Source organism: Styela clava, chromosome 7 (assembly GCF_964204865.1).
Source record: "Styela clava chromosome 7, kaStyClav1.hap1.2, whole genome shotgun sequence".
Lineage (NCBI taxonomy): Eukaryota > Metazoa > Chordata > Ascidiacea > Stolidobranchia > Styelidae > Styela > Styela clava.
Window position 1 is genome coordinate 546474 of NC_135256.1, and position 144179 is coordinate 690652.

General features: G+C 36.9%; 6 protein-coding genes and 2 long non-coding RNA genes across 9 annotated transcripts in view; 3 read left to right on the top strand and 5 right to left on the bottom strand.

The window, feature by feature from the left end:
• The window catches only part of LOC120328184 (beta-1,3-galactosyltransferase 1-like), a 7321-nt gene extending 2214 nt beyond the window's left edge, over positions 1–5107 (top strand). The window contains exons 5-8 of the mRNA XM_039394606.2: positions 399–486; positions 1022–1145; positions 1396–1531; positions 3417–5107. Coding sequence (XP_039250540.2) covers positions 399–486; positions 1022–1145; positions 1396–1531; positions 3417–3522 — 454 coding nt within the window. The 3' untranslated portion in view covers positions 3523–5107. The remainder of the gene's footprint in view (positions 1–398; positions 487–1021; positions 1146–1395; positions 1532–3416) is intronic.
• A 396-nt stretch (positions 5108–5503) lies between these two features.
• On the bottom strand, positions 5504–10632 carry LOC120328185 (thiosulfate:glutathione sulfurtransferase-like). Its single transcript, XM_039394607.2, has 4 exons — positions 10388–10632; positions 7530–7672; positions 6712–6859; positions 5504–6194 (listed from the first exon to the last, which is right to left on the bottom strand). Exons 1-4 carry the CDS (start codon positions 10468–10470, stop codon positions 6086–6088), a joined length of 483 nt encoding a protein of 160 aa, XP_039250541.2. The 5' UTR covers positions 10471–10632; the 3' UTR covers positions 5504–6085.
• A 3005-nt stretch (positions 10633–13637) lies between these two features.
• Positions 13638–20057, bottom strand: LOC120328845 (aminoacyl tRNA synthase complex-interacting multifunctional protein 2-like). Of its 2 annotated transcripts, none has more exons than XM_039395392.2 (5): positions 19835–20057; positions 18622–18765; positions 16541–16633; positions 14724–14856; positions 13638–14082 (listed from the first exon to the last, which is right to left on the bottom strand). In XM_039395392.2, exons 1-5 carry the CDS (start codon positions 19955–19957, stop codon positions 13727–13729), a joined length of 849 nt encoding a protein of 282 aa, XP_039251326.2. In that variant the 5' UTR covers positions 19958–20057; the 3' UTR covers positions 13638–13726. The 2 variants fall into 2 exon arrangements, with proteins under 2 accessions (XP_039251326.2, XP_039251325.2); XM_039395391.2 differs by having other exon boundaries at positions 13638–14085; positions 19835–20055.
• An 8873-nt stretch (positions 20058–28930) lies between these two features.
• LOC144425157 (NACHT, LRR and PYD domains-containing protein 4A-like) lies at positions 28931–78874 on the bottom strand. Its single transcript, XM_078114549.1, has 14 exons — positions 78748–78874; positions 78230–78412; positions 77463–77549; positions 76546–76689; positions 74922–75065; positions 74216–74254; positions 69355–70734; positions 67173–67483; positions 65619–65771; positions 63586–63753; positions 55259–55423; positions 49106–49270; positions 41016–41180; positions 28931–30714 (listed from the first exon to the last, which is right to left on the bottom strand). Exons 1-14 carry the CDS (start codon positions 78815–78817, stop codon positions 30529–30531), a joined length of 3360 nt encoding a protein of 1119 aa, XP_077970675.1. The 5' UTR covers positions 78818–78874; the 3' UTR covers positions 28931–30528.
• Positions 52258–54202, top strand: LOC120343014 (uncharacterized). Its single transcript, XM_078114581.1, has 4 exons — positions 52258–52433; positions 52573–52687; positions 52847–52947; positions 53070–54202. The coding sequence occupies exons 1-4, from the start codon at positions 52323–52325 to the stop codon at positions 53370–53372; spliced, it is 630 nt and encodes a 209-aa protein (XP_077970707.1). The 5' UTR covers positions 52258–52322; the 3' UTR covers positions 53373–54202.
• A 10640-nt stretch (positions 78875–89514) lies between the features above and the next one.
• On the top strand, positions 89515–90717 carry LOC144425076 (uncharacterized). Its single transcript, XM_078114345.1, has one exon. It carries the CDS (start codon positions 89515–89517, stop codon positions 90715–90717), a length of 1203 nt encoding a protein of 400 aa, XP_077970471.1.
• Positions 90718–103780: 13063 nt separating this feature from the next.
• Positions 103781–105459, bottom strand: LOC120342954 (uncharacterized). The gene is made up of 3 exons (XR_013477418.1): positions 105426–105459; positions 105095–105251; positions 103781–104532 (listed from the first exon to the last, which is right to left on the bottom strand). It is a non-coding gene; the product is annotated as an uncharacterized LOC120342954 (long non-coding RNA).
• Positions 105460–113389: 7930 nt separating this feature from the next.
• On the bottom strand, positions 113390–115510 carry LOC144425239 (uncharacterized). The gene is made up of 3 exons (XR_013477397.1): positions 115477–115510; positions 115146–115302; positions 113390–114583 (listed from the first exon to the last, which is right to left on the bottom strand). It is a non-coding gene; the product is annotated as an uncharacterized LOC144425239 (long non-coding RNA).
• Positions 115511–144179: the final 28669 nt, after the last annotated feature.

Here is a 144179-nt window from a genome sequence, read left to right on the forward strand (position 1 = left end):
TTCGTATTAAACCATGACTCGTGCTTCAGAGACTGCTTTCCAGCGGCTGCTTTACTGTTCCGGGTTTATTAACACTAGGATGACCTTATTGTTCATTTACCAGCCCATGTCGGGTACGGAATAAGTTAGCCAGATAATGGCTTCAGCTGCATGAACATGATGGTAGAGAAATTCATGACCGACCAGTGGGTACGTACCACCCCCGAATGGCGACCGACGGTCAAACTAATAATATCCGATACCGTCAGCCTCAATAATAATTTTTGAGATACAATAATTTTAATGGATCAATATTTATTGGCGCACTCGCGGAAACAATGGCCCTAGTGATTGAATTGCATATATGACATAGCAAAAGTTGGGTATATTTATGTCGGTTTTATAACTTTCACAAACAGATACGTCATGAAGACGGAAGATGACATCATCGTTAACATTGACGTAACAATGAATACTTATCTCAAGCACGAAGTGAAAAAATATCTGGTGAGCTCTAAGATTATATATTTTACTAGTATCCGATCCTCCCATCAATTAGCAGCTTCTCACATATCATTAGATATCTGTGTACATTATTTCAGTTACTTCCTGCATTCGCTGTTTTTATGCGGCACTAATTGGCGCATTTGGCTCCGAACAAGGTCATGTATAAGCAGCGTCATGTTTTTGGAAAAACGGAATCCTGGGTGATTTGGCGGGATTTTAACTTGAGATGTCTAACACAGTTGTGCGGTCCACGAAACAAGTTATCAATTTAATCTGGTACTTGCGAGTAATTCCAATTAATTTACGTTGCAATGCCTATATCTGAGCTTGTGCAAAGCGAACAACGCATGTCATAAGATCAATAAACAAAATGTTTATGGCTGCAACTCCCAGGAAGGCTGTGTTGCTGCGGTTTCACCCAGTTATTCGCATATGACCCTCTTGTCTATATAGATTCTAGAATATCTAGTTTAATAAATTTTAATTTGACAGTAATCTCCAACATACGCGTTTTATATCCATTGTCTGTTTTTAGATTGGCAGATGCTGGTCAGATGCCCCTAACCGAAACACTAAGAGTCGATTTTTTGTTTCAGAAGAAATGTTTTACGGAGATATGTACCCTATGTATTGTAGCGGTACTGGGTATATTATGTCAGGTATGTGATGTGCTGTGGTAATTCGTGCTCCATGTATTGAAGTGGTATATAATATGTACTCTATGTATTGAAACGGTATTGAAATTGCCAATTTTTAAAATTTCTCAGTCAGAAGTCGTAATCCTAACCACTCGAAAATATAGTGGTCGGAGTCAGAGTTGTTATTGTCGCCGGAGTTGTATTCGAAAGCTGTTGAAATGGATTGAGTCTTGTTCACAGCGAAGCCTCTGATCCTGGTCTTTCATTCCAGGTGACATCGCGAGGAGAATTTACGATGCATCACTAGCAGAACAGAATTTGATTCCTCTTGATGACGTCATGACCGGGGTTTTGCTACAACGAATGGGGGTTTCCCCGGCTAATGTACCTGGATTTCTCGTTGGAAGGTAAGTGGAGGACAATTTCATCATCAAGGTGCTTGGCGTGTGGCGCATCTTGCTAAGCGGTGGTAATACGCTCGTCATCTAACCTCTGATTACTCTGCGTGGGTTTGCAGGTTCGACTCCTGTGGGGAATAATTATATGCGAAAGGATTGCCCGACATGGACTAGTAACGGGACGAGAGGCAGTGGTGCGCAATAAGATTCATTAAGCTGTCTTATCGCTTTTCCTTTCTTCCGCGATAATCCTACCCAAGATGTCACTGACTGGATGACTCATTAGACTACTATGAGTCTCTTGTTCTCTTCCTTCGCTAATTTTCTTATTTGTGCTTATTGATTAACATTGATTTTTCCGCGATAAAAAAAATACCCGAATCCGGTACACATAAGGTTTTGAATTGAAATAATGATGAAATTGCTTTGCGGCGACACTAAAGATGGGCTCTGATGTAAAGCTTTTGTGGCTTTTACGTTTCAGCGTGAAGTTCAATTAGAGCATGGCCAGATTTCGTGAAGTGTTGCTCGCTGGTAACTCAGCGATATCGAACTTCCTTGTTTACTTCGTGACATTGGCCCATCAGCAAGATGCAAGAGTGGCGTAACAATGTACCCTTTTCGCATACGCTCAGACAATTTTCTCACTCAGACAGTTTTTTAGGCGTAGTCGTAAACATTACCTCGTTTTGGCGTTTTTGAACTCCATTCGTTAGTTTTCAGTTGTGTTTCGGAAATTAAAATATGAATCAGATAATTCATAAATCACTTTTGTCTTCTTAGGTTTTAATTTAATTTCAGTAATAAAAAGTTAGTGTACAAATAGCTGTGATAGACTGGGCTAAAAATATTTACCGGTACTTTTAAAAAACAGGTAGCTGTATGCGATAAATCATAATGATGGGTTGAAACAAATACCCCATTTTACAGGCGCCAACTCGCGAAACCACTCTTAAAATAAGCACCGAAAATTTTGCAATAGTAAAGTATAGGAAGAATTTTTCGGGGGTCAAAGGTCGGGAAAAGGTCCATTCAACACTATATTCGAATAGTTTTGTTCCATCGTAATAATAGATAACTTGGGTTTATACGCCATGTTATTAATTAAGCTTACGGAAAAATTTAGCGGGTATTTTTTCACATTTTTGGTACCGGTCAAACTTGGCGGATATATTTTTCAAATTTTTGATGCCGTCAGAAATTGGCGGGTATAGTTTTCAATTTTTTGGTGCCGTCAGAACTTGGCGGGTATATTTCTCAAATTTTGGGTGCCTTCAGATCTTGGCGGGTATATGTTTTAAATTTTTGATAACGCTGAACTTGGCGGGTATCTTTTTCAAATGTTCGGTACCCGTCAAACTTGGCGGGTATACTTTTCAAATTTTGGGTGCCGGTCGAACTTGGCGGGTATATTATCCAAATTTTGAGTACCGATCGAACTTGGTGGGTACAGTATATATTTTACTTTTTGACACCAGTTCGGTACTTCTTGGGTAGGGCACCTAATATATTCAAATTAACAAGTCCTCTTTTTTCATGTTGGACCTCCAACTGGGTTTGGAAGTTTATAGGATTTTTACATTTATTCCTGAGGAGAAGAAAACTGATAACACTACTTACTCATATGACAAACCACAGGTTGCCAGTCTATCTCTGATAAAGTTATGCAAACCACCCCATGACAGCGAGGAGTCCAGCAATCATCCCACGCATAATTATCTTCTCTAAGATTCGAACATACTAACCCATGCGTGTAATCAGGTAGCGATGGCGAGTGTATTTCTGACGTTTAGCACGATGCGCTAATCTTCAAACCAAAATCTTTTTCATCCTTTTCTCAGCCTGGGATTTCAGATGCTCTTGCATTAATATCAACTTGTTAATTTCATTTCAGATTTGACGAGTCGAACACCTGTTTGAATTTTAATGAAGCTGTCACAATTCATGCTCATGGGTTGGATCTAAGGAGAGTCTGGAACTTGACAAGAAAATGTACATGACATCATTACTAAGATGACGTAACGCTGTATAAACAGCTAAAAAATGCAACAAAAAGCGTACCAGAAAGCTTTAAAACTTCCGGAAAGGTTCAAAATATGTGAAATGAAGAAGTGATCATCTGTCACAGTAGAAAGAGATGTTGCTACCGTGTGTATTGAATCAGAAGACTCAGATTCCGGATTTGTGGTTTATTATGAGGCAGCTTCACTGTTGAAAACACTTAAAACAGCATAAAACAGAGAACACAGGAAAACACGTCCGGCTGCCAGCGCGGCGATCGGAGAAGAGGCGGGGAACTCTTTTTCCTCACGACTCGATGGGGGTCGGAGTCTCACAGTAACCGGACCCGGATGAAGTATATCCAAATTAGGGGGCCTCGAAAAGCACATAGGCAAATATAAGAAGAAAAACTAAATTAAAACACACGGATAATAAAATCCCTGACACATTCACTTATGCTGAATCCTTTCTCCGGAAATGGAAATTTCGCGCTCATGGGTATACTCTCACACAGAAGGTGGCATCACACCTCATTACAGCTTAAAAATAAAGTTAAAATCATGAAACCAAGAAGAACTGTTATAGGAACTTATGGCAAGATACGTGCAATGAAGCAGTGTGCCTTTATCAGCAACACAGAAACTCAGGAAAATTCAATTCAAGGTTACCAATGTTGGGTGCAAACCCCAAGCCTCAAATTACGATTCCAGTCACGTTCAGCAACTTTTAAACTATTTTCCAACTTTCAAGTCAAATTTCTCTGATGGTTAGTCGGGTCAGAGTGATTCCACTGCGGTTCTAATGAGAGTCATGTATCCAGCTACATCGTAAGGAACGCAGAAAGTGAAACTGTTATTTAGACCAGTGCGCTTCAACCTTTTTGTTATTGTGGAACCCCTGATATAATTTTTCGCTCTTTATGAAACCCCAATTAGCAAAATTATTAAACAACACGAAATACTCGTAACACGACAAGCTGAACAACAGCTCTAGTTTGTAGTACTTACTCTCGATCAATATCTAGTATCTACATACTTTGAACATCGTATGACTATGGTGCAACAATAGCGTTCTTGTTGGTTGCACATCAATGACTAAAGTGACGCAATAACGGAAAGTATTTCTGTTTTGTCTACCAACTGCACTGTGACTAAACTTCCTGTTTAACGAACTGGCCTACATGGAGTTTGAATGAGACACGGTGGTCTAAGAATAATTATAATGACGCATCAACATGCTGAAACAAGAAATGATTTCCCTTGAAAAAAAAAAAAAAAAAACGCGGGATACCTGAGGAACCCAATTGGTTTTTGCACAAATATTAGTCATTTCCAAAAAAGTGCGCACACACCAACATTTCTGCGCACACATACTACAAAAAATTAGAGGGAACATTGCGTGGAACCCCTGTTGAAGAGCACTGATTCAGACAAACAGTATTTATATGATAGGATTTAAATATTTTTCCCGGAGGAAAGCCGATAAGACGGCTTAACCATATGGCGAACCACGGCCATGTCGGGTATGGGATTAGTTAGTTATTTGTTTTCGGAAGCATGGACTTGATGGTGGAGGAAGCCGTAATCGACCAGCGTTTAGTTACGTGGACCACCCTGCGACGGCGAGGCGTCCAGCAATCCTCTCACACATAACTATCCTGCTTGGGATGCGAACCTGCAAACCCATGCAGAGTAATCAGAGATGCGGCGGCGAGTGTATTCCTAACGCTTAGCACGATGAGCCACACCGCCGCCGCGCTTTTAAAATTCATCCCAAATCAAAATTATTTCTTCGAAAATATTAGAAAAAAATTCCAACCTGTCCCTAGTCTTTAGGGAGGCTTTTTCATTTTAAACAATTCAAATAGCCTCCAGTAAATACCAAGAGGTCACAAGCTTGCTTGGGGTCAAAAATAAGAACTGCTGCAAATAATAAAAAACCAGTGACATCATCAAACCTCAACATAGATATACACAGACAAGCATTAAATGGCGTTTAATTTAATCATATTGCTAAATATTGGAACAGAGTTAAGAATCAGCAACAGCTATCAATTGGTTGAAAGTGCAAATTGTCACTGATATTTCAAAGAAAACTAGTAAATCAACGGTAAAATCAGTAAATGTACGTGATTGCACTAAAACAGAGGGGGTAGTGGCAGAAAACTGTAGACTCAGTGGATCAGACCAGATGAAATGACAAACACTGATAAATGTATTCAGCAAACATGTACACAGATGTCTCAAATATCATGCATGCCTGCACCCATATTTGAAAATATCATTTGGAACAAGGTCTGGGGAGTTGAATACAGCTGAAGCTGTATTTTTACCATCTTTCACAGTCAGGGTCTAAATTCAATTATGATATAATAAAACAAAACATTGTTATTTTAGATAAAAAATATATAAATTTTCACAACTTTCTCAAGGAGAAGGGGATGCACAAAACGCTTCAGTATGCTGTAGTTTGATTAAACTGTCTACAGAATCACTAAATAAAATTATTCAACTTTCCCAATTAATCAGTTTGTCTAATCTGAAGCATCGAATTGCACAAAACTTAGAATTCATCTTTTCTTCTTGTTTTTTCATTTTCTTCTTTTTCTCGAACAACAAGGTCTGGATGGTTTGCGATCCAACCCAAATGCCCACCGACAAAATGTTGAGATCTAACAAAGATAAAAATATTCAAAGGATTTTCCTCGTTATTGCTCGAGGAGAGAAAACCCGTAAGATGACCTAATCATTCGGTGAACGATGGCCCATCACCCAATTACCAGGCTTTGTACCCGCGGTTCAGCAAGTACAATCCAGTATGTCCCACCAGTACAACCAGGATTACAAAAGTTTCCATTCAAGTATGAGAGTCTATGCTGTATTCATATAAACTAATATTTTGCTTACTTATTTGATTTGATGTTATTATTGAACTTGCAACACTCTTAAGATCATTTTTTCAGCAGTATTCGGTTTGCTTTGGTGTATATTTATAGTTAATACATTTCAAACAATTAAACTATTGCACAGAAGTTCCTCAGGCCTGTATAAATTTTATTGGGGTTTCGTTACACCAAAATGGTTGAAAACTATAGCTCTAGATACAGTCTTTCAGCAATGTAAATTTATCCCACTCTTGGTGAAGTGGTGAACATTTAAACCGAAAATCTTATTTTGGATAAGAAATACCTCTCGAATGCCAATCCTCTCGCTTCTTTCAAAGCAGTTAAACTTCTCTTTCCCGATCGACAAATAAACACAACATCATCATCTAGTGACGGTTTTTTAACACCGTAAGTTTTCTCGAATTCACCCGCGGATAGTTGTAGAGAAGATCCTGGAATGCAATGAAATAATTTTTCATTCGACAAGGATTCGCTTACGGCACTGCTCCTGAAGAGTTGCTAAGTGCGCCATAAAAATTAACAGAATTGTTTTGAACAAAACTAAAATATTGAATATTTTACATATTGTATTCATTATAAATGTTTTATTGTTTCTCATTTTAAAGGCTTTGTATGTAAATCAATAAATTCATCTTCATCAAGTGATGATTTTTTAAGATTTCTCGAATTCTTTTGCACAGAGAAGACCCTGGAATAGAGCAAAATAACTTTTTTTTGACAAGGAGTCCTTTGCAGCAGAGGTGTGCAAACTGCGACCCGCGAGAAAAAATTATGCGGCTCGGGAGAAGTGAGATTTTGAATGGTGGGTTCGCGAAAAGCCTTTTTGGTTTAGTTAATCTGGTATGTGCGAGCAATTCCAATTCTTATTGCGTCGCAAAGCCTATATTTGGTAATCATGTAATAAAGATTGGACATGCCTGCTTTACAGTACAATAGAACCTCTAATTACGAAATCTTAAGTCTTAGCTATTGGTTTCAAAGAACTCATTTGTGGCTTTGAATAACCTGAAGTCTAGTTTAAGAATCTCTCCAAGGCAATCTGTGCAAGAACCTCTGAGGACCTACAGGAAACCACCTCTATATCTGCACTGATGTACTCACCGACTTGTTTGAGGGGGACGTTAACGTAATTCTTCGCATCCACTCGAACTTCGTAAACTTCATCGGGTTCTCGGACATCAATAACAAGAGCATTTCCCGACTTTACAACTGATTCAAATTCCAGGAGAGGAATTTCAAATGGCCTGTAAAAAATGACTTTATTTGTTTATTTTAAAAAATAATTCGTTTACAGAAGCGTCACACACACTCACTCAAAGTAAAGTTGACTCATCTCAGAGCAACATTACAGGAAACTACTAAAACTTTATATGATGATGATGATGCATTACAGGCAACCACCACAAGAAAGATCCTCATCTCCCAGGACAACCAAGAGGTTACATACAGAACTATGGTGGTGTATACGGGAGAGCTGAGACACACTAAGTAACATCAAATTCAGCAAAGTCCAAAGGACTGCTACTGAAACTATATATGATTATTGCGGCACATTACAAACATTCACTCAAAAATAAAGAAAACTTAGTTCAGAGCAAAGTTGAGGATGGCCACTGAAATGCCAAAAAACTATAGTTCCATGGTGATGCAAAGTAAATTTGAATCATTCAAATTATTTATATTCAATATTTTATTAAATCTTTATTCAAATCTAGATACAAAATAGTTTTAATTTAAAATTATAAATTTAGGCAATTGAAGTTTTACATACAATGAAAAAAGCCTTCATTCAGTCATTCAATTTAGAAAATTGTTTATAGCTTTCTTCACCACCAAAGTCTTGATACCCGAATGAATTGGCAACCAGACTAGAGCCTGAAACTCACTAAATAGTTAAGCTGCCTTATCACCTTATTACTTCCAAGCACAAATATAAGGGTCAGGTATAGTAAAAGTACTAGTTGGATAGCTTATGTCATTCCCAACCCAAATCTGACTACGCCATCCAAAAATTACGTCACAGTGACATAATAACCTATGTTATAATATGCGGGAGTTGTCTAAAACAAGCAAATGATCACCTGAAATTGAGCAAGCTGCATTGTGTACAAAGTCATACACTGTCTCGATTTCAGGTGATTGTCCTCACATATCGCATGACAGTCCATAAATCTTGACAGGCTTTGTTATGTCACTATGATGTTGAAGAAACATACTTTTTGTATGACAAAGTGAGATTTGGGTTAGAAATGACATATGCAAATGGTCACATCCACTAGAACAGGGGTTCTCAAACTTTTGGTGTTGCGGAGGCCTTGAAAAGGTTGACTGTTATTCACAGAGCCCCAAAATGAATGTTGAAATTGTTACTTTCAGATTAATATTCCTGAGCAAGTTAAAAGTACTTAACCTAACTTAAATGCTGAAGCTTTTTAATAGGGTTAATACAAGTCATAAATAAATCTAAATTTTAAACATAAATTATATATACTAAAGCAGTAAATCTGACACTTGACAAACATTAATAAATTAGGGGTTGAATCTTTTCCCTGTTGACATTTCTAGAAGACTTGAGAGGACGCTAATAACGTTCGTCATTGCATTTTGTTACAATCGCCGAATTTTTTGTCAGCATGGCGTGTTTGTGAACCTTTAAACCTCTTTACGCCGGAGTTCATTCTCCCTAAATCGAAAATTTCCCACGGCATATACATGTATTGTTACACAATGACGACGTTAATTGCTTTTTAGTTGTCGTGGGGAATTATGGGTTCAATGTGAAAAACATGTTACCATATTATAGTCATCGGCGACGAAATGATAAAAATAATAATTAATAAAGAGGTAAATCCGCAACTCAAATTTTTTGATTGAAAAGCGGTATTCTAAAATATTAAAACTAAAACTTAAAATGGAAGATCACAGGTTTGGTTTCAGCAGACTCACCTCAGATCGAAAACGCTTTTGATAGACATTGTAAATCACAAAATTTGGTGTTATGTTAGGTTTTCTTCGTGGTAACTATGGAATCGAAACACAGTCAATTGTGCGCGCGATGTACCTTTTTTCCCATTCTGAAACTACCGACGGAGCCGCACGCAATCAATTGTGCGCGCGATCCGCGATGTACCTTTTTTCATTCTGAAACCACCGACGGAGCCAAATGCAATGAAATAAATTTCAATTGTTCGTATTTTGCCCGGACCTTTTGATTTTCTAAACGGCGATATCTTGCCCCAAAAATAATCTTAAGTGCGACAGAACAAATCCAGTTTGACAAATCCCAAGATCGCAAGAATACGATTCCAATTTATTTATAGTTGGCAGTTTATCACATATTTTATCTTATTTTAGAATAGTATTTCTCCATTTTAGTAATCCTAATAGGAATCTCGAATCAAATGTGAGTAACGATGAGCACAATTACATTATCACGACGAGACACCTTGAATGCTCGCATCGGTCATGGATTGAATATTTCACGCAACAGAAATCTTGTTATCCCTTTTTTTAATCGCGAAGAATGTTGCGCAGAAATTTCCGATTCCAATTTTGAACCATCTCCCTCTTAAGAATCCTGGCCGCGCTCCTGCTTTTAATAAATAATTTTTAATTTCGCCTCTTTGCCATATTTCGAGGCTATATTGTTGTCAGATTTCATCAAAGCTGTAATTGCTTTTTTGAACAGTTACAAAATTAGTCAGTAATTTGAAGAGTAATTGAATAGCTCGCGGAGCCCCTGGGTTTCTCTCACGGAGCCCTGGGGCTCTGTACGGAGTACTTTGAGAACCTATGCACTAGAAGTACTATACTATACCGGACCCAAATATAATTGGCCAACACATATTTATCTTCCAGAAGTACGAAAATACTGTGTTATACCTTATTTATGCTTGTTTTTCTTTTTCTAATTATCACCAAAAGTCGACATGAAACTCATATAAAACAAAACTTCAAACCTTTTTTCATCCTGAATTGTTTGATCTTGTTCACATTTTCCATGCAAGAATAGAACAGAAATAATAAATATGATTGTCCGCATTTTGAAGTTTTATTCCAAAGAATATTCTAATCTGTAAAGACATCAGTATTTTAATCGGAGTTCCAGTAGAAGCTCAAGCCCTTAATGACCCTTTACTTTGTTCCAGTTTGTTTTCAATATTTCATGGATCATTATCTAGTGCAGCGTTTCCCAAACTATTTTCCGCGGTCGTCTTCTGAGGAAAATAAATCAAAAATACGTCTAAATGGGTCATCATGGCGATCTAGGGATCGTGAAGTTGTCGCCCAACTGACCGTTCAATATCGCTTCACCGTCGGCCTAAAGCGGATTAACTAGGGTAGGTTAGTGACATTTTCATTAACCGTCGGCATACGGTAGCTCTTTGACTGTTAAGTTCATTATCAAGTTTGCAGCAATCCTTTTAAACAAGTAGGTATAGAGTGTAAGTGTTTCGTGGCCGAAAAAGTTTGGGAAACTCTGATCTAGTGATATGCCCTCTGACTTTTGCACATCCGGACATTACTGCATTAAGAACGGGGGTGGAATATGAATCGTTAATTGATATCTTTTTACAATACTGTACCAGGATATGGCACTGCGACCTGAATAAATCCTGAACAAAACAGACTCCAGGATTCAGAGATTTGATGTAAAAAGTTGCTCACGACATAAATCTGCCGATCATTAGTACCGTACTACGTACTGGTATATTATATTACTGCATTACGGTAATGCAATAGCAGAATAGAGAGGCAAAGCTTAGCGCAGTGTGCTAAGTGTTAGGAATACGCTCGCTATCACACCTCTGATTACCGTTTGTAAGTTCGTAGGTTTGAATCATATGCAGGAATTGTTATGTCTGTATGTACAAGAGAATTGCTGGATTCTTTGCAGCCGAAAGGCTGTAGGGGGGTCCACATAAAGGTGATTCGCCTTATCACGTACCGTGGTTCACCTTACTGCCTTATGATTAAGCTGCCTTATTGGCTTTTCGTATGGCGTAGTCAGGTGAGGGTTAGGATTGGCATGTCAAAAGATTGTTATGCTACGCCTACTAGAAGTACATTCTGACGTTAGGTACGAAACTACACGAGACCCCGGTACCGGTACCGGGGTAGGATAGGATTTACATATTTATCCCAGGGGAGAGGAAAGCCGATAAGACGGCTTATCCATATGGCAAACCACGGCCTCTCGTCCAGTTACCATTCAAAGTCGGGTATGGGATTAGTTATATTGTTTGTTTTCGGAAGCATGGACATGGTGGTGGAGGAAGCCCTAACCTACGTGAACCACCCAGCGACGGCGAGGAGTCCAGCAATCCTCTCGCACATACTGACATAACCATCCCTGCCTGGGATTCGAACCTGCGAACCCATGCAGAGTAATTAGAGGTGCGGTGGCGAGCGTATTCCTAACGCTTAGCCCGTTGAGCCAAACCGCCGCGCCGGGGTACGGTACATCCTAGCCTATCTCTGTATCTGCAGTTCTATACGGTAACTGTATAAGATAGTCTGATAGTGCAGAAATGAACTTCTCTCCTAGCAATCTCTGCATGCATACTTTACTGCATAGAACAAAGACATTCCAGTGCCAAAATAGAATCTACAGTGCATTATTGCTTTTTCGAAACGGATCTTCGGTTTGTTTACAAACGAGCGAGTTGGCACGTAGCCGGCATGTCACGTGTTTGTGCAGTGAACTGTTAAATCAGCTGTTCACAAAATGGTTTTCGTATGTCATAAAGTAGTCAAGTTTTTTTTTCCATCCAGTAAAAAAAATTCACATGCAATATAAAGACGAATAATATTGAATACACATTCCACTGGGGAAGGGAAGCAGCGGGGAACCAAGGCTGGTTATCAAGCAGCGACACCCAAGGTTCAGATATCTAAATAAATATTAGCAAGTTTTAGTAACTTAATTGTTGGGGCACTCTTATTATTGATTAGCGAGTTTATTTTGATTTTACCGAAAAAACGATACACAATGTATGAACAAAACAATTACCAAAGAGAATATTGAGAAATCCTGAAAATTAGCAAAACCTCAAGACGTAGATATACAAGTGCCGACTCACCAATGGTAAACGCACAAACATACATAGAAAGATAAATCGATGTTTATCCCGGGAAAGAGGAAAAAGCCAATAAGACCGGACCCGCCCGGGGAGAAGATTCTTCAGTTGATCCAATGGATTTTCCATCCTGTTCAGGTAATTACAGGAATTTATTTTTACCACTGTTCCCCTAAAGTTCGCTGTTTTAGTATAAGTATAAGTTTATTTCGACTCCATAATCAGCAATAGACGATAAAAAAATAGATAAAAACAAAATTTAAAGTAACTGATTATAGAATCGGGAAAGCGAACAAAACCTAGAGTAAGGTTTGAAACGTACAGATTTTAGATGGAAAGGTATTGATAAAAGAAGTAGTACGTGTTCGCTCACCCAAAAGTAAAAAAAAAACTAATTAAGGCACACACAATCATAAAACATGAACTTGTTTAACTTGAAAATCGCTAGAGGTGTATGAAATGTCCTTTGAAAGATATCAATAGGTCCTTTCCGGTAAGTTTAGGTAAAAATTATTTCCCGTTCCGGTAATTTAGGGTCCGTTCTGGTTATTGAAGGAACCACATGGACTTGATGGAGGAGGACTCCGTGAACCTGCTATTACTATACACGACGGCAAGGAGATGATGGGTTTATTACATTCGTGAATACGATGTCATAATTGTTTTCTCGTAACATGCCTCTTCCTTTTACTTGTCTGCGCACTTGCCATTTATTCTTGAGTTTGAAGTTTCTAGCGATAAACTGACATATTACTTTGTATAAAGACTAGTATTTCTGCCTACTGGTGATTCTGGTAATACTAAGGACATCTCACACACAATAGAATATTAAAAGTAGACAACGTTGGACACTCGGCGGCCCCAGAAATATTCAAGGCGACTTGGGGTCGCGACCCACACTTTGGTGACTACTGACCTATGGGATACTGGTAGTATTCAACCAAGATTCACATACACCAAGCCTCAAACTCCCCGGACCAAGCAAGCTATGACCCTGTGACCGCAGAAGTTCACAGTCAATATTTTTCTCCATTTTAGTAAACCTCCGAATTCGATGATTATCTCCCACCCCCCACGGTCACGACACGAGTCCCCGATTGATTGGCATTGCGCAACAAACTACGCAAAAGGCAATCTATGATTTTTATTTTTTTTCATATTCTTAAACTTCATACAAAATCTGGCACCATGGTAAAACATTGTGAAGTTCTCAATACATTAACCCACACGTTGTGTGACCCATCTTTTGAGTCCCTCTTGTGGTATATTTTTTGTTCCATAATTTTCCAAAACTGACGCTACATAAGATTCAAGTAACGGCAAACTGTGATCACCAAACCATGACCTTTTCTCTACAGCTGTCGATATTGATTTCATAGTTGAAGCTTTTTCCTGGTTGGACAATGAAGGGGATGTTATGACATCACAAGCATCAAGACAAATATCGGTTACTGCGTCACTATTTTTGGATGTATCATAGACTCCAAACAGTCGAGCAAAGAACCGGAATATATTACTCTCGCCACATATTGGTGTCCGATTGCAAGGGCTTGTGTGAAGTGACGGGCATTGCGCTACTGTAAAAGAAATATAGATCAGTCCGACGGTTTCCAAACTGCGCATTTCAAGATTATTTTGAGCGTGTCATGAAATGTCAATCCATTTTCTAACAAACTATTTTTTATCTGTCCGTACCTAAAACTTGGGACATTCTGTCAGGTTGGGATTATTTACGAGAAAACAGCAAGCTCACTTATTGAATAAATGTGCATTTGCCATAAAACTTTTCTGATACAGTGATGAACCAGTGTCAAACAAATTGATACTTGAACAATTCTATAGTCAATCAAAAAATTCTAGTCAAAAATGCTGCGATACTGTGAGAGTTCGCAGGTTCGAATCCCATTCGAAGATAGTCATGTGTGAGAGAGAATTGCTGCACTACTCGCCCCCATAGAGTGGTTTACGTAACCGATGGTCGATTACGGCTTTTTCCACTGCCGAGTCCATGCTTCAAAAACAAATATCAGGCTTCCACTATAAGTCCATGCTCTCGAAAGCAAATAACCGGCTAACTAATCCCATTCTCGACGTGGACTGGTAATCGGGCGAGATGCCGTGGTTCACCATATAATGAAGCCTTCTCGTTGGCTTTCTTCCCTCCACCCAGAAAAAATACATGAATCTTATCCACTAATTTATCTATTGCACCTACCGTCAGACCATACGACAGTGATGATCAGCTGGTACGGATTTCTGTCCTCGTGTTCGACGGAAGCTGGGAAAGATTTCATCTCCGGCCGGACACGGACCGAAGAATGAGTGTGGAACTTCCACCATGACCTGATCTGAATATCAGAAAGTATTTTATCATTCATACTCAGAGAGGAAAGTTAATGAGAAAAATAGTTATCTATTACAGAGATAAAGAAACATGATATGATAAGATTCGACAGCCAGGTCAATTTATCTGTTACGACTTCTTTCACCATCATGTCCATGCATCTGATTAACTGACTAACCATTCCCATACAGACATTGGCTAATGACTGGTAACCAAACGTAATAGTCATGGTTTGCCGTATGAATAGGCCGTATTATCGGCTTCCCTCTATTCATATTAAAAGTAAACGAATTATGCTAATTCCTCTATTTCAAGCACTGAAATTTAAAATTGGATGACAAATAGTTGCAGAGAAAATCATTTTTTTGACCGACCACAAAATCAGTTTTGCAAAACAATCCATAGATCCACTTTGCGGTCAATAAAACTATACCAGGGTGGTCCAAGACTTTCGACTCCGCGGGCCACAAAATTATTTTCGAATTGTTCGCACGCTACAATAGTGCCAAGAATAGGTAAACAATGCAATACAAAACAAACACTTTCATAGTTGTCAGACATAGCCATTCCAGGCTAATGGAATCTGCATTCAATTTTTAATTTTCTATGATGCCTGTATTGCTAGCATATATTCCCGACCAAACATAGAAAGCCAGATAATAATTTAGACTACCCAAGCACATCATTCAACTTCGCTAGTTGCCTCAGCTAGCCATGACACTAGTCAATTCAGTGATTACATTAGTGATGTAACAATATGTCAAAAGATTTTACTGATTAATATTATTACGAAACAACAGGAAATGCAATTTTTTGATCACTCTCCGAATGTGACGCGGGCCACAGATAATGAAGCGGCGGGCCACATGTGGCCCGGGGGCCTGGGTTTGGACCGCCCTGCTCTATACCATCTTGAAATATGGGTCATATAGGATTACAACAAAACTTGAAAATAAACACTAGTATTATTTTCGCTACCCTGTAGTGTGTGTATCGAGTTAGGCCATAATTTCATTGCCCATAGATATCAGTCCCTTTATACCAGGGTTTCCCAAACCTATTTATGAATCTTAGTTTTGACGGGCCCCTATTCCATGTCGTATAAATTTTTGTGCCTAACCAGCGAGGAAGTATTATTCGCTAATTTTTCAACACAAATGACAATAATGTGATGAATGAGGTTGCTTTTCGATGCACAATTTATCGATGCAATGAGCAATTTGTGACAAGCAAACTCGTAGAACTGACTATACGACAAGTCTCGACTTGTATTTTGTCATCATATTGGTAAGAGCTGAAAATGCTGTCTCACACATGTAGGTCGTTGCAGGAAGCAATAAAATTTTAATGCTTTTCTGACAAAAATGGATCTTCGTCCGCAACGCTCAACCAAAAAGAGGCAATGGCTCTTTGATGGAAATCAATCATTAAAGTCCGTCATACTTTTTCATATCGTTGCTACCCCTGTGCAGTCATCACGAACCCCCAGGGGTCTGCGGACCCCAGTTTGGGAAACCCCGCTTTATACAACTTGATGTAAAGTAGACAAACAAAATTGGTACACGTCCTTATTGATACACCGCCTTATTTCCTATGACCACCTCCATTTCAGGAACACAAAATTTGAAATTGGTTGGTTTTAAGTTTGATCTACAGGTCAGCTCAGCAATTAATATAACCGTCCTTACCCCTGAGTCCTCCAGAAGATTCTTCACATGGTTTAACCAAATGGGCGGGTTGGCTGGATTTGTTCGAATCACAATATCCACCGGGCAACCAGGCTGAAAAAGAAATTGGACATAAATAACGCTATGGCCTAATGCAGAGGTGGGCGAAGATTTTTCAAAAGAGGCGCTTTTAGAAATTCTTATTTTCAAAAGGCTGCATCCCAAAATGTACGGTACTCGATTTTTTTCAAAAAACACTCTATATAGTTGCCTCTACTTAAAATTCAATATATTTTAGAAAATGGGGACTTTCATTCTAGATTTGCGAGGTGAGAGGGTAACTAGCTAATGATCCGATAAAAATTAATTACACAGGATACACAGGACAGGATTTCATCGCTACTCAGTGGGAAAGGAAAGCTGTTAAGATGGCCGTATAATGTTGGAAAAACATCTTCTCTTCCAGCCACCAGGAGGGCCGACTCATTAAATATTTTCTATATAGATTCGCTTCATTGGGCCAATAACTGAAAGTATAGAGCAGAGGGCGTACAACATACGGCCCGTTGGTACGTGGCCCGCTACAGACCTCATACTTCTTAGCCTAATAATTTATAACTTTATCTGAATTGTAACAGCATTATTGACTACAGTATAAGTCTACACTGCAATTTGATTCCGTCTACAGTACTGTGACGACTAACCCATTGTTGCAGCAAAATGTGCATTGTACGAAAACTGCCTCGTTCTGGCAGTGGTACGTGATCTTACTTTATCGTTGAAGGTTATTATACGAAAAAGCTTAACAAAGTTCGAATGTTCGAATTAAAAAAAGAAAGTTGATTATGAAAAGGCGCAAGTTGAACAATGAGTGGTGTGTAAAATACTTCATTGTGCAACATAATCAAGATGTAGTTTGCCTGATTTGCCAAAGCGCTATAGCAGTAATGCAGGAGTACAATATCAAGTGACACTATTGTACGAAACACTCTGCTAGCTACCATAGCATTGTGGGTCAGTCATGGGTTGACAAAATGCAGCAATCGAAAAAGTTTTGAGCAAACAGCAAGAGGTATTTCATGGTTACAAGAAGGACACTGAGATAGTTACAAAGCTTCAAGATAGCTGGAGCAATTGAGGAAAAAGGAAAGCCGTACAGCGATTGTGAATTCATTAAGAATTGTTTGGAGGTATTCATCGAAAATGTATCCCTAGAGAAGGAAAAATTAGTGTCTGTATCGTTTTACAGTGGCTCGCCAAATAGACGATCTATCGGAAGACATCGAAGTTTCTCTAAAAGACAGGATAAGCAAATGCTCCACTTTTGGTAACGCTTTGGATTGTTGAATAAGTTGTTCGATGGTCTGGCCCCTGGTATCACTATACTTGTAGTTTGTGGCCCATTGTGCTAAACAGTTGCACGCCCCCGGTATAGAGAGTTGTGATAGAAATATTGCAAGCGGCATATACATCATTTTCAGCAGGCATGGAAAAAATGGCTCGGCTTCCAAATAGCGACTGTCATAATGGCGATCGCATTAGAACAGCAACTGTTATGATAGCGTTCGGGTTAGTCCAGGGGTTCCCAAGCTTTTTTCAGGACGACCCCAAATACATCTTTCAAGTTTCCAGTGCGACCCCAGGTCAATATATATATTTTTCATGAAACGTAAGAGCTTCTTTCACTGGACTTTTGAGTTTGGTAATGTGGTGGTATTAAGTAAACTAAGCTGAAACCAAAATATGATATTAAGCACCTACATTTTCTATAGCATAAGCATGGAGCGATGCCTATGTTCCTGTTTTACATGAAGCCATGGTACAAACTGCTAAATTTACCTTGGTTTGTCAAATCTTAGATGTTTTGTACATCCATCCTCTACCATACCTAAGCGACCCCACCGACCCCATGACCTGTTTGCGACCCTACCTACTTATCACTCCAACCCAATTTGGGGTCGTTCACTTGATTACGTCGCTATTATGAAGTCGCCATTATGACAGACGCTGTTTTGACAGCCGCTATCCAGCCTGGATACCAGAGAAAATACACAACACAAGTCAAAATAAGAAGACTAAAGTTATCGAAATGTGTTTCTTGCCTGTAGAATTTCACTGAATCTTCCATCTGATTGCGTAACATTACTTGTGGATTGCGCAACATCACCCAACCTTGCAGTTGCTGTTGCAATCAGAGAGTCAAGTTTTTTCAGTAACGACTCTTGACGCTCTTCAAGACTTTTATCCTATAAAACAAATTCAAGTTGTCAGCAAATAATCTAGGTCACGACTAACTTTAACTAGAGATGGGCAAAATGAAATACAGAATCCGGAGGATTCGAATCCCAAAGTATTCGAATCCAACAGGATTCGGTTCCCGCCTCTTCGGCGCCAATGCGCTAATTTATTAATCAAAGACGAGCGTTTTACCTCGCGTGGAAATCTCTTTCGTTTAATTATACTTGCGTTTTCTCGGAAAGAACCCACCAAATACGGTAATCACAGCCGGCATATTCATAACAAGACGATGGCGATGAACACTTCACGGCGAAGAGTCGTTATTGCACCATTTTCCGCTTTACTATCTAGTTTGCGTATAATAATAATTATTTGTGCCGACTGGTGACATTCCGATATACTGATTACAACAATCTTAAATTTTTACAGACGTGCCTTGCTTCAATATACATTAATAAATGATTTTCGCGACCTGCGAGTTTTCCCAAAAAATAATTCTTGTAAACCAAAAACCAGGTGTCAAATGTTATAACATTCCTTGCGATTAATAAGATCAAATATTATTTATGAATAATTTTATTATACCATTTTTCGAAATACAAAGTTATATTGCAAAACGCGAAAATCTGTCACACTCTCAAGAGATTACATTTTTTCGGTCCATTTTTTTAGTTTAAGACAGACGCATGTTCGATCAAGTGTCTGTAGTATTTAAGTCGCCGATAAATTTGAAAAAAGTTGCCCCATCTCGTCAACGGGTTTCGAACCTGCAATCCTGCACATAATCAGAGGTACAATAGCAAGTGTGTTCCTAATGCTGAGTGCAATGTGCTAACCGTAAAACCACAAATCAATGAGCCGAGAATTAGGGGAACAAGCACATGTACATTGAGATGAGATTGTTCTGCCTGCCACAACACAGTGAATACAGAAGTTTACCAGACAGAAAGTTGGTCATAATACAAATACATTGATAAGAAGAGTTGGAGGAACTGGAACATTTGCAATCATAGATGTGTGGAAAACTGGTGTTCTGTTAATTACGGTCTGACGGTACAGTCAGTTTTCTGATTTTACCTGACGTAGATTAGTGACGGGAGGATACAGTCGCTTAACAGGATACATGATGTCAGGAGTGGTGACGCAACCATCAACGTCATAATGAGGCCTTACAGCATACATCGTTCCAACGGCTGCCATATCTATACGTTTTTCCTTTAGCTTTTTACTCAAAACTTAGCAGAACCAGAAATTAGGATCCAACATTCCTGGAACGTAGAACGTAGTTGTGCATGGAGTCCGATTCAAAAATAACCGAACTTCTGAAGATAATATAGAGGACTTGCACGGGTCACGTGACTTTGTTACTGGACGGCAATAAAACAAAAACGTCCATTTGGCTCCTGTCAGTTGCAAGTCGGATTATACGTTTCCGTTTTGTTTGGCTGTTGAAAATGGTTATTTCGTATTGTTCCGCTGGCTGTACGTATAGTATAGACAACGAAATGGATCTTCAGTTATATTCCACTGTTTTCAAAAGATCCGGAACGTCGCGCAATGTGGATATCATCTATTGCAGGACTGCTTGGTGTCAAGTTCAGAAGCCATCTCATTTGGGTTTCACTGTTTGCAGACAGCAATCAGTTATCCGGTGAGGCTCGGCGGTGTGGCGCATCGTGCTAAGTGTAATGGACGCAGGTCGCATTTTATATTTCTTGTTTATTTCTATTTATTCGTGTTTGAGAGAGTGCGAATTGGTGATGTCGCAATATGTTTATCGTGCACGCTATTGGTTGCGGCATACCACCGACGACGAGACTTGCTTCTAGTAAGTTGCTTGTTGGTGTTGCTGCCGTATTGTTCTGTCGTGTTTTCGAGTTGTATAGTACAACAAAGTTCTTTCAGTTTCGTGTGATCGTCTGAGGTGTTGGGGTTCAAGTGTTTACAATGTTACGAGTTTGCATTGCAAATTGTATGGGATCCTGGACGTGGAACTTTACAGTTTTTGGGTACGCAACGCAGTTTCGAGACTCCAATCCGTGCGTTACACTAAGCGTTTGAAATACGCTCCCCACCGCACATCTGACTACCCTGTGTGGGTTCGCAGGTTCGAATCCGATGCGGGGATAGTTATGTGCGAGATGATTGCTGAACTCCTCGTCGCCGTAAGGTGGTTCACGTAACGTCGTAACCGATCGTTGGTTACGGCTTCCTCCTCTATCATATCTATGCAACAAATAACCGGCTAGCTAATCCCATACTCGACTTAAAATGGTAACAGGACGGCAGGCCGTTGTTCGCTTATGATATAACCAGTGGTGGGATTCAGATTTTTTGTCAGCCGTTTCTATCACAAAAGTCACATTTTTTCAGCCGGTTCTGTTACATATAGTCATTGGACAGTAACCAGTAATGCTAACTGGTTCGCAGATCTCTTAAAATTCCGTGAGACGGTTCTATAGAACCGGTGCGAGCCGGCTGAATCCCACCACTGGATATAACCATTCCGGTCATTTCGCGGTTATCCTGTCAATTTCGGATAAAGAGCTTGAATATATAAAAATCGTTCAAGATCTCTTTTGCCTACATTTTATTTTGCTTTTTCTCCTTGATTGATTACTGATTACCAGGTATATGGTAAGTCAGGCCGTTTATTCTCTTTTAGATGCGTGGACTTGATGTCGGAAGAAGCCGTGACAGACCAAAGAGAGATTCATAATCACAAACTAACACTATTATAAACATAACCCAATAAAGAAAATATTTCAACAGTAATAATCTCAATAGTTTAGTATAATTTGACTGTTGTTTTTCATATTAATATTATAAATAGGAGTAAAACCAGATAATTTAGACTTACGTAGAATTATAAGACGTCATAACCTGTTTAGTTACTGGACATAATTGCTTTAACCCTCTCCGGGAATGCGTACCACGTATGCAACAACATATTGTAAACTAGCCATGACCCACATTTTCTGACGCAGAATGCTTTTTTCTATTCAACGTACTACTGCGGTACCTACTACCTAGTTGGTTCCGTGCAACTGCTATTTTGCATTGTCGCCGCCTGATGACGCTGCATGCAACTTTTGCAAGATGCGGTTTTCGGTGCTTGTGTCAGGCTGGTGAACCATGGTCATTTTTCAACCAATATACTAATTAATATACATCGAATTTGTCGTATCTATGCACGGGGCAAAAGAATACTGTATATAGAATCTTTACAAACTGATTGCAACCTCGAACGATTCATGTGGTTTCATGAGGGGGTGGTTTAAATTCAGTGTTGCATACGTGCAACACCTTCCTTCAGAAGTGGACGTCAATTATGTTGGCTTATTGAGCAGATAACGTAGGTTATGAGTTTTCTATGTCATATAAGGTACAAGCAAATTGATTAGGATGCAGTATATGAGAGTTTGCCGAGTAGGGAAAAATTTGGCTTCTGATAATTTTGTTGTAAACAGAAGATTTAGGAGGCGTGACATAAAGTATGCACAAGTGATATGATTCAAATTTAAAACCAAATGAAATCCAGCTATATTAGCCACAAATACATGGTTAGAATAATAGAGAAGTGTCTCAGATTGATTCAGATCTTTTATTTGTAGTTTCAGCGATCTAGCAGAACAATTGCAAATATGCCGAATGGTAGAATATTTGCAGAAATTGCGTTGAATGCCACACTTCCAGATAAAGAAGCAATTGAGACTTACTATTATGGAAAAGATGACGCTGATCTTGTTAAACACGTAATTTCCAGAACGATATTTATATAGCTAAGATTTTGAGCCTAAAAAATCAGACCATTTCAGCATTTTAAATGTTAGAATTTATATGGACAGACAACAGCTATCTGAAAACGAGTCCAGAGTTGAAACTAAGTCGTGTTTTGGCCTGAACACAAATGCTGCGGAAAACTACCGTTGGTCTAATTTTATAGCGTCTTCCAGAGTGGGGGCAGAGCCGGTCGATAAATTCAAACGAAAGTATAAAGTAAAAAGAGAAGACATACAGTCCAAAAAATATCGAAATCGTAAAACTGTAAATAAACACACAAATTGCCAACGATTTTTCTGCTACCAAAAAACTTGGTTTCTGATTATTCGCAACGTAACGTAATCAAAATGACTTTCACGCTAAAAAATCTGTCTCCGATAAAATACATAACAGCAGATAAATGCAAAATTATTTTGATGTAAAAGCTAGATTTTCTATATTCTTGCATTTTATTATATATTGGAATTCAAAGTCTCAAAATATATATGTGTACATACTGGTCATGTTTCCGAGTATTGCAGATTGAACAACATACATGTGATATCTTAGAATCAGTCCTTTCTGCGCCGAAGTTGCACTAGTGCAACATGCGGTAAATCCCCCAGGGATTCGGAGTGCCGAAAATTTATGATATATGACCTAAAAGTATTGCTTTCACTAAATATGAGATTCTAAAAGATAAACGGGCCCGGAGAGGGTCGAATAGCCCCAAGCCATTTCTTAATGACAAACCAGTTTTAATATAATTTATCTATGTTCCATACTTGATTAGTACATTTTCACCTAGTTCCTAAATACTATATAAACTACTCAATATTACTGATTGTTTTATCCTTTCGGATCGAATATTGACAATAAAGACATTGCCTCGTTACACTGTGTCGACAGACTTGGGGATTGGTGCAGGCGCTACAGTGGTATTCGTCGTTGTCGGACAACAGGAAACGTCTTCCACCTCTAACCAAACAAACAAATTAGCCTAATATATACAATTAAGGCTATAATTTTTGTGCGGGTCGGTGTGCGGGCCGCCAGACCTAGATGCGGATAAAGTTCATCTAGGTCGCCGTGTATATGCAGTATATAAGTTCGTCATGGCATAGTTTCCCAACTCTAAAATTTATTTTTTCAAATTAGATATTAGAACCTTTGGTGTCGCTGATCGATAACCAGCTTTGTTTTTCCGCGATGCTGATGAGATTAAATATAAGTATATAATTGAGATAATATGTGAATGACTCGGCAATTTTAAAGTTATGATTATCAGTCATCAAGGGCAATTTGGAATTTTGAGAGATCGTGAATTGTTTGAAGCCGGACATGTCTAATGAATGGATTACAACAATCATGAATATTAAAAAAGAGATTTCATTGGACCCAGACCGAGATCAAAAATGAAAAATACGAACTACAACAGTTTGAAATCATTTCTTTGACAATTCCAGCAATATGTGGTTTCCAACTCAATTCGTCATATATCGTAACCCCTAAATATTTTAGACCCTTAGTCAATTGTGTTATTCCCTAAGCCCCTACCTACAAAGTTAGTAATACCATTTGTTTTTGCTACAAAACAGCATATATTTTGTTGTTTTTGAAGAGGCAGAAGGAAAATCATTAATATAGCGCAAAAATAGCAACGGGCCTATTGTAGAACCCTGTGGGACTCCACATTTAGTGTGGCCCATTTCAGAGATATTCTCCCCATTTGAACATATTGCTTTCCATCACTCAGATATGATGATATGCCGTAATGACAGGGCCAGATTTAGACCATGAGAGGCCCTAGGCCGGGGGTGGACATTGGCACGCGAGCACATTTATTCGGCACGCGAGCAAGGCCTCAGAAACGAGATCATTCTCTTTTAGATAAAAAGTTTCAGGACTACAGAATTATCGGATGAAACTCGGTGTTCGTTTATTCAATATTTATCGTTTGTTAGCAATCCGTTATTTATACTCATTTTGTCCTTTCATGACATATGGCTACAAAGAAATATATAATGACGTAACAAATGAGTGATCTGTCGAGAAAACCGTAGCATTCATTCGGCTACACTTTAACGTGATACCGGTATATTTCGTCGGTGCCACCATTTTTCTTCATTTCTGCTTGATTTATGGAGTTTTGCAGATCATGTTGGTTAGAGCTAACTTACTGTTATAAATGGATTTCGAAAGAAATATAAGCAATTAGAGAAGGGAATACAAGGGAGGAGTGCAGAAAACGAACTATTACGTGATTGGGATGCCATACCTGAAATTGTCTGTGTCTCAAAAACTTTGCACTGCATTACTCTCCATGTTTTCATCTACATATGCTTCTGAATCCCTGTTCTCAGTTATGAACTTTCATGAAGTCTCGTTATAGGAGTAGCCTGAAAGATGAAACCAGTAGTTCATGTATTCCTTTGAAAGTTAAAAAATATAAACCCAATGTAAAATCTCTATCAGCTGCTTTTCCCGAATAGTGAATCTCTCTCTACCGATAAATGTTTGAAAGTTCTATTATTTTGTATTTTTGCTTTGAAAAGCATTGTTTTTAATTTTGGTCGGCACGCGGGAGAATTTTGTCGTTAAATTTAGCCGATTTTGGCACGCGAGCCGAAAAAGGTTGCCCACCCCCGCCCTAGGCTATTCCATTTGTGAGGCCCCTCCATAGTTTTGAGCTCAGAATTTCTCTCTAAACAACATCACATATCATTGTCCAATTTTAAAAATATGATTGCATTAAACTCTTCGTTTTTTTCATTCTCCCCATTCATGGGTGCAAATTTTCCATTAAAAGAATAAAAATTTACCTACGGCAGTTTTGCTTTTAATTTCTTTAATCAAACAAAAGTTACAATAATTGTAAAGATTATTTACGAGGACATAAGAAATAGTTACAGCCATCAAATAGAGTAAGACTAGGCTACAAAAATTTTTCCTAGCTTTTGTCAAAGCTAAATCATGCAAATGTTCATCAAATTTATCTGTTTAAGTTTGTCACTCTTAATGCTCTGTGCAGACAACCTTTCTTGCTCGATGTAAACGCAGGTTAGCAATACCAAGAGGTCTAATAATAAGATAAGTCGATAACATTAGTAAATTTCAATAAACCTTAGTCATTTAAAACTCACCCTACGCGCTAAAATAAAGGTGGCGTAAAAATTTTTTTTTCAACATTAGTTCTTATGGGAAATGTGATCACCAGAGCAGAAATTAGCATTTTTCTGGATTTTTTAGCAATATTTTATTATGGACGTGTGCAGTTTTAAAAAATGAATATTTTTTAGATAGTTTTCGATATTTTTATCAGAATAAACAGGGTCAAGATTTTTGATAATCGTTCATCGAAATTTTATTAGGCGTGGTGTTTCAACTGACGTCACTCTCGCTATACCATGACATTCTGCCATAGCATTGTGGTTTGTGATAAAATGCGCACCGGCTGCTCGTTCTTCTTATTCTGTACCGCATGCTGACATATATTGATACCTGTAACGTACCGTTATTGGCTTTACACTTTATGTAATAGGCTGGGTAGATAAATGTTTGTTTGTGTACGACTTATCCTACCTATTGTCAAACATGCCATAGAGGTTTTAGTTTTCACCTCTTTAATGCAATACCGGTACCGGTACGATAGTCTATCTGTACCTAGTATTACCCGGTACCGGTACGCTTATGCTAATAATTATACAGTTTTAAAATTATCAGTATGTGAAAAATTAATTATCGTGTTGGAAATATAATATTCAAATAATTTCTATATTAGGATCCGACTGTACAGTTTATTATATAACATATCATTTAAAAAATGTCAAGCCGAGTTTGCTGCGTCGTCAAATGCACCAATCATGGCTATAAAGTACAGAAGTGTGAATCACCCCACTGCCCTATTCATAAGGTATCGAAATGCGAAAAAGGCGGTATTTGTACTCCACCGTTTGAAAATAGGTCTCTCATTAAATGCTAAGCGACGGCATGTCGTGGTCCCGGTGTTCAGTTACCATTCCATTAAAATTTCCATGAACGATTATGTGATAAAAATATCGAAAACTATCTAAAAATTATTCTATCTTCAAAACTGCACACGTCCACACTAAAATATTGCTAGAAAATCCCAAAAAATGCAAATTTCTGCTCTGGTGATCACATTTCCCATAAGAGCTAATGTTAAAAAAAAAATTTTTACGCCACTTTTATTTTTGCGCGTAGGATGGGTTTTAAATGACTAAGGTCTATTGATAAAACGTATAATTTACCACATTAACAGTAAGCAACACAATTTCTATTAGTTGTTTTAGCAACATATCAACAACTGATGCTGTTTTTTGCAGAGTAGACTACGGTACTTTGACATAGAAGCTTCTAGCAGAATGCGCATAATAATTGCCTTTATTATGATGCCAACGACGTAATAATGGCTGTTTACAACGTGATTGAAACCAGTTGTGTACAGAATTTTTTACTCAGAAAAGCTTGATATATATATACTTTAGGTGAGGTTTAAATTTGTCAAGTTTTTAAAAGAATTACAAACTTCGAAACCGAATTTTGAGGCCCCCTTGGACGTTGTGGCCCCAAGCTTAAGCCTGCTTAGCCAATTGGTATATCCGGCCCAGCGTAGCGACGCAGTCAAAGCTACAAAATATCAAACATATTTGGCTATAAAATTTGAATGGCTCATCATACAATCTTTGCAAAAGTGTCCATAGCAAGATATTCAAATCATCCAGTAATATTCAATTGCTGTACCAGACAATGTTACATTGCTGCACAAGCGAGGAACAAAACAGTATTAGAGAAGACAAAATAGATCCAATTGTCCAATAATTAGTGTCAACGTTTCAAAGGTAGTTTTGTCCTTACCAAAATTTATCGGTCGATGAAGCCATGATTGCATATAAAGGCAGAGTTCCGTCAGAAAATATATGCCAAACAAACCAGTCAAATGGAGCATCATTGCTAGAACGAACTCAACAACTGGTTACGTTTTCAACGTAAAAATAGATTATGGCAATCCTAATTTGGAACAACTTCCAGTCGGGGTCACGAGAACTTCGAATTTAGTGTTGCAACTAATGGAAAGTCATTTAGATAGAGGATATCACGTATTTGTTGATAGGTATGTCGATTACTTTGGTATTGATAAGACAAATTAGATAATTTACAGCTCGGCGTCATACTGCGTTCAATTTTAGATATTGAATCATTGTCGGATATATCAGACAAAAGCGCAAACTGTTTTATCACAACTAAGTTTCATTCATTTTTATTAAAATTCTTTTTTCATTCAGACTTTATAACTCTGTCGCATTAGCCGAAGAATTGCAGAGAAAAAAAAAAAAATCATAACCGGAACAGTTATGGCGAACCGGAACGGACTTCCAGCTGAAATAAAAACAAAACTAAAGAAAGGGGAATTCATCTCACTACGAAAAGGACAACTACTCGCACTATTGTGGAAAGATAAGAGGTCGTTTTCAAAACTTTCGACGTGCTGTAATGGCGACAATTTCATAGAGAAGTAGTTGATATTTTTGTGCAATTAAATGATTATGTTTTCTTTGTCCGAATTTGATGTTTTGATTTCTTTGATCTAATTTTTATCTTTAGCGTAATGACAGATCAAGCCAATCAAATTATGTTATATTCCCGTCGTGTCAAAAGCATTATTGGCCTTTCATATCCCAAAAATGTAATGTAAACTATATTTAAATACACGATAACATTCTATTTTATTTGAAATGTCACGTAATGTAAATAAATATAGGCGTTAAAAATAGCCAATATTTCAGAATATAATTATTAGTGATAGGAGTCCGAGAAAATTCAGCATGGGAGAGCAATTCCGGCAAGAGACGCATGCGTAGGTTTGTCCTTTCACCTACGACTGATGTGTCGGAATGAACGAAACTGATGACACCACTAGATTAAAAGCTAAATACGAGAGAGAATAAGTGGGAGAGAACTCTCTCGTTTTCACCTCGGCACGGAACGGTAAAATTAAAAAAAAAAACTGATCGTGGCATGGAAAGTGCCGATGAGTTTGTTTAGGCCTTTTCAAATTGCACGCTATAGCGAAGCTCTTCCCGCATGCTTTACAACATTATAGCCTCTCTCCAGTATAATTTTTTATATGCCTTTTCATGTGACACGATATAACAACCTCTCCCTGCGTATGCTTCTGGAATCGCTCGCTCTCAAAAAGCTCTTCTAAATTCTCATTAAATTGACCTTATGGCATTTTTACATATTTGAAAACATATCCGTTGAGTTTTTCAAAAATACGGCCCACTAAAAAATTTGTTGAAACTCTTATACCGACTTAGCGCACATTACACTTATCTAATTAAAAATTCGAATAGTATACTGCTGGTATAATATTCATCGCATATATTGTTCTGAAATACAAAAGTGAATTTCACAAACAGCAATGAAATAAAAATAACTGAACACAATTTAATTATTATTCCTTATCTAGTTGATATAATTCTAAGCAGAAAACACACAAAAACAAACTACTAGATATATTTTCTCAAAGCTAATATAAACAAGAACACGATAACCGATCATAGTTTTCTTTAAGCAATGTAAATAACGTAATTTCCCCGGACAATGAACTGTTAGGACTGTCGGTATAGTCCTAACGCTACTATGTACAATGCAACAAATACATCAAAATATCTGAATTACATTTCATAATTCAATGGAAATAGTTCTGGTTAATACATGTGAAATAAAAAAAAATGTAAAATCTGCTGAAGGTTTAGCTAAAATGCAAACAAGCAAGCTAAAGGCATATGCACGGTCAGAAGATTAAATACGACGATTTCTCAAACTACAGATCGCAGGTTTTGAACCCCACTTATTTCATCACACCACTAGAAAGGAAAACATTAGGAAAGTCGCGTTATACGGAGTGTGTTCTCAATGTAAACGGGAAGTTGTCTAGAGCTCTGTTCATGTAAGGGATCCTAGGAGAACATTAGAAATGTTGTTGATTTCTACGTGAAATATTTCAGTGAAATATTCCTCAAGTTGCAAATAATCATATTTTATCATCAATATATATATACATCATGAAATATATATATAGATTATGAAATACTTCTGTGCCTGGGTTGAATAGTCTGAGTACATATTGGAATACATCTGAGTAAATCGAATCTCGAATTTCTGTCTGATTAGAGATTAAGATCCCGGGTTTAATTCCGGGAAAACTCAACCTACTTCCCATGTCCACAAATTAAATAAAAGAGATATTGAAAAATCTGAATATTAAACATCAGAAGTATCGAAAGACTTGTTAGGAGCGAAAACACATGCATTTTACGAATTTATTAGGGGTTGATTAGTCTGTATATGGCGGGTATTGGTGCAGAGTTTGTGTTTAAGTTTCAGGTCAGAAGTCGAAATTGTAAAGTGGAAAACAATGAGTTTCCGTGGTAAAAATATTTTTACAGCCGAAAGTTAGGGACGAAAATTATTGGAAATGAAGCTAAGTCCAAACTTGTTGTCGGGAATCGCGGTTGGGGCCATGGTTCGACATTGCAGTGAAAGTCCACAGCCTTTCTGTATTGTTTAATATTATAAGTATGAATACAAGAATATAGAAGCACACCAATAATTGTTCAATCTGATAAGTATGAATACAAGAATATAGAAGCACGCCAATAATTGTTTAATCCTATAAGTATGAATACAAGAATATAGGAGCACACCAATAATTGTTCAATCTGATAAGTATGAATACAAGAATATAGAAGCACACCAATAATTGTTTAATCCTATAAGTATGAATACAAGAATATAGAAGCACACTAATAATTGTTTAATTCTATAATTAGGAATACAAGAATATAGAAACACACTAATATACAGAAATATTCACAAACGGAATAGAATCTTTGTTTGAGCCGCCATTATAATGGAATATATTTAAGTTTCCTGTTAAAATAAGATTAAAGTAACTTCTTAATACAATGCACTGTTTTGAATTAGTTGAACTTAACTCCGGTATCAGCGATCAATGCTTCGAATCTTCCCAACTGATCATCGTTGAAGTTGCAACCTAGCATCCCCAATGTTTGAACCTGACAATGATGAACAATGTCACTGATTGTAGATAATCCTTCATCTCCGAGTTTGCTGACTACGTTCCAACTCAGATCCATCCAATTGATCTGAAACAAATCATGCAACTTGTTACTCAGACATTATTCATGGTTTGCAAATGCACGTCTGAGGGAGGAAGATAAGAAAAAATTTTGGGTTGGATCATGTAAGGTCCATACATGAATCAATCATACAAAATCCGTAAAAGGTTATTAGTGATGATTTATAACTGATTGATTTCCATTCTCCGTACTCAATACATATTTATGGCCTGTTAAACAATGGACGAGCAGACTGAATTCTGGTGTTCACTGCTAGAATATATCTAGTTATGCTAACTTCTAATATCGAGGTCAAAATTCGAAAATCTTCGAATGAATGTTTGGAATCTAAATCTCAGCTGAGTAGTTTGATTCACCGAGTTTGTTCAATCATTTTATGTTACAGCGTCAGTAATGTTCATTATTCTTAGCTTGGGCTATCAGTACCGATCCGCTTTATCAGTCGACCAAGTTTGGCCAGTTTCAAATTTGATACCCATTGTATTATTAACACAATGCCTCGTCATCCAGGTTTTGTAATGCTAATTGGCTGATGGCTGAAATCAAAATGAATTATCGAAAAAATACTCTAGGACAGTGATTCTCAACCGGGGGCCCTAAGGGGGCCACGGAGCAGTTTGAGGGGGGCCACGACACAAGGCTAATAATTGGTCATAAAGCGACCTTGTTTGCATACTTTCCTTTTAAAATAAAATTTCCCGTTCAGCGTTCATCGCAGTTTCATTAACTGAATAGGTTATTTGCGATCACAGAGTGTATTCACTTTTTTGAGCGTGAATTGTTTGATCACAATGAAATTTGGAATCAACCAATCAAAATAGTTCACCAGTAGGCCGTCTGACTTGCAGACTGGCAGTTCCACTAGACTGCGAGATAACCTATGCTATCGTATTATAGACGCAAAAACCCATTTGTAAATTCCGAATGCCCAAAATACAAAAATGGAACGACAGTTACGCTGGCTTTACCAAGGTAAATCGAGATGGCAGAGAACGTGCTCAATGCTTGCATTGCTCGTATGTAAAGAGCAATGAATCATTACGTCCATCTAAACTCCAGAACCATAGCGACAAAAATCATCAACCGGTGAAGGAAGTGGGCATCGGTTTCTTTGCTGCCAACTAAGTTAGTTTTGACACTGACAGGAAAGCAATATTGGACAAGTTCTGGTTTCTGTCGGAGGAAAAGCCTTGTTATGGTTTTTCTGATATTATTACCATCAACACAAAATCTAGAAACCGTCTTGATGTGACAATGACATTCGTCTAGCTATGTAAAAGACGGCGCCTCATATAAGAAACCTCGTCAGACAGTCCGAAGCACAAGATTTCCTTTGATTGTATACTGAATAGCTTTTACGAGTAGCTAATAGGCCCGGGAGGGGGCCACAAGCCATAAAAGTCTCGGACTCACTGCTCTAGGACATCATGCTCTTTGTTCATAAGATGTGGAGGATTAAAATCTACAGTCTATGTTCCTTTGTTGAGAGTTCAACGGTGTCCGAATATATTTTTTATACGACGTGTTACAACCCTCCCACTCCTAACAACCCTCCCACTTCTAACATGGGATTTGAATGCAAGTTTGTGATATGGGACGCCGGCATAGTTCAGTCGACAACATGGGAGGTGCAATGGGAATGGCGTCGCAGGTTACAGACTTTGCACCATTTCCCCCAAGACAATAGATTCGATAATCTTTGCCTAACCAGAATAAACCCAGTCATTTTAAATACATAATATCCTTATGTTTAATTAGTGAATGCTGGTATCGAGCATTCTGACGTCAAAACCTCCCCAAATCATTAAAACGTTGAAAGCGATATTATTGACTGTGAAATGCCAGGATATTAAGATCAGAAAAAGCATAATATCAAAAAACTTTTACGTTTTTTCATCATTTTTAATTCATTCAAAAAATAATGATTGCGCCTTCCCCAGGTTATTTTCAGGAAATCTCGATCGTTTTTGGAGTATTCTACATGGGCATTCAATTGTTGGCATCAACTAATGTGGCATGTGAAGCAGAAAGATATCTAATGTAACCAGCAGTTTAGTCTGAATTTTCCGAATTCCATGCATTTTATTATTGATGGAGAAACATCATAATACAAATAGTGATTTGCAACCTGATTGTTATACAATTTAATTGATAATCTTAATTATTTGTTTTTTATTTAAAAGAAGAGATTGAAAGTAACGAAGACTTTTTCCTTTCGTAGGCTGTTTCTTCGTTTGGCTGCTTGTTTTGAGCCTTGTTCGGAGTGATGGTAATGAAACAATATGAACTGAATGAACGATATGACCCCGAATAATTTGTTATACTCAATATTAACTTAATGCAGTTTTGATTTTTGTCATTCAATACACATTACATATTAGCATAGTCACGCTAGATCAGTGATCAGTGATAGATAGTTTCAACCGGTGGGAAATTTGGTGGTTGCAGGTGGGAAATTGAATGTTTTTCTAAAAATGTACGCACAACAACACAATTATTAAATATTACACAATGAAAATCACAATATATGCCATGAAGCTGAAAAAGATTCTCATTCAATTAATCAAAACTTTAGTAAAATATCACGTTGTTGGGCATGATATTCTGATAGTGCTACGCAGCTCATTTTGATCTTTGGTCGGCCGATAACAACCTCACAGGCATGTCTCGAGCGAGCACCAATGCTTTAAATTAAACGTTACGCAAGAAGATTTTCGTTGCAGAGCCGCAAAAAAGAACAGTTTTTATTCAAATGTCTCGGATATATTGGGTAAGCACGCGCTCTGATGAACAAATATTTGACCCGTCCCTCCATTCTGCTAAATGGTAATGGCTTATGTGAAAATAAAGTACGATCATAGTCATCTCGGCTACGTTTCACGTTTTTAACGAAAATTTTTGAGCAACTGCAGCAATGAGTTTTTTGCACTAAGACCATTTCCAATGGTTTTATGTAGCCCAATTAAATGAGGCAACATATGTCAAATACCCATTTGCTTATCAGTTTGCTAAAAAAATTGCAAAAAAAAAGCAGGATAAGATTTTACAACATGGGCAATTTCAAATGAGTTTAAAAATGATATTAACTGCGTCATATGTAGATGTCCTGCGAATAGCAAGAACCAAAAGTTCCATAACATCGGTGGGACATAAATAAAACTTTGTCTCGTGGAGTGTGATGATATTCTGCCGAGTAAGTCTGCGCCGTCAAAGATGAACAAATCTCCTTGTCCAATTACAATACGCATTTTCAAAAATAGATTCAGACTTCCGGTCTATCATTTAAAAAAAAACAGCAGAATTGATATGGACGGTGTAATGTTATGTAAACTTTTATGCGTTTTTGGTAATTTGAAGCGTTAAATTGTTCTATTCGATGGATAACACTGATTTTCTTTACACGGATCGTCACTGTCTTGGGATGCTACACGGCGCAATGAATGTTCAGGGTTTCAAACTCTACATCAATTGCAAGCCTTTATCATAGAAAGTCAAACCAATTATTATTGACAGGAAAATTATTTATTTTAAATAAGTCCTTATGTAATGGGAAACAACAACTCAGCCTAATCGGAAGTGGGAAATTGAGATAAAAAGGTTGGGAACCCTTGCGCTTGATCCAATACCATCAGGTATATGTGGTCCTGTATTAGAATCGTGGGTCTCGGGTTCAAACCCCTTGCATGTCACGTCATCCAGTATAAGTTTTACAGACTCTACACAAACCTGAAATTGGTAGTTTGTTACATACTAGGGCAGGCCTGCCCAACCGTTTCTGTCTCGCGGGCCACTTTCACGTGACGAAATCGGTCGCGGGCCGCAAACGTCTGTACCAAACATTAATACCAGATAAGTCCTGATTTTGGTGTATTACATAATACATGAAAGACGAGTTTAATAACATGGAATCAATCAATTTATTAATTGCTTTCTGGTTACTGGGTAGGGCTGGCAAATTATTCGAATATTAGAATAGCGGTTTACTAGTCGAATATCTGGTAAACGTGGCGTGGACATAACACTCTCGGACGACCGAATCAAAGAATCAATCATTACACAATACCCCTGCGGTTTTTTGGCGACCACGCAAGAAACACATCACGTCAAAGTTGAGTGTTATATTTGCGTTATGGTGTTTTTATTCATTCATTTTCAGTAGCTACGATACTTCTTTAATGTTTAAATGAGCATAATGTGCGACAATATCAAGTTTTAGTGGGTCATTTCGTAAAATTTGAAACACCAATACAAGTATTTAATGAAGTAACATAACGAAGATTTCTGAACGAATAGTCGAAATATCCTGATTTGTGACTAATCAGTAGCAATGCCATTACGTCAATTTCATCAAAATTATTGACGAATACGCAGTGACGACATTTCCAAAATCTTATTTAACGCGAACATAATATGAACAAAAGTACAAACATAAAAAAGACAAGTTCGGGGACCAGTACCCAAGATATTGTTGACTTTTTATTTCACGTTGGCAATAAAGACGATCAAAGCCGACATGAAAGAGAGCAATCAGAATGAAATTAATTTGCAAACTTAGGCTCCAAGTTCATTCCGATATTTGCGCTCAGCGTTTGTTCCCAATAATCGCACAATATCTTTATAGTTCGTCGAACAGAGTTCACAGTTTTGCGAGAAATGAAAAAAAAATGACGTTAATGTCCACCAGGGTGCAAGACTTGACACATATCTAATAATAAAAACCGGCATTTGATTTGAACGTAGATAGATGACAGGAATAATCACACCAAAATCACGAAAGTTACTTATGTATAGTAAAATAAAATGTAGGTAAAAATTTAAAAAGTCTGCATACCAACTTTATAGGGCGGGCCGCGGGTTGGGCAGCCTTGCTTTAAATTGTTTGCTCAGGGCTAACTGCAGATGGAAGTGGACTAAATACTGCGAAAAAGCGTTTCTTGAAGCCTAAAAGCTTATGACCTCGAGCACTGTATTAACTCCTTATGGTCCTTCATTAACTTTAAAACTGGCTTGTAATGCTTCACAGTATGGTCTCGGGGCGACAATGTCTCATGTAATGAAAGATGGTTCCGAACATCACATAGCATTTGCTTCAAAATCGCTTATCAAAATACAAAAGAAATATTCACAAATAAAGAAAGAGGCCCTTGCAATTATTTGGGCGGTCAAGAAGTTCTATTGTTACGTATGTGGGAGAAAATTTACTCTAGTTACGATCACCGTCCTCCAACGTCTATTTTCCATCCAAACAAAGGTATCCCTGCTACAACAGCTGCAAGGTTACAGAGATATGCTTTGTTTCTAGCAGGTTTGGACAATGAAATTGAATTCAAACCAACGGCAAAACACTGTAACGCAAGTGGATTATCTAGGATTCCGCTTCAAGCACAAGATCACGAAAGTGAAGACGATATTACTGATGTTACAATAAACAGCTTTGCTATTTGTGATTCTCTGCCGATAACGTGTAAACAGGTTAGAAATAAAACGTGTTGTGACGCTGATTTAATGTAAGTATATGACTCTGTAATGAAAGGGTGGTTGTTGTCCCAGTCACAGAAACCCAGTATCAAGCCCTACTATTTTCATGAACGTGAATGAAATAACGGTACATGATGATTGTTTGATGTGGGGTTCCAGAGTAATCATACCAAATTCTCTGAGATCACGTTTGTTAAAAGAATTGCATGATGGTCATGTTGGAATTGTGAAAATGAAATCTTTGGCTCGAAGTTATTTCTGGCGGCCAGGGTTACTAAAGACATAGAAAATATGGTTAAAAATTGCAATGACTGACAAATGCAGCAAAATGAACCTTCGAAAGCTCCTCTACACCACTGGGAGTGGCCCCAAGCACCATGGATCCGAGTCGATCCGATTTTGCCGAGCCATTCAAGGGGGCGATGTTTTTAATAGTAGTAGATGCACATTCAAAATGGTCGGAGGTTATTAAAATGTCGTCAACTAACGCCAATAGTACTATCCGTGTCATAAGAAAGAAGTCTTTTTGCTAGATATGGTTTACCGGAATATCATGTGTGCGACAATGGGCCTCAATTGTGTTCACATGAATTTGCACACTTTTTGAAAGCAAATAGTATCAAGCATAAGAAATCTACACCTTATCATCCGGCATCTAACGGTGCTGCCGAACAATTTGTACAAACGTTCAAGCGCGCTATGCGCTCAGTTAACGATGCCAACAAATTCGACTTACATTTGGATGATTTTTTGCTGGGGTATCGAAATACTCCACATTGTACGACAGGTGGGGCACCGTCTGTATTATTCTGTAAACGACGTCTTTGTACTCTTTTGGACTTGATCAAACCTAACATTCGTAATCATATTGAAGAAAAACAATATACAGTGCGGAATAAGAGTAAGAAAACTCTGCGATCATTTAGCGTTGGTGAATCAGTCCTCGTTAGAGATTACCGTGGAAACTCAAAATGGAAACGTGGTGAAATAACAGAAACAATAGGGCCACTGACCTATCTTGTCAGTGTCGCTCCCAATGTTAGTTGGAAGAGGTATATCGACCAGATTATTAAATCTGACTTGAAGATCAAGCAAGAACATAGATATGGAGAGCAACTGGTTGAATCTGAAGATGATCATTTTAAACATTACGAGCCTGCGAGTTTGGAACCGGATGCAAAAGACAGTGCAATATCCAAAAGTCCAGTGCCGTCTCAAAACATCGAATCACCTCCACCGAACTCTCCCATCGGTCGGACCTCGGTAACTGACAAATCACAGAATCAGAACCAAAGTCGACTACAGATATTGAGCGACGTTACCCACTTCGGCGGAGAAGGGGACCAGATAGATTTCAATTTTGAGTTGTTTTAAATGTAAAACTCTGGTTAATACATCGTTAGTATATGTCTGTCAGCGTTAAATCTTGCAACTAACAATTCCTATTTTTAGGAGGGAGGTGATGTGGTTTATTTATTACGTTATAAATCACATGACTATCACTGTTAAAAAATTTCATAGCTTTAACAAGGAAATGGCAGTTAAAATACATTTCACTTTCCTGTTTTTGTGACGTCGTAAAATATACTGGGAATTCATGGAAGAACGATGAGATTTTACTGTGCGTCATCTTTTCTGCTTTTCTATTGACTACTGTATTCTCACTTTTCTGAACAAATCAATCACAGACGCCCATTCTCTCGCGTCAAAACGTATGCGGCAAGCGATTAAGCGACTGACTGTCACGAACCGCGATCCGCCATTGACCAAGAAGGCGAGTTCTTTCGTTTTAATGAGGAAGTTGATCAATGTAGGAGGTTTGAGTTATACTGATGGGTAGGCGATACCAGTATATTACCGAACTATGTGATAGCTCTATAATGTCAGAAAGTTAAGATGACTTATAGGCCTATATGTAAATGCTCCAAAAATGAATTTAAATTGTTCATTAACAAGTTGTCAGAAATCTTTTCAAACTTCTAGCATGATTGTCAAGCATGTCAATTAGAGTATAAGAAATCAGTAAAATATGTTGTTATTGCGGGAGATACCATATGATAAAAGCATCACACGGAACACAGACGTGATATCAATAACAATTTGCCGATTGCAGACATTCAGACAGGGTGGCTCTTCTTATTTGAGAGTGGATTTCTAGACGAACATTTCACCTACAAGGCAGGGCAGAATGAGTTGCTCAATAACAACGACGAAAAATCGATCAATGTCTGCAGGTAAGTGTTACCAATAATGCATGTGCACGTAGTGGGTTACAGAGAGAAGTGCTTTTACCATATGTGGTCATAGTACAGTAGTAAACAAAAAATCAAGTGAGACACCCACAAAGCATATAACTTCGATATTAGGTTTCCTAAATCTCTAATATTACCATTATTAACTTTGCCAATTGTGCTAGCATCGGCCAAATTTGAGCAATAATGAATAAGACCTGTTAAATATATCTCTCACGTGCTCGTTCGCGAGTAGAATTCTGATTTCTCATGGTATACACTCGAGCCTCATTTCTTGCTGTTCACACTGTGGTTTTCCTGTTTTTAAGCAAAACGATCCACCATCTTATCTTAATGTGTGTCAATAGCACTGCGTTGTAAGTCTCTCCAAATATGTAGGCTTTCGGTTTGAGCTAAGTACACTTTCCTTTTTACAAGCGGTTCTCTGACATTCTAATATTCTTACTATGTGTCTATTGCGAAGATAATATTGGCAACAGTGGAGGATTTTTCAATGGAATAACGTATGTATTCATGGCATATTTTGCTTTTGGTGTACCCAAAGAATACTGCTGCTATTTTTGAGTTCATTCCCCTATGTAACCTTTCTGGCTGGAGAAGTTTGTATACCCCTCCTAAAAAATGTCATAACTTTTCGTTAAAACGTGCGAGAACCTTCAGTTTCATTTCATCGGGAAGCGGTATTTCGCCGTTTATGCCAGTTGTGTCTCGTGATGCGTGTGATATTCGCTTAACCGTGTGCGTTGTAAATGAGAGAAATGTTTTTCCCTAAAATGGGGGATTTCCCTAAAATCGTTTTTTTTTTTTGGAGAAAATTCATGGAAACTTTCATTGTAATAGTCTGGTGCAATTCCTGTCTAGGGTTTTGATATTTCATAGTTATATTCCTTGTATTGTATGTAAGACATCTTGAATTAAAAAAACTCAAAATCGATCAAACAAGTTGTATTTTTCTAGATTTTGAACTATAGTCCAAGTAGATTTCACAAGTAAGTCCTCATATGCAGTCACCCATCCTTCGCTCATAGTACTGTCATTGGTTAAGGACGTTAACGTATTCAATATGCAAATTAAATTTGTGAACGTCCATTATCAATGGCGGTACAATGAGCGAGAGATGGGTGACTATATATATTAGTACCTAAATCGACTTGTTGGAAAACTTTTTTGATAAGTTTCAGTCTTTTCGCTTGCCAAAAAGTTATTCAACATATTTTGATATTAATTTATTCAAGATATTTTACTTAGAATGCAAGGAATACGGCCCTGGAGTATCAAAACACTAGAAAATCGCTCCAGACTATATCAAAATGAAAATTTTTGGCTGTTTTTGTTAAAATTTCCCAAGAAAACCTGATTTTGGGTAATCCACTAATTTTCAAAATTAAACTTGAATAATATAATGTACTGTTCTTCAGATTTGGACGTAACCAATTGGAAGCCGAAAACAATAGATTTTTGGGGGAATGGGGGTCAAATATCAGAATTTTAGCTTGAGTTCATGGTCGTATTTGGAAATTGTCTTAAGTCTTAGTGCATGCTGAGAAATTTGTTATTTTTGATGACATATATAGTGATGGAAAATAGGATTAAAAATCACCTAAAATTATATTGAAGGTTTTGGGGGCGTTACCACACCCCCTGTCTTGCTGTCTGTGCCTGAGATTTTTGGGTGATTCGTTTTTGAGAATAAACTTCTCTAAGTTTGTTTTAGTTGATCTGTCACAAGATCGGGAGTTACTTAGAAAATACACGAAATTCCAAGTTTGAATTGCTGCCACGGAATTCCCTGTAACTGCAATTACAGGGAAATTCCATCACGCATTTTACACGAATATCCATGTCAAGTATACATGCAAGTCGTGTACTTTCTACAGGGAAAAGCAGGTCGGTTTCACTTGGAATTAAGGTGAAATCAACTCGGAAAGTTAGATAAATATTACTGGAAATTCTCTGCAATTTGGGCTGTGAAAACGGGATTGTCCTGTAATTTTTACGAGGCAAATTTGGTAATTTTAGGCGGAAAATACCGTAAAATTACTGCCATGGAATTCCATGTAAAATTTTTTAACAGTGTACTCATTCGATTTACTTAACACGTTTTGTCCTTGGTCGGAGTTTCCGGCCAGTCGATTGTTTGATTTGGTCAATAAAGGCTGTCGCTGCAACGTCTATACTTGTGTATTTCTTGCAAACAAAAGGAGCTTAAGAACACAACAGATAGTTCCATCATTTCTAGGTTTTGAGTTCAATTAACCATGAAATGCCAGTTACTTTTCGGTGTTATTTTTGTAAATATAAACCAAGCATTACAACATTGCATTACTGAATATTTATATGAGCCTTGTTCGGAGTAATGGTAATGAAACTATACAAACTGAATAAACGATATGACCCCGAATAATTTCTTATACTTCATTATTAACTCAATGCAGTTTGATTTTTGTCACTCAATATAAATAAATTACATATTAGCATAGTCACACTAGCTCAAATACCATCAGTTATATGTGGTCCTAGCTTGATACGTTACACTAATCTCTGAATAACGAATGTTTCATTTTAAAATATTTGTACCTTTGCATCCCGAACATTTTCCTTGAATGCTTTCATTGCTTCCGCTGTCAGATTGCAGTGCCGCATTCCAACCTTCTCTGCTTCACATTGTGACACAATAATACCTGTGACTGCCATCCCTTCAACACCAAGATCTCTATTGCCGCTGACATCGAGTTTCTTGAACTGAATGAATAATAACATTGATGAATATAATTGGCATGAGATATATCCATGTGCCACACTTGGGTCATAGTAAGAGCAAAATACCCTGAATAATCATTGAGTTCAGTGAGCGCAGTGGTGCAGTGGTTAACTCGGTAGTATTAACTTTATTAGACTCGGGTTCAAACCCCTTACATTTCACGTCATTCAGGGAGTGAGAAGTTTCACAGACTCTACACAAACTTGAAATTGATAGTTTCTCACATATTAGAGATTGCTTGCATGGTGACTTGTTCGGTGCCAATGTGTGAGACACTCATGAAATTTAAGTGAGTGCGATATGCTTGGCCCATAGATAAGAATCATTGATATTAAAGCGGAAAGCGTTGATAGTGTGGTGTATTTATTACATCACAAATCTCATGACTACTCATGCGATTTACTTAACACGTTTTGTCCTTGGTCGGAGTTTCCGGCCAGCCGATGGTTTGAGTTGGTCAATAAAGGGTGTTGCTACAACGTCTATACTTGTGTATGTCTTGCAAACAGAAGGGGCTTAAGAACACAACAAACTGACGACGAGAATGAGATACACACATGTGGATGAATCGTAAATTATCAGCGATTGCAAAGACGTTGGTGAGACACTGCTATTGTTTATATGTGCAAAGACGTTGGTGAGACACTGTTATTGTTTATATGTGGGACCGCGTAACAAATTCCCTGTAAATCAAAGAAATGGCTAAGAATATGATCCAATATGATGGGAGTGATTGGTCGCTTTATTGTGAGCAATTAGAACAGTATTTTATTGCAAATGATATTGCCGATGAGAAAAAGGTACCAACGTTAATTGCAAACTTGCCTACTAAAACCTACCAAATACTACACAATATTTTGGCACCCGACTTACCTAGTTGCAAAACATATAATGTTATAAAGAAAACCTTGCAAGATCATTTAAAACCTAAACGTTCCGTTTTTGTGGAAAGGTTCACATTTCACAGAAGAGATCAAAAGTTTTCTGAAGGGATTCGTGAATATGTAGCAGAGCTGAGAAAATTGTCTGAGGGGTGTAAATTCGGTCCATTGAGTAATGATTTCATTCGCGATCGCTTAATTTTTGGTATACTCGATGATGCTACTAGAAAAACGTTGATGACAAAAGATGAGGAAAAATTAGATCTTCAAAGGGCATTTCAAATTGCAACGTCAATGGATTTGGCCAACAGGGTTGTGGCCGAAATATCAAGTGGCAGTGTTATGCCAATGGTGAAGGAGCAGTATTTTTCTAGAAAGCAATGGTTTAATACCTCAAAATGTAAGAACTGTGGTAAAACTGCACATGATTTCAAAAATTGTCGTAATAAAAACTTCCAGTGTTTTAACTGCGGCGCCGAGGTCATATTCAACAGGTTTGCACACGACGTAAGCCAGTGTTGTCCAGAGAAAAGACGTGGAATGACCGACGCGATAATGATAAACAACGAAGTGCAAATGTTATGGAGAACGACAGCAGTGATTGTTCTCACTTGGGGAATTCGTCGTCTATAGAAGTTGGTAATTATAGTATAAATAGAGTACTTAGAAAGAAAAAGGTGCAATTTGGCTTTTTCCGATTATCAGTGGGAAAACATTAAGAATGGAACAAGATACGAAATCGGCTGTGTCTATCATTTCTAAAAATGTTTACGATTCACACTTGTCTCATATCCGTTTGAATAATACAAAAATCTGCTTAAAGACTTATTCCGTGAAAAAGATATATCCATTGGGTGTCCTTGAAGTCGATATAGAAATTAATGCCCAAAGTTATAAATCCAGATTGTACGTAGCAAGCACAAACGGTCCTAGTTTGTTTGGGCGTGATTGATTATATCAAATTCAATTGGACTGGAGAACGATTTTCAATATACATGAGGCAACAGAACCAGTCTGTTTCCCCGAAACCAAAACTCGATTGAAACATTTATTAAAAAAGTGCAGTAATGTATTTCCTGATGACTTGGGCTGCATAAAAGAGACAAAAGTAAAACTGGTTTTGAAAAAGGGCGCCATACCTAAATTCTTCCCTCCTAGGCCTGTACCTTTTGTGCTTCGGCCTGAAATTGAAGCGGAGTTGGAAAGACTTGTGATGATATTGTGATGAACGTGATGATATATTTACCAAAGTCACTTTTAGTGAGTGGGCTACTCCCATAAGTTCCAGTTATTAAGAAAGACAGTGAAATTCGACTTTGCGCTGACTTTAAAGTGACTGTAAATCATGTTCTTTGTGTAGATCAAAATCCATTACCAACAATAGATGACCTTTTTACATCTCTTGCAGGAGGACAAAAGTTTAGCAAAATAGATTTGAAACAAGCACATTTACAAATGGAGGTTGAAGAGTAGTCGAAGTAATTGTTGACAATTAATACTCATAAGGGATTGTATAGGTTTAATAGGATTCCATTTGGCATGGCATCCACCCCGGCTATTTGGCAAAGAACAATTGAACAAATATCAAACGGGGTTTCAGGAAGCAAATGTATTTTTGATGACATGTTAACAACGGGTAATAATAACATTGAGCATTTGGACAATATTGAAAAACTTCTTATGCGTTTGCAACAATATAATCTCAAAGTTCATAAAAGTAAAACTGAATTTTTTAAAAACAGCGTTGAATTCTGTGGATACAAAGTTGATTGTAATGGGCTTCACAAAACGGATGCTAAAATTAAAGCCATTCGTGACGCACCGAGGCCGGAAAACGTCAGTCAAGTGAGATCGTTTATTGGCATGGTTAATTACTATCAAAGATTTATTCCGAATTTGTCATCTGTACCGTATCTTTCAAATTGTTTGCTCAGGGCTAATTGCAGATGGGAGTGGACTAAATACAGCGAAAAAGCGTTTCTTGAAGCCAAAAAGCTTATGACCTCGAGCACTGTATTAACTCATTATGATCCTTCATTAACTTTTAAAACTGGCTTGTGATGCTTCACAGTATGGTCTCGGGGTGGTAATGTCTCATGTAATGAAAGATGGTTCCGAACGTCCCATAGCATTTGCTTCAAAATTGCTTACCGAAATACAAAGGGAATATTCACAAATAGAGAAAGAGGCCCTTGCAATTATTTGGGCGATCAAAAAGTTCTATTGTTACGTATGTGGGAGGAAATTTACTCTAGTTACCGATCAGCGTCCTCTAACGTCTATTTTCCATCCAAATAAAGGCATCCCTGCTACAACAGCTGCAAGGTTACAGAGATATGCTTTGTTTCTAGCAGGTTTGGACTATGAAATTGATTTCAAACCAACGGCAAAACACTGTAACACAGATGGATTATCTAGGATGCCGCTTCAAGCACAAGAGAACGAAAGTGAAGACGATATTACTGATGCTACAATAAACAGCTTTGCCATTTGTGATTCTCTGCCGATAAGATGTAAACAGGTTAGAAATAAAACGTGTTGTGACGCTGATTTATTGGAAGTATATGACTTTTTAATGAAAGGGTTGTCGTTGTACCAGTCACAGAAACCGAGTATCAAGCCCTACTATTTTCATAAACGTGAATGAAATAACGGTACATGATGGTTGTTTGATGTAGGATTCAAGAGTAATCATACCAAATTCTCTGAGATCACGTTTGTTAAAAGAATTGCATGATGGTCACGTTGGAATTGTGAAAATGAAATCTTTGGCTGGAAGTTATTTCTGGTGGCCAGGGTTAGACAAAGACATAGAAAATATGGTTCAAAATTGCAATGACTGCCAAATGCAGCAAAACGAACCTTCGAAAGCTTCTCTGCACCACTGGGAGTGGCCTCAGGCACCATGGATCCGAGTCCACGTAGATTTTGCCGAGCCATTCAAGGGGGCGATGTTTTTAATAGTAGTAGATGCATATTCAAAATGTCGTCAACTAACGCCAATAGTACTATCCGTGTCGAAATACTCCACATTGCACGACAGGTGGGGCACCGTCTGTATTATTCTGTAAACGACGTCTTTGTACTCTTTTGGACTTGATCAAACCTAACATTCGTAATCGTGTTGAAGAAAAACAATATACAGTGCGGACAAAGAGAAAGAAAACTCTGCGATCATTTAGCGTTGGTGAATCAGTCCTCGTTAGAGATTACCGTGGAAACTCAAAATGGAAACGTGGTGAAATAACAGAAACAATAGGGCCACTGACCTATCTTGTCAGTGTCGCTCCCAATGTTAGTTGGAAGAGGTATATCGACCAGATTATTGAATCTGACTTGAAGATCAAGCAAGAACATAGATATGGAGAGCAACTGGTTGAATCTGAAGATGATCATTTTGAACATGACGAGCCTGCGAGTGTGGAACCGGATGCAACAGACAGTGCAGTATCCAAAAGTCCAGTGCCGTCTCAACACATCGAATCACCGCCACCGAACTCTCCCATCGGTCGGACACCGGTAACTGACGAATCACAGAATCAGACACCAAAGTCGACTACAGATATTGAACGACGTTACCCACTTCGGCAGAGAAGGAGACCAGATCGATTTCAATTTTAAGTTGTTTTAAATGTAAAACTCTGGTTAATACATCGTTAGTATATGTCTGTCAGCGTTAAATCTTGCAACTAACAATTCCTATTTTTAGGAGGGAGGTGATGTGGTTTATTTATTACGTTATAAATCACATGACTATCACTGTTAAAAAATTTCATAGCTTTAACAAGGAAATGGCAGTTAAAATACATTTCACTTTCCTGTTGTTGTGACGTCGTAAAATATACTGGGAATTCATGGAAGAACGATGAGATTTTACTGTGCGTCATCTTTTCTGCTTTTCTATTGACTACTGTATTCTCACTTTTCTGAACAAACCAATCACAGACGCCCATTCTCTCGCGTCAAAACGTATGCGGCAAGCGATTAAGCGACTGACTGTCACGAACCGCGATCCGCCATTGACCAAGAAGGCGAGTTGTTACGTTTTAATGAGGAAGTTGATCAATGTAGGAGGTTCGAGTTATACTGATGGGTAGGCGATACCACTATATTACCGAACTATGTGATAGCTCTATAATGTCAGAAAGTTAAGATGACTTATAGGCCTATATGTAAATGCTCCAAAAATGAATTTAAATTGTTCATTAACAAGTTGTCAGAAATCTTTTCAAACTTCTAGCATGATTGTCAAGCATGTCAATTAGAGTATAAGAAATCAGTAAAATATGCTGTTATTGCGGGAGATACCATATGATAAAAGCATCACACGGAACACAGACGTGATATCAATAACAATTTGCCGATTGCAGACATTCAGACAGGGTGGCCCTTCTTATTTGAGAGTGGATTTCTAGAAGAACATTTCACCTACAAGGCAGGGCAGAATGAGTTGCTCAATAACATCGACGAAAAATCGATCAATGTCTGCAGGTAAGTGTTACCAATAATGCATGTGCACGTAGTGGGTTACAGAGAGAAGTGCTTTTACCATATATGGTCATAGTACAGTAGTAAACAAAAAATAAAGTGAGACACCCACAAAGCATATAACTTCGATATTAGGTTTCCTAAATCTCTAATATTACCATTATTAACTTTGCCAATTGTGCTAGCATCGGCCAAATTTGAGCAATATTGAATTCTGATTTCTCATGGTATACACTCGAGCCTCATTTCTTGCTGTTCACACTGTGGTTTTCCTGTTTTTAAGCAAAACGATCCACCATCTTATCTTGATGTGTGTCAATAGCACTGCGTTGTAAGTCTCTCCAAATATGTAGGCTTTCGGTTTGAGCTAAGTACACTTTCCTTTTTACAAGCGGTTCTCTGACATTCTAATATTCTTACTATGTGTCTATTGCGAAGATAATATTGGCAACAGTGGAGGATTTTTTAATGGAATAACGTATGTATTCATGGCATATTTTGCCTTTGGTGTACCCAAAGAATACTGCTGCTATTTTTGAGTTCATTCCCCTATGTAACCTTTCTGCCTGGAAAATTTTGTATACCCCTCCTAAAAAATGTCATAACTTTTCGTTAAAACGTGCGAGAACCTTCAGTTTAATTTCACCGGGAAGCGGTATTTCGCCGCTTTATGCCAGTTGTGTCTCGTGATGCGTGTGATATTCGCTTAACCGTGTGCGTTGTAAATGAGAGAAATGTTTTTCCCTAAAATGGGGGATTTCCCTAAAATCGTTTTTTTTTTTTGGAGAAAATTCATGGAAACTTTCATTGTAATAGTCTGGTGCGATTCCTGTCTAGGGTTTTGATATTTCATAGTTATATTCCTTGTATTCTATGTAAGACATCTTGAATTAAAAAAACTCAAAATCGATCAAACAAGTTGTATTTTTCTAGATTTTGAACTATAGTCCAAGTAGATTTCCCAAGTAAGTCCTCATATGCAGTCACCCATCCTTCGCTCATAGTACTGTCATTGGTTAAGGACGTTTACGTATTCAATATGCAAATTAAATTTGTGAACGTCCATTATCAATGGCGGTACAATGAGCGAGAGATGGGTGACTATGTATATTAGTACCTAAATCGACTTGTTGGAAACCTTTTTTTGAATAATTTTCAGTCTTTTTGCTTGCCAAAAAGTTATTCAACATATTTTGGTATTAAATTATTTAAGGTATTTTAATTAGAATGCAAGGAATACGGCTCTGGAGTATCAAAACACGAGAAAATCACTCCAGACTATATCAAAATGAAAATTTTTGGCTGTTTTTGTTAAAATTTCCCTCGAAAACCTGATTTTGGGAAATCCACTAATTTTCAAAATCAAACTTGAATAATATAATGTACTGTTCATCAGACTTGGACCGTAACCAATTGGGGGGATGGGGGTCAAATATCAGAATTTCTAGCTTGAGTTCATGGTCGTATTTGGAAATTGTCTTAAGTCTTCCGCATGCTGAGAAATTTGTTATTTCGATGACAGATATAGTGATGGAAAATAGGATTAAAATTCACCTAAAATTATATTGAAGGTTTTGGGGGCGTTACCACACCCCCTGTCTTGCTGTCTGTGCCTGAGATTTATTGGTGATTTGTTTTTGAGAATAAACTTCTCTAAGTTTGTTTTAGTTGATCTGTCACAAGATCGGGAGTTACTTAGAAAATACACGAAATTCCAAGTTTGAATTGCTGCCACGGAATTCCCTGTAACTGCAATTACAGGGAAATTCTATCACGCATTTTACACGAATATTCATGTCAAGTATACATGCAAGTCGTGTACTTTCTACAGGGAAAAGCAGGTCGGTTTCACTTGGAATTAAGGTGAAATCAACTCGGAAAGTTAGATAATTCTTACTGAGAAATCCCTGCAATTTGGGCTGTGAAAACGGGATTGTCCTGTAATTTTTACGAGGCAAATTTGATAATTTTAGGCGGAAAATACCGTAAAATTACTGCCATGGAATTTCCTTCTAAAAATTTTTAACAGTGTACTCAAGCGATTTACTTAATACGTTTTGTCCTTGGTCGGAGTTTCCGGCCAGTCGATTGTTTGAGTTGGTCAATAAAGGGAGTTGCTACAACGTCTATACTTGAGTATTTCTTGCAAACAAAAGGGGCTTAAGAACACAACAGATAGTTCCACCATTTCTAGGTTTTGAGTTCAATTAACCATGAAATGCCAGTTACTTTTCGGTGTTATTTTTGTAAATATAAACCAAGCATTACAACATTGCATTACTGAATATTTATTTAAGCCTTGTTTGAAGTGATGGTATTGAAACTATACAAACTGAATAAAAGATATGACTCCGAATAATTTTTATACTTTACTATTATTTTATACTTATTAAAATGCAGTTTTGGTCACTCAATATAAATAAATTACATATTAGCATAGCCACGCTAGATCCAATACTATCAGTTATATATGGTCCTAGCTAGATCCGTTACACTACTCTTTAAATAATCAATGTTCCAGTTTAAAATATTTATACCTTTGCATCCCGAACATTTTCCTTGAATGCTATCATTGCTTCCGCTGTCAGATTGCATTCCCACATTCCAACCTTCTCTACTTCACATTGTGACACAATAATACCTGTGACTGCAATCCCGTCAACACCAAGATCTCTATTGTAGCTGACATAGAGTTCCTTGAACTGAATGAATAATAACATTGATGAATATAATAGGCATGAGATATATCCATGTGCCACACTTGGGCCATAGTAAGAGTAAAATACCCTGAAAAATAATTGAGTTCAGTGAACGCAGTGGTGTTGTGGTTCACTCGGTAGTATTAACTTTATTAGAATCATAGGACTCGGGTTCAAACCCCTTACATTTCACGTCATTCAGGGAATGAGAAGTTTCACAGTCTCTACACAAACTTGAAATTGATAGTTTCTCACAAATTAGAGATTGCTTGCCTGGCGACTTGTTCGATGCCAATGTGTGAGACACTCATGATATTTAAGTGAGTGCGATATGCTTGACCCATAGCTAATAATGATTGATATTAAATCGGAAAGCATTGATAGTGTGGTGTATTTAGTACATCATAAATCTCATGACTACTCGTGCGATTTACTTAACACGTATTGTCCTTGGTCGGAGTTTCCGGCCAGTCGATGGTTTGAGTTGGTCAATAAAGGGTGTTGCTGCAACGTCTATACTTGCGGATTTCTTGCAAACAAAAGGGGCTTAAAAACACAACAAACTGGCGATGAAAATTGGATACACACATGTGGATGAATCGTAAATTTACAGCGATTGCAAAGACGTTGGTGAGACACTGTTATTGTTTATATGCGGGACCGCGAAACAAATTCCTTGTAAATCAAAGAAATGGCTAAGAATATGATCCAATATGTTAGGAGTGATTGGCCGCTTTATTGTGAGAACAGTATTTTATTGCTAATGATATTGCCGATGAGAAAACGGTACCAATGTTAATTGCAAACTTGCCTACTAAAACCTACCAAATACTACACAATCTTTTGGCACCCGACTTACCTAGTTCCAAAACATATGATGTTATAAAGAAAACCTTGTAATATCATTTAAAACCGAAACGTTCCATTTTTGTGGAAAGGTTCACATTTCACAGAAGCGATCAAAAGTTTTCTGAAGGGGTTCGTGAATATGCAGCAGAGCTAAGAGAATTGTCTGAGGGGTGTAAATTCGGTCCATTGAGGGATGATTTCATTCGCGATTGCTTAATTTTTGGTATACTCGATGAGGCTACTAGAAAAAGGTTAATGGCAAAAGATGAGGAAAAATTAAATTTTCAAAGGGCATTTCAAATTGCAACGTCAATGGAATGGGCAAACAGGGATGTGGCCAAAATATCAAGTGGCAGTGTTATGCCAATGGTGAAGGAGCAGTATTTTTCTAGAAAGCAATGGTTTAATACCTAAAATGTACACTTTAAAAAAACTTGAGTCAATCGCGTAACTAATTTGGAAGAGTTAGGAACAAAATGACTCAATCGTGACTCGAGCGTCATTTCTCTCGCACTCTCACTCGTTTTTAAGTCAAATATTCTCTCGTTTGACGACCGCCTTCTTTCCCTCGCCGCTAATTTCTCTGTTTATTTTTTAAAGTTGGAACCGGCGAAGCGTAGAATTGGGCGGGGAAATTGTTTTCGAAGTCGTCATTTCCCTTCTCGCGTTGTCGACGGCGGTGGTTTCGGCCGAAGGTTATCATGCAACATGGCCACTCACAGCTTGCGTGGCCTATCAGTTACGGTTAAAGATATTATGCTGGGATTTTTATTTTGCGTGAGAGGCCAATAGGACAGTTGGATGGGGTAGGCTAGGTCGTTGTTTTTTAAAGTTGGATTACAGAGTGAATTGCTGTTATGAGAGAATGGAATTTAGCTTTCACCTGCTACATTCTGACAGTGCTAACAGTTTCGGAGCGGTTGTCCGTTGTCGGTAAGTGATTGCTAGCAGTGGAATCAAATAAGATTATCAAAATGAGCATGAACTGCAGTATAACACAACTGGCTACTGAGCCAAGTTAGGTCTGCCGGCCTAAGCTACCGGTAGGCCTACTGTCTGACTTTTAAGTTGACTTTATGTCTGAAGTAGGCTACATGCTTTTAGCTCAAGTTACAGACACACAGGCCTCCAACCTGATGACTGCAGTCTACTGGGTCTATAAAACAGTACAACTAGCCTATGTCAGTCTGCCATCACTTTCTTTCTTAAACAGTTACCGATAACTCATTGCAGTGTTAAATTGGTACTTTTATCACACTGCTTGCACAGCTATAGGCCTGGTATATACCGGTATACTGTTATTTGGTTTAGGCCCTTTTGAGCCTCATAATGAATTTTTATGTGTGTCCAATGGAAGGTTGTGAATGTAAGATGAGGAGACAAATGAACTATCACTTCATTTACGTCACAAACATGATCTGTCAAAGAAGAAATATATAAATATTACTTGTTCTCAAAATCAATGTTGCACAACCTTTACTCGACTTGACAATTTTTTACGGCTTGTGAAAAAATTCCACCAATTAGTATTAGAATCTCGACGTGTGTCGAGGAATTTCCAAAGCTGAAGTTGAAGTTAGAGGGAACAACCGGATATGTACGTAATTTCATTTTGAGATAATTTCGCTTTCCCTACAAGGCATTATTCAATCTCATGAATCTTGTACACAATATTTCGTCATTAAGGCTGTATTCCTCTCTTCTGAAGTTGCCAAAATGAGTGTTAAATATGATTCTGTGTTTACTGACTTCAAGTCTGCTCTCTGTCAGCATTGTCATTAGGGCTCTTTTGTCGTTATTGTTAAATTGCTAAAAATGTTTTTAGGGCCAATATTATGATCCTCTTCGTGGTTCCGGCTTTATAGAAAACAAGCTCAAAACTTTACGAAAACAAATGGCAATAAAAGATAAGATGTATAAAAAACAAAAGAGAAGCCACTCAACATATGCAAGTACTTTCAGTTTTGGGAGTAGCGAAGATGCTGACACCAGTGGGAGTACTGTTGAACTGGATGCCTCACTTCTGGAAGACGATAGCCCTATACTGAAAAAGGTGGGAAATTTCTGATTTTTTTCATATGTGGTTATTTTTATTTCTCCGCAGCTAGTATTTTTTGGAATATTTCATATGTATATTGCTTTTCAGATTAAATGGCTGAAAGAAACCACACCTAACAATGACAATAAGGCAGAAATATATAACATAATGAAGGAAAGTCATGACTATCGTAGGCTTGAAATACAGCTGAAGCCTATGACCTTAACTGACATTTTAGAAAAGTACCCAAGGTTCTGTGATGCTTATGAGGGTGGATTGGTAAGTTAGCAATAAATCTAGATGTAAAGTGCAATGTACATAGGCTGTTTATTATTTTATTCATCACATCAAGATATTTTTAAGAAGTACGGATATAGAAAGCATCTTTTTTTTTCAGATGTGCTTCTTGTGAACTCAGATTGACTGTGAATTTGAGATGAATTGCCCGAAGTGTAAGAAGTTTATGGAAATTTTTCCACCACTCATTCAAAAAATTCTTAAAATGGATCAGGATTGTGTTCAGTGTGATGATGGTATGTGCTTCATGCTTTATATTACTGATATTCTATGTATAAATACTGGTTGACTTAGAACTATCTCTGCCACATTGCCAACTGGGCGGCAGTGAAATAGCTTTATTATATCTATGTATTTTGTGTGAGAGCATATTTCGAGAACTTGACACATTTTAGATGGACTAAAGAGTCTTCTAGTTCTATCGAAGATTTTGCCACCTCTCAACACAAAGGGGAAGAAAGGACAAGAGCAGTGGGCATTATTTAAGTTTCAAGGGGTGCGTACTCTGTTTCCTAACTTGTTTGCAAAATACCATATCAGATGCAACGTGACATGTTTCTGAATGAGTTTTCAAAGTGATGACATCCTTTGGAAACTTATTCTTTCATTTTTATTCAGGCCGGCTGCAACGTTGGATATTATGCTGAAACCAAGCCTCCATCATTGAGACAGCCAATTTTATTGGTCATTGGTCCGAAATCTGATCCTGAGGAATTCTTCTTAATTCTTGACAAGAAAGCGGTGCCAGTTGGAAATTCATCATTGTTGGCTTTTTATAGACTGTTCGCTTCGTTTTGGATATTTGGAATTGAGTACTATGAAAAACTGGCAACTTTCTTCAATTTTTTTGAAGCTATTCTTTTCGGCATGTCTCCCAAACCTTCAGTGGCCTCATTGTTGGCTGCATTGGACATTGTGTAAAAAAAAATGATCCTACATAGACGGCTCAAAATGAAAATGTGCTTATGCCGACCTTCGTAATTTTTAAGTGTCCACTTTGTTTATTTTGTTTTTATACTGATTTGGCCCTATGATAAACCATCATGTCAGAATACGACTTGATGGTTTATACACTTTATAAAAAAATCGATATGTATACACGAATTATGCAGTGTCTCTTTTTAGCGTTCAAAAATGCAGATTTTATAGCCCGATGTTCATCTCAAAATGAGATTTTTTTTTGGAACTTTCAAAAGCGATTGTCTCATATCGCCAAAATTTGACATAGGCCACTACAGTTTTGAGTCGTCGATGTGAGCAAACACTGGGGTCATAATTTTCATTATGATTTCTTTCTGTGAAATTTATTTCATTTTCTTTTGTTCATTGGTGATTGTGGTTTAGTCTGCATCTTCGGTGATTGTTTATTGTGTTGCTGTTTATACCCTTATATAGCAACACAATTAGCGGTCACCGAAAATGCAGATGCGCTCACGCTTGAGTGTTTTTGAAGTTCTTTTCCAAGAAAAATTTGGTATATTTAATTTCTGCTTTTTTGGTAAATGCATGGGTAACTTAAGAAAGTTGAAATGGGGCTGGGGGAATTGGAGAGGAAACCAATAACTCACTTTTTGGTGACTCTATCGAGTTGGAAACTTGACTCAAAAAAGAGTTATCGCAATTGATCTTGACGACTCTATCAAGGGATAAATTTGACTCAAAGAGGAGTCATCGCACATGACTCTTGACGACTCTATCAAGGGATAAATTTGACTCAAAGAAGAGTTAATGTGCGTGACTCAAGTAAAGAGTCAAATATTTCTTGACTCATTGAAAGAGTAGGAAGCTCGTTGAGTCAAATTTGAGTCAATATTTTTTAGAGTGTAAGAACTGCGGTAAAACTGCACATGATTTCAAAAATTGTCGTTATAAAATCTTCCAGTGTCTTAACTGCGGCGCCGAGGTCATATTCAACAGGTTTGCACACGACGTAAGCCAGTGGTGTCCAGAGAAAAGACGTGGAATGACCGATGCGATAATGATAAACCACGAAGTGCAAATGTTATGGAGAACGACAGCAGTGATAGTCCTAACTTGAGGAATTCGTCGTCTATAGAGGTTGGTAATTCACGTATAAATAGCGAACTTAGAAACGAAAATGGTGCAATTTGGCTTTTTCCGATTATCAGTGGGTAAACACTAAAAATGGAACAAGATACGGGATCGGCTGTGTCTATCATTTCTAAAAATGTTTACGATGCACATTTGTCTCATATCCGTTTGAATGATACAAAAATTTGCTTAAAGACCTAACGGTCCTAATTTGGTTGGGCGTGATTGGTTACATCAAATTCAATTGGACTGTAGAACGATTTTCAATATACGTGAGGCAACAGAACCAGTCTGTTCCCCCGAAACCAAAACTTGATTGAAATATTTATTAAAATAAATATAATATACACGGGCATTTAACTATGGCATATAGAGCGGAACGATATCTAATGTAACCAGCAGTTCAGTCTGGATTTCCCAAAATTCATGTATTTTATAATGAAAAACTTCTTACACCAATGTAAATAATGACTTGCATCCTAATTGCTATACAATTTGAAAAAACTAATTGGTTCGGTTAAAAAACGGTTGAAAGTAACAAAGTTTTTGTTTCATATTGGCTGCTTGTTTTGAGCCTTGTTCGGAGTGATTGTATTGAAACTATATAATCCCTAATAATATCTTATACATTAATAATAACTCAATGCAGTTTTGATTTTTGTCACTAGATATAAATTACGTATTAGCATGGTCCTAGCTTGATACGTTACACTAATCTCTGGATAACCAATGTTTCATTTTTAAAATATTTTTACCTTTGCATCCCGAACATTTTCCTTGAATGCTTTCATTGCTTCCGCTGTCAGATTGCAGTTCCACATACAAACTTTCTCTACTCCACATTGTGACACAATAATACCTGTGACTCCCACCCCTCCAACACCAAGATTTTCATTGTTGTTGACATTGAGTTCCTTCAACTGAATGAATAAAAACATTGACGATTATAATAGGCATGAGATATATCCATGTGCCATACTTGGGCCATATTAGTAGGGAATTACACTGAATACTCATCAAGTTCAGTGAGCGCAATGGTGTAGTCGTAGTGGTTAGGTCGGTAGTATTGACTTTATTCGAGTCCGGGTTCAAACCCCTTACATGTCGCGTGATTCAGTGTGCGAGAAGTTTTACCGACTGAAACCTTAAGATGATACACTGTAAACTGAAAAAATAGAATTTTTGTCATTTCCACCTCATCCATTCTGGTGGGGTGATAATTTTATTACCTTATTTCGTTGTATTGTTTTATATACACCGTGTTTCGTTAACCACTCGAAGGTGAAAAAAGGTTAATGTACTCACATGGTGTGTTACCAAACATTTTCTCCACTAAATTCGGTGGAAAAGCATGAACGCGTCATGTCACGTGATATCGAAGTGAATGTGACGATGTGATAAGGCTGAACGCTATTGGCTGAAATCGCTTCGAAATTTTTTATGCGCGCAGAGTTGACTTATCATTTTGCCGAGGCTTCGATGAAACTCTGTGCATAACATACTGTGTGGGATATTCAACTCAAATTTTCAAGAGACAGAATAAGTGGGTGGGCACAGTTTGTGTTGAACTTGTCTCAATCTACAATATGGGGAATACTAACATCCTGCGGAGAGGTTCAAGCTTGCTGGTACAGGTAAGATTTCGAATTATTAAGTTGATTCTGATAAACAAACGCGAAATTATAGTACCGGCAGACTACCGTAATCTAGCCATAATTAAAACATCGATCAGTCAATCCACTTTTACTAATACAGTGTTCATTTGGGTTCAGATTGCGTTTGGGACTCTGGATCTGTGTTGTAGATTACATATCCTTAGAAATTTTCGGTCATATCACGTTAGCAGTCAAGAAAAGCTTTGTTTGCTAACGTTTAATTGCCCAGGACTAGATACTATAACTATATAAATACCGAAATATAACGTTATTTGTAACTTATATTGCGAGTCTTACCTAGGTCGTCACATCATCACATTCACCTCGATATCATGTGACATGACGCGTTCATGCTTTTCCACCGAATTTAGTGGAGAAAATGTTTGGTAACACACCATGTGAGTGCATTAACCTTTTTTTATCTTTGGGTGGTTAACGAAACACGGTGTATATAAAATAATAATTTTACAGCGATTGCTACTGATATTGCCGATGAGAAAAAGGTACCAAAGTTAATTGCAAACTTGCCTACTAAAACCTACCAAATACTACACAATCTTTTGACACTCGACTTACCTAGTTCCAAAACATATGATGCTATAAAGAAAACCTTGCAAGATCATTTAAAACCGAAACGTTCCCTTTTTGTGGAAAGGTTTACATTTTACAGAAGAGATCAAAAGTTTTCTGAAGGGGTTCGTAAATATGCAGCAGAGCTAAGAGAATTGTCTGAGGGGTGTAAATTCGGTCCATTGAGGGATGATTTCATTCGCGATCGCTTAATTTTTGGTATACTCGATGAGGCTACTAGAAAAAGGTTAATTAATGGCAAAAGATGAGAAAAAATTAGATCTCCAAAGGGCATTTCAAATTGCAACGTCAATGGAATTGGACAACAGGGCTGTGGCCGAAATATCAAGTGGCAGTGTTATGCCAATGGTGAAGGAGCAGTATCTTTCTGAAAAGCAACGGTTTAATACCTTAAAATGTAAGCACTGTGGTAAAACTGCACACGATTTCAAAAATTGTGGTTATAAAAACTACCAGTGTTTTAACTGCGGCCGCCGAGGTCCTATTCAACAGGTTTGCACACGACGTAAGCCAGTGGTGTCCAGAGAAAAGACGTGGAATGACAGACGCGATAATGATAAACCACGAAGTGCAAATGCTATGGAGAACGACAGCAGTGATAGTCCTAACTTGGGGAATTCGTCGTCTATAGAGGTTGGTAATTTACGTATAAATAGCGTACTTAGAAACAAAAAATGGTGCAATTTGGCTTTTACCGATTATCAGTGGGAAAACACTAAGAATGGAACAAGATACGGGATCGGTTGTGTCTATCAGTTTTAAAAATGTTTACGATTCACATTTGTCTCATATCCGTTTAAATGATACAAAAATTTGCTTGAAGACTTATTCGGGGAAAAAGATATATCCATTGGGTGTCCTTAAAGACGATATAGAAATTAATGGCCAAAGTTGTGAATCTAGATTGTACGTAGCAAGCACAAACGGTCCTAGTTTATTTGGGCGTGATTGGTTACATCAAATTCAATTGGACTGGAAAACGATTTTCAATATACGTGAGGCAACAGAACCAGTCTGTTCCCGCAAAACCAAAACTCGATTGAAACATTTATTGAAAAAGTACAGTGATGTATTTTCTGATGACTTGGGCTGCATAAAAGAGTCAAAAGCAAAACTGGTTTTGAAAATGGGCGCCATACCTAAATTCTTCCCTCCTAGGCCTGTACCTTTTGCGCTTTGGCCTAAAATTGAAGCGGAGTTGGAAAGACTTGAACGTGATGATATAATTACCAAAGTCACTTTTAGTGAGTGGGCTACTCCAATAGTTGAATACGACTTTGCGCTGACTTTAAAGTGACTGTAAATCATGTTCTTTGTGTAGATCAATATCCATTACTAACAATAGATGACCTTCTCACATCTTTTGCAGGAGGACAAAAGTTTAGCAAAATAAATTTGAAACAAGCACATTTACAAATGGAGGTTGAAGAGGAGTCGAAGGGATTGTTGACAATTAATACTCATAAGGGATTGTATAGGTTTAATAGACTTCCATTTGACATGGCATCCGCCCCGGCTATTTGGCAAAGAACAATTGAATAAATATTAAACGGGGTTCCAAGAAGCAAATGTATTCTTGTTGACATGTTAACAACGGGTAATAATAACTTTGAGCATTTGGACATTATTGAAAAACTTCTTATGAGTTTGCAACAATATAATCTCAAAGTTGATAAAAGTAAAACTGAATTTTTTAAAAACAGCGTTGAATTCTGTGGATACAAAGTTTGATTGTAATGGGCTTCACAAAACGGATGCTAAAATTAAAGCCATTCGTGACGCACCGAGGCCGGAAAACCTCAGTCAAGGGAGATCGTTTATAGGCATGGTTTATTACTATCAAAGATTTATTCCAAATTTGTCATCTGTACTGTATCTTTTAAAATTGTTTGCTCAGGGCTAATTGCAGATGGAAGTGGACTAAATACTGCGAAAAAGCGTTTCTTGAAGCCAAAAAGCTTACGACCTCGAGCACTGTATTAACTCATTATGATCCTTCATTAACTTTAAAACTGGCTTGTGATGCTTCACAGATTGGTCTCGGGGCGGTAATGTCTCATGTAATGAAAGATGGTTCCGAACGTCACATAGCATTTGCTTCAAAATCGCTTACCAAAATACAAAGAAAATATTTACAAATAGAGAAAGAAGCCCTTGCAATGATTTGGGCGGTCAAAAGATTCTATTGTTACGTATGTGGGAGGAAATTTACTCTAGTTACCGATCACCGTCCTCTAACGTCTATTTTCCATCCAAACAAAGGTATCCCTGCTACAACAGCTGCAAGGTTACAGAGATATGCTTTGTTTCTAGCAGGTTTGGACTATGAAATTGAATTCAAACCAACGGCAAAACACTGTAACGCAGATGGATTATCTAGGATGCCGCTTCAAGCACAAGAGGACAAAAGTGAAGACGATATTACTGATGCTACATTAAACAGCTTTGCCATTTGAGATTCTCTGCCGATAACGTGTAAACATGTTAAAAATACATTCCACTTTCCTCTTTTTGTGACGCCGTAAAATATACTGGGAATTCCTGAAAGAACGATGGGATTTCACTGTACGTCATCTCTTCTGTATTTCTATTGGCTAATGTATTCTCTCGTTTTCAAACCAACCAATCACAGACGCTTATTTTCTCGCGCCAAAACGTATGCGGCAAGCGATAAAGCGACTGACTGTCACGAACCGCGATCGGCAATTGACCAAGAAGGCGAGTTCTTCCATTTTAATGAGGAAGTTGATCAATGTAGGAGGTTTGAGTTATACTGATGGGTAGGCGATACCAGTATATTACCGAACTATGTGATAGCTATATAATGTCAGAAAGTTAAGATGACTTATAGGCCTATATGTAAATGCTCCAAAAATGAATTTAAATTGTTCATTAACAAGTTGTCAGAAATCTTTTCAAACTTCTAGCATGATTGTCAACATGTCAACTAGAGTATAAGAAATCAGTAAAATATGCTGTTATTGCGGGAGATACCATATGATAAAAGCATCACACGGAACACAGACGTGATATCAATAATGTAACAACTTGCCGATTGCAGAAATTCAGACAGGGTGGCCCTTCTTATTTGAGAGTGGATTTCTAGACGAACATTTCACCTACAAGGCAGGGCAGAATGAGTTGCTCGATAACACCGACGAAAAATCGATCAATGTCTGCAGATAAGTGTTACCAATAATGCATGTGCACGTAGTGGGTTACAGAGAGGAGTGTTTTTACCGTATGTGGTCATAGTACAGTAGTAATCAAAATATCAAGTGAGACACTCACAAAGCATATAACTTCGATATTAGGTTTCCTAAATCTCTAATATTACCATTATTAACTTTGCCAATTGTGCTAGCTTCGGCCAAATTTGAGCAATGATAAATAAGACCTGTTAAATATATCTCTCACGTGCTCGTTCGCAAGTAGAATTATGATTTCTTATGTTATACACTCGAGACTCATTTCTTGCTGTTCACACTGTGGTTTTCCTGTTCTTAAGCAAAACGATCCACCATCTTAACTTGATGTTTGTCAATAGCACTGCGTTGTAAGTCTCTCCAAATATGTAGGCTTTGGGTTAGAGCTAAGTACACTTTCCTTTTTACAGGTGGTTCTCTGACATTCTAATATTCATACTATGTGTCTATTGAGAGGATAATATTGGCAACAGTGGAGGATTTTTTATTGAAATAACGTATGTATTCATGGCATATATTTGCCTTTGGTGTACCCAAAGAAGACCGCTGCAATTCTTGAGTTCATTCAAAGGTAGGTTGAAACAACCTCTATTGAGCATTTTATGACAACTTAATGGTGGTGAGTAAATATGTTTTTCTGCATACAACTACTCAGATTCTAACCTGACTGCTGTGCAGGATTATTAGTTTTTCTGAATAGCAAGCATTATACTAGAACTTAATATGGAGGTAAAAAACAGACGATATGTGCGTGTTTCTCTGACTTTGTGTTTGACATAATAATGTTGTCAACACCTGCCTGAATATTGGCTAGCACTTGCTAGTTGTGCAACCCGAAGGTTCGGAGGTTGCTGAAGAAAATATGCGAACTCACTATATATAATTTCGAATACACTGTGTAACGAAAAAACTCACAGTTTTTTACCTAGTTTCCCTGTTAGCTTACATCGAGGAAATCACATTTTTTCTTTTTAAAGTTTGATTTTGTGAAAATGGGGGATTTCCCTAAAATCGTTTTTTTTTTGTAGAGAATTCTATGGAAACTTTCATTGTAATAGTAAAAGTTGAGATTCTCAGGAAAATACAAACACGTGATCGGAACAATGAAGACCTCTGTGATGCCAATATTTTTATTTATTGCAAAAATGTCCTCTTCTAATCTTAAATATATGGAATCTTGATTATTATTAGTTCTCATATGAAACAGTTTGACTGCCTTAAAATTTTCATGTAGCAAGTAGCCTACACATGTTCCTGCGTTCGTTTGTTTTTGCACTTTTTTTAATCAAATGTAATCATTGCCCAAATGCGTTGACATGTTCGTAACGCGTTTGCGTCCGATACACTATGTACTTGTCATTTTTATCAACTTGTATGCGTGCCTCATCTTCCCATCACATGAAACGTCCGATGAGCCTTTTGATACTGCTCATCGAGTCTCTTTTACTATAATTGTGATTATGTGTTTTATTTTCGGGGAACGAGCACGTGCATTACACGCTATAAACTTTATTATTTAGTTTTGCTCGTTTTCCAGGCATTTCTGTAATATGTTTTTTATTAACTGAGTGTTGAGTTTTCAGAATGCCGAAATAAATTGTATTGTACCGTTTTCAAGCACCTTCGAATTCGATAGTAAAATGAAGCTGTAATTCAAAACAGAACAACGAAACGTGCTTGACATCATAGGAGGGTATGGTGAAGGAAGCGTATGGGACGCGCTATACTAGTATTATTGCGAAACAATACGGATTTAATAAATCATAATATTCTACGTTAAGCGAGAAATTTCCAACTACGAAATCACAAGTTACTAGGTTGAACCAAAACATAGTAGAAGGTTAAAATGAGAGATAATACCACACTTCTTGTGATTGCCCGAAATGTTGTCAGCGCCCCCAATCGCTCAGTTTAACAGCCAGCGCCCCCCAATTGCCCAAATCGCCATCGGCGCCCTTCCAATTATCGCAAACGCCCACAAGGGGGCATTGTCGCTCACTTCGGGAACCGCTGAGCTAGACCATTGCATCCACTAAAATATGATTATTATGAAATCTATCGAATCCAGGCAACATGAGAGGCGCGATGGCGATCATATTGTCTTTGCGCGCTCAAGACTTTGGGTTCAAACCCCATGTCCACCATCTCACCCAAGCTGCAATAAAGTTGATATTCTCTCCCGAGCCAGAATGCCGTCGCGAAAGCGCATTGTTAATTCTCGCGCGTGTCTGGAAATATACGCCTACGTGTTTTTGTCCATATCATCACCGTATAAAAGTGAAACATTTTAGTGTTGCAATATGATTGTATTTAGATATCTAATTAACATTCCTAAATCAAAAATAAGGAGCGTGTTGCATTTTATACATAATTTCAAAGGCCTCCACGCAGTCAAACACGAATTGTCAACAAATCAAACAAAATAAAGGCACTCCATACGATGAAACTCCGCACACGTTTCTACATATTTTAATATTCTGTTTTGATTTCGAATTAATTATGGAGCAATCTGCAATATTTCAACTTGGGACTAAACAAAAAATACTGTTGAAATATACAGAATAGGATTTCAAATTCATCCATATTCAGAAGCATCTTTCCATTTCCAGGAGTATCGTACGCTTTCTCACAACCTACCACGTTTTCTCAAGGCTGCCTTTGTTTTGCTAAATAACTCAAATCTTCTGAGTCTTCCCCGTTTCACCGTAGCATAATCAGACTCAGTCAATAATTTTTTAACTTTTAACTGCCCACGTGAATGCGAAGGTGATATCTTACCCCAAATCGACCGTTTGTTGTTTGAACCTTAAACTGTTTTTGGTGTTTAGCGATTCTTTGTTCGAGTCTGTGCGAAATCGCAGTGTATTTTTTTCCATTCATTGCAATATTTTGTTACCGCGAGCTCATTTTCATTGATTTTGCTTGTCTTGTCTAAGTAAAGTGTGAGTATCTGTAGTCTTTGGTGTTACAAAAATTGAAATCGCAGAAAAAAATGTTTGGGAACTACTGCTCTATGATGGTTTCACATTCATCTCTGTTACAGCAAGATGGCTGAACAGCAAAAATACGACAAAGAGATATCCCAATTTAGGCCTTCCGTATATAAAAAAAAATGTCGATATTTTTTTCTTTACATCTGCATTTTTTGTAGCAATTTAAAAAAGAGGGGAAAAACGAAAATTTAGTTTTGATATCATATTCATCAATATATCGCACACGAACAAGTAGTTGTGAGCATAACACCACTGAATTTAAAATCATTATCCCCTTCGTCTCCACTTACTCATGTGGTCATGGATTTTCTACGCTTGTTCACATGAGATAAATCAGCTATTTGCGTACGTGAGAAGTGGCAACTAATTTAAATGTTGTCCCTAATAGCTCTATGCTATGTTCTCCTATTGTGTTTGTCGGTTTGAAAATTGTGGGGGCTGCGGTTACTTCAGAGAAGCATGAAGGGTCCACAGGAACATAAAGTTAGAGAAGCACGGTTTACATAAGGTAAATAGTGACTTGCATCCTATATGATGTTCAATTCAAAATAAACCGAATCGTTTATTTTTGGTTTACTCTTTTATTTAATCAAATCTTTTGTTCTCGTTTTATATTTATACAAATGTATTCACTTACTTTACCATTCCCAACATGTTTCAAGAAATTACGAAGATGAATCTCTCTCAAGTCAACTTCTCGCAGACTCAGATGTTCAACATTATACTTGGAACAAACGATTCCAGTTTTAATGCTGAGTTGTTCTGACATCTTGAAAGAGCTCAGATATATCACGTTGATAAACACCTGGATAAAAATGGATCAAATTTTTTCAGCACTTACTGTGATAACCTGAGTAAAATCAAGTTGAAATTGTAAAAAGTTCGAAACGACTGAATCAAACTTTTAGTATATTTAATTAGTGATTTGACAGAGCAGTCACAAGAAACGGGCTTGCGAAATTCAAACAAAATAAATGAAATGTTTTAAAACCCCCCTTTTTGAAAAGTGAAAAAAATTGACGACTAATAGGTGCGACTTGCCACGCACCGAATAAGCGCAGCAAACTTTATGGCTCCGTTTCCGAGCTGATATGAAGCTGCCTCGAACCAACCAATGAAGTTAGGTTTATTTGCATTGCATACCATGGGTAGTACAGTGCGTAAAAGAATTGCAGAAAACGAATAGACGCTGTGGACCAAAAACAATTCGCATAAACGTTGAGCTCTCCTCTGCATAAACGCAATAATTCATTTTATCGGAATGCAATGGTTTGTCAAATAATCGTACTTCATTTGTCATTGAAAACCAATATTCAAATGAAATTTTAAATTTGATTCGGATTCGGTGTTTGAAGGCCGATCCAATTCTTTAGACTTCGGCTCGTCAACGAATCTTGAAAGATCGTCTTTCACTATGAAAGGAGGTTTCCGATCTTGATCATCGCTTCCCTGATCTTGTAAAATATGAAGCTACCGATCATTTTCATTGTTACTCATTTACAGAAGACCACTGCCTCTGCATGCTATGCTGTTTCTAACGCCAATCTGTCTTACTGCTGCCGTACCGGTATTCGCGAAACGCCGCTTGTGGTCTAAAGTAGAACTGACGTGATTGCAACCGAATAAGGCGATTTATTCAGTCCGCAATTTTTATTTTTAGCCCTTGTTCCTGGCGAATCTTGACATATTCAGTTTCGATTTGTAAAAAATATTCTTCTGTATTACACATTGCAATTTTTCGTAGCTTGGAACACTTTTTAAAACAACAATTCTCATGGAAACCCGCGTTTTCCGACTGCCGGCCAGACCACCTGGCTGTAAAGGCCGGTAAACAGTGTGCAAACAACCACAGCGTATTTTTTTTGGTTTGTTTTATTTTATTTGTCTGCGATGAACTGCGTTTCGTTGCGCTGCGTTTGTCTGAGTTGGAGAACGCTTGAGTAGCGTTTGCTGACCGCAGTTCACCGTACTGACAGTCTTGCTCTGCTCGCGGTGAGTTATAATGCTGTCGTGTATACCGGCCTTTACAGTCTAACGTGGCAATTACAAATTTCAGAACCCCCGATTGAAAAATTTCTGTCCACGCCTTGTCATGTGTGATAAATTGCGTAATCAATGCTGGATCGGAAACCTTGATTCCTTATCATATTCCTCATTTTATTCGAAGCATAAATGCAGGAAATGCCTTACAAAGAGTTCAATCAGATCGATTTGATCTATTCCCCAGACTTTGCCTATATTCTATTGTTTTTACCCCTGTTATATATATTATGCCCAATATATATTGATAAGGTTTACAAATCGCATATTTAAAGGTTTGCGACGACCAATTCTCAGCTGCTTCTCATGCTTTCATCTCTACTTTAATCGGGGTGTTATTACTCCAACCACGGGACCAACATTAAAAGATGAAACATCATGCAAATTAGTTATTAGTTGAAATAATATGTTCAATTAGTTATCTTTAGGTAATGAGATAGCATTGGGATATGGCAAACCGTAAGACGGGTAAAATAGAATCATAATTTTTTTTTTTCAAGTTTAGTCCAAACGTTATTGATTATATCCCCCATTTGTACAAGCAAGAACTGGTAGGTTTTGCCAAACAAGTCAAACTTGTTTCAATTCTGTAAACGCTATGAGACAAGGTATCTAGTAACTTCAACTCACTTTCTTAGAAATAACGCTTCTACTGATGATTCTAAATTCATCCTTTCCTTTGCACTCCTCCAACACCATTTCATCAACGTAAGATTCCGTGAATTTTTTAACAGAAGCAAATAATTCAGCATTGAATCTGTTGTTCAGGACAAACTTCTTGACCTATGTATACATAACGACAATTTTCAATTCAGTGCTACTAACCGAATTTTAAAATGATTCCTCGTTACGTAATGAAACAATGGGTTTCAATTAAAAATATTTCCGAACTTCAAAATCGTACACAACAGGAAATTAAAAATAAAATCAGGCTGAAACACTAGCAATCATTGCCAAACAGCTACGCCGCAATTCTGCTAATCACAAACTGAAATAATTTTACCAAGCTGATATAAAAATGCATCGGTGCCATGTGATGAATTCAAAACGAATCCAACATATATGCATCAGTCCCATATATTTATGGTGCGCCATCTAGTGGTGAGTTGTCTCAGCGTCAGTTTTAATTCGATTGCAATATAAATGGATGAGGTGTCTGAATAAAACTTTTTATGAAAATAAAATGAAGGCGTGAACCGGGAATGCACAAACATTTCTCCTCAGACGACGGCCGCATTACGTTTTCGTCAAAGGTGTACGGCCGCCAGTGGCATTGAGCTATTATTATCTGTATCTGTTGTTGACTTGCGTCTGAAACGTTCATTAAATGGTAAAATTTAAACAAATCTAAGTAATAAAGACTCTTAGTGGTTAGTATTTTTCTCGAATCAGATAATTTTAAGGTCGTTGAGAACGCAACGAATTTTTATTTTGCAGGCTTTACTTTGTGAATAGCCAAAATTTAACAATTGAATTTCTGTGCTGGAAACCATATCACAATATCGATGTTGTTTTTTCGTAGGTTGACCAATTGCGAGTTAGGTCTAACAGGAGTAAATCAAAATAGAAAGACATTTTAAATTCTTGTATTGGTCATGGATTAAATAATTTTAGCAACCAAAAAATCATTATTCGCTGAAAAAGATAGCTTTTTTAACAAGTGGCTTCATCGCGAGCAGAGTCTCAAATAGTAACTTCTTTACATAAACGCCAGAAAAAAATCTAATTTCATCTGGAATTAAAGAACCGTTTCATTTTTGACGATATCCCGCTTAACAAATATAAAAAAAATATTTTCAACTGTTATTTATTTATGATCCTGATCAATTATTTTCATTACAGACACAAGTACTGCTATGGTTTCCCGTAAAAGTCAAGCGCCAACATAAAACATAAATCATTCAACAGTAACACACACACCAGCACGGTTGCCCATATTACCTTCGACGGCCGCAGGTTGTACACCGTTGGCGTGAACAATTATAACAAGTGGTGACGAGTCCAGTCAAAGATATTCTATGCAACTCTCTACAATTAGAAGTAAATGAAACAAACGAAACGCGTGATCTGCATAAGTATAAAGGCAAGAGTGAGCCAAACAAGGTAATTTTGGCCATTAACAATTGCAACAATGGAGAATAACGCAGTGTTGATAAATCATCGCGAAGATTGAAATAAACAAACCTTGAGCTGGGAATCCTTCAGATTTGACATCATGATATCAAATAGCTCTGTGGTGAGATTGCATTCAAAGAAACGCAGAAGATTTAGATTTCCACTTCGACGCATAACTGACGATATTGCCAGCATTCCACTGGGGTTGATTGTTGCTTCCTCAAAATCGATATCATGAACGTGGGATCGAATTAATTCATCGTCATTCGACTCGTACAAAGCTCCGAACAATTCCATCAAAGCGGTTGAGTCGTTTGTTTCCTTCATTTGTTCATTCATGCTACGTCTCAGTATTTCTTCTTTTGCTTTCTTATCTTTAACTATAAAACATGCATTGGGAATGTCTTGCCACCCTTTGACTGACACAATGCGACCATAAGTTTTGAATTGAGATTTATTAAAAGAAACTAAATGTTGAATAAGAATGCACTGTTAAGAATTAAAAGTAATAATATAACCAATACATTAAACCAAATATAAATATGTTAAATTTTAATATTCAAAAGTTTTTCTCTTTAAATTGTAAAATATCGGGAATTTCAAATACCAATATTTAATACTTCCAATATGTTTAAAATGCTTGTTCCTTTCGTACAAATCTGGAATTGGTCTCGTTCGAAACTATTAGACCTAACGAAGTAGACGATCTTTATGAGGCAAATTGACGTCAAGTAGTCCTATCTCTCAGGTTCGGCATTTTGTTATTCAATTACAAACGCATTGCAGGACTTTTTCTATTTTGACAACTGGGCAAATAATGGTTTTTCAACAATGCGGCGCAAAAACAAAAATACCATAAATTAAATTTTAAAATATACCGCCTATCATAAATTTAGCTGAAAAGCTCAAGTACACTGCAAATATCCTAAAATCCTCTTACACAGCGCTTCGTGGTCCGCGGCCGACTGGTGGACCGTCAAGCATGTCATAATGGGAAGCGAACTCGTTGACAAATAATTTGTATTTTTCTATATATTTTGTGTTAGGATTTGGATTATTTCAACTTTTTAATAGAATATCAATACTTTCTAATGAGGATCCCAGTCGAATCCATCAATTCAGGCGCTCACACGTAACTATCGGATGCGTCTGTTACCACTCATGTCATTTATACGATGGGGATATTTGAGAATAGTATTGTTTTTAATTTTCCGTAAGTATGAAAACACGAATAAATATTTTATCATAATCGAGCAGTTTACCACATATTTCATGTCTGCAGATTGCCTAGTATTTTAAGTAAGCTTTTCTGCCTATGTCGGCGCAACCAAAAACAACGTTGGAAAAAATTAAATTAATATACGGTACGGTATTCTAAACTGGCATTGGTCTTGAATTTCAATATTTTATGAAACACTAAATCATCCTTATAAAATTCGATACTTTTTACAACCATTATCAAAATTATATGCCAAAGAGCGGAAAAAAGAATAAACTATTTTTGGGTATCGTAACAATTAGGGCTTTACATAAATTTCACTTTTTCGACATTCTGAAATTCAATGCGTAAGGAAGAAGCCTTGCCGGGAATAGCGACAATGGCCACCACGCAACCGAGGCAAAGGTGTAGCAAGCGTACGCGCGCCATCGCACACAGAAGGTATTATACGATCAAAGTGCCGATTCTGTTATATCATCATTACAATACGTGAAAATGCAGAAAATCGTTTGAAAATTTTCCTCGAATAGGAAACACCTATCTGCCGACGAAAAGTGATTAATATTACAAAACTTGCAAGAATACATTAGAATACTTCGAACTGACTTTGATATTTGAATACATTCAAATATTCGATTCGTTTTGGACAATCCTATCTTGACTTATTTTAGCCTCTGAAAAAAAACATTAATAAAGGTGGGCCGCGAAGTAACACTCGTTGGCCGCGATATGAAAAAGGTTGAGAAGCACTGCTCTTACATTTAAGTGATTTTTGGAGTTTGCGCCGCTTGTTTGAGGGCGAATGTGAAGAAGAACATTTGTGTTAGAACAAGCGTTGTGAAAATTTTGGAGTATTTTTGAGCAAATTTTAAACACATTTTGCATAAGTTCATTTACGTGACGCGAGTGCCAATATTTGACATGCAAGGGAGAGACGGAGGCTAGAAACCTAAAAAGCCTTTAATTGGGAAATTAGTTTATAAGAGACCAAACCCAGCTTTGTACTAATGATTAAATGCAACAACATCTTACTTTGAAGCATTTGTGAAGACCAATCTTTTGCCAAAGTTGGATTGAGAAGAATTCCGCAAACGAATTTGCGAACAACCGACCAATGATCTTGATGAATGAACTCGTTCACAAATTCTTCAAATTCTCCCACTCCCATTTCTGATACGAACATGGCGGCAAGGTTTTCTTCAATTACTTGATGCGAGAAATATATTTGTTGGGTTCCTTCGAGCAGGCAATGACTCGCCATTGTGCGGCCTGGAACTTTGATAACCAAGTCTCGAATCGAATCTGGATCTATTCCAAACTTTAGTAATTCGTCTTTTGTAAAAACGACTCGACCTTCACTCATTGCTCGAAAAGCCATTTCTTTCAACTTGTGGAGAACCTGCTTATCTCTGACATGCTGGGATTTCAGAAGAATATCAAGGATATCCAACATAACTCCTGTCATGGTATCTGGTGGATTTTCCGGGTTGAACTTCTGAACGATGGCGTTGTATACTAAAAATACTGGGACCGAAGACAGAGGAATAATTGCAGGAGAGGTTGAACACATCCGATCCCATTGCTGTTGGCCGATATCACCAAGGAGTGCGATGAATAACCTCTTGACGTCATCTGGGCTCAAACCTACTAATGCGTAGATTAGCTGGGGTCGAAGGTCAACAGTGAGAGAAGCTATGCTATGCTCGCGAGAAGAGATGACAATTTTACCTCTGGGAAAAAGATGACCAGTGATAACGTTGTACATCACCGTCGGTGTACTGGATTTTTCCTTGTGATTTATCTTGGGGTGCTGTCCGCTAAGAGACCAAGTCGCCTGGTCCAATCCATCGAAGAAAAAAATGACCTTTTCCTGATTTTCAATGATCCACTCATATCCATATTGTTGGCTTTCCTCACTCAAATCAGTGATATTTCCGAAAAGCAATTCCATCGCAGTAATCGAATCCGATTCAATCAGATCGCGAATGTTGACAAAATAAACAACGTCAAAACTATTTTTGAACCATTTTTTGAAATATATTTTTGATGAATTTTTACACGAAGCATGGACCAAGCGCTTTGTAAATGTTGTTTTTCCACCATCGGCCTGCCCGATGATTGCAATGAGCCTATTTTTCTGTGAATGGAAACTTTGGATCAATTGCTTCATAGTAACAAATTTCCCTTCGCTAATGTTATCCACCAAAGCACTGAATTCGGCATCTTTACGATATTCTTTTGTTTTCAGCGCCATTTCACCTCCGAAAAAATGGGACAATTTTCTTATTCGTGGATTTGCTTCAAATTCAGGTTCAACCAGCTCTTGATCTTTGTACATTTCAGTAATCGAATCCTTTGATTTCCAATACGCATCGCGATTGACTACTTTTTTAAATTTAGCTACATGCTTTCCTGAAAATAGTTGTAAATGGAATGAGTTGAGTATACGACAAATATTGATATAATGATGTTTTGTTCACCATGCTCGCTCCAGATGTTTAATATTTGCATGTGAGCAAACCTGCATAAACTGGGTGTTGTGTAAAATGTAATGAAGACTTTTTTGAATATAATGAGAAATTTTTGGAATGTAATGAAGAGTTTTGATATTTTTGCGATACGACATGCCATCAAATTTTGCGCATTGGCCAGATATTCGGCATTACAATTTCTATCTCTCTGATTTCTGATGCGATTGGGAATGACAAAGAATAAAAACAAATAAAATGTTTTCTTCAAACTTTTTGCAGTGATTTTGAGAAGTTCTGCATGAACTTTATTTAAGAAGAAAAGAAGAGTCAGTGTGCTAGAGTTGGACTTAATTTGGCTGTTTCAAGAACATTCTGCATCGTTTGTCTGAATTTCATAATTCTGCAATTTTACGTAGAATAACAGATGAGCCAGCAAATGATGAACAGCTAGTCGTTGTCTCACTGCAATCAGAGATTTTGTACATGGCGTTGAGTTTACGTTTCAAATACCGATACCTTTATTCAAGTACAATTGATGAGGTTGCAATTAGAAGAAACCAGACTACGATGACACAAAAACAATAAGTCGTTGACCTGATGAACTTTTAAGGCACGAGACCAGACAAAGCACTTGATGATTCAAATCATATTTATACTTTACATGATTTTGATTACTCAGTTATATGGCGAGCCATGTCAGGCATGAGATTAGTTAGGCTTTTTTTAATGAATGGACCTGATGGTGGAGGAAGTCGTAAGCGACCAGTCACTATTTGAAACAAAGATATTTACAATTTGTTAAATGTGTTTGTTAACTGTAACCTTTGAAGTCCATTATATCTTAGGCTTGTACAGTACAGAATTTTTGTTATAATTGCAGACACGTAGTGATATCCCCGGCTGTTTATTTTAAAACGTTTAATTTAAAAACAATTAAATATGAAAATGAAAGTGTTATTGATTTATTTTCTATGTTGTTATAATTGTTGATAATTTCATGAAAAATCTTTAATAATATCAGTGTCTCCCCATGGCTAAATACCATTAATAGTAATAGTTAAAAACTTAATCAGTCGAATTAGCTAACTGGTAGCCCTAAGTTCGGTACCCAGTAAGAAGCCCTTCGGCTTCATAAAGGTTGGTGACCCCTGGTGTAATTTTAAATCATATATTATATCTCGACATATTTTTGTTCATATCTTATAATAACTAAATCGTTGTTTGAAAATGTTCGAAGTTTGTCTTCAATTAATTTGAAAATAATAATAGGTTACATGAAGGTGGGTTTGTAACCGCCAATATCTTGATGTACATTCATTTTCTTTCGCTAGTTGGCGCTATGAACCAGCTCATCGAGTGGTTGCACCACAAACACCACAAACACTTTGTCAAAGTGACGTCAGCGGACCGCATACTGCAGAATGCTTGAAGTTTCTGATGGTGTTTTTACATCGGCCTGAGAGTGTTGTCTTAGGATTTATAGCCAATGAGCGACTTAAATTTTGAGTGATAATTATTTGTATTTATATTTATTTGTACTATTTATAAACTGTGTGTCATTGATATTTCTTACATTGTTCATTGTAATATTGTTAAAAGATTCAATCTAGTTATTGTGATTCTACGTTTAAGTTGCTGCTTGACGGCTCTTGAGAACTCAATGTCAGGTAAGTTTATATGCGGAATTTTATATTCTAACTGCACTAGTATTTATTTGAATACATTAGTTTGTATTTGTTTTACTGTCGGGTGTTGAGGTGCCGGCAGAGGTGGTTTGTTTATTATATTTGTTAGTGATTTCATATTTGGTCGTTAGGTATTTATTGTGTGGTGTAGTGATGATATTTAAGTTTGTTTACATTAAGCGTGAGACAACTGATACGATATTGCTTCATCCTCGTTTGTGTATTTATTTTTTTTCCGGTATTTCAGAAACCCGTACGGATGTACCGGTACTGTTTGTAACACAACAGGAAATGAAACATCTTAAGCAGATACAGTGATAATACGCATCTTTTGGGCAGTGCAACCTGGGGCCCCATTCGCCAAACTTCGTAAAAAACGGGGTTTTGAGCACGTAACCTTGTCTCTCAAAAATGCAACAGCAAAATCTTGTTTAGTTCGATTCAAGAAATATATCGTAAACACTTGACGCATGGTTAGGTTTGTTCTCTCGAAATCTTACGCACGATAGTCGTTGAACAAAATCACCGTCTCTCTCAGCCGTATCAAAACAAGCATATTTTGCGACGTCCTGTAGGCTTTCTATGCCTTACATTTTTGCAGCCTGTGTTTTAGAGTTTGGGTCATATAGCAGTAATCTATAGATGCATAAAATAAATGCTGAAGTACTACTTGTAATTCGATATTGAATGTTAGTACCGGTATCTATTGCTTCATTGAGATAGTCTGTGTATTGGATGTGGCTGTGAGCCGATACCTGTAGCTGTACTCCAGTGAATTGTAAATGGTACCATCAGAATAGACATATATGGTTGGGTCAACAGCTACTCTACAGATACTAGACTACTGTCACTCTTACTTTGAGGGACTTTTGATATTGTGCCGATTTTTCATGAAGTATGCTAACACCGCAGCAAGACTATTTTTACTTGAATCTACATTTAGAGCAAGCTGAACTAGTAACGAGGAAGATTTAGCCTCGTTAGTTTACAAGCACTCCAGAGTGTTATAGTACTTTGACGACTACCAATTCTACGTAAAATGCCATTTTTTGCCGTTTCGAGAGAGTTGGTGCTTTACTAACACTTAAACCAGAGGTTCTCAACCTGGGGGTTCGCAAACCCCCAGGGGTTCACGACAAGATTTCCAGGGGTACAGGGAAGGCAATCGATTTTTCGTTTGTTGCTGTTTTTAATATGTTTTATTACAACCAGAGGAAAATGCGTGATTGTTGTGATTGTGACGCAACAATGTGAAAATAACGGCTTCGCACACGAAGACAAACTGAAATCTTTAAGACTGCGTGCTGTGAGCATTGGAGAAAGTAATTATGCTTATTAAAACTTAGGAAAGATTTTAGGAATTCATTAGTTAGGCAGACGACAAGGGCAATAATATCAACGCGAAAATTTGATTTAGTTACATATGGTCAATAAATTGTTGTTGCAACAAATTGTTAGGCAATATGTCACAACTTCGTTCGATGCCTGTTTACGGGGGTTTGCGTTAATTGTTTCGTGACTCGCGGGGGGATACTTGACAGAAAAAAGGATGAGAACCCCTGCGTTAAACGATAAAGAAGTTTCGCAAATGGAGCCCCAGGCTTCAAAAGCATTGGCATCGGGATATCCAATCACCCTATGTAGGGAGTCCACGATCCACAAGTGAGATTTGATCAAGTCCTGCATCAACAGTTTTTATCACACACAAAGTAAATACAAAACTAAAGCCAGACTCACGTTTTTGGAAGAAGTTTTTAGAAGATGATTTTCCTGAACCTAGATGAAAAATAACGAAATTTTATTTGATGTTGCTAATGCGTTTATAGTGGAATTTATAGGACTGTAGAGAACGAAGCAACTGTGACTCAGTGAACCCGAATGATACTTTCACATAGGCTAAGCCAGCGGATTGCAACCTTTAATGCAGGAGGGCCCGTACTCCCTAAGTATGTGAACCAAGATGGCGGATACCGGATAATAGTATGTGAACCAGGTTGGGCCATAATTTCAGGTATAAATACTATGGGAGTCACTTGGTCAGCCCATAGAACTAAAATAAGGAAAATTGGAATAAAATTATGGTATAAACTTAATCTGGTACACATGCTACGTTTCGGTGTCCGCCATCTTGGTTCATATACTTCTGGAGGGCCAGATACAAATAACTGACTGGGTGAAACTATGCCCTGTGCATAGGTTTTCTAGCAGTAGATTGCACAAAAATTATTGATCTTATAACATGCGTTGTTTGCTTCGCGCAAGTTATCGGTTAGGGCACTGTAACGCCATATGCAACAACACGACGCAATTGTGTACCGCAGGCCTCACATCACTCAAACCTGACAATTTCAGGTAACTGATATGATCAAATTAAAAAGAGAAAACTTTACTATAGTAGAAATTTCAATTTGAAAAAGCAAAATGCATTCATGCTCTGAATCACCTGAAATCTTTTTATCCTCCCGAACGGTGACTGCCTGCCCGGCATCATCTGCTGCTGCCTTTGACCGAACTGGGGTCTGCTGTGCCTGACCAATCCATCTCGATGTTGATGGCGCTAAGGAGCCGGCTGATGCCTCAGCTTGTCCTACAAAAAATATGAACAAACATTCAATATTGATTTATATACCCTCTAAAATTGGAACTTCACCATCTCTGTTTTGAAATTTGACAGGATTACAATACACTATGGAATCGTGGTAACTGATCTCACCAAATTGAAAAGAGAAAACTTCAATACATTAGAAATTTCAATTTGAAAAAGCAAAATGCATTCATGCTCTAAATCAGTAGTTCTCAACCTTTCTACCATGGCAGACCGGTAAAATTAAATTAAATGTACTCGCGCACAGGCAAAAAAATTGAAATGACCGGAAAAGAAAAGAATAACATACATTTGCGTAATATATTGCAATTTTTGGCACTCAATATGCCTCTAGACAAAAAGGCACACTCAAAAACATTCCAAACGAAGAAAAACTATCAAATATTGTGTCGGCCAAAAATTGAACATTAAATAATACCATATATTTGGGTATTGAAATGCAGTGCTGGGCACCCATTATGCGTACGAAGGGCACGCATAAAACATCTCACATAAAAAACATGTGCATGCCAAATCATGTACGAACACAATTGACTCTAGTGACAATTTTGCAGCTGTTTCGTTTCTAATTTAGAATTGCAAACGAGGCCCTTAACGGAGTTTTTGCAACATGTAGCCCTGCAGCAGAGTGCAACCAATTTCTTTGCTTTGTTTTAATTAAATCTAGCGATGAAAATGTTTTTTTGCATAACGCAGTAACTGGTTGAAAATACATAACAGTTTGATTGCTCGATTACTTAGAGATGCGTATTCGTTATCAATAAATATCCAAAATTGTGACAGTGATTCTTTTTTAAATCTGAACTGTAAGAAAATTACAACTTGAATAAAGCCTTTCCTATTTCATCTGGTTCATCATATTAATCTCTCTGCAGTTGATCGAGGTCTCAAACAAAATTAATTCACATTACAATGACGAAGTCGTCGGTAACTTGGGAACAGGCTGAAAATCCTACTGTCTGCTCAAAATACTAGAAATGATTTCTGCCACCCATGCTTTTTGCACGGTTCGTGCCCTCCTGCAAGGTTGCAATAAGTTCATATCTTACTGGAATATTATACTGTTCTTGACTGTTTTCTGGTTTAAACAAAGAGATATGCCTAACGTTTTTTAATGATGGTCAGATTAATCAGGAAATGCACGCAGAACAATAAAAAGCACGCGTGCCGCTTTTCAGGGTTCTGAATTTTGCAAGGAGCGCATTCGCGATGAATCAGAGCCGAAAAAGCGAAAAGTGTGATTTCCCGGCGCCAAGATGTCGCGAAAGATGGCGCCAAGGTGTCGTAAAAGACGTCGCAATAGGACTTCGGAAGAGAAATTGCGTAATGAACCAACGCAACCTCGTCTTTAGTGAACCGATTGTGACGTGTCATAAAAACAACAAAACAACGAAATTTCTTGCAGACCTGAAGAAAAGCTTTACCGATCGGCAGTTTGGAACCAATCACTGCTCTTAATCACCTGAAATCTTTTTATCCTCCCGAACGGTTACTGCCTGCCCGGCATCATCTGCTGCTGCCATTGACCGAACTGGGGTCTGATGTGCCTGACGGATCCATCCCGATGTTGATGGCGCTAGGGAGTCGGCTGATGCCTCAGCTTGTCCTACAAAAAATATGAACAAACATTTATTATTGATTTATATACCCTCTAAAATTGGAACTTCACTATTTCTGTTTCCAAATTTTACAGGATTGTACTGAGGGAGAGGAAAGCTGATAAGACGAATTGATCGTATGACAAACCACAGCTTTTTGTCTGATTACCAGCCCATTTCAGGTTTGCGATTAGTTAGCCAGGTATTTGTTTTCAGAAGCATTGGACTTGATACATAACATAGTAGTAGTAGTTGAATGCACAAAAATATTGATCTTATGTGTTGTTCGTTTCACACCAGCTAGCTGTTAGTGCATTATATCGTCATATGCATAAATAAATTAACTGGACCAGGTATAGGTTTTGCAACGCAGATATATTGCAATTACTTGCACATACGAGATCTGCCACCACTAAATCGCACAAATTTTGGCCTCTAATCTATTCAATGCTTTTCCCAAAGTAGCAAAATGTGATAACACTGCACCGCACACGCTTAACTACACTAATTCCGCTTATAGATTTCGGTCTTTCGTCGATTACAGTTATATACTGCATGTTTTTTCAATGAATTTGTCGAATTGTTAATTATTGTTCAAATGTAGAATATTTGTCTCACTACAAAATAAATATCTGATCTGCCTCAAATCACTTGGCATGTCATGAGAAATTCTCGGGGCCGGGGTTGCCGACCTCTGTACTATACCAATGACAGCAGAATCCTACCCAAAATTTGTAGAATGAATGATTCAAGCCTTATGGAATAATTGAATCTAACATACCGGATACATTGATTTGAAGAAATATATTTTCGGCGTGGATGTTTTCTGCCTTCATCTCCCCAACAACGGCATCGATTATTTTGGTTTCTAGAAAAGTAAGTTTTTTATTTAATCAATGCATTGAACTAATATCTTCAGTTATCACATTTGACATATTGTCACACTTTGTATTAGATTCATGAACGATGGCCTGGGAGTTGAGATTTACTATATTTCTAGCAACTGTCTTGGTTATTTCAATTAAATTGCTCTGAGAAGTTAGCTGTGGTGTCGTCAGTTACATTTGACTAACCATTTCCAGACAACTGTGGCTATGTGTGTTATTAGGCAAAAGCTCGGTAGAAAACCTAGAGTAGGTATATGCATTTGTCATGAACATTTACTGAGTACCGATTGATAATGATAATGAATTTTATAACCTTGTTCTTGACAAAAGACTTTGAAGCAACCTTACCAGTTATATTTTGTTGCAGAGTCTCTGCCGATATGCGAGCTTCGTTTGCCGACACATTTGACTCCACTGTGAGCAGTTTTTGTATTTTTTATGAGTTGGATGAGGAAAAACAGAAATGTTACTTTGTATTCAGATACTTTTAGATTACTTTGGTAATAATCCAACTACGGTATTTCTCCACGTATAATACGCACATTCGAAGCTTAATTTTTTTTTCAAATTTGAAACTTTCCAATGATAGGGAAGAAGTGGCAAATCACTGGTTTTGAATCCTTCTCTGTATAATATATAGAGATCTTTTAAACAATCATACCAGTTATGTTGGTTTGTTGCAAAGTCTCTGCAGAGATATGAGCTTCTGCTGCAGAGAGAGTTGCCTCGACTGTTTGGACAGTTGCCTTTTGCGACGCTATTTCTGTATGCTCAGAGATCACCGAAACAACATTCGCACTTTCTATGCTCATATCTTGAACAGCAGCCCTGGTAATGCTGGCTTCTGGAAATGGAAAGAACAGATTTCTTTAATAATGGTTGCAAAATCAGTTTTTGCAATCCGACCCTTTTTTGATTTTATCATGGTTCTATTACTTTGTGTATGTCTAGTGCGTATCCAAGCATGCTGGGGAAAAAACTACTGATTACTAACTGGGGCTCGGTAGGGACGTTCATTCCAGCTAAACCTTGACTCCGAAAATGTATCGAATGTTAACAGAATTTCCATGAATAGGGAAGTTGTAATTGACAAGAAAAAGAATATATTAATTAAGATGGCAAATCACTGGTTTAGAACTTTTTTCCGCAAAATATATAGAAAACATTAAACAATCATACCAGTTATGTTGGTTTGTTGCAAAGTCTCTGCAGAGATATGAGCTTCTGCTGCAGAGAGAGTTGCCTCCATTGTTTGGACAGTTGCCTTTTTCGACGATATTTCTGTATGCTCAGAGATCACCGAAACATCTTTCACACTCTCTATGCTCATATCTTGAACAGCAACTCCGGAAATGCTGGTTTCTGAAAATAAATAATAGATTACTTTAGATGGCTCAGAACCATGTCCCCGAATCCACACCCAAATTCCCATTATTTGGTGTTATCTAATGTCAGTAGAATTTATTTTTTGTATTTCTTTATGAGTTCGACAAATAAAAATTAACTTGCCGACTAATAAATGATTATAATACTTCTAAGGGATTAGATCAGTCTAGTTCATTTTACGGAAAACTAAAAATTATGATGTAATCATGAAATCTCCTTGAAATATGAAAGCACGATATAATGCCCTCGACAATCGGAGCAACTATTGACATCTCCATTGAAAAAGTTTATTCCCAGCCGTTCAAATACGCGAGACACACCACTTAGCTTTCTATCGAAAGATTTGCGAGCGAGATTACTAGAGAGAGGCATCTAGACTTCCTTTCGTTACAAGCACTCTCCAAATAAAAATTTCCGAAAATTTTCGAGTCTTTGCTTCAAATTGTGCCGACTATAGTCAATATAGTAGTGATACAAGAGAATTGTCTATTTCAGTGCGTTGTGTTCAACCTCCTTATTCAAATAAGCCTTGAATGACAAGTGAGTTATAAACCAGACTTGAGATATCGATCCAATATTATCGCTCAGTTGTAAACACAGCGTGTTATTTACTATAATATAGGACGTCATATACAGTCTTCTGTTCACGCTAAAACGCAATTGAGATATAATTTGAAAACATTTATTCAGTCTATTTGTGTGGGACTATTTTCTGAGTGATAGCTGGCTTTTTAAAATTTCAGGGGGTGGGTCAATGAAAATGTGAAACAACATTTTGGGATGGAACCTTTTATTCTTTGGTGTGCTGTAGTATACAATGATGCAGTATAAAAGATTTGTATATTTCCATGCACTGGGCTTTACTAGCTCATTTCAACGAGACATTTTGAATCGAAATGAAACGAGATATGTCTTTGTAGTAGTTCGCCATCTACACTCCATGACGTCACAACCATCTTTCAATGTGCGTTGCGTGGTTATAATACCATGGTTCGTTTAGAATATCATGACATCCCTTCTTTCTACGTAAACACTATTTCCTTGTGTAAATATAAACAATGACACACCTTCAGGTTGCGGGATATAACTTAGATACATTTGCCCTGCACATAGCAAAGATTTTGTCATACTGAAACTCATTGTATGAAGTCCAAGCGTGTATATAAACTTCAGAATCACTGCCTTCATTTCTTTCATCACGTGGTCTCTCGTTCGAATGCAAAGCTTACCAATTATTACTAGATCAAACCTGTTATGGACATAAGTAATAATTGCCACCACACTATAATCAGGCCTGGTCAACACACAGAAAAAATTCTCAATAATCCGCGCTGAATCGAAATTTTGTAAAGCTGACGGCTTGGGGCTGCTTTTGACACCTAAAGGATGTGTAATTAACAATTTAGAAGCATGCAATCAGCACTTTAGAATCCGTTATGACTCTGAGGTACGGGGGGTCCTCTATATTCCACATTTAGGAGATGAAAAGGTTAGTCAGCGTTTTGCAACTAAGGAGTTATTTCACATAGAGAAAAAAACAGAAATGTTACTTTGTATTCAGATAGTTTTAGATTAATTGGTAATAATCTAATTACAGTATTTCTCCACGTATAATAATACCACATTCAAAGCTTAACTTTCTTTGAAAATTTGAATGTTTTCAGGAATAGGGAAGAAGTACTTAATAATAGAAGGAATATATCAGAAAAAGTGTGAAGATTCACTGGTTTTGAACCCCTTTCTGTAAAATATAAAGAAAGCTTTTAAACAATCATACCAGTTATGTTGGTTTGTTGCAAAGTCTCTGCCGAGATGTGAGCTTCGGTTGCCGACACATTTGCCTCCACTGTTTGGACAGTTGCCTTTTGCGACGCTATTTCTGTATGTTCAGAGATTACCGAAACATCTTTCGCACTTTCTATGCTCATATCTTGAACCGCAGCCCCGGTAATGCTGGTTTCTGAAAAAAAAGAACAGATTTCTTTGATTAAAGTTACAAAATCAGTTTTTGCAATCCGACCTTTTTTCAATTATTTTATGGTTCTAATACTTTGTGTGTGCCCACTGCGTATCCAAGTATGCTGGACAAGTAAACTACGGATTACTAACTAAGGCTCGGTAGAAACATTCATTCCAACCAAACCATGAATCCAAATTCACAGCCCTGATTGTTGCTATAATTCATGGCTAGTACATTTTATATTTAATACCCAAGAAATTAAACGAATAAATATTTATTTGCCGACTAAGAAATAATTAGGCAAAAAACTTTTACGGGATAAGATTACTTTGATTTATTTTCCAAAAATAGATGAAGTTCTGAGTCACTCAATAAAATTATTTTAAACATGAGTGTACAATATTTTAGAGCAGTGTTTACTAAACGAGGAGTTCCTTCCCAAGTGGGAGAAACCAAATTTAGTGCAATTTTACCGATATTGTTTTATGTCTATGGTTATTGCAATACATGCATATTTATTAATCAATTTTTAACTATTCAAATTATGTAAATTTCAAAGCGCATGCTGCATCAGCTAAATATTTGTTAAAAATTCATCAAATGTGGAAGTTTCCATAAATAAGAAGAAGTAATTAACAAGAGAAGGAATATATCAAAAAAAAGTGGCGAATCACTGGTTTAGAACCCTTTTATGTAAAATATATAGAAAACAGTTAAACAATCATACCAGTTATGTTGGTTTGCAGCAAAGTCTCCGCAGAGATATGAGATTCTGTTGCCGACACATTTGCCTCTACTGTTTGAACAGTTGCCTTTTGCGACGCTATTTCTGTATGTTCAGAGATCACCGAAACATCTTTTGCACTTTCTATGCTCATATCTTGAACAGCAGCCCCGGTAATGCTGGTTTCTGAAAATAAATAATAGATTACTTTAGATGGCTCAGAACCATGACCCCGAATCCACACCCAAAGTCCCGTTATTTGGTGTTATCTAATGTCAGTAGAATTTATTTTTTGTATTTCTTTATAAGTTCGACGAATAAAAGTTAACTTGCCGAATAATAAATGATGATTAGAATACTTCTAAGGGACCGGATCACTCTAGTTAATTTTACTGCAAACTAAAAGTTTTGATCTGATCATGGAATCTCCTTGAAATATGAAAGCACGATATATTAGGTCAGCATTTCGCAACTAAGAAGTTTTTTCACATAGAGGAAAAACAGAAATGTTACTTTGTATTCAGATAGTTTTTGATTACTTTGGTAATAATCTAATTACAGTATTTCTCCACGTATAATACCACATTCAAAGCCTAATTTCATTTGAAAATTTGAATGTTTTCAAGAATAGGGAAGAAGTACTTAATAATAGAAGGAATATATCAGAAAAAAATGTGGAGAATCACTGGTTTTGAACCCATTTATGTAAAATATATAGAAAGCTTTTAAACAATCATACCAGTTATGTTGGTTTGTTGCAAAGTCTCTGCCGAGATGTGAGCTTCGGTTGCCGACACATTTGCCTCCACTGTTTGGACAGTTGCCTTTTGCGACGCTATTTCTGTATGTTCAGAGCTTACCGAAACACCTTTCGCACTTTCTATGCTCATATCTTGAACCACAGCCCCGGTAATGCTGGTTTCTGAAAAAAAAAAGAACATATTTCTTTGATAAAAGTTACAAAATGGGTTTTTGCAATCCGACCTTTCTCAATTTTTTTATGGTTCTAATACTTTGTGAGTGTCCACTGCGTATCCAAGTATGCTGGACAAATAAACTACGGATTATTAACTAAGGCTCGGTAAAAACGTTCTTTCCAACCAAACCATAAATCCAAATACACAGCCCTGATTGTTGCTATAATTCATGGCTAGTACATTTTATATTTTATACCCAAGAAATTCAACGAATAAATATTTATTTGCCGACTAAGAAATAATTAGGCAAAAACTTTTACGAGATAAGATTACTTTGATTTATTTTCCAGAAATAAATGAAGTTCTGAGTCACTCAATAAAATTAGTTTAAACATGAGTGTACAATATTTTAGACCATTATTTCCTAAACGAGGAGTTTCTTCCCAAGTAGAAGAAACCAAATTTAGTGTAATTTCACCAATATTGTTTTATTTCTATGGTTATTGCAATACATGCATATTTATTAATCAATTTTTAACTATTCAAATTATGTAAATTTCAAAGCGCATGCTGCATTAGCTAAATATTCGTTAACAATTCATCAAATGTGTGAGTTTCCATGAACAGGAAGAAGTAATTGGCAAGAGAAGGAATATATCAAAAAAGTGGCGAATCACTGGTTTAGAACCCTTTTATGTAAAATATATAAAAAACAGTTAAACAATCATACCAGTTATGTTGGTTTGCTGCAAAGTCTCTGCAGAGATATGAGATTCTGTTGCCGTCACATTTGCCTCTACTGTTTGAACAGTTGCCTTTTGCGACGCTATTTCTGTATGTTCAGAGATCACCGTAATATCTTTCGCACTTTCTATGCTCATATCTTGAACAGTAGCCCCGGTAATGCTGGATTCTGGAAATAAAAAGTACATATTTCTTTATTAAAAATTGAAAAAATCAGTATTTTCAATCCGACCTTAATCGATTTTATCATGGTTCTATTACTATGATTATGTCTAGTGCGTATCCACGCATGCTGGCAAAAAAAAACTATTGATTACTAACTGAAGCTCGGTAGGTACGTTCACTCCAGCTAAATCTTGACTCCGAAAATGTATCGCATGTTAGAAACAGAATTTCCATGAATAGGGAAGTTGTAATTGACAAGAAAAAAAATATATTAAAAAAGATGGAAAACTACTGGTTTAGAACTTTTTTCCGCATAATATATAGAAAACATTAAACAATCATACCAGTTATGTTGGTTTGTTGCAAAGTCTTTGCAGAGATATGAGCTTCTTCTGCAGAGAGAGTTGCCTCGACTGTTTGGACAGTTGTCTTTTGCGAGGCTATTTCTGTGTGTTCAGAGATCACCGAAACATCTTTCGCACTTTCTAGGCTCATATCTTGAACAGCAGCCCCGGTAATGCTGGTTTCTGAAAATAAAAATTACAGATTTCTTAAATAAAATAGGAGAAACCAAATTTAGTGCAATTTCACCAATATTGTTTTATTTCTATGGTTATTGCAATATGTGCATATCTATTCATCAATTTCCAACTATTCAAATTATGTAAATTTCAAAGCGCATGCTGCATTAGCTAAATGTTCGTTACAAATTCATCAAATGTGTGAGTTTCCATGAATAGGAAGAAGTAATTGGCAAGAGAAGGAATATATCAAAAAAGTGGCGAATTACTGGTTTAGAACCCTTTTATGTAAAATATATAGAAAACGTTTAACAATCTTACCAGTTATGTTGGTTTGCTGCAAAGTCTCTGCAGAGATATGAGCTTCTGTTGCCGACACATTTGCCTCTACTGTTTGAACTGTTGCCTTTTGCGACACTATTTCTGTATGTTCAGAGATCACCGAAACATCTTTCGCACTTTCTATGCTCATATCTTGAACAGTAGCCCCGGTAATGCTGGTTTCTGGAAATAAAAAGTACAGATTTTGTTATTAAAAATTGAAAAAATGAGTATTTTTAATCAACATTAAACAATCATACCAGTTATGTTGGTTTGTTGCAAAGTCTCTGCAGATATATGAGCTTCTGTTGCAGAGAGAGTTGCCTCTACTGTTCGGACAGTTGCCTTTTGCGAGGCTATTTCTGTATGTTCAGAGATCGCCGAAACATCTTTTGCACTTTCTATGCTCATATCTGGAACAGCAGCTCCGGTAATGATGGTTTCTTAAATCAAATAATAGATTACTTTAGATGGCTCAGAACCATGACCCCGAATCCACACCCAAATTCCCATTATTTGGTGTTATCTAATGTCATTGGAATTATTTTTTGTATTTCTTTATAAGTTCGACGAATAAAAATTAACTTGCCGACTAATAAATGATTAGAATACTTCTAAGGGATCAGATCACTCTAGGTAATTTTACTGAAAACTAAAAATTATGATCTAATCATGAAATCTCCTGGAAATATAAAAGCACGATATATTACGTCATCGTTTCTCAACTAAGGAGTTTTTTCACACAAAGGAAAAACAGAAATGTTACTTTGTATTCAGATAGTCTTAGATTAATTTGGTAAAAATCTAATTACAGTATTTTTTCACGTATAATAATACCACATTCAAAGCTTAATTTTCTTTGCAAATTTGAATGTTTTCAAGAATAGGGAAGAAGTACCTAATAATAGAAGGAATATATCAGAAAAAATGTGGAGAGTCACTGGTTTTGAACCCCTCTCTGTAAAATATATAGAAAGCTTTTAAACAATCATACCAGTTATGTTGGTTTGTTGCAAAGTCTCTGCCGAGATGTGAGCTTCGGTTACAGACACATTTGCCTCTACTGTTTGGACAGTTGCCTTTTGCGACGCTATTTCTGTATGTTCAGAGATCACCGAAACATCTTTGGCACTTTCTATGCACATATTTTGAACCGCAGCCCCGGTAATGCTGGTTTCTGAAAATTAAAGAACACATTTCTTTGATAAAAGTTACAAAATAAGTTTTTGCAATCCGACCTCTTTCAATTTTTTTATGGCTCTAATACTTTTGTGTGCCCACTGCGTATCCAAGTAGGCTGGACAAATCAACTACTGATTACTAACTAAGGACGGTAGAAACATTCATTCCAAACCATGAATCCAAATCCACAGCCCTGAACGTTGCTATAATCTATGGCTAGTGCATTTTATATTTAATACTCAAGAAATTCAACGAATAAATATTTATTTGCTGACTAATCAATAATTAGGCAAAAAACTTGTACAGGATAAGATTACTTCAGTTAACTTTTCTGCAATAGATGAAGTTCTGAGTCAATCAGTAAAACTAGTTTAAACATGAGTGTACAATATTTTAGACCAGTGTTTCCTAAACGAAGAGTTTGTTCCCAAATAGGAATACCAAATTTAGAATTGCTTTTCAATTTTGCAATCATTGTAATTTATTAAATTTGACCCGCTCGAGATTATTTTCAAGCCGTTGGCAAAATTCCAAGTTGCGATAAAATTCTACAGATTGCAATATTACATTGATCAGTTTTTTATAGTCAAAGCAATAAGCAGAGAGGTCAAGTGCGACCAGGCTGTAATTTTATGATGGATAATGAAACAGATCAACCTCAGGTTACTATGGTATAGTTTCGGCCGAACCATACTATAGTCACCTATAAAATGAATGCCCTTTTAGTTATATTTGTGATCGTATTTGATAGCATTGAACCTGGGTAAAAAAAATAAACGAATGGCCAATACCGAATAGTTCACTGTTTCGAATACATTCGAATTTAATATTTTCGAATATGAAATATCGAATACATTCAAAATAAAATCAAGTAAAAGAATGCTATCTTGGTGTATGAAGGAATTTGCATACAATTAATATAGGACAACTGTATTCACTGTGATATTTTAGAATATTAATATTTTTATTTTTCCATAATTCGACGCATCCAAGTCATGGGCCATGGATTTGAATATTCTGTGCCACAGAAAATTATCCTGGTAAAGCGTTCATACTTCTAACTATCATTATTCAAATCATTTGCCAAAAAAGTTTCGAATACTTTGATATTGGAAAAATTTCGATTTTTCGATTCGTTTTGGTCAACTCTAACTTAGGGTGCTTAAATATTTAACCAAATATTGGAAGAGAGGGTTTTTCTCAGTAGGTTGGGGTGCTTAAAAATTTAACTAAATACAAAAATTGGTCAGGGTTAGTAAGTTAAGACCTCTAACACAAGAATGCGACTTGTAGGCCAAAATCAAAGTAAGTTTGACAAGAGGTATAAAAATTATTTACCATTAATGTTGGTTTGTTGAAGTACATTTGCAGAGATAATTGCCTCCCCTGTCGTAACGTTTGCTTGCTCAGTAGAAATAGAAACCTCCTCAGCTTGCAAACTTGTCTCGTTACTCGCTGCAATATAGTCACATATGTCAATTAGGTATTAATTAAAAGCACTGTCTAGTATGTTAAAAATGGAAAACTAAGTTAAAATGAATTAAATGAAGTATGATATCATTGCCTATTGATATAATTTTGCTTATACATCAGACATTGTTCGATGTAAACTAAGAAGATAGATTAGTTCTACTTTGTGATTTCACATGAATGTAAATTTAAATTTGTGAATTTAAAACGAATTTAAATTATGAGGTTTCCAGCGGGTTAAAATGAACAAAATTGAAATATCCTCACTTGCGGGATCGAGTGATAAGTTTTTTCTGGATTTCACAGCCCTGACCGCACTTCTAGATAGCGAGAGGAATCGCATTTAACAAAGTCAAAAATACATACCGGTAATACTATTTCTGACTAAAATGAAGCCGGATATTGAAAATTTGGTGTCGTTCACCCGGCTCGCACATCTCATTAGACTAATAATAAATAGAGAATAAATTTATTTCTACTTTTAATCAGGGGGGCACTTGTTAATCAAAAAGTCGTACGAGGGGGCGCTACAAAAAAAATTTGAGAAAACAATTAGTTGAAACAATATTTCAGAAAGAATTATCTTACCGATGTGGCATTGTTCCGCAGAAATAACGGCAGCTCTAGCTGTCACAGTCGCCTGTACTGCTATCACAGATACCCCGTCTACATGTGCAATATCTGAAAGTTCTGCTGTCACGGAAACTTCTGCAGCGTTATTCACGCTCAAGTCTTCCACAGCGGAATGAGTTATGTTTGTCTCTGACACCGACACAGCTGGCCCGATCTCCTGCTCCATTTTCAAACCTTTAAAACATCAGATTCGGGTTCGTCAGATATATCATACAAAATAATAGGAAATATGTGAAATAATGAAAGAAATGATACGCTGGGGATATTAATAGACTAAAACCATAAACCGGTGGTGAGGGGTATTGGAAAGAAAACTGTTTTTCACAAATGGAAATCAGCACAACACCGGTAAGGACAAGAATATAATAAAAATAAAAATTTCATATTTATTCTGAGAGGAAAGTCGATAAGGCGACTAGATCATATTCTACCACGTGATTGTGATGTGTGTCGGTCTCGCCATATAATTAATCTGTATACCCATACCCGACGTGGACCCTATCTGTTCCAATACCGGACATGAACTGTGACGCACGAGAAGCCGTGCTTTGATGTATGATTACGCTTTTTTAAGACTTTCCTCTCCCCGGGATAAATATAGAATTCATATCCTACAGTTTTCAATAAAATAATGTTCAGTAAGTAAATTAAACAAGTCTCGAATGTAGTAAACTCACCATCTATTGCGATGAAATGAAACTTCAACACTTGAAGTGTTTCAAATGATTTACCTCAGGTTGATTTTTATGTTTATGGTTGAAACTGAGAATGACAAAGTGGAATTTACAACAGGATCAATGACAAAGAGGTTTTGGACATTGAACAACTGAATCACAAAGAATTAATAACATTAATTACATCAGAATACATCATGCAAGTGTTGGAGTTTGTAATCTCAAGTTTTTTCGAATATCTATCTCATTGGATTCGTGTCATCATAAATTCGTAAAATCTACCTTTGGTTTCCATCAACAAAACATTTTTATAAGCGTTTCACTGTTTAGTATTAATATAGAACATCAGCGGTGTAGATTGTAAAGTATAGGGAAAACATTCCAAAAATGAAACAAAAATTTGAAACTCGTGTAAGCACTTTGGCAATGCATGTTAGGTTGTTTTAAGGCAAATTAGTGGTATTCCGCATCCCACAGCTCTAAAAAATCTGTCTGAACAAACGCATAATATGTACGACTCCATAAAATGGATTTAATGCCTCATAATATACGAAAAACGATCATGCCGAGTGCTTCCATGTATAGGCTATGCGCAAATATATGTCTAGCAAATATAGAGTGTTATTGCTGAATCTGAATGAAAACAATTCACTTTGTGCAAAACCCTTGAGCAATATACGATGACAATTTGTGAATGAACCTTGCTACGCTTCTAACAATTTCCGCTGTTGGCATCGAGTTTCATAACATCATAATAAACACAGCAGTAGAGTCAAACGTCAGGGGTAAAGGTTAGAGTATCTTTTGTTCAACGTTATTTTTAATGAAGTTTATATTAACTCGAACTGTAAGCAACATAATAATCTGGTTTAGATGGCACATTTCCTACGCGGACCAGCTAACGGCTTTTTACATACATGTATGTTATGATAATTAAGTTCAGTTATTCCTGTTGCAGTGTGCTACACTTTGTTTATATTCCGTCATTATTACATTATCGTTCTTTGTGTTGTGATCACTGATTATCGTCAAGCGACAACGGACTGCATTTGCCTTACTGCATTAGTTACGTGCCGTTACGAGTATTAGACGGTAGTCCGATTAAGTTTGGCTATACTTAGTGACTCAATGTAATTATGTTGCATGTTCTTGTGTTTAGGTTAAGATGCGTTTTTAGTTTCTTTAAAGCCATAATTTTGGTTATAATAAATAAACTGTCATAACAATTTAAGAAACTAAAATCTTAAATATGGATGCATCGATGAAACCAGTGAGACTTGACCTAAATCTGAATTCTCCAAGCGCGGCAAAGGAATGGAAGCACTGGCGAAAAACATTTGAGAACTACATTGAAGAATTAGAGATGAGTGTACAAGAGGGCCAGTCTGTGAATAAACTCAAGAGGCTAATCAACTCAGTATCTCACAATGTTTATGAATATATTGAAGATGTGGACGCTTATAGTAAAGCTATGGAAGTGCTACATAACTTATATGTCAAGACGCCGAATGAAATATTTGCACGACATCTGCTAGTTACGGCAAAGCAACAAACTGGTCAATCTATCGACGAATTTTTACAAACTCTGCGTAATCTAAGTAAAGATTGTAATTTTAAAGATGTTTCTGCCGCGCAGTACCGCGACGAACTTATACGTGATTCTTTTATCAATGGTATTTTGTCAAATAACATCCGACAACGTCTTTTGGAAAACAAGGACTTGACTCTTGAATTAGCGTTTTCACAAGCTTCATCACTTGATCTGGCGCAACGTAATTCGTCAGCATATGAAGCATCTCGAATCGACGAATTGCAACCTTCGGCATTGGCCACTTCCGGAACCTCTTTCGACAATGAAGGTATAGTAACTGGCCGTATAACAGGGCGAAAATGTATATTCTGTGGATATAATTACCACAATCGTCAAAATTGTCCCGCACGCAATGCCAATTGCTACAAATGCGATAAAAAAGGCCACTTTGCCAAAGTTTGCCGATCAAAGATGAATAAATCTGGAGACTCTTCATCTATAACGGCGTCAGTAAATCCATCAGTCCACGATTTGCAATCAGCACCACGGTGTTTACTGCCGGCAACACTTCCAGTTGTCATAGCTGGTCGCAATACAACTGCGTTGATAGATACCGGAAGCTCTCTCTCTTTTATAAACGAAAAGACTGCGAGAATGCTACGTTTGAAAATTTTGCCTTCACAGGAAAATGTAGTGATGGCTGTCCAGCATCTGCAAGGAACGACTATTGGATCCTGTTTAACTGATATGATAATTGGTACTCGTTCATATACCAAAGTGCCTCTTAAAGTATTTCGAGGTCTTTGTTGTGATTTATTGCTTGGTCAGGACTTTCAAAGACAACATGAAAGAGTCATTTTCCCTTTTAACGGCTCTCGTCCTGAACTTCTAGTTCAATATGAATCAAAAGTATGTGGTTGAGCTGCTGCAAACTACACCCCGGCTTCGTTATTTTCTAATCTCATGAAAAATTGTCATCCGATAGCTGTCAAATCTCGCCGTTTTGGCGCGTTAGACAAAGAATTCATCGCTAAAGAAGTTTCGAGAATGTACAACGAAGGAATTATCAGGCCAAGTTCTTCGCCGTGGAGAGCACAGTCTTTAGTTGTGAAGGATCCATTGACCTCAAAACGACGATTGTGCATAGACTATTCACAAACGATAAACATTTATACAGAGCTAGACGCCTATCCATTGCCGCGAATTGATGATATGGTTAACGAACTTGCTGGATATTCCTGGTTTTCCACCTACGATCTGAAATCCGCGTATCATCAGATTCCAATATGCCAGCAAGATAAAATTTTCACTGCGTTTGAAGGCGATGGTAAACTCTGGGAATTCAATCGTATTCCATTTGGAGTGACCAATGGAGTACCAGCTTTTCAGCGGCTAATGGATGAAATTGTGGAAAAAGGCAATCTGAAAGATACATTTCCATACCTCGACAATGTAACTATAGCTGGACATACAAAAGAGGAGCATGACTATAATGTGAAGAAATTTCTCGATACTGTTAAGAAAAACAATTTAACATTAAATGATGCAAAAACAGTATCAAGTGTACGAAAAATTAACATTTTGGGATATACAGTGGGTAATAATTCAGTAGCTCCAGATCCCGAACGCCTAGCTTCATTGAGAGAACTCCTACCTCCAACAAATAGTCGCGCTCTGCAAAGAATAATTGGACTTTTTGCGTATTATTCGAAATGGATTGTAAACTTTTCAGACAAAATGCGACGACTCCGCCAAGCGAAAACATTTCCTTTAGATTGCGCTACAGTACAAGACTTCGAATCACTAAAAAGAGAAATCGGAAATGCCACTTTGAGCTCAATTGATGAGCATGTTCCATTTGTTGTAGAATGCGACGCATCGGAAATTGCAATTTCAGCCACACTGAATCAAGGAGGGCGACCAGTGGCATTTTGGTCGCGTGTTCTACAGAAGAGCGAGAGGTTTTATCCTGCTGTAGAAAAGGAGGCAACGGCAATCATTGAAGCTGTGCGAAAGTGGGCCCATTTTCTGGCAAGACGTCCATTCACTATCGTGACCGACCAGCGATCGGTTTCTTTCATGCTAGATAACCGTCGTCGATCCAAAATAAAGAATAATAAAATTCAGTCCTGGAGGCTGGAACTAGCCTCTTTCAGTTACGACGTTAGATATCGACCTGGAAAACAAAATGCCGCACCTGATGCTTTAACACGTTCTGCATGCGCATCAGTTTTTCCCACGTCATTGCAAGAAATACACGAAGGTTTATGTCACCCGGGCGTCACAAGACTTCTACATTTCGTCAAATCGAAAAATTTGCCTTTCTCGACTGATGACGTTAAAAGAACTTGTAAATTATGCCGCGTATGTGCGGAACTTAAACCGAAATTTTATTCCCCACCGTATGGCACATTAATCAAGGCCACACGGCCATTTGAAAGACTGAGTATGGACTTCAAGGGACCTTTGCCATCGCGGACAAAGAACGTATACATGCTAACCATTGTCGATGAATATTCTAGATTTCCATTTGTATTTCCATGCACCAATCTTTCTTCCGCTTCAGTAATAAGCTGCCTTGAAAAATTATTTGCTCTGTGCGGACTACCTGGTTATATACACTCTGGTAGAGGAAAATCTTTTATGTCTGCGGAACTAAGGAATTTTCTTCTGAAACGTGGTGTAGCCACCAGTCAATCCTCGCCTTATCACCCAATTGGAAACTCCCAAGTTGAACGATTCAATGGAATCATATGGAAAGCCGTGCGTTTATGCTTGCGTACATATAATCTGCCTATCACACATTGGGAATATGTGTTACCGAAAGCTCTTCAATCGCTCCGATCTTTGCTTTGCACAGCAGTCAATGCAACTCCACATGAACTATTTTTCAACTTCCAACACCGCTCTCCCAGTGGTCATTCATTGCCTACCTGGTTGTGCGAATCAAAACATGCTTTTCTGCGGAAATTCGTTCGTTCGCACAAAAATGACGATTTGGTTGAACAAGTGGAACTAAAAAATGTGAATCCCGCATATGCTCGAGTTCGTTTTTCTGATGGGCGGGAGAGTACGGTATCGTTAAGAGACTTGTCCCCTTGTCCAGTCTCCCAACGATCTTCAAGTCACGATAGAGAGTCTCAAGACTTTTCTCCTGAAGATAGTGAAACAAGTACTAATGCGTCACCACTAAATGATGGATGCAACGTTGACCGAAATGAAGAGTTCAAAATTGAAATTCCAATTAGCTCTGACAATGCTAATAATGAAAGGATTGCCACACGTCGTTCAACTCGAACTAACATTGGTGTTCCACCAGAACGCTATGGTTTTGAAATATAGACGGGGAGAATGTTATGAGAATTAAGTTCAGTTATTCCTGTTGCAGTGTGCTACACTTTGTTTATATTCCGTCATTATTACATTATCGTTCTTTGTGTTGTGATCACTGATTATCGTCAAGCGACAACGGACTGCATTTGCCTTACTGCATTAGTTACGTGCCGTTACGAGTATTAGACGGTAGTCCGATTAAGTTTGGCTATACATAGTGACTCAATGTAATTATGTTGCATGTTCTTGTGTTTAGGTTAAGATGCGTTTTTAGTTTCTTAAAGCCATAATTTTGGTTATAATAAATAAACTGTCATAACAATGTAAAAGAGTATAAAAAAGAGCAAAAAAAGTATACTCGACTGAGTAAGCTCTAAAAATTGGTTTAATAATCCGTTATGGCAATAAAAACTTTCAATTTTTTTAAATTTCACGATTTCAATCGTGTATCCAGACAAACTCCGGTCTGATCCGTCCGTTACCAAATAAGCTGCTTAAATAACCCCGAATACACGAAAAAAATCACTTTGAACTCGGAGTTGACACTCAAACATAATTCCGAGCAAAAATAATGGAAATAAATTCAGTGTAAATTCTTGTTGAATCAAAAACTCATTAAGTGTAAAACATTAAACAGCCAATTTAAAAAAGGACGGCCGATAACTGGAGAGAATTCCCGTGATTGCCAACTACAAAAAGAAAAACAAGAAACGCGGCCCGATTGCAAAGAATCATAGCCTGCCGAACTCCAGCTGCAGTGCCATATATTTCTATGTTTAGATAATAGATGGACTAAGTGAGACATCACATACCACTTAGAAATATTAACTCATAATCATTGCCCATATAAAACAAAATAGGCCTATGTGTTTACTTAGTCTCACCAAAGGTACGCTTTTCCTAAACAGCGAAAAAATGTAGCGCATCCAATTTACCTAAGTTTGGTATCATTATTCAAAATATGTATAAGAATGATCCAGCATTTACATAAATCTGGGATGCCAACACCGCCAATCTTTCAAAACCGAGATATATCCGGTTCTGACCCCTGGCAGGTTTAACAACATTTTGGGCTATTTGTATCGTAAATAGCAAAATAGTGACGTGTCTCTTTCAAAGTAAGATTAGAGGCTCCACCCAAATAATACGCGATAACACTTTCAGTAGAAATGTCTGTACATCTCCGTCTAATGCTAAAATAGATTAAATTTTTTACTTCAGATAATTTTTATTTTAACACTTTTCCCACATTTCGTTGATTAAGATTTGGCAACATTCATTTTAACCTGACCCTTTTAAACAAACCTATGCCAGCCCCACTTGACCTAGATATTGAAACACCAAAAATTGGAATCGAAGCCAAGTTGATCAAAGTATATGGCAACTGAGTAGTATGTAAATAATGACGAAATTGACAAACATGAGGGAAAAAAGTAACGAGGTCCGATTGAAAAGAAGATAAGGATTGGTCGAACTATCCCTTAATGCTTTGATTCTAACGAATCGCATATATTAACGATGCATCTTGCATGCAAGACTATTGAGTCACCTCTTACTATGTTTACAGAACTAACTTAGACAACGTGAAAATCAACTTTTTAAAATTATACTTGGTGTATGATAATGATTTTAAAATCAGTTTTAAATTTGAAAGAAACTTAGAATTTGCAACAATATTGCATCACCATCTACTCGTGATTTCAGTAATTCTAGAATCGAAACCATACAAAAATATTTTTTATGAAAAATATATTTAATAGACAGCTTTTTATTTTGATTAGACGATTCGTATCGTGAATAGCAAAAAGGTGACGGACGTGGCTCTTTCAAAGTAAGATTGGAGGCATCTCTCAAATAACACAACGAGTAGATACGTCAGTATATTTCTATCTAATGCTGAAAAATAAACAATTTGCGATCGAAATAAATCAAGGCTTGGTGAAACTCTACCTTTTCGCTTTGAACTTAAAACGTTTAGCCTATATTAACGATGCATCTTACATGCAAGACTATTGCGTCATATATTGCTATGTTGAGAACATAGACGAACTAACATAGACAACGAAAACATTAACATTCTGAATTACCAATAGGAACTCATCGTTACCGATATAACAAAAAATCATGATTTCCATTTTTTCATAAAATGAGCGCTCTATTTTGAAACTCATATTTTTGCCTCATTGCCGGGAGCGTTGAACAAAAGATCCTAATCTAAAACTTGTCGCCAGGGAAGCTGCAAGAAAATTCTTCACAGCGGGAGTTCGGAAGTATTCGGAAGTACGACATTCAACAGTTACTCTAGTGCAGTGGTTCTCAAACTTTTTAAGTCACGCCCCTTTTTAGTCGAGTCTCGCGGCCTCAACTATAAAATAATTAGCAAACAATAAGCTACATATAACAGGTACTAAAGCAAAAGAATGTTTTGTACGAAAAAACACGTTGAAAATACGTGGATGGAACGTAAAATAAAAAATTTAAATATCCAAAATAAAGCGGGCAAAATCAAATCTAACGATTATTTTTTATTTTCAATTATCTTCAGGCCCCCTCAGACAATTGTTTACTCCCCCTCTTGTGGGGCGCGCCCCACCATCTGAGAACCATTGATCCAGTGGAATCGTCGAAAAACAATAGTGAAAAATAGGAATATATTAGTCTGTTACCACATATATGACATGATCTAAGCGATTCAACAGTTCATCGATGGGAGAGAGCTATAACTCTGACAACATTTCAATGTTCAATATCGGTATTATATGGTAACAAGTGATACCACCTCGTACAAGAAACTCATTTCAAATTAGAAAAAGTCAATCTAGAAATGACTATTTCGAAATTATATATTGCGAAGTTTCAACTTTTACCGGAGCTAGTAGTTGTATTGTGGAAAATGTGGTAACCTGGGCCCCAATTAAAACTAAATTAGACCCATATTTTAACCGAAATGATCCGTTTAGTTTCACAATCTTGTTCAAACTTAAGCCTCATTTATACTAAAATACAATCCTATTTCGGATTAACGTCCGCTGTCGATATGGGGTATTACCGCATCACATATATAGAGACTGCATACCAATTGCGGTAAAATAGGTTTCACCACGTGGATTTATATTAAGTTTAATCGCTAGTTACAATAACTCGAAGAAAGTCGTGTCGATGACAAGATGAGTGTTGTCCATGGTGACCGTACATTTGAACCCATGTGTATATCCGCGGGTTTAATCTATCTGCGGGTGCTAAACCCCATGGGTTAGGGTTAGTATGAGTTCAAATATTCGTTAAACAATTTTTATAAAAATTTCCATAGGGTCAATAGTATGCAGGTGCAATTGCCATGGGTTCAGATGTACGTGGGTTCAAATGAAATGGAACCGTTGTCCATATACGAATAAATAGAAATCGCTCTCTTGTTTATTATTAAAACCAGTAATGTGAAATCTCGAATGAATCTTTAACGGCGTCAAGTACATTTTTTAAATAACAATATCTTTGAGGTGATAATAGAAACTTGATAAATTGGCATCGGTAAATTAAAAAAAGAATAAAGTACGAATAAATCAAAAACAAATTGAAATCGAAGCCAAGTCAAAAAAAGGGTAGCTGGCAACTGAGCAGTATGTAAATTACACGGGAACTGCCAAACATAAGGACGAAAAGTGGTCCAATCGAAATAAATTGGCCGAACTTTTACTTAATGCTTTGATCTTAAGTTATCGTATGTATTAACGATGAATCTTGCATGAAACACTTATGAGCCTCCTCTTGCTATGTTTACAGAATAGATGAACTAACTCAGACAACGTGAAAATCAACTTTTTAAAATTATATCGAAATTTGAATATATGCTAAAAAGAGATTTGAAAAACTTTAATATAATTTGGGTATTCTGGAAAATCTTTAATAAATGGATTGTATGCTTCCAAATCAAAAGCCGGAAGTTTAAAAGAAATAAAAGAAACTTTTACGGGCAAATAATCAAATCTTGCTGTAAAATTGCAATGCCAATGAATTCTAACACGAAACTTAAAGTAATTTAGAGATCTTTTGTACAAAGCCCCCTCAAAGAACACCCAACACCTCTAATATTGAAAAAAATGAGAATTATCGATAGTTAGAGGAAGAAGAAGGAATGCAGATTGCGCTAGAAGTTCAAACTTTCAAAACTTTTTTAACCCGAACCCTAACTAGAAGAAGCAAATTTGTTACTTTAAAACGTGTCAGGAATGTTTTTTTTTCAAAACTCACATTTTTGCCTCATTGCCGGGAGCGTTGAACAAAAGATCCTAATCTAAAACTTGTCGCCAGAGGAGCTGCAAAAAAAATTCTTCACAGCGGGAGTTCGGAAGTATTTTAAAAAAAATTACGAACGGAGACATCTATACTGTATGTCATTCAACAGTTAATCTAGTGCAGTGGTTCTCAAACTTTTTAAGCCACGCCCCTTTTTATTCGAGTCTAGCGCCTCAACTATAAAATAATTAGCTAACAATAAGCTACATATAACAGGTACTAAAACAAAAGAATGTTAAATACGGAAAAACACGTTGAAAATACGTGGACGGAGCGTAAAATAAAAAATTTAAATATCCAAAATAAAGCGGGTTAAATCAAATCTAACGATTATTTTTTATTTTTAATAAGCTTCAGGTCCCCTCAGGCAATTGTCTAAGCCCCCTCTTGTGGGTCGCGCCCCACCATCATGATCTAAGCGATGCAACAGTTCATCGATGGGAGAGAGCTATAACTCTGACAACATTTCAAAGTTCAATATCGGAATTATATGGTAACAAGTGATACCATTTCGACATACGCGACAAAAAACTCATTCTAAATTAGAAAAAGTTAATCTAGAAATGACTACGTCGAAATTATATATTGCGAAGTTTCAACTTTTACCGGAGCTAATAGTTGTATTGTGGGAAATGTGGTAACCTGGGCCCCAATTAAAACTAAATTAGACCCATATTTTAACCGAAATGATCCGTTTAGTTTCACAATCTTGTGCAAACTCAGGCCTCATTTATACTAAAATACAACCTTATTTCGGCCTAACGTTCGCTGTCGATATCGGGTATTACAGCATCACATATATAGAAACTGCATACCAATTGCGGTAAAATGGGATTCACCACGTGGATTTATATTAAGTTTACTCGCTATTTACATTAACTCGAAGAAAGTCATGTCGATGCCGAGATGAGTGTTGTCCATGGTGACCGTACATTTGAACCCACGTACATTTGAACCCATGCGTATATCCGCGGGTTCCATCTATATGCGGGTGCTAAACCCCATGGGTTAGGGTTAGTATTGGTTCAAATATCTGTAAGACAATTTTTATAAAAATTTCCATAGGTGCAATAGTATGTAGGTGCAGTTGTCATGGGTTCAAATGTACGTGGGCTCAAATGTAATGGAACCGTTGTCCATATACGAATAAATAGAAATCGTTCTCTTGTTTATCATTAAAACCAGGAATGTGGAATCTTGAATGTCGTCAAGTAAAATTTTTAAATAACAATATCTTTAAGGTGGAAATAGAAACTTGGTAAATAGGTATCGGTAAGTTAAAAAAAAACATAAAGTACGAATAAATCAAAAACAAATTGAAATCGGAGCCAAGTCAAAAAAGGGTAGCTGGCAACTGAGCAGTATGTAAATATCACCGGAACTGCCAAACATAAGGGCGAAAAGTGGTCCGATCGAAATAAATTAGCCGAACTCTTACTTATCCTATGTATTAACGATGAATCTTGCATGCGACACTTATGATCTCCACTCGCTATGTTTACAGAATAGATGAACTAACTCAGACAACGTGAAAATCAACTTTTTAAAATTATACTTGGTGTATGAGCATGATTAGAAACTTATTTTTAAATTTGAAAGAAATCTAATATTTTCAACAACATTGCATTACCGTCTAATTGCGCTTTCAGTAATTCTAGAATCATAGTCATACAAAAATATTCATTAAGGATAATGACAAAAATATATTTAATACCCAGCTCTATTGTTGTGGATCAGACTGGTTAGAATGCATATGTCAAACGGATTTGAATCGCTAAAACTATGTGGTGCCGATATTAATCGTTCGATATATCACTCACCTCTAGGTATTATAAATAAATTTAGGTGAAATTGTGATTAACTGAAACGCGTTGAAATTTTTCCAAGGTTCAAAAGTAGCCATCTCCTGAATAATAAGCGAATGCATAAATCCGCCCTTTGCTCAAAATAGATTCAAAATTGTACTCTGCATAATTCTGATTTACTCTCCATTTTGTGTTCCAAGCTTCTGACACAGATTTTGACCCAATTCTTTGCAAATCTCTCCTAGACCCGCCTGACTTAGATATTCAAACACTTCGCACTCACAAATATATGGTAAACTAAATTACTGTATGCTTAAAATATATGTCGTTATACATACAGAGATTGAACGTAAACTGCAACGCATTTCCTTATGTGTCAGGTTTCGCTCAGACGCGTCGAAGCTATAGATGGGAATAAATGGTACAGGAAATTGAGTCAATCCTCGTATCAGTTTACTGGGCTATTTATAAAATGGGAATTCCAACAACACAATGTATTGCAGCAGAATTATATACTTCAATGGATTTTCAGGGTTGTTGTTAGGTCAACCTTTTGAACCAAAACTTCATTTGAACATTTTGTATAAAAAAATGTTCGAATGAATAAATTCTATAGGTTTCGGCGATAAATGAGACACATTCCGTGCGGCCGCGGAACTTAGTTTACACTGAACCATTGACAATTATTTCTATTTATTGACAAAATTTTTTTTATCTATTCCAACTCGTGGCTGGGATACTAAGATATAAAACGTTTTCCTATTGACAATTATTTCTATTTATTGACAAAACATTTTTTATCTATTCCAACTCGTGGCTGGGATACTGAGATATAAACCGTTTTCCTAATCACGATGTCGGGTATAATATTTGGTGAAATCACGGAATTTTAAGGTGGTGGTCTACAACATCAAGGCGCTGAGAATGGCCTGTTGTGATCGGTACGAGGCGAAGCAATGAATTTTTTATAGAGCGGAAAAGTGGAGGGGGGGGGGGGGGGCTTGCCAAAAAGAAACGAATGTAAAACCAACATCGTTAATGTTGTAAGCCAAGTACATGATACGTACGCCATCAATGCCCCGCACAACACTGCCATAGAATTCTATTATGAATTATGGCGCAAACATGAATCTTAACATAGATATAACTAACACGAAATTAAATTGTAACTGTCTCATGATATGAATATAAAAAATATAGGAATGATATACGCCAATCGTTACAAACCTAATTTCCCATGTGTCGCGAAATATCAATCCATTTCTTAATATATTGGTTTTGTATGAGGTCGGATTTAGAAATACAAATTGTGCAAATTAATTTGAAGATGAACTAGCTCACGTGTAGCATCGATTATATGTAAAAAATGTAAAACTCTTACTTGTCGTAAATTAATGTTAGTAAAGTCTACTTTTTATTTCAACGCGCCGTTGTATTAAAAAGTGATTATGTCGCGACTCTGGAAAGTATCTCGAATTAGTATACAACACTCTCCTTTTGAGCGACCAAATTTTAACGTGAGGGTTTTCATCCGTCGAGGAAAAGTATATTTTTGTGATTTATTTTAGGATACATTATTCCATTAATAAACCATGCGTTTTTAATTTTATTTCTCGACTAATTTCAAACTTTGTGCCATTGCTTGTCAATACTCAGCAAGAACAACAACTCGACAACTATGAAAAAAGGAAAAAATATCTTGACGACATAAGTCATTTCGTCAAATTTATAACGCACAGATGATATCGTAATGACCGTCAAACTATTGCTTTTTGAGTGGAAAAAGAAAACATATCGTAACGACAAAAATCATTGCGTTAGGGTTATAACGCACAAATGATATCGTTATGATCGTATTGCGTTGACGGTAAAACGGCGCTATTGCCTCTTAAGTAGAAATTTCGTATTGAATTAAATTTCCAATTGGGAGAATACCGACCCCCGTAAACCCCACACACAACCTTGATTCGGAATCAACTTTTGAGCCCCAACTTAAAATGACTTGAAATCAGGAGTTTTTATGTCGAAATTTTCTATTTCAGAATCAAGTTTATTATTGTTTCAACTTTGACCGGAGTCGGTTTTTAGTCAGATGATTCTTCTATCGACTTCACGGTTTGAAAATACAGAATGCAAGCGGGCCATGGGTTTTAAATAACCAATGTCTATTAGCATTATATTTAACAAAACCCAATAATTGACCTGTCCCATACTCTTTCTAATAATGTTTATTTCCTTGTGAGTATATTCCGAGGTGCTCCCGAAGTATGCGAACCAAGATGGCGGACACCGGAACGTAACATGGGTAACAGGTTAGGCGATATTTTTTTTCCAATTTTCCTTATTTTAGTCCTATTATCAGTTCGAAGACTAGCCAAGAGCCTCCCGTAGTATTTATACCTAAAATTATGGCCTAACCCTAACCTAGTACACATATTACATTCCGATGTCCGCCATCTTGGTTCGCATACTTCGGGAGCCCCTATTCCAATTTATATCGACTAGCGTTTTATAATTTAGTAACGGAAATGCATTTCAAAGTAGCGAAAAATTAGATTTTAATCAGGTTTCAATTTAAGTTTACTAAAAACCTCAAAACTTACTGAATTAACCAAATGTCAGCTTGTTATGAAATACTTCTGCAATTTATAATAAAAATCTCGCTATTTTGTGCTCCCCTCACTAACTCTAACTAATTCTTCAGTATTAATTCCAACCCATGCAATATTAAATTATTATCATTCTGCACTCACAAAGTAATTTTAAACTCATTTTGTTTATATTCACATCAGCTATCAAATTCACAAATGTTATCACATCTTGATTGTGTCGCAGACCGAGCTTTCCTCGCCATAACTAGCTCATCACTTTTCATGCTTGTTGTATTTGTTCAGATAATAACATGTTTGATCATAAAAGTACTTATTAAACTACGATTCCTGGTAGGATCTGTGTAATTGTTAAAGAAACAGCTTGTTTCGTAAAAAATTTGAAAAAATCACAAAAATTAGATGAAACCTATTTCTCACAAAGTATCAAACGTAAAGTAATTTCTTCTAACAATATTCTCAGTTCCTAATGATACTTTCATTACAAAACGCGGCATCTATGCAACATACATAACCTTGTCAAAAACGCGTGATATTATTTAATTAAAGCAATAGATTTCACTGAACAATGAACCGTTTTATGAATGAACGCCATAACAGCTGATTCATTGAATTGAATAATTTCCGCTGTTGGTGTCGTGTTCCACAACATAATGGTAAACAGTACGATATAGAAATACATTTATGCAGCAAAGTTCTTGATAAAATAGAGATGTATTGTGGACGTACAAACGTTTTTGAGGCTTTTAACACATTTTGGTATGGATTACCCTCGGATTTACAGGATACTGAGTCCTGATACAAGTACAATACATGCTTTTTGAATATCGATGTATTTAGCTTTATTTTTGCTGTGCCAATCAACCCAATGTCAACTTAGCTCCAAACCATAGTTAAAACATTCTTTTATTGAACAACATGTTTTTAGAACTTGCAGAGTTGTCATCGTGATCAAACTTCCCTTATTCAGAAGTATAAAACCTGATGGGTGCTCCCGAAGTAATCGTACCAATATGGCGCACAACCTGAACATTGTATGTGTACCAGGTTGAGGTTGTTTAGGTTGAGCGTCATCTTGGTACAAATACTCCCGGAGCGCCACCTGATATGTCAACTAAGTTATTTTTTGATTCATTTTACCTGGTTGTCTTGTACACTGTAAAAAAAAATTCAATTAAATTCTTTGGCAGCAGTGTATCCATGGCCCATGTTCGCACCACATACAGGGTATTTGTATAGCCACTATAATAGAGTCACCTAATTTTCTAAAAACAAACGTTGTGTACTAGTGAAAAATACACACTCTGTTTTCACATTGTACATGGTGTTTCTTATTTCAAAATACAAGAAGCCTATTTCCCGAAAATACATACGCCCTGTAACTTGCTAATACATAAGCTACTTACTTCATTTTCAAAAACAGAGCCTGCGGCCGCATTAACCCTTTACATTACCTGACCTGCATAGCATACACATGACAAAAGTAAAAAAACTACTTAATGTGAATTCAACCAAAAAATTTATTCCAACAATAAATGCAATATATATCTCGTGAATCGAAGCTGTTGTGATGGATATGCCTTTCTAGGTTGATCTACATACTTGCAGTGTGAATGTGGATTGGCCATAGTAAAATAATTGGGATTCTAATAATTTGTCTTAAATTTCATTTCGGTGGCTGCTTGTATAGCCCCTGTTGGGAGTGAAGGTGTAAAACGTGGGCGTTAATGTAATTGGTAAATTTCAGTGATGAGACTGTAATTTCGATTCGCTTTGGATAAAAATCACCAAATTCTTAATGTAAAACATAAAAAAATTTGAATACTTCCAAAACACTTCAACTTCACTAAAAGCCAAAACATCCAAAAAATCAAATCAAAACAGTCTTCAATCACTGGCAAAGGCATAGAAACGGTGGCACCAAGTTTATACTAATATAAAAAATTCAGTTCATCATAAGCATGTCAGAATAAAATTCAATTTCTTGAACGGAACTAGTTACCAAAGAATATGAAAAATTTAGAATTACTAAAATTAGTTCAAAATATCATATATTCGAAACGACTGTATTTTAAAAAATAATGTTTTTAAATTAAATGTTTCCATTCAAGATAAATAGGATTTTGTTTAATAATATAGCAAACATATTATGTAAACAAATACAAAGCAAAAATATTCAAAATAGGCCGTTTTTTAAATATTTCTGGCCATTGAGTAACCATTCCAAATTTATAAAACATACACAGACTTTTTGATAGTCTCATTGCAAAAATTGGTGCTTAAGCTGGATTTCTACATTTTTCAATATAATTTCAAAATCAGATTCAATGGACAGTTAACATAAACATTAATCTTCATTGTGACATAAATTAGCTAATCAAATATAAGAGAATAAAATAACCAATTGAAGTAAATTGTAAAAATTAGTTTGATAGGCATATTACAATGAAAAACAGGGACCACATAGTAACACCAACAATATTTATAAAGTGAAAAATTGACCAAATTTAATGTGTAACAAGGAGCCCAACCCAAATTATAAGGCATCTGGATTATGGATAAACTGTAGGACAAGAGTTCAAATAGATTTAACTGATTTTTGAAAGATAATATCTGGCTATGAATGCCCCAAACCCAAGTTGTAATCTTGTCCTTTTAATTTCTCTGTGGGATGTACACCAGATTCTGCAAATAATCTGAAATACAATAAAATAGGTTGGGAAAATAAGTAAAAGAATCAATTTTTGAAATCCCCACTTATCATGAGAGAAAAATTAAATACAGTTACCTCAAACACAGCCACCAACTTTACATTACCGCTTCATGCATTGCATATGAGCTTATTGGCATTAGAATTGCATTGTACCTCAGATTACCTTGGGTAGATTCCATCTGCCTGTGGGGTAACTATGTGCGAGGGGATTGATTAGTTGACTCCTCGCCACCATGGTTCATGTAATTGCTGGCTGGCTACGACTTCTTCCACCTCTAAGTCCATGCATCTGGACACAAACAGACATAGTCTGATGAAAGGGCCAGTGGTTGCGGTTCAGTCGTTTTATCCACTTTCCTGCAAACCCCATCCTCCCGAAGACACATAAAACCATAATTACGTAAGTTAAACAAAAAATGCAACTGCTTGTCTGCTGATTTCAGACCTATCAGACACCATGCATGACTAGACTAAATTGATAGGTTTGAATCTCACACACGAACTCGAAGGAAATTGTTTCCATTACCGGTAAAGCATTAAGTTACCTGTTAATGTATTCCAGAGGCACTGGTCTGTTCGTGCCTCATTTGCAGTTTTCGTGTAACGTTATCCTATAAATGCAGCAAAAGTAGGCCTGTATCCAAAAGCTCAACATCAGGACAAAAAAGGGCATCTTCATTGTTGATGTGGAAGCAGATTCATCTGAAAACATAAATTTAAATTAACAGAAATGTGCAGAGTCCCGGTACCAATGCCGTAAGTCAACTATGAAAACACAATTTTCATTCAGTTCAATAATTTGACCAAACAACGTGCTGGACGTCAGGACGTGGCCTAACTTAGTCTAACGTAAGTTACCCTATTATCACCACTCACCAGTTTCCACCACACGCCTCTAGTATCGACCCACTGCAGTCTCTACTCAACATACCGCTGGATTCAAGTTAGTTTCGCATTGCGATGTCATAAGTGATAAATGTTATTTATATTCTGTCACCCGGTGGCGTAAAAGTATTTCAGAAAAAGGCACGCAAATTGATCATGAAAAAAACCAGCTGATGTCACGCTCGGCCAACTTTTTGGGCGCGCGAGAATTACTAATTATTAGCCCAAATTAGCCTGCTGCCGTTTATTTATTTTAAATTCTGCCAGTCAGCGACAGATCAAGATAGAATCAAATTTGACGTTAGAAGTGTTCAGAAATTTGCGACTGTTGTTAATTATCGTAGCCGGAGGGTGGCGATAATAGGGTGAAGGCATTATGGCACGCCAAAAAGGGCTCCCACGAAAAACATGGAAAAATAGTGTGGCGATGATCGATGCATATCGCGCCGTAATAAAACCAATGAAGATTAAAACGGCATCTGTGAAATTCAATGTGCCGAGGAAAACACTCAGCGATAGGGTACACGGTAAGGTGGGTCTTGATGCGGTTGTGGGACCTAGAACTAAATTAGAGGCAAAGAATGAAAAGGCGCTTATTTCATACATAAAATAACCGGGCAAAAAAGGCATTGCCATTGAATATCCAACAAGTAAAGCAACATGCGTGGCTAGTCGATAAATCTACAGGAAAAAATAAATTTGGCAATAGGGGACCGAGATACAAATGGTGGCGGGGATTCCAGGAGCGCAACAAAAACATCTGCGACCTGAGACTGAGAAAACCCGATTTGTTAGACCGAGCGCGGTCTAGCACAACAATTGTGGAGAACCTACGCCAGTACTTCCAGGATCTGAGAACAATTATGGACAAATTCGATTTACAATCTAAACCCGAAAGAATATTCAATTGCGATGAGACTATGATAGATTTAAATAAAAAACAAAAGAAGGTTTTGGTTCCTCGTGGCACAAAGCATGTGCATAGCCGCCAAATTGCTTCTCGGGAACACATAACAGTTATTAGTTGCGTGAATGCGGCCGGTCATGCTATGCCACCATTTGTTATTTTTTCCAAGGGTTTCCAGGTGAAAACTACGCAAAAAACGGACCGGATTGTGCTTTATATGCCAAGTCTAAGAGTGGTTACATCAGCAATATTTAAAAAAAAATTTTTTAAAGTATTGCCCTGCTGACCTGAGAAGCCTCCAGAATTCAGTTTTATTAATACTCGACGGACAGTTATCACATACAACTGAAGATCTCAAAAAACTCGCTGAAGAAGAAAACGTTATCCTACAAATATTGGTTCCACATACAACAAACGCTTGCCGACCACTCGATGTTTGTGTATTCAAAAGCTTAAAAAAAAAATTGGACAATTTAATAACGATAGGGCAATTAATAAGAGGGAATTTATGGGTTGCAAAAAAAGATGTTGCTCGCATTCTGAAGTATCCTCAAGAGCAGGGCTTTCCAAACTTTTGAGCTCGCGGCCCCTTTTAATATATTAAAATTTTCCGCGGCCCTTGTTCGCGCTAATAATGCTAAACAGCTCGAAATATGCTTTTTTGATGTTTTATTGACACAGCTATTTCTCAACTTTTAGTAGGCCTACTCAATTACAAAAACAAGCACATATTTATTCAGATTAACGTTACATAATTATTCAGTGTAATGGGTGCGAATACTTTTTGCTGCATGGCAAGTCCAGCCTTGGCTCAATGTTTGTTTATGCGGGCCTATATGATGATTTACGATGTCTGGCCACCGACAGCATGGTTCTTATCTGGAATTGTTCACTCTTAGCATAAGCGGTTCGTGGGGCGCCAAATTATCATGGAAAAAACTAATGGCGCACCTACACGAAAAATATGCTGCTTGATAATAAAACACAATTTTGTCATCGTTAGTATGTACTTATCTTATCTCTGCCTGGTTTTTCTCTAAAATGCTAAAAAAATCACTCATGTTAAGCAAATGAATAAACTGCAGCCTACGAAATTGTAGCATGAAGGATACCCGACGTAACAGAGCGTACACATCATAGAACAGTAAAATGTATTTGGTTCGTATACACATCATTTGCAACAATGAGAAACAATAAAACATTTAGAATAAATAAAATATGAAATATATTTCGAGGCGCACTTAGCAAATCGCCTTCGGGAACCGCTAGCTCAAAAATTATAAAAGCCGGCATTGTTATGCAAGCACACGCAAATCGGGTCTTTTGGTCAGAATATGCATTGTTATGCAAGCGCGGTGATTCTACTGTGTTTCCCCGAAAATAAAATCAAGCCTGAATTTTAGAAATTATTTTAATATAGGCGCTCCCCTTTAAAAAAGACTTAGTCGATAGCGCAAATTTTTTTTGACCTAATCCCGTGGAAGTGCGTCGTTTCAATTTTGCTAGGACGTCGCAAAATTTTATGATTCGTGAATCTTTCAAACAACCCATATCTTCTACTTTTACAGAAAAAGGGAAGATTATATCGATCTTACCTGTGATGGTGTTACAATAAAAAAGTTTAATTCTGAAAATTCGGTTTTCTGTAGATAAAGATTATTTTTCTTGGTTCAAAAAGCGTTGCGGACTCCTATCCCCTTTTATATAAAGCAGACTTTTCTACCAAGGCCCATTAAGTACGATTTCACTGACTGTCGTTATGTTTTGTTTGTTCCTCCATATGAAACTCATTGCAAAAAAAAGTCTTTTATTGAAAGGTATCAATACGTATTTTCACGGGTAGTCGTAAATTGAGCATATTTTTGGAGGGCGTCACAATACAATGAAGTTCGAGAACCACTGAGTACTAGTCGATAGCAAGAAATTTCTACTTTTTCGACTTTTTAAATGATTAATATCCTATATGTAGCAGTTATTTTAAATGAAGACGTGCTATTTATAAGTAATGGAAAGGGGTATTCATATTTGGCATAAATAAAATCTCAGTATTCTCTACATCCTCCCAAAATAAGCCCTAGTATTATTTTCGAAATAAAATTGAAGACACTGTTTTATTTACACAGTATGATGATGTGTTCATTAGGAATCGTGACATTTTTGTTTCACATTATCTTAATAATTGTATTTTGAATCGAGAGTCTGGAACAGTACAATAGATATAGTACTTTCTGTAAAATTGGTGCTCTCTTTGCGGCCCCTAAAATTCGTTTTGCGGCCCCTTACAGGGCCGCGGCCCCTAGTTTGGGAAGCCCTGCTTTGGAGCATAGTATGACCATTAGCAATATCAAAAGCGGATTCAAAAAATCGGGTATTTATGTTTTCAATCCCAACGCCGTAGATACAAACCAACGTTTCCGTGGCTTGGAGGGGATGGATACAGACGTCGATCTGTCCCAACCGGCAAACCCCACTTCTGAAATCGCTATTCAAACTGACGATATTCAGGAGCCTTCAACATCAAAAATTAGTAGTCCCCCCCCCCCCCCCCCCCCTAAACACGAAAACCCGCTAATTCGGCATGGAATAATTCCAAGGGAGTTGGCCGATGTTTTTTACTCAAGTAGAAGAATTTATACCGAGAAAGCGCAAACTTCCTTTGCGCGTTAAATTAAACACTTCGGTCATGACAGAAAATGAAGTCACAAAAGATTTAAATGAGCAGAGGCGCGTCATTTAATTGAGGATTGGCCTGGCGACGATGAATGTAGTATTTGCGGGAAGGATTATAAGGAAGACCTTCCCCGTAATCAGCGTAGATGGGTTGAGTGCAGTAAACTCAGATGCCCTAATTGGACTTGTCCCAAATGCCTGCCATTAAATATTGATTATAGCAACAAGTTTTACTGTATGAATTGTGAATTGATTTTAACTGTAGCTCAATCTATCTTCCATAGCCTTGTTCAGGGAAATTTTAAAACTCGTTAATAGCTTTATATTTCATTTTTTCGTTCAGTTTTTATTGTTGATGTTTTTAATTTTTCATATTGTGTAATTTAATTTACTTTTGTTTCTTGCTTTCTGAGCCACCTAAACAAACAGATTAGAAGTGACGTCATATTGATTGCGAGGTGACGTCATAACAAGACTCGAAGTACGGGAGGGGCTTAGGGAGGATTCCTTTTTCATATGTTCATGGTGATTAACTGAAACTAAACTAACTAAATTACTGTGTGCTAGATATAGTTGCCGCTATACATAGAAAGATTGAACGTAAACTGCAACGCATTTCCTTATGTGTCAGGTTTCGCTCGAACGCGTCGAAGCTATAGATGGGAATAAATGGGACAGGAAATTTAATCAATCCTCGTATGAGATTACTGGACTATTTATAAAATGGGAATTCTAACAACACAATGTATTGCTGCAGAATTATATCCTTCAATTAATTTTTAGGGTTGTAGTTAGGTCAACCTTTTGATCCAAAACTTCATTTGAACATTTTGTATAAAAAAAATTTCGAATGAATAAATTCTATAGGTTTCGGCGATGTCAAACTTGGTTGTTAACGAACTGAATTCATAGAAATGAAAGTGTTGGTCATATAATATTCTAAATGAGGGTGATCCAAACCTAACCCTTGTACTCGGGACGCATATGCCAGCGGACACATTCCGTGCGGCCCGCGGAACTTAGTTTAAACTGAACCATTGACAATTATTTGTATTTATTGACAAAACATTTTTATCTATTCCAACTTGTGGTTCGGATTCTGAGATATAAACCATTTTCCTAATCCCGATGTCGGGAATAATATTTGGTGAAATCGCGGAATTTTAAGATTGTGGTCTATAACATCAAGGCGCTGGGAATGACCTCCTGTGATCGGTATCAAGCGAAGCAATGATTTTTTTATAGAGAGGTGAGGGGTGGGCTTGCCAGAGAGAAACGAATGTAAAAGCACCCTCGTTAATGTTGTAAGCCCAGTACAGTATACGTACGCTATCAATGCCCCGCACAGCGATGCCATAGGATTCTATTATGAATTATGGCGCAAACATAAATCTTAACATAGATATAACGAAAACGAAATTAAATTGTAACTGTCTCATGATATGAATATAAAAAATATAGGAATGATATAAGCCAATCGTTCCAAACCTAATTTCACATGTGTCGCGAAATATCAATCAATTTCTTAATAAATTGATTCTTATGAAGTCGGATTCAGAAACATAAATAGTGCAAATTAATTTTAAGAAGATGAACTATCTCACGTGTAGCATCGATTATATGTAAAAAATGTAAAATTCTTACTTGTCGTGAATTAATGTTAGAAAAGTCTAGTTTTCTTTTCAACGCGCCGCTGTAATATTTAAAGTGGTTGTGTCGCGACTTTGGAAAGTATCTCGAATTAGTATACAACTCTCTCCTTTTGAGCGGCCAAATTTTAATGTGAGGGTTTTCATTCGTCGAGGAAAAGTATATTTTTGTGATTTATTTTAGGATACATTATTCCATCAATAAACCATGCGTTTTAAATAATTTTATTTCTTGACTAATTTTAAACTTTGTGCCATTGCTTGTCAATACTCAGCATGAACAACAACTCAGCGACAACTATGAAAAAAGGAAAAAATATCTTGACGACATAAGTCATTCCGTCAAATTTATAACGCACAGATGATATCGTAATGACCGTCAAACTATTGCTTTTTGAGTGGAAAAAGAAAACATATCGTAACGACAAAAATCATTGCGTTAGGGTTATAACGCACAAATGATATCGTTATGATCGTATTGCGTTGACGGTAAAACGGCGCTATTGCCTCTTAAGTAGAAATTTCGTATTGAATTAAATTTCCAATTGGGAGAATACCGACCCCCGTAAACCCCACAACCTTGATTCGGAATCAACTTTTGAGCCCCAACTTAAAATGACTTGAAATCAGGAGTTTTTATGTCGAAATTTTCTATTTCAGAATCAAGTTTATTATTGTTTCAACTTTGACCGGAGTCGGTTTTTAGTCAGATGATTCTTCTATCGACTTCACGGTTTGAAAATACAGAATGCAAGCGGGGCATGGGTTTTAAATAACCAATGTCTATTAGCATTATATTTAACAAAACCCAATAATTGACCTGTCCCATACTCTTTCTAATAATGTTTATTTCCTTGTGAGTATATTCCGAGGTGCTCCCGAAGTATGCGAACCAAGATGGCGGACACCGGAACGTAACATGGGTAACAGGTTAGGCGATATTTTTTTTCCAATTTTCCTTATTTTAGTTCTATTATCAGTTCGAAGACTAGCCAAGAGCCTCCCGTAGTATTTATACCTAAATTTATGGCCTAACCCTAACCTAGTACACATATTACATTCCGATGTCCGCCATCTTGGTTCGCATACTTCGGGAGCCCCTATTCCAATTTATATCGACTAGCGTTTTATAATTTAGTAACGGAAATGCATTTCAAAGTAGCGAAAAATTAGATTTTAATCAGGTTTCAATTTAAGTTTACTAAAAACCTCAAAACTTACTGAATTAACCAAATGTCAGCTTGTTATGAAATACTTCTGCAATTTATAATAAAAATCTCGCTATTTTGTGCTCCCCTCACCAACTCTAACTAATTCTTCAGTATTAATTCCAACCCATGCAATATTAAATTATTATCATTCTGCACTCACAAAGTAATTTTAAACTCATTTTGTTTATATTCACATCAGCTATCAAATTCACAAATGTTATCACATCTTGATTGTGTCGCAGACCGAGCTTTCCTCGCCATAACTAGCTCATCACTTTTCATGCTTGTTGTATTTGTTCAGATAATAACATGTTTGATCATAAAAGTACTTATTAAACTACGATTCCTGGTAGGATCTGTGTAATTGTTAAAGAAACAGCTTGTTTCGTAAAAAATTTGAAAAAATCACAAAAATTAGATGAAACCTATTTCTCACAAAGTATCAAACGTAAAGTAATTTCTTCTAACAATATTCTCAGTTCCTAATGATACTTTCATTACAAAACGCGGCATCTATGCAACATACATAACCTTGTCAAAAACGCGTGATATTATTTAATTAAAGCAATAGATTTCACTGAACAATAAACCGTTTTATGAATGAACGCCATAACAGCTGATTCATTGAATTGAATAATTTCCGCTGTTGGTGTCGTGTTCCACAACATAATGGTAAACAGTACGATATAGAAATACATTTATGCAGCAAAGTTCTTGATAAAATAGAGATGTATTGTGGACGTACAAACGTTTTTGAGGCTTTTAACACATTTTGGTATGGATTACCCTCGGATTTACAGGATACTGAGTCCTGATACAAGTACAATACATGCTTTTTGAATATCGATGTATTTAGCTTTATTTTTGCTGTGCCAATCAACCCAATGTCAACTTAGCTCCAAACCATAGTTAAAACATTCTTTTATTGAACAACATGTTTTTAGAACTTGCAGAGTTGTCATCGTGATCAAACTTCCCTTATTCAGAAGTATAAAACCTGATGGGTGCTCCCGAAGTAATCGTACCAATATGGCGCACAACCTGAACATTGTATGTGTACCAGGTTGAGGTTGTTTAGGTTGAGCGTCATCTTGGTACAAATACTCCCGGAGCGCCACCTGATATGTCAACTAAGTTATTTTTTGATTCATTTTACCTGGTTGTCTTGTACACTGTAAAAAAAAATTCAATTAAATTCTTTGGCAGCAGTGTATCCATGGCCCATGTTCGCACCACATACAGGGTATTTGTATAGCCACTATAATAGAGTCACCTAATTTTCTAAAAACAAACGTTGTGTACTAGTGAAAAATACACACTCTGTTTTCACATTGTACATGGTGTTTCTTATTTCAAAATACAAGAAGCCTATTTCCCGAAAATACATACGCCCTGTAACTTGCTAATACATAAGCTACTTACTTCATTTTCAAAAACAGAGCCTGCGGCCGCATTAACCCTTTACATTACCTGACCTGCATAGCATACACATGACAAAAGTAAAAAAACTACTTAATGTGAATTCAACCAAAAAATTTATTCCAACAATAAATGCAATATATATCTCGTGAATCGAAGCTGTTGTGATGGATATGCCTTTCTAGGTTGATCTACATACTTGCAGTGTGAATGTGGATTGGCCATAGTAAAATAATTGGGATTCTAATAATTTGTCTTAAATTTCATTTCGGTGGCTGCTTGTATAGCCCTTGTTGGGAGTGAAGGTGTAAAACGTGGGCGTTAATGTAATTGGTAAATTTCAGTGATGAGACTGTAATTTCGATTCGCTTTGGATAAAAATCACCAAATTCTTAATGTAAAACATAAAAAAATTTGAATACTTCCAAAACACTTCAACTTCACTAAAAGCCAAAACATCCAAAAAATCAAATCAAAACAGTCTTCAATCACTGGCAAAGGCATAGAAACGGTGGCACCAAGTTCATACTAATATAAAAAATTCAGTTCATCATAAGCATGTCAGAATAAAATTCAATTTCTTGAACGGAACTAGTTACCAAAGAATATGAAAAATTTAGAATTACTAAAATTAGTTCAAAATATCATATATTCGAAACGACTGTATTTTAAAAAATAATGTTTTTAAATTAAATGTTTCCATTTAAGATAAATAGGATTTTGTTTAATAATATAGCAAACATATTATGTAAACATATACAAAGCAAAAATATTCAAAATAGGCCGTTTTTTAAATATTTCTGGCCATTGAGTAACCATTCCAAATTTATAAAACATACACAGACTTTTTGATAGTCTCATTGCAAAAATTGGTGCTTAAGCTGGATTTCTACATTTTTCAATATAATTTCAAAATCAGATTCAATGGACAGTTAACATAAACATTAATCTTCATTGTGACATAAATTAGCTAATCAAATATAAGAGAATAAAATAACCAATTGAAGTAAATTGTAAAAATTAGTTTGATAGGCATATTACAATGAAAAACAGGGACCACATAGTAACACCAACAATATTTATAAAGTGAAAAATTGACCAAATTTAATGTGTAACAAGGAGCCCAACCCAAATTATAAGGCATCTGGATTATGGATAAACTGTAGGACAAGAGTTCAAATAGATTTAACTGATTTTTGAAAGATAATATCTGGCTATGAATGCCCCAAACCCAAGTTGTAATCTTGTCCTTTTAATTTCTCTGTGGGATGTACACCAGATTCTGCAAATAATCTGAAATACAATAAAATAGGTTGGGAAAATAAGTAAAAGAATCAATTTTTGAAATCCCCACTTATCATGAGAGAAAAATTAAATACAGTTACCTCAAACACAGCCACCAACTTTACATTACCGCTTCATGCATTGCATATGAGCTTATTGGCATTAGAATTGCATTGTACCTCAGATTACCTTGGGTAGATTCCATCTGCCTGTGGGGTAACTATGTGCGAGGGGATTGATTAGTTGACTCCTCGCCACCATGGTTCATGTAATTGCTGGCTGGCTACGACTTCTTCCACCTCTAAGTCCATGCATCTGGACACAAACAGACATAGTCTGATGAAAGGGCCAGTGGTTGCGGTTCAGTCGTTTTATCCACTTTCCTGCAAACCCCATCCTCCCGAAGACACATAAAACCATAATTACGTAAGTTAAACAAAAAATGCAACTGCTTGTCTGCTGATTTCAGACCTATCAGACACCATGCATGACTAGACTAAATTGATAGGTTTGAATCTCACACACGAACTCGAAGGAAATTGTTTCCATTACCGGTAAAGCATTAAGTTACCTGTTAATGTATTCCAGAGGCACTGGTCTGTTCGTGCCTCATTTGCAGTTTTCGTGTAACGTTATCCTATAAATGCAGCAAAAGTAGGCCTGTATCCAAAAGCTCAACATCAGGACAAAAAAGGGCATCTTCATTGTTGATGTGGAAGCAGATTCATCTGAAAACATAAATTTAAATTAACAGAAATGTGCAGAGTCCCGGTACCAATGCCGTAAGTCAACTATGAAAACACAATTTTCATTCAGTTCAATAATTTGACCAAACAACGTGCTGGACGTCAGGACGTGGCCTAACTTAGTCTAACGTAAGTTACCCTATTATCACCACTCACCAGTTTCCACCACACGCCTCTAGTATCGACCCACTGCAGTCTCTACTCAACATACCGCTGGATTCAAGTTAGTTTCGCATTGCGATGTCATAAGTGATAAATGTTATTTATATTCTGTCACCCGGTGGCGTAAAAGTATTTCAGAAAAAGGCACGCAAATTGATCATGAAAAAAACCAGCTGATGTCACGCTCGGCCAACTTTTTGGGCGCGCGAGAATTACTAATTATTAGCCCAAATTAGCCTGCTGCCGTTTATTTATTTTAAATTCTGCCAGTCAGCGACAGATCAAGATAGAATCAAATTTGACGTTAGAAGTGTTCAGAAATTTGCGACTGTTGTTAATTATCGTAGCCGGAGGGTGGCGATAATAGGGTGAAGGCATTATGGCACGCCAAAAAGGGCTCCCACGAAAAACATGGAAAAATAGTGTGGCGATGATCGATGCATATCGCGCCGTAATAAAACCAATGAAGATTAAAACGGCATCTGTGAAATTCAATGTGCCGAGGAAAACACTCAGCGATAGGGTACACGGTAAGGTGGGTCTTGATGCGGTTGTGGGACCTAGAACTAAATTAGAGGCAAAGAATGAAAAGGCGCTTATTTCATACATAAAATAACCGGGCAAAAAAGGCATTGCCATTGAATATCCAACAAGTAAAGCAACATGCGTGGCTAGTCGATAAATCTACAGGAAAAAATAAATTTGGCAATAGGGGACCGAGATACAAATGGTGGCGGGGATTCCAGGAGCGCAACAAAAACATCTGCGACCTGAGACTGAGAAAACCCGATTTGTTAGACCGAGCGCGGTCTAGCACAACAATTGTGGAGAACCTACGCCAGTACTTCCAGGATCTGAGAACAATTATGGACAAATTCGATTTACAATCTAAACCCGAAAGAATATTCAATTGCGATGAGACTATGATAGATTTAAATAAAAAACAAAAGAAGGTTTTGGTTCCTCGTGGCACAAAGCATGTGCATAGCCGCCAAATTGCTTCTCGGGAACACATAACAGTTATTAGTTGCGTGAATGCGGCCGGTCATGCTATGCCACCATTTGTTATTTTTTCCAAGGGTTTCCAGGTGAAAACTACGCAAAAAACGGACCGGATTGTGCTTTATATGCCAAGTCTAAGAGTGGTTACATCAGCAATATTTAAAAAAAAATTTTTTAAAGTAGGGGAAGGTGGGGTACGTTGGGACATGGGGCACAGTGGATAATCAGCTATCACACTGATACTATATCCGCAATCCTGTCCGCGGCTCGATGTTCCAATCCGCCCTTCGGTGAGTTACAACGTCCTCGCGAACGGACAACGGACGGGTAGAGCGGCGCAAGCTATGGGGTGAAATTGGTTTTGGGAGGTTGAAAAAAAAATTTCACCGTTCCAGTTTTTTCTTTTTTTTAGTTTAGCCTTTCCAATGAGACAAACCATCGTCTGATATTCTTTAGCGTCAGTCCACTGTAAAATATTCCTAACGATAGCGATTGGCTGTGCCTTCCGAATTTTGCCGTGGGATGGTCTGAAAGTATTTGTTTCCTATGGGGAACAATGGACCGGGGTTCAGTGGGACATGCTCTACAGGGCACAATTCGACAGTGTTTGATACAATAAGTGCTTAGAGACTTAGAGATGCGTTATATTTTGTGTAATATAATGGTTTCTTTCGACCCATGGCCCAATATGGAATATATTCGAGAATCAATAATATTTCCAGATTTAGATTCGAGGAAGGAAATAATCAAATTTTTTTGCAAAATGTTTTGTCAAAATATCTGAACTATTTCAGTTGAACATTGATTTTAAAAATATTAAATCTTCAAATTCGAAGTCTCCCCGTACTTTAGACGATTATGCTGATTAATTGCTTATTTTTAAAGGCATACTTCGTTGAATTTTGACAGACTGACCCATTGTGCCCCAGGGTCTGTCCGATTGTGCCCCACAAGTGGGGTACAGTGGGACACTTGACAGACGTTTTTCAAAGCATTTTGGTAGTAAGATGTGTGTCGCAGGGGAATTTTTTTGTTGCTGAATAAAAACTACATTTACCCCTCTATGCATTAGTCCCGCAAACTTAAGAGAATATGCAGAATTAACGGCTCAAAATATGCAAAAGAAAAAAAGTGTCCCAACCTTCCCCACTTTCCCCTATTGCCCTGCTGACCTGAGAAGCCTCCAGAATTCAGTTTTATTAATACTCGACGGACAGTTATCACATACAACTGAAGATCTCAAAAAACTCGCTGAAGAAGAAAACGTTATCCTACAAATATTGGTTCCACATACAACAAACGCTTGCCGACCACTCGATGTTTGTGTATTCAAAAGCTTAAAAAAAAAATTGGACAATTTAATAACGATAGGGCAATTAATAAGAGGGAATTTATGGGTTGCAAAAAAAGATGTTGCTCGCATTCTGAAGTATCCTCAAGAGCAGGGCTTTCCAAACTTTTGAGCTCGCGGCCCCTTTTAATATATTAAAATTTTCCGCGGCCCTTGTTCGCGCTAATAATGCTAAACAGCTCGAAATATGCTTTTTTGATGTTTTATTGACACAGCTATTTCTCAACTTTTAGTAGGCCTACTCAATTACAAAAACAAGCACATATTTATTCAGATTAACGTTACATAATTATTCAGTGTAATGGGTGCGAATACTTTTTGCTGCATGGCAAGTCCAGCCTTGGCTCAATGTTTGTTTATGCGGGCCTATATGATGATTTACGATGTCTGGCCACCGACAGCATGGTTCTTATCTGGAATTGTTCACTCTTAGCATAAGCGGTTCGTGGGGCGCCAAATTATCATGGAAAAAACTAATGGCGCACCTACACGAAAAATATGCTGCTTGATAATAAAACACAATTTTGTCATCGTTAGTATGTACTTATCTTATCTCTGCCTGGTTTTTCTCTAAAATGCTAAAAAAATCACTCATGTTAAGCAAATGAATAAACTGCAGCCTACGAAATTGTAGCATGAAGGATACCCGACGTAACAGAGCGTACACATCATAGAACAGTAAAATGTATTTGGTTCGTATACACATCATTTGCAACAATGAGAAACAATAAAACATTTAGAATAAATAAAATATGAAATATATTTCGAGGCGCACTTAGCAAATCGCCTTCGGGAACCGCTAGCTCAAAAATTATAAAAGCCGGCATTGTTATGCAAGCACACGCAAATCGGGTCTTTTGGTCAGAATATGCATTGTTATGCAAGCGCGGTGATTCTACTGTGTTTCCCCGAAAATAAAATCAAGCCTGAATTTTAGAAATTATTTTAATATAGGCGCTCCCCTTTAAAAAAGACTTAGTCGATAGCGCAAATTTTTTTTGACCTAATCCCGTGGAAGTGCGTCGTTTCAATTTTGCTAGGACGTCGCAAAATTTTATGATTCGTGAATCTTTCAAACAACCCATATCTTCTACTTTTACAGAAAAAGGGAAGATTATATCGATCTTACCTGTGATGGTGTTACAATAAAAAAGTTTAATTCTGAAAATTCGGTTTTCTGTAGATAAAGATTATATTTCTTTGTTCAAAAAGCGTTGCGGACCCCTATCCCCTTTGCGATTTCGTTTTTATATAAAGCAGACTTTTCTACCAAGGCCCATTAAGTACGATTTCACTGACTGTCGTTATGTTTTGTTTGTTCCTCCATATGAAACTCATTGCAAAAAAAAGGCTTTTATTGAAAGGTATCAATACGTATTTTCACGGGTAGTCGTAAATTGAGCATATTTTTGGAGGGCGTCACAATACAATGAAGTTCGAGAACCACTGAGTACTAGTCGATAGCAAGAAATTTCTACTTTTTCGACTTTTTAAATGATTAATATCCTATATGTAGCAGTTATTTTAAATGAAGACGTGCTATTTATTAGTAATGAAAAGGGGTATTCATATTTGGCATAAATAAAATCTCAGTATTCTCTACATCCTCCCAAAATAAGCCCTAGTATTATTTTCGAAATAAAATTGAAGACACTGTTTTATTTACACAGTATGATGATGTGTTCATTAGGAATCGTGACATTTTTGTTTCACATTATCTTAATAATTGTATTTTGAATCGAGAGTCTGGAACAGTACAATAGATATAGTACTTTCTGTAAAATTGGTGCTCTCTTTGCGGCCCCTAAAATTCGTTTTGCGGCCCCTTACAGGGCCGCGGCCCCTAGTTTGGGAAGCCCTGCTTTGGAGCATAGTATGACCATTAGCAATATCAAAAGCGGATTCAAAAAATCGGGTATTTATCTTTTCAATCCCAACGCCGTAGATAAAAACCAACGTTTCCGTGGCTTGGAGGGGATGGATACAGACGTCGATCTGTCCCAACCGGCAAACCCCACTTCTGAAATCGCTATTCAAACTGACGATATTCAGGAGCCTTCAACATCAAAAATTAGTAGTCCCCCCCCCCCCCCCTAAACACGAAAACCCGATAATTCGGCATGGAATAATTCCAAGGGAGTTGGCCGATGTTTTTTACTCAAGTAGAAGAATTTATACCGAGAAAGCGCAAACTTCCTTTGCGCGTTAAATTAAACACTTCGGTCATGACAGAAAATGAAGTCACAAAAGATTTAAATGAGCAGAGGCGCGTCATTTAATTGAGGATTGGCCTGGCGACGATGAATGTAGTATTTGCGGGAAGGATTATAAGGAAGACCTTCCCCGTAATCAGCGTAGATGGGTTGAGTGCAGTAAACTCAGATGCCCTAATTGGACTTGTCCCAAATGCCTGCCATTAAATATTGATTATAGCAACAAGTTTTACTGTATGAATTGTGAATTGATTTTAACTGTAGCTCAATCTATCTTCCATAGCCTTGTTCAGGGAAATTTTAAAACTCGTTAATAGCTTTATATTTCATTTTTTCGTTCAGTTTTTATTGTTGATGTTTTTAATTTTTCATATTGTGTAATTTAATTTACTTTTGTTTCTTGCTTTCTGAGCCACCTAAACAAACAGATTAGAAGTGACGTCATATTGATTGCGAGGTGACGTCATAACAAGACTCGAAGTACGGGAGGGGCTTAGGGAGGATTCCTTTTTCATATGTTCATGGTGATTAACTGAAACTAAACTAACTAAATTACTGTGTGCTAGATATAGTTGCCGCTATACATAGAAAGATTGAACGTAAACTGCAACGCATTTCCTTATGTGTCAGGTTTCGCTCGAACGCGTCGAAGCTATAGATGGGAATAAATGGGACAGGAAATTTAATCAATCCTCGTATGAGATTACTGGACTATTTATAAAATGGGAATTCTAACAACACAATGTATTGCTGCAGAATTATATCCTTCAATTAATTTTTAGGGTTGTAGTTAGGTCAACCTTTTGATCCAAAACTTCATTTGAACATTTTGTATAAAAAAAATTTCGAATGAATAAATTCTATAGGTTTCGGCGATGTCAAACTTGGTTGTTAACGAACTGAATTCATAGAAATGAAAGTGTTGGTCATATAATATTCTAAATGAGGGTGATCCAAACCTAACCCTTGTACTCGGGACGCATATGCCAGCGGACACATTCCGTGCGGCCCGCGGAACTTAGTTTAAACTGAACCATTGACAATTATTTGTATTTATTGACAAAACATTTTTATCTATTCCAACTTGTGGTTCGGATTCTGAGATATAAACCATTTTCCTAATCCCGATGTCGGGAATAATATTTGGTGAAATCGCGGAATTTTAAGATTGTGGTCTATAACATCAAGGCGCTGGGAATGACCTCCTGTGATCGGTATCAAGCGAAGCAATGATTTTTTTATAGAGAGGTGAGGGGTGGGCTTGCCAGAGAGAAACGAATGTAAAAGCACCCTCGTTAATGTTGTAAGCCCAGTACAGTATACGTACGCTATCAATGCCCCGCACAGCGATGCCATAGGATTCTATTATGAATTATGGCGCAAACATAAATCTTAACATAGATATAACGAAAACGAAATTAAATTGTAACTGTCTCATGATATGAATATAAAAAATATAGGAATGATATAAGCCAATCGTTCCAAACCTAATTTCACATGTGTCGCGAAATATCAATCAATTTCTTAATAAATTGATTCTTATGAAGTCGGATTCAGAAACATAAATAGTGCAAATTAATTTTAAGAAGATGAACTATCTCACGTGTAGCATCGATTATATGTAAAAAATGTAAAATTCTTACTTGTCGTGAATTAATGTTAGAAAAGTCTAGTTTTCTTTTCAACGCGCCGCTGTAATATTTAAAGTGGTTGTGTCGCGACTTTGGAAAGTATCTCGAATTAGTATACAACTCTCTCCTTTTGAGCGGCCAAATTTTAATGTGAGGGTTTTCATTCGTCGAGGAAAAGTATATTTTTGTGATTTATTTTAGGATACATTATTCCATCAATAAACCATGCGTTTTAAATAATTTTATTTCTTGACTAATTTTAAACTTTGTGCCATTGCTTGTCAATACTCAGCATGAACAACAACTCAGCGACAACTATGAAAAAAGGAAAAAATATCTTGACGACAAAAGTCATTGCGTCAAATTTATAACGCACAGATGATATCGTAATGACCGTAAAACTATTGCTTTTTGAGTGGAAAAGAAAACATATCGTAACGACAAAAATTATTGCGTCAGGGTTATAACGCACAAATGATATCGGTATGACCGTAATGTGTTGACGGTAAAACGGCGCTATTGCTTTTTAAGTAGAAATTTTGTATTGAATAAAATTTTCAATTGGAAGAATAACAACCCCCGTAAACTCCACAACCTTGATTCGGAATCAACTTTTGAGCCCCAACTTAAAATGACTTGAAATCAGGAGTTTTTATGTCGAAACTATATATTTCAGAATCAAGTTTATTATTGTTTCAACTTTGACCGGAATCGGTTTTTAGTCAGATGATTCTTCTATCGACTCCACGGTTTGAAAATACAGAATGCAAGCGGGGCATGTGTTTTAAATAACCAATGTCTATTAGCATTATATTCAACATGACCCAATAATTGACCTGTCCCATACTCTTTTTAATTATGCTTATTTCTTTGTGAGTATATTCCGATTTATATCAACTTGCGTTTTAAAATTTAGTAACGGAAATGCATTTCAAAGTAGCGAAAAATTAGATTTTAATCAGGTTTAAGTTTACTAAAACCCTCAATCAACACTCACTGAATTAACCAAATGTCAGCTTGTTATGAAATACTTCTGCAATTATAATAAAAATCTCGCTATTTTGTGCTCCCCTCAATAACTCTAACTAATCCTTCAGTATTAATTCCACCCATGCAATATTAAATTATTATCATTCTGCGCTCACAAAGTAATTTAAAACTCATTTTGTAAATATTCACATCAGCTATCACATCTTGATTGTGTCGCAGATCGAACTTTCCTCGTCATAACTAGCTCATCACTTTTTTTGCTTGTTGTTGTTGTTCAGATATTAAAATGTTTGATAAGAAAGTACTTTCCAAACTACGATTCCTGGTAGGATCTGTGTAATTGTTAAAGAAACAGCTTGTTTCGTAAAAATTAAAAAAATGAAATCACAAAAATTAGTATCGAACGTAAAGTAATTTCTTCTAACAATATTCTCAGTTCCTAATGATACTTTCATTACAAAACGCGGCATCTATGCAACATACATAACCTTGTCAAGAACGCGTGAAATTATTTAATTAAAGCAATAGATTTCACTGAACGATAAACCGTTTTATGAATGAACGCTAAAACAACTGATTCATTGAATAGAATAATTTCCGCTGTTGGTGTCGTGTTCCACAACATAATGGTAAACAGTACGATATAGAAATACATTTATGCAGCAAAACGAACAAACGTTTTTGAGGCTTATAACACATTTTGATTCGGTTTACCCTCGGATTTACGGGATACAGAGTTCTGATACAAGTACAATACATGCTTTTTATATATCGATGTATTTAACTTTAGTTTTGCTGTGCCAATCAACCCAATGTCAGCTTAGCTCCAAACCATAGTTAAAACATTCTTTTAATGAACAACATGTTTTTAGAATTTGCAGAGTTGTCATCGTGATCAAACTTCCCTTATTCAGAAGTATAAAACCTAATGGGTGCTCCCGAAGTAATCGTACCAAAATGGCGCACAGCCTAAACATTGTATGTGTACCAGGTTAGGGTTGTTTAGGTTGTGCGTCATCTTGGTACAAATACTTCTGGAGCGCCAACTGATGTGTCAACTAAGTTATTTTTTGATTTATTTTACCTGGTTGTCTTGTATTTTCTACCAATACACACAGTTAAGTATTTCTGCATTGTATCAACATGAGTAGGGGCCACTTTCAATATTCTTCAAACTGTTCGCAGGATTGGGAATTTTGTTCAAGAAATCTTGTTGAAAATTAAGTCCATTTGTTAGTTCTATGGTTCGTTTAATATAGTATCTGAATGACAATATTGATCAGTCAAATAATCAGAGCCATACTTCCCGACATGTAACAATAATACAAAACTGAAATAAACTGTATTTGTTTCGTTGCTCGATAACCATCTTTGTTTTCCTACGGCATCGTTTCCCCGGTAAAACGGTCTAACCTACTTAAAAACTCGGGCAATTTGTGTACGATTGATTTTTACTAATTGCGAAAATAAACCTAATTAAATGATGCCAGCTGTTCAAATTCAACGGGCCTGCTTTTCTCGAACATACACAGCTCTCCATAGCATCAAGAGGATCTGCAAGATGTAAACCAGTGTCTTCTGCAAGTAGTGTTAGGGGCGTCTTCATATCTTTTTTGTATTGTATTTATATTTATTGTTTAGTACTTGCATATGTACGACTCCAAACACCGCTACATACGTAAGCTTTGCTACTGATCGCAGCGTTCTTCTTGCTTTGGCTGCCGTGGAATAAGCACCGTATTTTGTCGCTCTGATATTATCTGCGTTAGTAAAATATCTTCGTTTGCATCGTGAACGTTCATTCTATTTGTGTAGCTTTGCAGAACACGGAATTTCTGAACTAATTATTAGTGGCAAGCACATATTTCGGCGGTCCTGTGCTAGGTAATGTAGCAATTAGGCGTAAAATAAAAGCAGTGAATTAGGTATACATATTAGCCCTAATGAAATGACTGCCTGTAATCTATCCAGTCGCTGCCTATTGCATACCAAACCCTAACCCTAACTTTTAAAATCATAGTCCATAAATCTATTGTCAAACTCAGTAACTATTCGGGGATTTGAATTTTGTCTGTCACAAGAGAGAGAGAGAGAGAGATTTATGTTCTCAATCAGAAAAACAAACGAGTATTACAAAAGTAATGAAAATATACAACAACATACGCTATTTTTTTGATATATACTGGGGGACGATAAGACCATATATGGTCATTGTCACTTTTGGGACCCGGAAATGATAAGTCGATTTGCCAGACTCGTTTTATTGAAAGTATTCAAAACGGTTGACTAAAATACAAATGAAATAATTAGCACCAAATAAATCAATGACAAATGATACAGAATATAAAACTAATACTTACACAAAACAACTCCATATAACAGCATAGTCCCAAAACGACAGATATACAACCAAGGTAAAACAGTAACTATAAATGCAATACAATACGGGCTGTAGACATGCAAATATCATAATGTTATATCGAACGATTCGAAATACAGTATAAAAGAAGACCATTGAATGAATTCAAACTTCAACGTTATAAAGGCGATGTAACCTTAAACTGCCATAACAAGAAATGAAATCCTAAACTGCTACCACCAGAAATGCAATCTTAAACATCTTGCTGAGCTTAGGGGACGATAATAAAATAAATACGTAACACGATAACACGTGAAAGAGAAAAATGCGACACGTCGAATACGAGAAAACAACACAGTAATGATGACGACGACGAGATAGCGATAATCATCACGATGACGATGTACAACTGAAGGAATCCTAACTAAACTAAACTTTAGGACCACACGGACTGCCGACAAAGCCACCCCATGACTATCCACAGGAAGTCATTCTTCTAGGAGGCAGATTTTCGATGCGGGTCGAATATGTATGCCATTTATAGTTTTAACCGCGACAGTTCGGACTCGTCCGTCAGAACCAGGGTAAATTTGAATAACACGACCAAGTTGCCAACGTCCTCTCGGTGCAACGGGGTCAGAAACGAGCACCAGATTTCCTTCTTGTAAGTTTCGTTGTTCCTTCCGCCACTTACATCGTGTCATCAAATTCGGTAGGTAATCTTTTCGCCATCTTCTCCAAAACTGATTACAAATAGCTTCGGTTTGCCTCCATCGTTTTCTGTAGCATAATTTCATCACGTCTGAATCCAGTGGAAACACTTCGGCCGAATGCCCTTTCAACAAACAATTTGGTGTAATGGCACTAAAGTCGATTGGTTCGTCGCTCACTGTTGTAATGGGTCTACTATTCATGATGTCGGTAACCCTCGCAAACGCGGTCTTCAAGACTTCGTCGGTTACACGCACATTCCCCAGAACTGCTTTCAAAGCACGCTTTGCGGACTTTACTAATCTTTCCCAAACGCCACCAAAATGGGGAGCGTAAGGTGGAGTGAAATGCCATTCAATATTGTGTTTTAAGCACAGTTCTGCCACGCGAGATTCATCTATCGAGTTAAGGACGGTTTTCAGCTCTCGGGAACCACCAACTATATTTGATCCGTTGTCCGACCATATTTGGGATACAGGTCCTCGTATCGCAATGAAAGACAAAAGTACACATATGAAGGAATCAGTATCCATAGTCCATGCCATCTCAATGTGTACAGCTCTCATTGAAAGACAACAAAACAAACACCCCCATCGTTTCTCTAAAACCCTGCCTCTCTTTGTTTGGATCGGGCCGAAGAAATCCAGCCCGACATTTTCGAACGGTCTTGCTTCAGTAACACGAACTTTGGGCAGATTCGACATCAGTGGGGTTCTGCAACTTGCTCGACGTCTTTTACATTCCCAACAATTATCAATTATTCGTTTGACAAGTTTTCTCCCTTTTATATGCCAGTAGCGCTGTCTTAATGCGCTAAGCGTGGCCTCTGGACCGGCATGTGCGAGTCGAATATGAGCAGCTTTCATTATCAACCATGAAATTCGACATGGGCAGTTCGAATCACATTTCAAACTTGAATACGGCAGTATAATAGGATGTTTCGAACGCAGTGGGATATTGGCATTTTCAAGACGGCCCCCGACGCGGATCACTTGTCCATCGAAAAATGGCGTTAGATTAAGTAACGTTGATTTTGATGATAAATCTTTTCCGTTAGTTATGCATTTGCGCTCCACGCGGAAATGCTTGTTTTGAGCAGAAACTATCCAATACCGGCCCGCGAGTTCCAACTGTTTAGGAGTCACAAGTTGAGCTGGCAGCGGGCTATACGTCGGACATTTCACAGAAAGATTCTTAAAATACCGAGCTGCCAACAAAACCACGGCAGTTCGTTTGCATAAGGAAAACCAAGAATCTAAACGTTCGACATCGACGACCTTTTCGATTTCCGAATCAAGTACTCCATCGCTGTTATCCGTAGTTATAAAACAATCTGCTAGTATGCATGTTTGATATTTAATCTCTTGGTCGTGGTCGTCAACTGCACGTAACGCTATCTGGCTTGGCCAATCACTTTCGGGCATGAGCAAAAACTCTGGTCCATGTAGCCATCGATCAGAATTTTCTAGAAATTTGGAAACCGTCATTCTCCTAGTGCAGTAATCAGCGGGATTCTGTGCGGAGTCGTCGTACTTCCATTGGTGTGGCCGAGTGTGATCGAGTATTTCGCGAACGCGATTGGCTACAAATGTTTTAAATCTTCGAGTTTTATTTTTTAAATATCTCAATACACAAGTCGAGTCGGACCACATATGTACGTCGCCTAGTGGAAGGGATAGTTCTTTTCGGAGAAAATTTAACAATCGCACGGCCAAGAGAGCACCTTGCAATTCTAAACGAGGCACGGTCATACCTTTCATAGGTGCGACTCTTGCTTTAGCCGCAATAAGACTACACTGAAAATTCTCCTGGGAATGCTTCGATATTATGTATGCTACCGCGCCATATGCCACTTCTGATGCATCACAGAATATATGAATTTCATACGAGGAACTTTCACATTTAACACCTTTAAATTGACGTGGAATCGAAAAACTCTTTAAACATTTCAGCGAATTTATCCAATTTTCCCAACACTTCAATCTCTTATTATCAAATACTTCGTCCCAAGCTAAGTTGTCACGCCAACATTCCCGCAGTAATAATTTGGCATACAAAATGATTGGTGCTACAAATCCTAATGGATCGAATATTGAACTGGTTACACTAAGGGCCTTTCTTTTCGTGGTAAATTCAGTAAATTTCTGGTGGTCGAATATAAAGCAATCCTTCTCGATGTCCCAATGCAAGCCCAGAGCTTTTCTAACAGGTAATCTGTCCAGATCTAAGTCAACATTAGTGACGACACGTCCACTGGATATTTCACGTAAAACCGATTTAGAATTCGAAACCCACTTGGTCAAGTTGAATACTTTATCGTGTAACATCTTAATCATATCTTTAGCTGTCGATACCGCGGAATCAACATTCCATTTCGAAGTAAGTAAATCATCGACATAAAAGTCTCTATCGGTAGTTAATATTACGTCTCTAGGAAACTTGTTTCTACTATCGTACGCAGCTCTCTTCAAACAAAAGTTTGCGACATAAGGTGAATCCACAGCTCCAAAAATACGAACTAAGAATTTATACACATCTGGCCGTTTGGTTGAAAAAAGGTCTTCCGACCAGAGAAAACGTGCAGAATCCGTATCATCTTCCGGCAATCGTATCATATGAAACATGGCTTCTATATCGGCGCTTATAGCGATTGGTCTTTCTCGAAAACGTAAAAGCACCCCGACTAGATTATTGATCAAATCGTGCCCGGACATCAATCGACTGTTCAGACTGACTCCGCAGCAAGTAGATGCCGCGTCAAAAACAATTCTTAGTTTATTTGGCTTGTTGGGATTTTCAACGCCATGATGAGGCAGAAACCAAGTTCGAGGACCGCGAAACGCCTTTTCATCTGAAGTTAGCTTACGCACCCAACCCCTTTCAATATTCTTTGCCATTTCTTTACAATATAAGTTTCGCAAACGTTCGTTTCCTTGGAGTCGTTTTCTAAGATTTTCGAACCTGTTAAGCGCTACGTGTTCGTTTTGCGGCATTTCGCAATTTTCATTTCTCCACATAAACCCAACCTCGTAATGACCGTCGATAAATCTAATTTTTCTTTCCATCAAATTATCAGTTTGTCTATCTTCAATCGACTCGCTACGGGTCAAATTGTACGCCGTGCCTACAGCTTCAGTGGACCAAAATCGCTCGACTTGTTCTTGCAGCATGTTATACTGGTCACGCAAATCACAACACAGCATATTTGAAACAGTTTCATCTTCATTAGTCGCGCCTGAAGACCCGATCAAAGTCCAACCGAGAGGAGTTTTAATACCCACTGGTTCATATTGCTGGCCGACTCTACGTTCAAGCTGGAAATGCGCTAAGGGATTATCGGCTCCGATTAAAATCATGGCTTTGTTCGCTTCAATGTCGGTTAACGGAATATCCTGCAGGTGAGTCATATTGTGATCGTTCTTAAGGATTCTAGCTGGATGTGGTATGCGTGACTCGACCACAAACACGTTGCTTAACATCAGAATTTGACCACTCTCGTCGTGAGCAGATCGCACCGACAATTTCACCACCTCCGTATTTTGCGAAACGCCCTTATTGCATAAGGTGTTAATGGTTAGACACCTAGGACTTCCTTTTAAACCAAGTTTTTGTTTTAATTTGGGATGTATTATTGAGATTTGACTGGCAGAATCTAGAACAGCGATAGCATATTCAGAAGATCCCAATGGGCCTTTTACTACGACTGGCAAAAGCTGAAACTGAACACTATTAACGCCTGAAACATGAGAATTGGCCGCTCATATGAGGAGGGAGATCAGGCTGATTGTTATCACTCAATCTATTAGGAACGACTCTCACACCATGGATGGCTGAATGATGCTTACCGGGACAAACACGACACATATTGCGGAACCGGCACGAAATAGCTAAATGTCCAGGTTCGAGACAGTTAAAGCACAGGCGTGAATCTAGTAGAAATCTTCTTTTCGTGTCATTGGCACTAAACCTGAAGCTATCGCAGTTACTTAAAGAATGAAAACCATTGCAATAGAAACATTGCATTCGCGGTTGTTCGAGCGGCTGATTTGAATGACCCGATAAAGGGTATACCACATTCTTCTTAGGAAATGCCTGTCTGCGATCGTCACAATCTATTTTAGTACTGAAAAGATTTGGTGAAAAAGGATTTCCTAATTCCTCGCATCGTTCCCACAACCACTGCTCGAAGTCCAGTAAACTCGGCATTTCGTCGGCACGAATCATATCAGTCACAAACTTATTCCAACTCGAGGTCAGTTCTGCCGGAATTCGCATTGCTGTCTTTCTAACATTTTCAATACTATACAAATCTGCAAGCAATCGCATTTTCTTCAAATTTATCACAATGTCGCGAACTTCAGAATGAAAATCGGATATTTTTCGGATACTGAAATCTGTTACTCGTCTACCATCTACAACCTTCTCGATAAAGGCTCGAGCAATCGTCACCCGTTGGCCGAATATATGTTTCAATTCACTCAACGCGACAATATAATTACTTCCCACCGTGCCTAAGCCATCGACATGTCGTTTAGCCACCCCCGTCAAAGACGCGACTAAGCGAACCATACGCGAACCGTCGTCGTCAAGAGAACTGTGTACATTATCAAAAAATAACTCAATAAAGTTTGGCCATTCTAGGGGCGTTCCGATAATACTAGGAATCGTAATCGGTGATAAATGGTGCTGGGACAATATTCTAGAATTCAACTGTAATGATAACATAGTTTGTTCCTCTACTGACATATTAAAAGAATTAACAGAAAATTTACCAGACTGGTTAGGTTCCAAGTGGTCAATCCACGCGTCGACTGCTTCTTGTGGTATAAGCATTCTGTTTGCAGGAGACGGGCGTTTGTAAGTTCGTGCTGTCGGGAAGTGCAATTCTTTGGTCTTTTCTGAATTTGTTGTCACTTGACTTTTCGTCGGAACAAAAAAGTTCGCTGCACTTCGTCTGCGTGTTGACTCTAACGGATATTCAATATTGACGCCACGGAAGTTATCTTTAGGCATCTTTTTGGTAGCCAATTCAGTCTTTTCTTGTTCAATTTCACGCATAAGTTCGTCAGCTTGGCGACGTGTTAGATCTGCCATTCGTTCTTTTTCGTTTATGTCTCGACGTTTGGTATCAAGGCGACGCTCTAGTGCTGATATTTTATTGCGAATGGTATCTTCTTCTGTGAGAAAGTCTCGTTTAGCCATACGTACAAGAGAATCGGCTCTTTCTACCTCTCGTTCTTGCTCAAGTTGCAATCGCTTCAGTGATTCAACACTGCATTTGCTCGTATTGAATTCGACAGACCCGTGATCAGAAACGATCTCCTCGTCAAGGTAAGAATTAATTCTGCTTTCAATTTGATCGATTTTCGATAACATCATTTGCCTTCCAGTTTCATATTTCTTCAAAACATTTGGATTACGGGTAGTCGGAATGAGTTTATCCATCACTTGATCATAAGCAATTCGTTTAACATGAAGTTTAATTTTAAGATCAGTAGCGATAGAATTTTGAGCATTTTCAGTAATCGATTTTGAAATTCTGTCGCACAAACCATTTAGTTCATTTTGTAGTCGGACTCTTTCGTGGCATAATACATTGCGTCCAATAGTTTCAGAGTTACCGTCGTCTGTTTCCGCGAGAGGAACTGCAGGCGAAGAAGAAGCTTCTCGTCTATTCATATCTTGTGTAATTGATTCATCTGCTTCGTTCATCGTCGTCGCAAGGAGATTTGTTCAACTTTGTCACTTTTGGGACCCGGAAATGATAAGTCGATTTGCCAGACTCGTTTTATTGAAAGTATTCAAAACGGTTGACTAAAATACAAATGAAATAATTAGCACCAAATAAATCAATGACAAATGAGACAGAATATAAAACTAATACTTACACAAAACAACTCCATATAACAGCATAGTCCCAAAACGACAGATATACAACCAAGGTAAAACAGTAACTATAAATGCAATACAATACGAGCTGTAGACATGCAAATATCATAATGTTATATCGAACGATTCGAAATACAGTATAAAAGAAGACTATTGAATGAATTCAAACTTCAACGTTATAAAGGCGATGTAACCTTAAACTGCCATAACAAGAAATGAAATCCTAAACTGCTACCACCAGAAATGCAATCTTAAACATCTTGCTGAGCTTAGGGGACGATAATAAAATAAATACGTAACACGATAACACGTGAAAGAGAAAAATGCGACACGTCGAATACGAGAAAACAACACAGTAATGATGACGACGACGAGATAGCGATAATCATCACGATGACGATGTACAACTGACGGAATCCTAACTAAACTAAACTTTAGGACCACACGGACTGCCGACAGTCATCACAGTCAGGCCCCCCATGTTCACTCTTGTGTATCATGTATATAAGACTGACGGGTATTGTGAGTGAATGGTATAAAAATTGGGTTAACTGTTGATTAGTTTTTTCTTGATTTTTTCATGTTCTGCTTCATAATTGTATTTGACTGGAGTTGGAAACCCCACAAAATCCATCCATTAAAACACTGTTGGATGATTTTTCATTACAGAGGACTATCTAGCAAATACTGACATGTCAAATCAATATCTAATATCGAGTTAATTGGATTTTCTGTTCAAAATACCAGCTGATAAAAAATCAGTGGGTATGTGCTTGGGGTTTATTTTCCTGAATAATACATACGGTATCTCCCTGAATATTAACTGAAACGGACTTGTGGTATATAATATATCTAAGGTATGGAAATAAGAGACTTATCTTTATTAGCCATATCTACTGAATATCTTTATTAGCCATATCTACTAAATAGCTTTAAATATAATTATCTTCGGATCTTTTAATGAAGTGTTTCAAAATTCGACAAGACAAAAATAGATGCACATGTTCTAATACGGAACTAATTTTACAACGTTGAGACGAAACCGTTAAGAAACATTTGTGCATTTTTGTGAACCACAGTTCAAAAATATCAAATAAAAACTGATAGTTGCTTTATTAAAAAAATTGACATTTTAACATTTCATTCCTATATTCATTCTGCACTAATGTAACAGCAAACGCATTCGTTCGTCGGAATCCGTGTTAATTATATGTGATATTAAATCGAGGAGCTCTCCCACAAGAGTTATTCATTTATCATGTGTTTTAATAACGAGTATACGGACTTGATCTCATGATATGACTGTTCTATTGAATATTAAAAAGTTTACATATAAAATCGAATATATTTATTTAAACGTCTTTATCCAGGTTAAATCATTTAGTCATGATATAATCTCTTACAAAATGTAAACTGAGCTCACATTAAGCACGTCCAGCGCACGAGCAAGGTGAGGAAAATCTAAGAATGGCGACCAAAAATCAGCTAACCATGCACTTATTTCGTGACCTCGCCTTTCACTTTTATAAATTATTGTTGAAACACTCCCGAAAAGCTTTTTTCACATATTTAATAGAAAAATATGTTTTTTCCCAGGAGTTTGTATATGCTGTCCCAAATTACACGCCATAGCGAATCTCTTTTCACATGCTTCTCAAAAATATGGTCTTTCCCCATGATAAGTTTGTTTACTTTTCTCACATGTTTCACAATGTTATGATCTATCTCCAGTATAAGTTTTTTTTCTTCCTTGCCACATGTTTCACAATAATATAGCCCTTTTCCAGTATGAGTTAGTGTTTGTTTGTTTACATTACACGCTCTTGAAAAACCCTTCCCATGTGGTTTACAAGAATACTCCTACTCCACAGTTTAATTTTGCATTTCTTTAATGTTACATGCCGCCGAGATAAGTTTGTTTACGAATTTCCGACAATTGTCACAACATTATGGCCTATTTCCAGGATGAATTTGTGTATTCTATTAAAATTGCACAGTTAAAACTGCTGTTAAAATCTTCCCACATATTTCATATGAATACGGCTACTCCCCAGTTTGAGTCTAATCTGTTTTACCACGTTATCAATATTCTCTTCCCACATGTTACACAAGAATATGGTCTCTCCCGAGAATGATTTTATTATGCTCTCCCAAATAACATATCATAGCGAGTCTCTTCACATATACTTCACAAAAATATGGTATTGAAACGACTTCTGTTGTAGTTGCTAATTAAACTAGTTAGATATTTATCTGACTCCAAACAGAATATATAATCGGTTGTTACCTGTTCAAATTGAGACGTCTGTTAATTTGATATAACAGCGAGGATCTCTAGACAATTGCCTGTATAGATTTTCTTTCCTTCGATAAATATATTACAATAAATTAAATCAAATAAACCAACTTACAATTTCAAGTTATTATTCATAACAGTAGCGTAGCGATCATCAGATTTATTAACGTTTGACGATAAGGATTACGATCTCTTGTAGGTTTGAGATCGCATTTTAAAGGGGGACAACAATTTTCTCGATTGTTCGAGACCGTTCTTACACAGATTATTCATGTAAAACAAGGTCATTGGACATATCACATGGGAAATTATTTGCTATTTCGCATGTTATGTTGAAATATTGTATTGGAATCTTCTAGAATATTCTCCAATATTTATGACTTAAGAATTATTTTTAGTCTTTATGTCATTAATTCCAAAATTATTGGATAATTTGTTACAGTATCTCCCAGTATGAGTATGTGTATGCTTTTTCATATTAAACGCTCTAGGAAAGCTCATCCCACATGTTTCACTAGGATACGGTTTCACCAAGTTTCAGTTTCTAAATTATAAGCTTTTCCCTCATGTTTTACAAAAATATGGTCTCTTATCAGGATAAGTTTGTTAATGTAGTTTCAAATTACACTCTCTATAGCGAAGTTCTTTCTACATGTTTCTCAATATTATGGCTTATCCAGGATAAGGTTGGTCATGCATTTTCAAATTATACTCCATAGCAAAATTTTTGCCGAATGTTTCACAATATTATGGCATCTCCAGTATAAGTTTGTTTATGCCCACTCAAATTAGATGCTCTCGAAAATTGTTTCCCAAATATTTCACAGTAATACGGCTTCCCCCCATATAAGATTGTGTATTTATTCTCACATACACGCTTTTTGAAAGCTCTTGCTTAAGGTTTCACTATAATTCAGCGTCTGTTCTGTATTAATAGGTGTGTGCCTTTTTCAAATTACACGCAATTGCGAATCTCTTCCCAAATGTTTCACAAGAATCCAACCTCTCCCCGATATGAGTTTGTGTATTTACTTCCAAATACATGCTATCGTAAAGTTCTCGCTTCTTGTTTCACTATAATACGGTCTCGCTTCCGTATGAATTTGTATATGCTTTTTTTTCAAATTACACGCTGCTGCGAATGTCTTCCCACACGTTTCACAAGTATATGATCTCTCCCTATGTTAATGTTTTTATTTCTTTCTCAAATTACACGTCATAGCAAATCTATTCACACATGCTTTTAAAAAATATGGTCTTTCCCCATGATAAGTTTGTTCACATCTTTTCAAACTAAACTCTATAGTGAATCACTTTTCACATGTTTCACAATATTACGGCTTTTCTCCAGTATGAGTTTGTTTATTCCTTTTCAGATTACACGTTATAGCAAAGCTTTTGCCAAATGTTTTACAATAATATGGCCTCTTTCCAGTATGAGTTAGTGTTTGCTTATTCACATTACACGCTTTCGAAAAGTTCTTCCCATGTGGTTTACAAGAATACTCCTACTCCCCAGTTTAATTTTGCATTTTTTTAATGTTACATGCCGCCGCGAAGCTTTTCCCACGTGTTTCACAAAAATATGGCACTCTCCAGGATAAGTTTGTTTACGAATTTCCGACATTTTCCACAACATTATAGCCTCTTTCCAGAATGACTTTGTGTATCCTATTAAAATTGCAAACTACTGTTAAAATCTTCCCACATGTTTCATATGAATACTTCTACTCCCCAGTTCATGTTTTATATTTCTTTAATGTCATATGACATATGCCAACGGTGGACAAACCGAGCCAAACTGTAGTGTAACCTTTTTTTGAATTTATTAAGCGGTAGAAGTTTTAATCAATCATTAGGACAATGTATGTTTTAGTATAAAAAGCGTTGTGGCGTGGAAATTTCAAACAGTCAAGCGACAAATCTTTCGTCATAATGGTCAAATTGTAGGTTGCTGCGTTGGCTGCATTGTAGCTTGATTGTGATTTGTCTCAGTTACAGTGCGATATGTTCTCAAATAGGAAGCAAAAATACGAATATGAGACGAGTTGTCAAGTCAGAATGGAAAGAAGAAAACGCATTCATTGGTCAATTAAACAAATCTTTGTGATTAAACTCTCATAAGGCTGCTAAGTCATAATAAAGTCAGCAATGTGGAACGGCACCATGGAACGAATCACAAAAACTTCGTACGAGACTACCCTCGTAAATCAGATGTAAGGAAACACAGATTAAATTGCTTTAAATTAATACTGAAAAGGCAACAGAAATTTATGATATTATATAGCAAGAAACTCGATGCCTAAATTGAAGCTAGTATTGTCATATCATGGAATATTAAACAAAAATATATTTTCATTATGAGTAAGTGTTTGCCTTTTCATTTTACACGATGTTGAAAAGATCTTCCCACGTGGTTTACAAGAATACTCCGACTCCCTAGTTTAAGTTTGCATTTTTTTTATTGTAACATGCCGCCGCGAAGCTTTTCTCCCATGTTTCACAAAAATAGGGCATCTCTCCAGGATAAGTTTGTTTACGAATTTCCGACATGTGTCACAACATTATGGCCTATTTCCAGGATGAGTTTGTGTATCCTATTAAAATTGCACTGTTAAAACTGCTGTTAAAATCTTCCCACATATTTCATATGAATGCGGCTACTCCCCAGTTTGAGTCTAATCTTTTTTCCCACGTTATCAATATTCTCTTCCGACATAATACACAAGAATATGGTCTCTTCCGAAAATGATTTTATTATGCTCTCCCAAATAACATATCATAGCGAGTCTCTTCACATATGCTTCACAAAAATATGGTATTGAAACTACTTCTGTTGTAGTTGCTAATTAAGCTAATTAAACTAGTTAGATATTAATCTGACTCCAAACATAATATATAATCGGTTGTTACTTTTCAAATTGAGACGTTTGTTAATTTGATATAACAGCAAGGATCTAAACAATTGCCTGTATAGATTTTATTTCCTTCGATAATTATATTACAATAAATTAAATCAAATAGACCAACTTACAATTTCAAGTTATTATTCATAACAGTAGAGTAGCGATCATCAGATTTATTAACGTTTGACGATAAGGATGACGAACTCTTGTATGTTTGAGATCGCATTTTAAAGGGGGTACAACAATTTTCTCGATTGTTCGAGACCGTTCTTACACAGATTATTCATGTAAAACAAGGTCATTCGACATATAAAATATTATATTGGAATCTTCTAGAATATTCTCCAATATTTATGACTTAAGAACTATTTTTAGTCTTGATGTCATTATTTCCAAAATTATTGGTTAATTTGTTACAGTATCTTCCAGTATGAGTATGTGTTTGCTTTTCATATTGAACGCTCTAGAAAAGCTCATCCCACATGTTTCACTTGGATACGGTTTCTCCCAGTTTCAGTTTCTATATTATAAGCTTTTCCCTCATGTTTCACAACAATATGGCCTCTTATCAGGATAAGTTTGTTAACGTAGTTTCAAATTGCACTTTTTATAGTGAAGTTCTTCCTACAGGTTTCTCAATATTATGGCTTCTTCGGGATAAGGTTGGTCATTCATTTTCAAATTATACTCTATAGCAAAGCTTTTGCCGAATGTTTCACAATATTATGGCTTCTCCAGTATGAGTTTGTTTATGACCACTCAAATTAGATGCTCTCGAAAATTGTTTCCCAAATATTTCACAGTAATACGGCTTCCCCCCATATGAGATTGTGTATATATTCTCACATACACGCTTTTTAAAAGCTCCTGCTTCATGTTTCACTATAATTCAGCGTCTGTCCTGTATTAATAGATGTGTGCCTTTTTCAAATTACACGCAATTGCGAATCTCTTCCCACATGTTTTGAAAGAATACGGCTGCTCCCAATTTCAGTTTGTATATATTTTTTAATGTTACATGCTGTCGCAAAGCTCTTCACACATGTTTCACAAGAATCCAACTTCTCCCCAGTATGAGTTTGTGTATTTACTTCCAAATACATGCTATCGTAAAGCTTGCTTCTTGTTTCACTATAAAACGGTCTCGCTTTTTGTGTATGCTTTATTTCAAATTATACGCTGCTGCGAATGTCTTGCCACACGTTTCGCAAGAATATGATCTCTCCCTATGTTAATGTTTTTATTGCTTTCTCAAATTACACGTCTAAGCAAATCTATTCACACTTGCTTCACAAAAATATGGTCACTCGTCAGTATAGGTATTTGATTATCAGTATATGTTTTCCAGTTCATAAATGCTATGGAACAGTACATTACACACGTTTCACAAGATTTGGGCTGTTAATCTATAAATTTGGTACGCCTTTTAAAAAGATCACACTATCGCAAATTTAAACCCACATTTTTCAAATAATATGGCTACTCCCCAGTTTTAGTTTGTATCTTTTTCTTAATGTTACATGCTGTCACGAAGCTTCTCCCACATATTTAACAAGAATATGTCCGTTTCCAGTATTAGTTCGTAAACGGGCTTCAAAATGTATGCTACCGAGAATCTCGTCTCACATGCTTCGCAAAAATATGCCCTCTCTCCAGTCTTGGAATGTGTAGGACCTTTCAAACTACACGTTCTGGAAAATCTTTTCCTACATGCTTAAAAATAATATGGCCTTTTCTCAGTGAGTTTGCAGTTCGCTTTTCAAATTGCGTGCTATAGCGAAGCTCATACCTCACGTTTCTCAAGAATACGTTTGCTCCCAATTTCAGTGTGTATCTTTTTTTAATGTTACATGCTGTCGCAAAGCTCTTCACACATGTTTCACAAGAATCCAACTTCTCCCCAGTATGAGTTTGTGTATTTACTTCCAAATACATGCTATCGTAAAGCTTGCTTCTTGTTTCACTATAAAACGGTCTCGCTTTTTGTGTATGCTTTATTTCAAATTATACGCTGCTGCGAATGTCTTGCCACACGTTTCGCAAGAATATGATCTCTCCCTATGTTAATGTTTTTATTGCTTTCTCAAATTACACGTCTAAGCAAATCTATTCACACTTGCTTCACAAAAATATGGTCACTCTTTTTTCGAATTTGGAAATAGATAGCAAAATTGAAAAGTCAGCAATAAAGCGTTTTTCTACTTTGTTTACATTGTTACAACGAAATTCTCGATTGATTTTACGTTCTACTCTTGGCTCAACGGCCATGCGTAATCGAGTGAAATGTCTACATATTCGAACTATTACTTGGCCAAGGATGGAAGGGATCACTAATGAGATTATACAAATTGCTTTAAAGGGAGTAGGACGTGACATTTCCTATCTGGTTACATCTTAATGAATGTTTTTCATACAAGTAACTCATACCAACTTTTGGAAAAATTTTGGTCATTTTTAAATCCATGCTATTTATATAACTAGAATTTTCTAATGACCTAAAATCGCCTTTTTCACAATGAAACGCCGAAAAGTCATTTTAACATTTAATTTTATTTAACTTGGGTTCGGTAATGCAATAAATGGCTAATGACATGTCACCAAGCATGCAGATTTTAAAATCTAGAAAATTTATCTTGTTACATGCTGTCACGAAGCTTGCTTCACATGTTTAACAAGAGTATGAGTTTGTATATGGGTTTTGAAATTGCACATTATCGAGAATCTCTTTCGACGTGATTCACAAGTATATGGTCTCTCAGCAAAACGATTTTTTCATGCTCTCCCCAACTACACGTCATAGCGAATCTCTTCTCACATGCTTCACAAAGAAAGCCCGAACTAACATCTGATCTGCGGAAAATTTTTGAAAAACGTTTTGTTCTATTATTATAAATCTAAAGGTGAAACTTTCAAACAGCAATGAGATAAAGTAACCAACAAAAATTCAATTACAGTATCATTCTTTACTTCCAAGTGAATACGATTCTAAGCAGAAAGCACACACGCAAGAGAAAAACCCCGGCTTAAAGTAAATTCGAACAATTTGCATTCGCGAGAGTTTTCTATCAGCAATGTAAATAATATAATATTCCGGACAATGAACTGATAGCAATGTCGGTATAATTTTAACGCTACCACGTACAATGCAACAAATGCATTGAAATATCAAATTACGTTTCAGGATTCATTGGAAATAGTTCTGGAAAATAAAAGTAAAATGTAAACATAATGTAAAATCTGCTAAAATGCGAACAATCATAGAAAATGCAGGAGATCAAATACGACGATTTCTTAAGCTACAGATCGCTGGGTTGTATTTCACTTATTTCATCACATCGCTAATCACAAAATTAGGAAAACCGCGTTATATTGAGAGTGTTCTCGCTTGTCTCGCGCCCTGTTAATGTAAGGCAGTGGTCTTCAAACTTTTCAAGACGCGAACCCATTTCAAAAAGTTATGACGTATAATGAACATTGGCGCCCCCAAAGTAAATTTATTGAAATGAAAAAAATAAAACCAATAAAAACTGATCACACATTTAACCGATTGCTTTTTTTCGCAGAGCTTTTGAGATTGTGGCATAATGTAGCTTAAGCTTCTTATCGATAGAACTTTTTGACAAACAGCGCGTTTCGGTTCAACCATGCTTTAAAAAAAATTGATCACATGACCTATTCTTTTATGTTTATCAGCCCTTTGTGAAACTTAACAAACAATGAAGCAAAAGCAATGGTCATAGTCCATTACAGTGAAAACACAACAACTTTTTACTTTAAAACTTATATTATTGTCGTTACACAATAGCCTTATTACAGAGATATCACTCTAATTCAGAATATCGCTAGTCGGCCTAGTGGAGTGTAGACTGCACACTGTTGTTTATCAGCTCATTCTTTTTCACAAAAACCCATTTGTGATCAACATGTCATAATTACTTTCTCGTAATTGCTCCTTGTCTGCATGCATATTATTCGTGTGAAATGTATGACGTTAAAACTGTGTTATACTGACGTCTTACTTATAATAAACTGTAATATTTTTGTCTACTGGCAATTTGGTAATTTCCAATACATCACACACACAATAAAATATTAACAGAAAAAAACATCGCCGGACACTCTGCGACCCCATAAATATTTCCGGCGACCCCACCTGGGGTCGCGACCCACACTTTGGTGATCACTGTTGTAAGGGATCTCAGTTGAACATTAGAAATGTAGTTGATCTCTACACAAAATAATCCAGTGAAATATTACTCAAGTTGAAAAGATTCGCAGATTTTTGGTATAAAATGCAATTTCTTCGAGAGTTCAGAGATTGAGTCAAAATTTCGATCAACCAGGAAATTAAGTGTTCGAATCAAAATTTTGTTAGTTCATGTCGTGCTAAGCATTAAATACTCTCGAGCCATATTTTCTGATGTTGCCCCAGACCTATACGCTCGACATTATCACCTCTGAATACTCTGTGTGGGTTCGAATCCGTTGGGAATAATTTTGTGTGAGAAGATTGCTGGACTCTTCGCCGCTGTAAGGTATTTAATGTGACAGCTAGTCGGTTACAGCCTTCTCCACGATCAAAGCTCATTTATCTAACTAGTTACTTATTCCACTTGACATGGATTGGTATCCTACATGAAGAGAAGCACGTGTTCGTCATTTTTTCATAGTCCTATCAACTTTCCTCTTCCCCATGGAATAAATATGGAAACACTATTTTAAAGCCCACATCGCTATTCCTAGTGTTTACAAAACAACGCTAAATCATTTTTACCGTTTATGTCGACCGTTTGACATCGCAAGAATGGGTTTTGAGGAATTAACAGACGGGAAATTGTCGATGCAACGAGAATTATCAAAGTTCAAATCAAAGCGTAGTCGACCAACCACGAAACAATCAAAACAACTCATGCGTGAAGTGTACGACAGGTATCGTGGTATCGTTCCGCGAAGAGAGCCGGTCAAGCAGTGGATGAGGTAAATTGCTGATTCAGCAATTGCTGATTGCTGAATCAGCAATTTAACGTGGGGTTAAGTACGGGCTTTCGTAATGACCCACTGGACTGGAAGTCTGACAGTTTAAAACAGTTTAGAACTTGTAATCTGCGGTTGAGGAAAACTGACCAGTCGGCTTAATAGTACGATAGGATTTTCATATTTATCCTACAGGAAAGGAAAACTGATAAGGTCAATCTGACACAAAGATAACTTGATTGCGTATAGCAGAAGTGCCAACCTGAATAAAATGATTGTAGTATCTTATTAATTTGTTATAATCTTGCAGAAAATTTTATTATATTTTAGTGCTATTCCAATAATTACTAATTCATAGTTATGTGCTTTCGAGTGGGTTTCAGGTAATTTAAAAATTTATCTTTCTTCTATGCTTTTGTGCTGTGGCGTATACAAGGATGCTGTAGCAAGACTGAAGATATATAGCCTAAGTGATTCAAGACATTTGCTGCACACTCACACAAATGAATTTCTGTAATATTTTGTCTTACCAAGTTTCAAAATATATAAGGTGTCCATAAAGACTTTTTGCTAAATTGCAAAGTAAATTCATCGATATCATATATTATTTTGGCTCTTGCAAATGTAATGAATAAAGTTAAACTACTTAAACAATCACTGTTTAAAAAACAACGAACCTGGTTAAGATAAATTGAGACCTGACTTCATAACAAAATTGAAATTGTAAAGGGACTTTATGGACACCCTATATTTCTGTTAGTGTGCAGAAAGACTCTTGGAATCATTTGCTCAAATGTATTTCTGTAACATTTTGTTTGAGGTCTCCAAACTCGGATACAGGCAATGTTGCAGAAATAGATTTTTGCTCCAGATTTATGAAATATCTTTGTGTGCAATCGCTGAGAATAATCTGTAGAATTTAATTTCAGAACGAAAACGCCATACAGCATTAATTGGAATATTCATTCTTGGTTACACGACCTTTCCCCCATCGAATCTTCGGTCGGGAATAATTCCTGCGAGGAAAGCGACGTCATTAATGAAAGGTTTGTATTGCTTTGAATAATTTTGTAATAATTTGCATGGTTTAAGAGAGGCAGGTTGACCGGTGCCTCGTTCATGGCAATTGTTAACCATTCTTCTTCGATGGTTACTATGTTTTAAGGTTACTGTGTAGTATGGGCTCAAGTGTCTTTCCTGCCATCTATTCACATACAAATGCCGGTTCCTATAATTACATATGTGTCTTGTATCCTGGTGGAAATCGACGTGTGCGTTCTGTTCGACGAACTCGAAGGCTATTGTGCGATCATCGGGGACGAACGCTGAGCGCAATTATAGGAATAAATTTGGAACCTATTCAAATAGGTAACTGCTATTCTAATATTCGACTTCATATTCGAATATTTTGCTAGCTCTACTGGGTAACCAGTAAATAATTATTAACTTGATTGATTAATAAACTTGCCGTTGCCGATGTTAATAAACTTGCCGTTTATGTGAATTATATCGAAATCGGGACTTAGTTTAGTACAAAATGTGAAAGTGACCCGTGAGACGGAAAAGGTTGGTCTATGGCGTTGATAAGAGAGAAATTCAACACTTTTCTTGTGAAAAAACTTTCTAATTATGATCGCTTTGTTAAACACATGGGAGATAGAAGAGATATAAAATACTCTCGAAAAAGAGCATTACGTCACTTTTCATAGTCCAGACTGGTCTTTTAAAGTGAAACTAAACACGAGATGTGAGCCACTTTGCGACAATGCGCTCTTATGTAGTTTGGTCCACTGCTGTAACCACTACCAGAGGTTTTAAAACTTTCATGATCTGTGGCCATATCCAGGACACTCAAAACGTGTGCCCCCTGCTCTTCTGATATCTGTTTTTTAAGTTGTATCAAGTTTATATTTTATGAGCCACGTTCAATAATCAAAAATCGATACTGCTGATGTCTGCGTACTAGGTTAGGGTTAGACCATAATTTTGTTTTGATTTTTCTTGTTTTAATTTTTTTACGAGCTCGAGGAGTGTACGTGTTAGCCAAGCGAATATCCCTCTGGCGATAGGTTTCAGTCGCCTTACACAACTTGATGTAAAGTAGGTCAACAAAATTAGTTACCTCAATATTGGTACTCATTCCTCACTAGCATGCCTAATGAACACAAAACATGATGAAAGCAAAGAATCAATGCAATAATTGAATCCCATTTTAAAGTAGTCAACATGAAGGGAAGGGTTTGTGAACCTCAGAAATTTGTTTTTCGTGGACTGGTAGCGTAGGGATACCTGATAACCTCCACCCCACCCCCAAAATAAAAATATAAAATAAAAATTTATTTCTTCCGCAAAACAACGAATTTCTTCTTTGCTTT

What these genes read in the sequence shown, in the direction of transcription:
- LOC120328185 (XM_039394607.2), bottom strand. Translation starts at nt 10,470, where the DNA reads ATGCGGACAATCATATTTATTATTTCTGTTCTATTCTTGCATGGAAAA. An exon ending in ACAATTCAGGATGAAAAAAG is followed by an intron (nt 7,673 to 10,387) that starts GTTTGAAGTTTT and finishes CATTTTTTACAG; the next exon opens with GCCATTTGAAATTCCTCTCC. An exon ending in AGAGGATTGGCATTCGAGAG is followed by an intron (nt 6,195 to 6,711) that starts GTATTTCTTATC and finishes TATCTTTGTTAG; the next exon opens with ATCTCAACATTTTGTCGGTG.
- LOC120328845 (XM_039395391.2), bottom strand. Translation starts at nt 19,957, where the DNA reads ATGGCAGCCGTTGGAACGATGTATGCTGTAAGGCCTCATTATGACGTT. An exon ending in ATCTTCTGGAGGACTCAGGG is followed by an intron (nt 14,857 to 16,540) that starts GTAAGGACGGTT and finishes TCTGATATTCAG; the next exon opens with ATCAGGTCATGGTGGAAGTT. An exon ending in CACTGTCGTATGGTCTGACG is followed by an intron (nt 14,086 to 14,723) that starts GTAGGTGCAATA and finishes TTTCTTTTACAG; the next exon opens with TAGCGCAATGCCCGTCACTT.
- LOC120343014 (XM_078114581.1), top strand. Translation starts at nt 52,323, where the DNA reads ATGAAGGAAAGTCATGACTATCGTAGGCTTGAAATACAGCTGAAGCCT. An exon ending in ATGCTTATGAGGGTGGATTG is followed by an intron (nt 52,434 to 52,572) that starts GTAAGTTAGCAA and finishes TTGTGAACTCAG; the next exon opens with ATTGACTGTGAATTTGAGAT. An exon ending in TTGTGTTCAGTGTGATGATG is followed by an intron (nt 52,688 to 52,846) that starts GTATGTGCTTCA and finishes GACACATTTTAG; the next exon opens with ATGGACTAAAGAGTCTTCTA.
- LOC144425157 (XM_078114549.1), bottom strand. Translation starts at nt 78,817, where the DNA reads ATGGAGGCAACTCTCTCTGCAGCAGAAGCTCATATCTCTGCAGAGACT. An exon ending in TGAAGGATTCCCAGCTCAAG is followed by an intron (nt 65,772 to 67,172) that starts GTTTGTTTATTT and finishes ATGTATACATAG; the next exon opens with GTCAAGAAGTTTGTCCTGAA. An exon ending in AACATGTTGGGAATGGTAAA is followed by an intron (nt 55,424 to 63,585) that starts GTAAGTGAATAC and finishes TTATTCATTCAG; the next exon opens with TTGAAGGAACTCAATGTCAA.
- LOC144425076 (XM_078114345.1), top strand. Translation starts at nt 89,515, where the DNA reads ATGGATGCATCGATGAAACCAGTGAGACTTGACCTAAATCTGAATTCT.